The sequence below is a fragment of the Agelaius phoeniceus genome, chromosome 13 (genome assembly GCF_051311805.1).
Source record: "Agelaius phoeniceus isolate bAgePho1 chromosome 13, bAgePho1.hap1, whole genome shotgun sequence".
NCBI classification, from domain to species: domain Eukaryota; kingdom Metazoa; phylum Chordata; class Aves; order Passeriformes; family Icteridae; genus Agelaius; species Agelaius phoeniceus.
In genome coordinates, this window is record NC_135277.1 from 5,321,814 (window position 1) to 5,465,992 (window position 144,179).

The following is a 144,179-nucleotide window of genomic DNA, read 5'->3' on the forward strand; positions in this document are numbered from 1 at the left end:
GAATGTAAGGCCATTAAAAAAAAAACCCTTCTTATATGGGCCTTTCAGACCTGACCACAAGTGAATTTCTTTCTCATTTTTGGAAAATCCTGAGCCAGCTAGTCTCTGATACAGGACCCTGAAAATTGGGGCCTTTAGTATGATCTCTAATATGTCATAAGAACATAAAAAATAATTACAAATTGCTCTAATTTAATTCTTATTTGTGGCTGCAGCATTCCCAACCTCTCTGCCTTAACAAGGAGGTTGTGAGGCTTGCAAGGACTTCAAAGGAAAATTCTGCATGTCAGAAAGTTATGAAACAAAGGCGAAGTGGAAATATAAAGTCAAAATGAAACCCTCCATCTTTCTGTCAAACTGAAACAATAAATAATAATGGCATCTTGCATTTATATAGTGGTTTTCATCCAGAAAGCCTGAAAAGCTCTTTGGAAACTTTACAAACTACTGTGGAGGAATAGGAATGATTTCATACACTGACCTATTGAAGTCTCCCACTTCTGTAAACAGTTACAGTCTACAGCCACATTACATCTCAGTCTGGGACAGGTAGAGACTGATCTTGAGAGATATTGGATGGATCTGTAGTTAGTCAGAGTAAATCTTCAAAGTCCTGTGGGAATTTACACTGCTGACAGTTATTGTTTCTCATGATCAGGCACTTGGTAAAGAAATAAAATTACAGGTAGATGAAATAGCTGCTGATCCTAGTCTGTGAAATATGGCAATAGCAGCCAGAGCTTTACAATTAAAATCCCTGGTAATTCATCAATTGTGGGATGGTAAACATACTCATTTTAAGGAGTCCAATCCTCTGTCCAGCCATTCCTCATTGTTATCATACAGCTGACATCCTTTCTTTCTTATTTTAATCTCTGTGTGTATATAGAAAAGGTGTTTTAAGAGCTAGTTGAAAGCAAAACAAACCTCTCAGATTTACGTCTCTGCCACGTTCAATTGTCAGGCAAAGCATGGAAGAAAATAAACCCAAAGAATGAGTAATTAGTAGGCTCAGGAAACTTGATTAAGCTTTCCATTTCTATCATATGTTTCACTTAAAAAAATCACACCAGAAACTCGAGAAGTCTGCTGGATATTAAGAGATGGCATAGATTTCCAGATCCTCAATGGAGGAAAATTCTTGCTGATTTTCATGGTCTTTTTGTTCCAAGAAGGATCACATAATTTTGGCTCTTGAATAATATTTCTATAACTAGCAGTCGGCTCAGGAATTCCCTGTATGTGAATGTATTTCTCTATCAGCTGGTGGAGTATGGAACACAACTCTGAAAGCATCCAGCCAGCACCTCCTAATGGTGGCAGCAAAAGGAAGAGGAATGAAGCAGGAAAAACAGTTCCAGGAACAACAGAGTAAGAAATTGCCTTCAGATTTGTGTGTCTTCATTTCACTGGCCTGTGGCAGGTAATTTTGAGGGGCTCACATGTTATGGGTGTGATTCCTGCCTAAGCTTGACCCCATGTCTTCATTAGATTTCAAAGAATATACTGGAATTTGACATGGAGGACTGTTCTGCTTTCCCAGTCTCTGTCATCCCCCCAGTCAGCAGCCACAGGAGTGTTTGGAAAGTTCCCCTGCTCCATTTCCATCCCCGTCCTTGTTGGTCTATCTGCCCTGAGACCAAAATCTGTGGTGTCCAAACAAATTGATGCTTCATCACACTGCCAAGGTGAGCAATGGGACCACAGCTCATGGTCTGCAGCCTTTTTTACCCCATGCTCCCCTGGCTGATGAGTTTGGGCAGATGGGGAAAGGGAGAAGGAACACGAACCACCCTAAGTAGTGACCAGAGCAATGATTAAACATAATAAAGCCCTAAGGATCAACCTCTCCTATCAACACCTGGCAGAAGAGCACATAAACACTGTGCAGCTCAAGAAGAAAATGTTGAACCAAAGGCAGCTCCCCAGACTTCAGCTGAGAAATAGTTCTCTCCTCTCTGGAGAATTTAGCACCAAATGAAGGCAAGACAGGGACAGTGTGTCTGCATTTATTTAAACTATTCTCTGTACCAAGTGTTCTATAGGAATAGGAAATTGTGGAAAAAAGTCTGGAGGCTTCTCAATATCAGTGGTGTTTTTAGACTATTAGGAATGTATTTTTATGCCCTCTAAGTTTTTTCTCAAGTCAGAGTATTCTCTTGAGAGGCTGGAAATTTCAGATCAGAGCTGTAAACTCAGTCTCTGGATCAGTAATTCCCATTTATATCATGAAACACTCAAGAAGAAGCCTGATAGCTACATTTTGTTACAAACATGAGCTATTTAGGCATCCTGATTGACAACCTAAATTTTGCACATTAAATGATGGGATCTCTGGCTTCACAAAAGTATTCTTCCAGGCAGTAGAAACAGTGTTGAGTATTGTGGAAAAAAAAAACCAAAAACAAAAAAACAACCTTTATGTTAAATCAGTCATTTCAAGGTTACATGCCATTAATTTGAATCTCATTGGTGGTTATTGGTCTTCCAGGTGGTTACTGGGGAAGCTTGGGTAATTCATTGCACAAAAGCTGGTTTGCTGGTGGAATATAGGTTGATATGTTCAAAGGCACTCAGGGTTGCCACAGGACAAACTTTTGTTAAAAGTAAGTGAACGTCAGATGCTTACTTCTTCACGCTTCTGAAAACCTCCTGCTGTTTTTGCTTCTTAAACATGAGAAGAAGGTTGTCCAGAGCAGCTATTACGGGCTACTTATATCAAATCCTTCATATTGCTGGTGACTGGGAGCCCCCAAGAGTTCTTGTCCCACATTTTGCCTGGCAATTAAATAGGCCGAGATATAATTTGCACCCCATATTCTCAGTGTTGAAGGCAGTAGGTTTCTTCATTTTTAGCCTAACTCTTCTGTCACCTTCACCAGTTTCACATTATTTATGTTAACTCCATGGCCTAGGGGTGGGAGGGAGAGGGGAATTATTCCTAATTTACTGAAAGTGAGAGAAGAATCAGTCACTTCTTTCTTTAAATTTCTGTGGAGGATTGTTAATCAAAGTTAAAACAAATCTGTGTTCCAACGCAGAGGTGGGCGAGGAAATGTGTGCCTAACACATATGCACTTTGGGGCTCCTGCAGAAGGAAACAGAGTTCTGGAAACTGTTGTGAGAAAAACATTAAAGACACCAGACTCGATGCTATGCCACGGACTGGAAATGAGGCTTCAGACAATATCCAGCTATGTTTGAACCTACTTGAAGTGTTGAGTTTATTCTCCAACCTGCGACGCACGACGTAAATTATCTCCCTTTCTTATTTGCCTCACGTTTAAGAAGAGCCTGGCCTGGAGCAGAACAATGACTTAAAGTAAGAGCCAGGCAGAGAACACATCAGGAATTCGACCTGCAGGCCTATGAAATGCAGTGTCATCATAACCCAAAGGGCGTATCATTAGTCACTGAAGGAAGGAAGTGCAAGCATGCCCGGAGAAATCAATAGAAGGTCCTTGTCTAGTAACATGAAGAGAACAGCACCAATGTTTATGTCTTTGCCCTTCACATACTTTGCTCTTCCTTCCTCTCCAGTCATCTTTTCACTTTATCCAGAATTTCATTTTCCTGATTGCTGAGTACAAACGGACGAACGTAGTAACCAGGATTCAGGCTGCAATCCAGTCTTTTCTCAGAAAAATATTTTAAAAAATGTCCATCAGGCCCAGTGTTTCTGTATGGTGGTTATCTGATTTGGCTCCTGCTAACTAAAAACATATGCAACTGGTTATCTCCATCAACACAGTTTAATTCAGCTCTGGTCCGTATTAGTGTGTTTTTCTGCAACTGATGTCTCTTAGTGCCATGGGTGAACTGTTACTGTTAAAATCATGTTTAAATATGAAGATCAAACAAATGGTCCAAAGGTTTCTAGCATCTAAAGATTCATTAAGCAATACAAAAATACTTTGCCATGTTTTAGTCAAATCTAATAACTCTTCCCCAAAATATCATGCTTTCAATAAATACTTAGCCATCTTTTAATTAAATGTATTAACTCTTCTCTAAAATATTATGCTTCCAATAACTGACGACCCAGAATAATTAGGTATTTTAGAGTTTTTCTAGAATATTAGGTAGTAATTAAAATTGTCAGGGCTCCTTTTCATTCCATAATCCTGCACTTGACCTGTTCTTTTTTATGCCTCAGATTTCCCATCCATAAAATGAGCAAAACAGTAGTAATGTGCATCCCAGAGAAGGTACAAAGCACCACTCATTACTGTCAGGAAAATGCTCTGAAATTATTCAGCTGTATTCATAGCAAAAACCCAACGAATTAACAAAATATGTTCAGGCAATGCACATTTGTCGGCTTCCATGAGAAAACTGTGAAGTGTTATGAATAATGTGGCTCGTTGGTGGCTGTTTGCTCTAACAATCCTGATTTGTACATTACATGAAGGCAGAGGAATCTTTTCATGCTCAGTTTGACCCTTCCTCACACTGCCCCTGATTTCTTTCTTTTCTGGCCCTTGACAGGAGTACAAAATGCACATCAAGGACAAAAATAACTTTTTAGACTAAGATAACATTTGTATTATTAGAAGAGGTTAGGGTGTGCCTGAGAGGGCAGGAGGTAAATCTGCTGAACAGTCTAAAAGCTTTATTTATGGAAATGTCCTTTTTGAAAAGAGGGGAAAAGAGGAATATTACTAATAATGTTAAAAATTCTCCAAGATCTCAAATCAGCCAAGCTGTACATGAGCCTACACATGCATACACACTTTAGAACAAATTTTTTTTTTAGTACACATACCTCTGACCCTGGACTAGTTTCCCAGCTAGAGCAAGGCAGCCTCAGTACATGAAATTTGATGGAATTAACATCAGTTTACCCCAGCTGAGGGCTGTGACAGAGTCTCATTATTCCATAAGGAAGATCAGAAGTACCTTATACAATACTGAACAGAGTTTTCTCCTACAGGAAGAAGCAAAGAATCTTTTCTGACAAGTTTAAGAGCTTCTGACACATCTGTCTCTCTAGTCCTTTACCCAGTGACCCACTTGCCCGTGGAAAACACTGAAACCAACCTTTGCAAGGTCAGCTGAACTCCTCAGTGCTTCCTGAAGGAAACCACAGTCTGAAGGAAACCAAGAATCCTCTCAGCTGTTCTCAAGAAATTAAAAAAAATACCCAAACACAACACCCTGAACCTTCTTGTATGATTTAGGAACCAACATATCTGTTCCCCCCCACCAGATTTTAATCAGTTGAGCACTTAACCTCAATCTGCTAACCAGCTTTGTGAGAATTCTCACAGTTTGTGTGACTTGGCCCCTTGGAGGAGAGAATGCAGGCTGCTCAGTCCTATTCCCTGATGATTTCTGAGAATATGACTGCTGCAGTGTCAAAGCACAAATTGTATGAAAATGCAGAATTGGCTGCTGCTCCCTGTTTGGAGGATAAGAGTGCACTTTGCAGGGACAAAGGCCAGACTGAGAGATCAACACAAGAAATCAAAACAAAAACTCCCCCTGAACATCTTTATAAAAGCCAGTGTTAGTCTGCTCCTCAGAGTCTGCTCCCACCTCCAGGAGTGGATCTGGCACCCAAAGGCGCAAAAGACCTGAAATTCTGAATATTGGGATAGTCCCTCACTTGCATTTTTCCTCTCAAAGGAGACTGAGTTCAGGATCAGGAAAGCTGAACTCCTTCCATGTCTAAGGGGATTCTATTGCTGACAGCTGAAAAAGCCAAATTAATAAATAAACAGGACATCATTTGAGAAAGGTTTTTTTCATCACATTTTATAGCCACATAAAAATATTATAATAAAATATAACTTTTCTCTCACAACAGAGAGCTTGGGCTGTCTCCTTTAAATATACACTTCAAACACATTGGAAGCTTTGCACAGTTGATATATAATTTTATTTGAATAATAATATTATTTTTTATCACAGATATGCCACCATGGTTTATATTTAACATAGTGATGTCACCCTAACACTGAGATCAGTTTGCAGAACATCCTACTGAGCAGTAGAGGTGAACTTGCTACATAATAAATAGAAAAATTCAAACCCTTTAAACAGTATTATAGGAATGAAAACCAGAGATACCGTTTGACACCTGCAGGACAGCACAATGTACTTTTATGAAAAAGAAAAAACCTTATGTACCTTGCTTGGGAGCAGAATTTCTTTATTCTAGTGAATGCTAAATTTCTGGTGGATATATGGACTATGTATATGTGTCCTTTCTGCAGCCAGCCAACCCTTTAATGACAACAATGACATAAATCTTCTCATATTTGAAAAAGATCCTCATGGTGATTGGAAATATGGAGCAAAATATTCAACTAGAATAACACATATTGCCCACATACAAGGTATCTCACACTTTTACATGTCAGTTTTATTAATAATTTGAATTTATTATGACATTTTAGGCATACTATAAAAACATTAGCATATGTTGGGTTTGCCCCAAAGTAATTGCAGCTGGAAAGACAAATAATGAATAAATTAACTGTTAAATCTGGTTGACCCCTGGATTTTTCAGTTTTTCAGCAAGTCCAAAAAACACAAATGTTTTATGGAGATGAAAATGTCTTTTAAGGATATCTTTCCAGCATGTCAAAAGAAAACAAAACCATTTCAAATCAAATAATAAGTTTCTGTAGATAGACAGTGAACCAGGTTCCAGTTGTGGCTTTAGCATATTTCAGTGTTTTGAATTAAAAAAAAAAAAATAAAAAGAAACAAAGAAACAGGAACATGCCATCTGTGAAAGATTAATATTGGAATAATCTACTAAATATTTGAGATGGGTTTTTAGGTATGAATGACTGAGCCTAGCTGGGACAAATTCTTCACATGTCTTTTTTTGGTTCTCCTTTCAAGAGTTCCTGCTAAAATTTCTCCAAACCCTGCTGTCAGTGTAAAAAAGGGGGAGATCCCCATAGCCAAGTGATGAGGCTGCTCCGAGACTCACAGTTCAATGTTATTTTTTTGGCTGGGGGCTCTTCCTTTTTTTTTCTAATAAACTATCCCCCAAAGCCTATCTACCTAAAGAGTATTATCTGCTTAATTTCCTGCAGGCTTCGATGCAGAAGCAGGTCAGTTGGTTTAATTATCAGCTATGGAGACGTGAAGGAACTTGAAATTCAATTGAAATATACAAGGGCTTTTTTTCCCCTGGATTCCTTTGCATTAGCAAAAATACCTGTTCAAAGCACAGATTGACTCAGCTGTGACTTAGGGAAAGATAAGATTGTGTGGCAGGAAAGTCATAATGCTATTATTGTCCACTGGACAGAGCATATTTGCACGGTGATTAGTGATGGCTAATACAGTGGAATGCTATACATGGGGAAGCAGGCAGGAATTTACCTCCTGACTATCAATTCTCTTTTTGGGTTTAAAATGTAGTCCTACTCCCTCTATCTATATCATGCTGTCCATTAAGTACCAGACAGACCCAGAAATGCCTTATGAATTTTGGAGTCCTAAATCCATATGACACTATTCAGCCAATGGACTCTCCCTCGCCGTGACAGAAAGGCACGCAACACTTCCTCCAGTGATTGGATCCCTTGCTTGGAGTTTTTTGGCAGAGAAGGGAAAAGCTTTTTCTTTTAGAATAGGCTTTTTCTGTGTCCTAGATAAAGTGTGAGGAAGGCTAAATAAGCAATAGTAGGTTGCCATGCCTTCCAAGTTCACGTCTTTTTTTTTCCCCCTTTTTTTCTTCTGTATAATTCTGGGAGTTAGTACTGGCAAGTCTTTATTCAGAGATAGGCATGTAGAGGGAGCATTCAGAAAGAAGGAAATCCAATTAATTTTGTTAGAAATCCAATAGTCTCCCAGTGAACACAGACTTCCACCACAAATCTGCAAGTTTATAGAGCCGTTAAGGTACTTGGAGCATCCACTCGGCTGAAAGACAGAGGCCGGGTTCAGTGTGGATAGAGTGATATCTGTAATATCCCATAGAAATCCATTGAGAACACTTAGGAAAGCACAATATCCTTTAAATGTAACCTTGATAATGAAAGGAAAGGGCTCCTGTTCCTAAATAAAAAAACAACAAGCCCCGACAGGTCAGAATTGATACCAGCACTTGCTGCTGCCTGAAACTCCTGCCGTGCACTGAATGCTGCAAAAGTGTCTATTATTTTTAACTGTTGGGTTATTGTCCATCTTTAAGGATGGGGAAATTTTAGGAGTGCAATTAATAATAATAATAAAAGAAAAAAAATGTTAGTGCCATGGCAGACGTCTAGATAAAATACCTAAGGGGCAGGGGTGAGCAGACAAAGGAAGCCAAAAGTAAAAAGCAGGTATGGGAGGCTTGTTTTGGAGAGAGCAGCTCAGAAACCCCTGAACCAAGGGTTCTTTATATATAGCACCACATTGAGTGACAAAATGGTAGCTGTCATAATGTGCCAGTTAACATGTCCAATATGAGCCGATCGTTTAGCGTCCCCCGGGATTAGAAGACAGAAACATGACAAAGAACAAAGAACTCGGATCAATAATGCTTGGGGAAATAAGACAGAGAAGGTTATTTACTCTGCATTGATCCGTTGCTGCAGTCGCGTAAACTTGGCCTGTTTTTCTTTTGTTAACCTTTAAGCTTGAGTATACTCACAAGCAACTAGGGAGCCAACTAACAGGTGTAGATTAAGGATCGAAGGAGGTCATCGTACCTCTGTCACCACTAGGCACCCATGTAACAACATCCCTGAAGAAATTTAAACATCAATAGCTATAATAAGGGCAAATTTATCAAGCTTGGCCTACTTTTGCTGGGAGTCTGGCTGTGTCCAGTCAGTTTGCCCTTGCTAAAGCTCAATTGATTTGGACATTCTTTTACTAGAGTTGATTATCAATTGTGACACAACAAATTTGTTAGCTTCCAAAGCACTGGAGTTGTTGTTGCCATTGGAGCCTCTGAAGTGAAAACACCTGGCCATGCTCAAGTTTTACTCTTGCTGAGGAGAAATAAAAAACTGAGGAGGAAAAAAAAAAAGAAAAGAATAGACAAGGGGAAGAAGAGAAAAGCAGAGAAGCCCTTTGGTGATCTCTCTGTAGATGCTGGTTGCATTGGAGATACCTGCACTGTGCAGCTGGAACATCTGGATTGTCTTCTTTGGAAAATTAGGAGCATGAGGAAATATCAACTTGAAGGAAACTGTTTGCAGCAGGAAAAGTCCAGACAGCTGTTAGCTATTCATTTTTTATGTTTTATGATTTGTCACCTAAGTCATATGGAATCATTCCTGCTCCCTCTGTGGATGACAGACTCTTGAAACTGAGCAGTAATGAATCCCGTATGATGGGCAGCAGTATTCTTTAAGCATGACTATTCAAAAGAAATAATCATTCTTGCCGAACTCCATGGAACTTGTTAAATGTGAAAATCCATTCACTGATGCTCAGGAGCTGTAGTTAATTAGGCTAAGTGGATATTTTGTGTAGAAACATGATGGGATGGAATTTGCTTGTTTTAAATACTGACCTTTTATTTTTCAGTTTAATGGTAAATGTTTCATGTTGTGCCAATAGTGTTAGCAGTACATTAAAAATGTAATTCTGGAAATATTTATCTTATTTAGTTTACTTCAAAACCAAAAGGATGATTATAACACTATAAAATTGTAACAGATTTTCTATTTTTCTGGATCAAAGTATATGCTGCTTGCCATGCTATATAACATTTTGATTTGTGTATCATAGAATAAAACAAACAAATTATATAAAAGGGAAAGACCTCATAATTAAAAATTGAAACCCACTTAAAAATATTAAAAGAAAACTGTAGTATTATATGGTAGCTTTTCTAGGACAGACATTTTACCCAGAATTTTGGGATTGAAGCAGTGGTCTACCTGTAGCATTTACTTTAGTATTCTGCCTTTTTATCAACATTTTAAAGTACCTCTGCAGCATGAGCACCCATATATTTCCAGTGCAAGGGCACAAAATTAGTTCACCATGAACACAGACATCTGAAAATGAGTTGCATTTGTTGTTTTGCTGATCAGCACCCATTCCTGCCTGACAGTTCAGGTGAATAAACTTATGGACTTGGTTCCACTCCTCGTTTACTGTCCTGTAGCACTTTTTGTCACTGATTACATTCAGGCATTGACTGGCAAAGCTACGGCTTAGCACAGATTTTTACAATAGATTCTAGAAAGTAACCCCCTGCTTTACACTTTCCATCACAGCTTGATTTCCTACAGCAGTCAGAGATGCACTTGCTTGGGATAACCTTTCTCCCATTAATGTGGCAATCAGAGAACTCTGAATTTAATTTAAGGCATGTTGTATGTTTCTTTTTGTTTATCTATAATTATGTGGCACAAAGAATGAACCTACTGACAAAGGAAATCAGATCCTGCTTCCCTCCTAGAGATGGGAATCTGTTGTTTGCATCTCTTGGCATGCAAAGTTTCAGCTTGTGACCCTTGCCCCATCACCCGTAAAAGTGTCACCACACTTTCTAAGAGCATTTAAGGCATTTAAGAGCATGGGAGGGAGAAGGCAGCAGCTTTTAGGACATCAGAAATGACAGTAATGTGCACTGGAACTGTCTGCACAAGCAGTGTGCGCTGAGGCAGTTGTATTAGATCAATCTGTGCCAGAAGAGAAGCCACTGACAGTTTATTTCTGTGTTGGAGAATGAGCTGCAAAGTGCACAGTCTTCCATAGGATAAATGGAGAGCAGCTCAGTTTGGTCCTCACCAAAACTTCCTACCAGGCAGTGGCTATTCAGAGCTCAATGTGAAATGAGTTAGGGCTCTCTCAGCCCTGCCAGGACGATAAAAAACAGCACCCTGGTTAGCAATAATCAGCATCCTTGGCCAAGGGTCTATGGATTGAGTGAGCATGGAGAATGAATTACCCTCTCTCCACAAGATGTGGTCCCTCCAGGTCAGGGCTCAGGTGAGAGGAAAAAAGTGTTATGGAGCTGCTTTGATTTACAGCTGAGCAACTGGTCTTAATGGCCTGGTGGGGCTTTGAAGGTGCTTATCTGCACTGGGAGCCCGGGGAGCAGACCTGCCTTGCAGAGACCATCCCATGGAAACACCATGGAAAAGGGGGCCTGGAGCCCAGTCTTCACCCTGTCCCTTGTGCCATGGGCCCTGTGGGGAGGATGGGATCTGACACAGGGCTTTATCCCCCTCCCAGGCATGCTGCAGCCATGCACAGTCATCCCTCTGCAGCTCTGATGCTTCCAAACCCTCCTGTGATACTGAAGAGCATGGTGCAAGATGGGGTTGGAGGAGATCCTGAGGCAAAGTGGGGCTGAATCATTGCCCAGGACTAAACAGGGCAAAATTTGGGCTAATTTAAGGAAACTTCCTTGGCTCTTTGTACTTTGGGAGACTGCTTCAAAATAATATGGGCTCAATGAGCTGAGCTGGAAAGGATGTGGGATCAGGTCTTCTTCTAACCAACAAGGAAAAGCTCATTATGAGAACGGCAAGAATTGACAGTGGAAGAGGGAAGGGAAGGGAAGGGAAGGGAAAGGAAGGGAAGGGAAGGGAAGGGAAGGGAAGGGAAGGGAAGGGAAGGGAAGGGAAGGGAAGGGAAGGGAAGGGAAGGGAAGGGAAGGGAAGGGAAGGGAAGGGAAGGGAAGGGAAGGGAAGGGAAGGGAAGGGAAGGGAAGGGAAGGGAAGGGAAGGGAAGGGAAGGGAAGGGAAGGGAAGGGAAGGGAAGGGAAGGGAAGGGAAGGGAAGGGAGTAGCACACAAATGATGCTGAAAGGCATTTGCAAAAAAGCTCCAATCCACCTTTGGAAAGCCCTAAAACCCAAGTGTGAGCGTGAGCAAATTAAACCTTTCAAACTCGGCCGCAGAGCCAAAAACGCGAGGCAGATGACGGTGCACTAAGACACCACGTTTCCTGGTTGCATGCTTATGCTAGCATGCTTTCCTCACCCAGAGGCCTTGTCCAGCCTGACCTGTTCCCTTGTAGTGGCCAGTTGGCTGCTTGGCTCCTCTCCCAGCAGCCAGCGCTCTCCAGGCATGACATCGATCATTGCTGCCGTGAGGAAGATGGCACTTACCTGATGGGGTAGGCGGAAGCTCCCTCTCTTACCATATGCTGGGAATTGTCAGTGGCTGCTTGAAGCCAAGGCTGGCTTTTTCTCCTGCCAGGAAACAGGCCTTTTCCAGAGCCTGCCAAAAAGGAGGGGAAAAAAAAAAAAAGAAAAAAAAAAGAAAAAAAAATTTTTTTTCTTTGCATATTACGTTTCACACTGAGCGGTTTTATAGCAGGCTGGGAATTAGGGATCACAGTTTCCTTTGGTGCTGGGGACAGGCAGCAGACAGTGAAATAAGAGGCACTACAATGGGTAAGGGAAAAAAAAAATAAGGAAATACAAAAGAAAGTGTTTATATTGATTCTCTCCAGAAATACAAGATCTGCCACAGCCAAGCAGACTACTGAGTCATTATGGCCAGCATCCTGACTCCAGGGGTGCTTCAGAGGAAGAGGAGGGGAGGAGGCATGCTGCCAGCTGTTCCACGTCCTTTGGAGAGAATCACTTTCCGGATCCCAGCCCAACCATGTCCTGGCACACAGCATTTGACTGCTCCATAACCTTTCTCAGCTCCACAGACCCCATCCCACTTCCCTTCTCACTTTTCAGGTTGGAAAAAGTGCCCATGTGTGTTTGCACCATGGTCCCAGCCAAACCAAGTGTAGGACCATCCTTTTTGGCCCTGAACTCTGCATTAGAGCCATCATGGACCACACAGACGTCAATCTTTATTTATAGAGGAGACCCAAAAATTGTATTCACCCAGGGAAAGTTTGGAATGTGCTCCCATTTAGGTGACTGGGATAATCATGGCTGTGGAATCTCCCACCACAGTGTGGATTTCCTTTCCAGCAGAAACCACTAATTCTGTGATAGCCCCCTGAATAATCTATCCCTCCAATGCTGAGACAATCCCCAGGTTTTCAGGAAAAAGAGATTTCTCCATTCAGTCCAGAAGCTTTGACATATCCTGCTGGCAGTGGGCAAACCTGAATCCAAGAAAGGAAGACCAACATCTCTGAAAAGAATTGAGAGATTGAAAAATAAAGGGACTGGGGAAAAGAAGGGAAGTAATCTCTTCTTGCATCTGTGGCACAAACATTGATGTTGTATCAGAAGAAATTGGTTCTTGAAACAGATTTCCTCCTCATCTTTTTAAATATCCCTCCTTTCCTTCTTCTTAACCTTTTCTTTGTTGTTGTTGTTGTTGTTTTTGTACAGAAAAAGGAGAAAACAATTTGCCACCCAGACAGGGAAGAGATGTCCTTTGAATCACAAATCAGAAAAAAAGCTTTGCTTTTGGTCAGGGGGTGGAATTGAAGTGGAAGAAAACCAGGCCAAGGGATTACTTCTCATTTCTTCTAAGGAATGAATCCTTAAAAAAAAAAAAAAAAAAAAAAGAAAAAGAAAAAAAAAAAGGAAGGGTTTATTTTGTATTACTCAGCAGTTCTTTTTTCTTATCATTCTTCTATGGAAAGTTGTTGGTTTTTTTCCCTAATAACGTGTTTATCACGCAGTCCTGCACATTCACCCATCCACACACACACAGAGCTCTTTATACAGGGAAAATCAGGCTGGCGCTGCAAAAGTGCAGAGAAGATCTTTCGCTAAAATGATCTCAAGGTCAGTTTTGGGGGTCTTTAGGTTTCTATATTCAATCCAACCACGTTTCATGTCTCTGCTTTGCTTGCTTAACTTACAAGAAACTTGGGCACAATTTTGCTTGTGTTGGCAGTTTTTAGGTGTGGATTCATGCAGGCTATTTACAAGATGCCAAGGGATGTCAAATCCTGAACATGTGTTTTTGTCCTACAGTCATTCTCTGACAGCAGAAATAGTCTGCAGCTTATCAGATCCATTTGCTGATATTTAACATCTTTTTTTCCCGACAAAGGTTTGGGGTGAGATGAATTTTAATGTTTCTCTGCACTGAAGCTGACAAAAAAAAAAAATCTTTATGCATTTAAGTTAGAAAGTGGAGCTTGAAACTGTGAGAGAAAAAAAAAAGCCAACTCCCTTATTTACAACATTTTTACTTTTCATACATAGATACAACTCTGCTCATTTTTTTAAAACACTCAAGGTTTTTGGTAAACATTTTACTCAATCAAGAGGTAGAGCCACATGGTCATGGATTGAAACATGCATTTTAATGTATATCCCTGATATAATTGACAAAACACTAAAAAGTCTGATAATATTTTTTTGGGAATGATATTTATTTAAATTTGAGCAAGATATGAAATCACATTTTTCTCAAATTTTAACATTATTTTTTTATAATAATCACACAAAAACCCAACATATTTTTTTTAATGTAAAGATTTTTGTAAAATTATCAGATAGAAATAACACCCTCTGAGCCTATAATTCCCAGACAATTTGAGCAAATAGTGAACTCCCAAAATGAAGGGTTTTATAAAAATATATAGGTTCTCAGATACTATAAGTGATACTTTGAAAGAGGATGGAGACTTAGGTAAGCATTGCTATAGACATAGAAAGAGAGGTAGCAATTTTGAAGAATACTTGCATATTATGAGAGCACAGACAAGTGAGTTAAATTTCGCAGGCAAAAATTTCTAACAAAAAGGGGGATTTCTAACAAAAAGGAATCTTAATAAATATCTGAGCTATGTCTGCTATGCAGGGCACCGTTTAAATTCACAATGCCATATACATATATTTTCATATTGCAGTAGATTTGTCATCCCTGGTTTCTGCAGACATCATTCTATTCAGAGCTATTTTTCTTTGCTAAGCATCTTCCTCAAGTTCTCTGTTTCAGCACAGCCTATATGTTAAAACATGCCCAGTGCTGTAACCTTGTGCCTAGAGGTACTGCTCTGAAGGAAAAAATGCCTAATTTTTTTTTCCTGGCAGCAAACAGAGACAGGTAACCTGGAAGTTTGAATGCTCAGTGTCTTCTCCAAAATTATCTAGACTGCTTTTGTTTGCAGAAGTCAGATTGTGCAAGCTGTTGGTGTGTGGCTTGTCCCGGTAAGTTAAGAAGAACAATCTAGTTGAGAGGTTTCCAATTATTCTTACTTCTGATCAGGTTAGATATACAATTAGATTGGATCCCTGACAGGTTCTTGGCTCCTCCAGTTTCAGACCAAGCCTTTATTAGTCCAAGAGCATGCAGATGGAAGTGATTTATTTTCTGTTAGCTGTTACACGAATTTGATTGTCAGCAAAATCTTTCTCAGCTTTCAGCGAGGTTTGGAGTCAGGCTTTGTATCTGAGGTGGGGTGTCCACCTCAGCCAGATGAGTTTGGTTTGCCAGAGTCAGCTCAGCTGATCAAAACTCACAGAGCTTAGCATCAAACAGTCCATGCAAAGCTCAGAGACTCCACATGTCACGGGAAAGGGACGCATGGGCAGAGGTGACTCCTGGGATCCTTCCTGCCTGTGGTCTCCTCTTCTGCCACCATGCTGCCAGCTCTGCTCTGTATATCCCCATTCCACTGGGCCTTGTCCTTTACTTTGCTGGCAAATAAGGGAAATGACCCCTGTTCTGGCTGCCCATATGCTGCTAACATCACTGGTTTTGTTTCAGCAAACGGCACGAGGATGGCACAGACAGATGCCAAAAGAGAGGGCCCCCATCAGCCCACCAGCCCTGCTGTGAAGCACCAAAGTGCCGGGGTGAGTGGCAGCCGGCATCTCCTTAGTTATTGGAGAGAGCAGCTGTGTCATGTTCGCTTAGTTTACATCATAATCCAAATCAACCATGAAGGATGAAGATGCATAGAAGGGAAAAAAAAGAAAAAAAAAATCCCGAATCACAACAATGGAGCAAAGGGATGTGTTCAAACAAACTCCGGTGCAAACTGAATTTGGGTTTGCTCCTAAGCAAACAGAGTGATTGCAAGGAAAGGGATGGCTCAGCTGCCAAATACTTACAAAGTGGCTGCATAACCTGGGAGACTGTGAAGAGCTTTGTCCTCTACACGCAGATGTTTGTACTCTTATTCCTTCCCCTCTGCTTCCCCGTCCTTGTCCTCCTCCTGTGGCCCCGACAATTCATTAGTTCTCACCTCAGACTGCAAGCAGGTCCAGAGAGAACAGGCAAGTTCGTTACAGTTTGGCACACAGAGTGTGTTAATTGTGATACAGCTAAAGGCTGTTATTGCAGATTTGAAAAAAAGGACTGCGACACCTGTCTCCAAAGCTGTGGTGGCTTCAGCTCAGGCTTTGGTCCCAAGAACTTTGCCTTGTCATGAAGAAGCCCTTTTTTGACAAAGTATGGTAAAATGTGAAACTGGTTTATTTCTTGTATGTAGGGAGTTAATTTTTTTTTTTTTTAATCCAAGTGAATCTGTCATCCAATGGAGAGCAAAAAAAAAATAAATCAAACCCATACCAAAAAAAGGGCAATAAAAGCATGCCTGGGCTAGGAGAATCCTTTTACCTGAGATCAGAAAGGCTGAGGTGCTCTTACACCTTTCCTCTGTGCTTGTATATGTAGATTAGATGCAAATCTTTAGGTAGTACAGGGTATGGTTTACATTTCTGTTTCATATAAATTATATTTTGAGGATTGGAACTTTTTTTGTATGACATCAAATAGGTTTCAGAGCAAACTTCTGGTAAGAGTAGTTGGAAAATTTTATCTAAATGAGCTTTAAAATGGGCCTTAAAGACATTAATAATGAAATACCTGAAGCAACCTTGAAAAATGGTGAGGACACTGTGAGTAGGCTGCAGCACCAAGTCCTATTTTTTCTCCTAGAAAGAGAGGGAAAATTCTTTGGGAACTGCTAGAAAGAAGTCCAGTTGTTTAAAACTGCAGCATTTCACAGCTGATCTGAACTTCTGGAAACTCCAGGAGTGGAGGGGAAAGAGGGGTTGAGGATCTGCTGGGGTTTTCCTGGTAGGAACCTGAGCTTTAAGGTGTGTTTTAGAAGAGCTCCATATATTCATGATACATAATGAAGGCTGCGGAAGAAAAAGCAGCAGCAGAAAGAGGCAGCTTGGAGAAGGTGATGTCCCTCTGGCTTCAGGAGGTGTTAAGCAAATCTGAAGCAGTCCTTCCTCACTTTGAGAAGAATAATTAAGTGAATGCTCAAGTCAGGTGGGCATCCCCTCCAGCTGCCACTGCTGACAACCAAATGGAGCTCAGGCAGCAGCTAAAGGCCTGTGTTGGCTGCTCCCTCTGACCAATGTGCCAGAGACTGTGCCAGGAGCCTCCAGAGAAATGCATGAGGTTAGTCTGCTTGATTTTTAACACTTTTTGGGGGGATGGCACCTAGAGAACATCTATTCTGTGTAGTATGGCATGGAGTAGGGAGGTTCTTAGTGGCTATCAGCCTGAAGCCTGCATCCTCTCTGTGTGCACCATGGATAAGTGCCCATGGTCTGTCCTACATTTAGCTCCTTAGAGTCTGGGTGAGTTGGATGAGTCCTCATCTGCTCAGGAGGGTTTATTTCTTACCAAGGTTCCTTTTGAGGCTTGCCTGATAGAAACATCTAGCTCCTCTGAGTGCCTAGAGGAGGAAGCATGAGGTGTGTCAGCTCCCTGGGGCTGGAGCAGCAGGAAACAGCAGTGTGTAGGCACAAGTTCAGCTTGTTTCAAGTCCTTATTAAAAAAAAAAAAAAAAACAAAAAAACCATGGTTTTCTGTTCCAAGTGATTCCTGCTGGAGGAGATGGGGGATTTTTCTGGTTTTTTGGTGGGAGCCCTAGTCTCACAGCAGGTACATTCGGTCAGTGGGCTCCTGGCAGGCAATGTGCAATTGGAAGTTGCCTGCCATTTCATCTTTTGTAAAGTTTTCAGATATGGAGACAGAGAATGTTTAAGGCAGATATCTCTCACTTTCCAAGCACAATGCATACTTTCCTTTCTTTCTTCAAGTGCTGTTCCTTTTGGAAATCTCTGTGGAGAACAATGCAATAATCAGCTCTTAACATCTAATTATGCCCTTCCCTTTACAAAAGAAGCTCATATTCTTAAATAACACTTCCTGGCAGCAGAGCTCTGTGGCTCACTTTGAAAGAGAGGGGAAAACAATGCAACCCAACCCAAATATCTTCAGATCATTAATGCACAGGGAATTGGGTGCACAATCCTTTCTTAGCCTCATCAGTAGATGAAAATAATACTTACCCTTGAGCGCCTGGTGATGTTCTTGTACCAAATGCCGACAATAATCTAATCAGTTAACAATTCTTATTCTGATGATCATTTTCCTGTGAATTGTTTCAGGGGTAGGAAAAAAAAAAAAAAAAGAGAAAATATAAATAAATGAGGCTTTCTTGCTGGAAAGATGATGACTTACCAAGAGCCTACTCTTTACTGCCTGGTTCCTTGTAACAATTCAGATTCTTCTCCCTGCTGGGTGAAATGTCAACCTGCAGAGCAGTAAGCTAAAAAAGGCCGTTTACACTGAAATCTTGCCCCTGTTTTGCCCAGAGGCGTTTCATAGCATAAGTAAAACACTTGAGGTCTGCAACTACTGGCCTACACGGCAACTTTTCTTTGTCTGTGTGTCAGGAATAGGGTTGGGTTTTGTTTTTTAATACAGAGAATGTTTGGGGATGGGGGGCGGGGGGCGTTGTTTATTGTTTTTTTTCTTCTTCTTGTGGAGTAAATTTCAGCCCCGAAATGTATGATATGTGCTGCATTTGGTGCACTCTCCCTGAGGCAAACCAGGGGATCTGTAAGTGGTACTATTTTTCCTATCAGCCCTGGAGAGTAGTGTGGCAGCCCTGCGTGTTATTAATGGATAAAATCTGAGCAGCAGCCAACCCCAAGGTGAACCCTATGCATTTAAAACATTTCATCAGACAGCTAAGTATTTTTTTTTCCTTCACTACAGCGGATATCTCTACTGCCACCACTCAATAGATCCCGATAGAAGAGAGCAATAGCTGGACTCACTAATGTGAAAATTGATAGTATGAGCTCTCCAATGAAATATAAACAGCTCTGTGTTTCTTAAGTGTCAATATCACGGGGCTGGGCTGAGGAGGTGGTGTGGTGGATTAACCCTAGAATTATCCAGGAGGGGGGAGAAGCTGGTAAATAGGAAATATTTGTCCAATCAGCCAGGGCTCATTTCTGAAGTGGATAAGATGGGCTGCTGTTGACTCCCAGCTGCTGACAGCTGGAAACCCAGGTCCACCTCACTGCCCCTGCCAGCTGGAGTGTTTCCGGAGGCAGGAGGAAGGTCACTCTGGACCCGTTTGCCCTTTCCTTTCCCCCCTCCCATTCTGTCTTTAAAAAATGGATAAAAGAGGGCACGAGGAACAGTGTGGGAATCAGGGCTGCAACCTTGCAGACGCCTTTGCAGATGCACAGACAGACATGCTGCACTGGGAGCAGCTCCTGGCAAGCTGCAATGCTGCTGTCAAAACAGAGCTCATTAGAAGAGCAGCTTATTCTGGAGGGAAAACCTGCAGCATGCAGAACAAATATCCTTGCTTGAGGAGAGCTGAGACCTTGCACTCTCATTCCCTCTTCCAGAAGCACTTAACACAACCAGAAGGGCCCCTGCTAGGGAAGGCAGGTGCCTTTGCATTTGGTGGTTCCCAGGGGTCAGATTGCCTCAACTCTCTCACTGTTGCTGTTTTCATGTATGGATAGTGCAGAAATGTTGCTTAGCACCTTCTGCTCTGGCTAAGAATCTAAAACCAGCCAAGACCACTCCTTTACTGCCATCAGAGTCACCTCCTGGTCTCCATACTGAGCTGGACAGTGCTAGGTGTGGGTTACAAATAGCCCAGAGCAATGTTGTTCTTTTGACAAAGAAATGGTTTCCATGGAAACTTTTAAATATACCCAAGATTATGTAAGTTTGTATCCAATATACCTCCAGAACGTTTATATTGCTAGGTTGCAGAAACACATTTTTAAAAAAGAAATTACTTAAAGTTCTTTGGCATTTGTTCTTTTTGAGAAAAACAAGCAATTCTACATACTGCTTCTCAGTATTTAAATGAGAAAATTATTGAGCTAAATGTGGACAAATGGGTACACAATAAACCCATCTTTGACTTGCAAGGGTTGTGGGAGGAGTAAAAATAATAAAAAATACAAAAGGCAACCTATAAATCATTACAAAGTCACTAAAAAACTCTTTGCAACAATATATTATATAAAGTGCTTTTCATGCCTCTGTGGTGGGAGACTTGGACTTCTTATCTTGAGTTTCTCTTCTTCAGCTTTTTTACTGAGTTTTCAATCTGCTTTTTAAGGCTTAAGGACTCTTCTGTTATGAGTCAACCCTGGAACCAAAGCACACAGTGGAGGAACATACCTAAGCTGAGTGTCCTTAATCCTGAGTGAGCAGACTGAAGATTCAGTGAACGAGCCAAAAAAGACTTAAGAGGACTGAGAAGCCCCTTGGGAGAAGGGACAAGGAAGATGTTAGTGGGAAGGAATCACTCAGCTGCATGGGAAGAAATGGGATGAGGGTTCTCCCTTGTAGCACTCTAAAATCAGCAGGTTTTTGTAAGTTAAGCACCCACAGATATTGATTTATGGTTTTGTCTATGCAAAGGATGTGTCCACAAAGTCCCAAGACAGTAGGAAACTTCCCACTAGGGAAAACTGGGAAAAATTTCTCTGTACAAACCCTTTCCTTCCCTGCACAAGAAAATCTGTGTGAGCTTTGAATTTAATTCTCAATGTGGTAACTCATAGCTTGGCTTCTGTTGGAACCCAAGATCCAACTCAATTGGAAAGGAAGAGCAGATAACAGTATCCCTGCTGGACTTTTTCCTGCTATTTGATATAGAATTTGAAATGTCAAATGAAAATAAAAATTTAAAAAATCACCTGCAATTTGAAAATTTTAGGCTGGACTTGAGAAAATTGAGTTATATCTTTAAGATAAATGCAACATTCAGATTTATATAAAATATATACTGAATTATATAAAAATCAAAAGCATATCCTTCCACCTCAAAGCATAAGATTGGTTTAAATATAATGAGGTTGCATAATTAAAAAAAAAAGTAGTTAAATTCTTAGCATAGGAGGATTACTGGTGGGCTCCTCATTTAATGTTTAGATTTCAAATTTCCATTTTCCTGTGTACAGACCAGAGACCTTTAAGGCAGTCTGAATTTCATAGAATATCATGATGTCAGAAGGAGATGAAAATACAGGACACGCAAGAATAATGAAAAAATGGGACTGAGAAACTTTAAATTTGTGTCTGTAGGTCTGGTTAAGGGAACTCTGAGAAGTCCAAGGATCGACCGTCTGCTTTGGGTCTGCATGGCCTTGTTATATGGGGGAACTTCAGACTCTGAGAGGTGCCCTCCTGTTGGAAGGAGATGGAAATCTCATTAGTTAGAGGAAATGTTAAATGGCACACATGAAAACATTTCAAGCCTGGTTTTTATATTTTATCAACAGGGGGTTTTTTTGGTAGAAAAAAACATAATCCCATTGTCTGACCAGCTTTAGCGTGAGCTTCGTTTTCTGTTTATTATTCATGAACACTTCCAAGAATTATACTGATGTGTTTATTATCAGTGAATCAAAGCTTGATTGATAAAATAAACTAATGTGGTCAAGAGTTGAGCAATTTGAAAAGTTTCTCTGAGTGGCTGAATCAAAGCTGAAGAGAAAGATAACCTATGCCAGCTTTCACCTCTTGGCTGGATGGAAAAAGACAATTAGAAGTCTAATTCCTCTCTACTCATAGATATTGAGAAAATCATCCTGGGCATCCAAAAGGAGCAAAGCCAACATTAGTCTAGGAGGAGTGGTGAACACTGTTGAAGTCAGAGCTCTGGTGTCCTGATGACATGGATTTTTACCTCACTTTACTTTGCTTTCCTTTCTTCTCTTAGAGCATTTTCATGGGCTGGAGTCTCGGGTAGTTATGTGGATACCCACCTCTGAAACTGGCATTAGCTAGATAGAAAAAAAATCCAAAACGATTGTAAGAGATAGTTTCACATGAAGGAAGGAAAAAGCTGAAGGAAAGTAAGGCAGAAAAGCCAAGAGAAAATGGTGAAGGGTGAAGGGATTATGTACAGATCTGACTGAACTTCATGACTGTCATTTCCACCTGTACAGTGGCTGGATCATGGAGCAAGGGTAGAAATATGAACAGTGAATCATTAATAAAAAATGAAATAGTATTTGCTGCATTTTTAGCTGTGTGTGTTCTGCCTGGGTCCTTGTGACCATGCACTGTCACACATGTGTGTTTCTGTCAGGTAATTTCAGGGAAAGGTCGATGCCTTCTAGAGTTGTAAATGCTCAAAAAACCAATTCCTCTTCATTTTCCCATTGATCTTTGCCTACAAGTGCACAAATGTCTCCCTCTTGGCACAGGCTCACAGCCCCAGGAAGGAAAGGAGAAGCTGGAAAAGTATCTTAACTACTGACTTAAAAAGGCTTTGGAAATCATCACAGGTCCACAAAAGGATCAGCCAAAAGCCAGTGCTTTTCCTTTGGGCAGTAGTGGCAATGCAAACCTAGCAGGAATGGGTGCCCCAATGCCCAGAAATTCACTAGTGTGTGATCTGTTAAATGTTCCAAGAAAAGACAACGTCTTGCCTGGCTTCACCAAGTCCCTATATAGGGTCCATAGATCTTAAATATGTTTTAATTTGGTCCCATATTTGTCTCTCTGGAAACTCCACTTATGATGGGCAGTGGATGTTAACTGCTCTCTATAAAGAAAGGCAAACTTAATCTGGCTTTCAGAAGCACTTGGATAGAAGGAGGTCTAGTTTTACCCTCCCTGAGTCAGTATCATCATCATCTGAGGACTGAGAGGAGGGGTGATGGGCACACTGTGGAAACTTTTCCAAACATCTCCCTTCCAACAAGTCTGTAAAAACGCTGAGCTGAAAGACTTGAAGCAGCTCACTTGAGACTCATTTTCAGTGTGGTTAAAGTTCTGAAACCCAGACTGCAGAATCTCAGGAAGCAGCTGGGTTCCTAATTAAAACAAATCGTTAATAGATTTAGCAGGCCAAATTTATGCTTTTCAATTAAAACCACTGTGGGGCTTGGTGTGTGCTTGGGCGTGCTGGAGATGGGTGTGAGTTAGAGGAGTTAGGGGTGTGATGTGTGAGGGGTTGGGTCAAACCTCTTGTCCACAACACGTGTTAATGAATTCAGAACATCCTCTAACCAGAGTACAACAACTCCAGAGCAAGAGAGTCACCACAAACGTGGTGTCAAGGACACTTTATGCATTTGTTTCCTGACCACAGGCTGTTCGTCCTTCTGCACGAAGACAGTCAGGCATTTTCCTCACAAATTTTTTTTTTTTCTTATTTGAGAGCTACAAATGTTTTTGTCAGCATGGTGAGTTGGAGCTATTGTTTGGCTGGTGGTCACCCAGCATGAATTAGTCCTTCAATTAGCCCTGCTTTTTTCTGTGTATTGTTGATTTTCACACTTCAGACCAGAGCATCCATTTGCTTCCCTAGAATGGCTCTTTTGTAGGCGTTTCAGTAAAACTGGGGTAAAAGCAATTTTGTTGTTGTTGTTATTTAAATTATTTTTATAGTATGACAATAATTCTCATTACACCAAATTTGATGAAATTATTTTTATTTCCATCTTTTTTCTACTGAGACAAAGATTGCATCTGTATGTTTTTGTTGCAAGAAAGAAAGAAAAAAGCCATGTGTTGCCTCAAAGCATTAAGCTGCCGAAAAGTTCTTTTGTTGCTACCAAAATGAGGCTAGCAGCTCATATATCTGCTTTTGAACAAGAATAAGCTAAAAACTGCTCTCATTTTGTAAAAGCTAATTTCTCTTTTCAAGTTAAATGGAGGACTACATCTATAATAGATAGATGATTCCTGCTCCCCCCTCAAAAAAAAAAAAATCAAATGTTTTCAAAATGCTGATGAAAAAATAAACTTTTTCCTGCAGTGAAATGTGAGGCAATTTTAAAATTAAAAAAAATAAAAGGAAAAAAGGGCAGGAGACCACATATCTCCCAGAGCCTGTCCTCAGCTGATCACGGGACTCTCACTGTGCCTGACCCCTGCATGGAGTTCAAATGAAAATAGAAGCTCCAGTCCCACCTCCAGTCCTCTGACTGTATAGATATTTATTCATTTGTGCTATAAATGGGGAACTCGGGGTTATGGGTTCACTGTAGCAGATTCCAATGCAAAATTGGGCCCCTCTCTATATACAAACATTTGTAACAGCAAAAGACTCTGTGGGCGCTATGGCTAAATGCAGGCTGGCTGCTCCATCTGCCTGAAGATTTGCTGCGACGCTCATATTTAGTGCACTGCCTTGCAAAGTGCTTTCAGAGACATCTCGGTGGCAAGCAGACAAAATTCTCTTGTATTGTATTATAATGTGCAGAGCTGACCTGATTTATCCTCGCTCCCAAGAGCAGCATGGGGAACGTGCAGTGTTTTTTGTCAATTTTGGAAATGCAGCAGTCCCGGAGATGTATTTGGGGTTGTTGTGCTGGCAGCCAGAGGGAAGGTGGAAAGGGGAAAAAGCTGGGTAGATTCCATGGTGCTGCATTAAAACCCTGGAAAGCTCATTTAGTCAGAGATTAAACTCTGGAGCTAAATCTGAAAGTGAGAAAGGAGAGGAAAAGCTATTGAAAACTGAGATTCTACTGCTGACTATGGAGGCCACATGACCCTGACACATAACTTTTACTGAGTTGACTATATCTCACTTCCTTTAAGTGCCTGTCCCTCCTGCTCACTCTCAAGGACTTGGCCAATCTCCTTTTGTAAATAGAACAATGCTTTATATTTCTCGATTACTCTGGAGTGACTATATCAATAATGCAGGAAAGGCATCTGTCCAGCACAATGAGATTATTTTTCTGATTTTGGTTGACAGTTATGGTAATAGTTTGGCAAACAATCCACTCCACCATCAATGACCGCAGATTACAGCTGTTTTTAAAAATCTCAGCCGCTCCTGGAAACTTAGAAGATTGATTACTTGGACAGAAAGAGACAGAAAGATGTGTCAAAAGCTTTTATGGCTGAAACTTTTAACTCTGTCTTGCTCCCATTTTTCCTCCCCCTCCTGATTCTGAAAGTCAATGTGCAGCCTTATGAGCGCAGTGAGTAAACAAGAGACCCTGCTGCAAAGGGAATTGAGAAGCTGCTCAGCACCAAAGCCTGTGGAAAGCAGGATGGAAGGTATGAAGTTGGTTTTGTGTCCCTCCAGAGCTGTGGAGGACAGCCAGGGCTGCTTGCCTTGTCCTCTACGTGTCCTGTGGATTGTGCTGCATCCCCTGTGCACGTTGTCCCTGTGTTTGTGAGGCAGGATCTGGGTCAGGATGGTTCCTGCTCATGGGAATCTCATGGAGGGTGATGTAAGCACTAAGATTTGTGCTTTACACCTAAATTTGTTCCCCTTTGTGATTTTCTTGTCCTCCCATTGAGCAGCTAGAGGATTTGACTGGGAGGCACCTGCAGGTTTATAGGAAAATCCCTAAAGAAAAAGTGGTTTCCTCTCGTTTTACATATTATTTATCTCACACAAATCAAAAATTGGACCTTAAAATCAAATACACACCTTGCAGAGCTGAACACTACATTAAAAGACTCAGAACTACCAATAGGCAGAGTGGAAAATACACTGTTTTGAATGTATGTGCCCTTTATGCAAGGAACAGAAATAACACCATGAGATCTGTGTGTCTAGCTAGCACTGGGATTTCAGATAGCAAATGTTCACAATGAACTGCTCAGGGACAAATTTGCAGAACAAGAATTATCCTCAGAAATTATTCAGCAGATATTTTCAATTTGAGTAACAACAGAAGAGAGAAAATCAGAGGCTGCTTGTGGACAGGGCCATGAACAGATAAAAAAAAAAAAAAAGGAGGTCAATTCATCAAATAAATTATTCCCTATGAATTATTCACGCAGGTCTAACTTAACTGTTATTCCTACTTTCCCAGCCTCACTACAGGGGTTGACAATAATACAGCTTTGTCAGTTTCTGGACTTTGATATTAGCAGGAATAAAATCTCAGAGTGCAGTTAGGTCTGCCAGAGTCAGTCAGGAGGTGAATTTGGTCCTACAAGTTGACTTTTCTCATTGGCCATGACTTTGGTATGTTATCAGCCATCATGAACGCAGAAGATGCAGTCAAGAAGGTTAGTCAGGAAAAGCTGACAATTACAGAAATCTCCTGATATTTTTTTTCCTTCTTAGTTAAAGAGCAATACCACTCCCAAGCAGTAGTGAATATGGATTAAGAATCTGGCTGCTCAAATTCTCAAAACTAATGTGGGTTCATCTGTCTTATGAACTCTTCACCCAAGGCCCAATTAGCATTATATTAACCTCTAAAAATATGGGATTGCCGTGATCTTACAACACTCCAAAATGGTCTATTAGCTACCCCATTTCCTGACTCTGTCAGATGAGAATGCCTGCAGTAGGTCACTTGAAGGCATTACTGAATTAATTCAGAGAGCTGCTGTGGGTACCCAGGATGTCAGCCATGCACAGGGGGCTTGGAGGACTTCTGTTACACACCCTCACAATTCTACACTGAGAGTGCATGCAAACATGATCTGAGAACTTGAGCACCCAGACACTCAAAAAGAAACTAAACCTTGACCTCTTGCTGAAATTGATAAAAATTAGGTGCTTAAATCCCATGGAAAAATAGGGTTACAGTCTCATATGTGGCCAAGGATTAAGTCCTAGGCAAATGAGATTATTATTCTGGATGGTGTGAGCACCATATTGCAGCATCATAAATTCTGAGCATAATGCAGTTTATGCACAATGTAGAAGTTATCTCCACTTTTAGAGTTCCAGATCACACAGAGGATTTTTCAGGTGGGCTTGGGGAAAAATTCCTTTTTTGTTGTTTGTTCATTTCCTACTGAAAGTTAATCACAACATTGCTTGAAAAAGCCCTCTGGTTAACCAAGCATATTTTTCAGAATCTGACTTGAACTAGCTTTTGAAAATGCTGGCTCTCAAGCCAGCAAGGTGTTTTGAAGGTATTAGCTGAGGTGCCTGTTATATAATTTCATGGCACCATGTAAAACCTGCTGCTATTTGTGGAGTCGTGGCATTGCATCCACTGAATCCTTGCTAAATCAATCCAAAGTGCCATTTCCCATCTCCCTTCCCAATCATGGCTCATTAAGCATCATGCAGAATGTAATCTATTAGCAGCGATCTCCTTGGCTGGTGAAAAAATCAGTTGTGAGTCGCTAACTTTTATAAAACAGAAAAAAAAAAAAAATAAAAACAACATTATAAGGGCTGCCACTATTAAAGAGATTGAATGCAGGAGGTGTGTATTTATGCCATTGAGCCAACTTAAATGTTCATAAAGACGATGAAACTTCAGTATCCTGAGTCGTTGATTTCGAGCTTCAGGTCAGAGACAGATGACTTCATGCTGAGATTTATTACTGAGAGGCAAAGCTTTGGAGTTTGTGTCAAGGTGGGCTCATCCATCACTGGAAGAATTCTGCCATAATATTCTGCTGTCAGATCCCATCTACCCTTGATCAATCTATCAGTCGGCCTGCTTAGGAAATTGTACATAAACCCAATATAATCTGATTAGACATCCAAAAACAGCGTCGCTGGTTAATCATGCAGGTAAACTGTAGTGTGCTAAATGTGACTCCTTTCCCAGGGCGTGCATGCTGTGATGGGGGAATGTCCCCAGCCTGGCTAATGAATTTCTCATTCCTCTGTGCCTGGGGAATCGATGTTAGAGCTGTGTCCCTGTTAAAAATTCAAATGCTCTGGAAATCATCCCCCGTGTGTGTGTGTGAGGCACTGGAGTTTGTACTTGAAAAGCCTGGCTGATAATTTTAAGATGTTTTGAGGAGAAAATATTGATGTTTATCAGCAGGTACAGGTGATGCATTGTTTCCAGTGAATATGTAATGTTATCAACATCTACTGGTATCTGGTTGTGTGTGTGAACTTTGTGATATAAATACTCAGACTCTGATCCAGGAAGGTGGAATAGCTGATTTAACAGGGTCCTTCTGCTTTCTGTGAGTGCTTAAAATCCATACAAGCAGGGACAATCCTGTCCATTCAACTGATCAATAAATCATTCCATGAGAACTCATGAGTTGCTGCAACACTGAGATGAGGATACAGGTGGCTGTTGTCCACCAAAACTGTAGGAAACATTTCCCTCTGATCTTAGTCATGTCACCTCCCACTTCACTTCCAAGAAAAGCCTCAGGTCATGCAGTCCAGACCAGATCCTTGGCCCCATGATGCCAATTTCAGTATTGGGTCCTTTCAGGGCATAGCTTAGATTTGGGACTGCTGGGTTGCAATCCTGAGTTCCCACAGTTTAGCAAGAGATTCTGAGCTTCAGTATGGCCAATACATTAAAAGAGGTGAATTTTCAAAAAATGAGGGAGACCAGTGAGCTGTGCTGGCAATGTAATTCCATTACTTTCAAAGAACTTGAGTCTGTTACAGCCAGTCATGTGGAACAGAGTTGTGCCTTAAAGAAAATGTTGGATTTTTTAAAATGGTTGTTACTTACTAATTAATATTATTATCATTACTACTATTATTTTTGATAATAATAGTAAAAATTATAATTATCTATTTATTTATTATTAGTCCAATGTGAGAACACTAAAGAACTAGAATAGTAGAGTTAGGTAGCAAACACATCTCCAAAGTGAAAGAATTTTAGTTTTCCTGGGGTGCAAAATAAATCTGCTCATAGTGGAAAAAGTGACTGCAAGTGATTCCCAGATAAATTGATATGAAATGGTATTAGGAAGCACTTCATCTTCTGGTGTTTTACCCATATGGGGTATCCCCCGTGGCAAGAACAATCCTGAAAATTTCCATTAATTAAGGTTCCCAATCCAAAGTACCATCCAAAGAGATGGAAGACTGAGGGTAAGGTGAGACTTGAAGAGCTACTGAAAGGAACTAGAAGCTCACCCCAAGATCTTTTTTTCCAGTGTCTCTGACTCGCCTGTTTGGATAGGGAGAACTATGCAGAGATTGTCCAGACATGCAGAGGCTGTTGGCCACATCCTTCAGCTTTATCTGAGTTTCTCTCCAAAAGGAGGCATAGACTCAGGACATGAGCAGTGCCATGATGAGAGAGGACATTTCTCATCCCTGCCTTCTATTCATTTCCCAGCCTGAATTCAAGATATTTGGAAGAGCTCATCAAAAAGATTCCAGGGGAATTATTCAGGTATGAGTTAAGAGAAAGCCTGTGCAGGTACAGATGATGAAGGAAGAAAAGGTGGAGCTCAACAGAATGTAAAAATTTCCATCCTACTACACACAGGATGTTGCACAAACCAAGCAAGAAAAGAGCTTGAACAGCACCAATATTTATAATATCCTGAAGCCTGTAAAACACTGAGCTGTTTGAAAATCCAGCAGGAAGGTGCACTGAAGCTTAGCATCGATGTTTCAAAATAGAGGAGGAAAGGCGCAGAGAGCCAGGGACATTTTCCCTGGAGCCCAGCTCGGAAATGCCAGGCTTTAATGACTTTGAAAAACACATTTCAGCACTACTGTGGCACGAAGTACAGTGGAGATGCAGTCAGGAGCCTGAGCAGGTCCTTCTCCTAAACACCCGAGGGGAATTTTCTAACTGCTCCAACCCACTCAAGTGCCTCCCAAGGGCAAAGTGTTAACAGTGTGGTGCCCTTGTTGGGGTCGGGTGATCCTGTGTATTACACCACCAAAATTGTACCAAAGCAGCTACGGGGGGATTAACCACAGGTATTTGACAGCTGCTGTTAGGCTGAACTTTGTGTTGGAAATGAACACCAAGTCAAGCAGTATTGTTACATGACACCACTACCTCAGATCTGGGTTACTGACCTGACAGGCCCTCCTTTGTTAGGGATTAAATTATTTGGATTTTTTTTTAAATGGCTCCATTAAGGTAGGGTGTTGTGGTTGCTGTTTCAACTACCTTGCTAATTTATTCCCTCCAGGGCATTATTTTGAAAACTCCTCTGTATGTCTTTAGCCAAAATAAGTACAGACCATGGTAAGCATTGCCTGGGCATGTGATCAATTGATTTTTTAATTTTTTTTTTTTTTACTGTAGCAGATGTTTATCTGTCTCTGAAATGCTTAAAATAGCACAAGACCAGGCAGTCTTATGATCAAATGAATGTTATAAAAGGGCTTGAACTTCAAGGACACTTGCAGTGGCTGGGCAAACCATTCGTTAAAGGAATTTTGATTTCTTCTAGTAGTGTCCCTGTAATTAGGTACACTGATTTACTGTCAAACCAGCACCCCACCCTTGCTAGCATCAGGAAAATACATGAAAGTTACATTCCATAGAAAATCTAGGTAGCTCCATGACATGCCTTGCTTGAAAGAATTCATATATATCTTTCCTCTCCCCACCACTCACTTCTGGCTATTTGTTTCAAGGTTTCTCAAGAGACCAGTTGCCTGGAAAATATGATAGATGAACAAATAAGCTGGGGGTTGAATTTTTTTATTTGGGGAATTTTATTTTTTTTTTTTCTTTTTTTATTTTCTAAGACTTTCTACCTTCTGCAGATGCTTTTCAAATATGGAAAAGCATTCATTTTCCTCAGCATTTAACCCTCAGAGTTTAATTCCCAGTGAGGGAATGGTAAAAGCCAATGGACAGTGTGGTACATACATGGTTTGGATTGGTATCATCTTGCTGTGCTGAACTTTCCTTGTGACATTATTATGGTGCAATGCAAATAACTCTGAATAGCCCCATGGTGACTCTGACCAGGCTTGGGCACAACACCCACAATCCATGATCTATGCTTGAGGAGACTCAGTTCTAGATTTTTCAGAAAGTGTTTCCAACACTAAGTTTTACTGTTTTCTTAAAAGTAATTCTTAAAAACCTCCAAAATTGTATATTTCCTCATAAATTTGCCAGGGGAATATGGAAGAAAGGGGCTTCTGCTGTTCCTTTCCCACAGAAAATGAAAAATATGTGTGAAAATTATATGTGGGGAAATCATGACTGGTATTATCAAGCTAAATATCCTACAAAGATCAGTAGAAGCTACATTTTCATTGGTCCTGAAGCCTGACTTTAGGGCGCAACAGTACAGAATTAACTATGGATAACTAACTTCAGGTCAAATTTAGTAGCGGAAAGTGAAAGGGCCCTTTTGCTTTCTAATTAAAATCAGTCACTGGATCCAGCCCCAGCTATTAAATTTAATCCAAGAGTCTTGCCCAAGATCACAAAGGCAGCAGGAGTATATCACAGCAAGAATTGGCTCCCATCACTTGGCCCCAGCCACTTCCCCTTCCTCCACCCCAGTCTTCCCTTTTGTACTTGGATTACTCCTGCCTGTGCAAGTGAATATCTGGCATGGGTGCTTGTGCATATCTGGACATCACCAAGCCAGTTGGGTTTTGCATTAAAAGAAAAGCAAACAAAGAGAACAGTTAACCTTCCCCCGCCCGCACACCCCCAATGCATGTTCTTTACTGACCATGGCATGCTGAATTCATTTGTTTTTATTAACCAAACTCTGCATCAGTGGGACAGCTAAAGGGGAGGAGGCAGTTATCAATAGATAATCATGCTGCTGTGGATTAGAGCCACTTAGCTATCTATTGTACCTTTGCTCTCCCAAGGGTCTGATTATAACCCTTGGCTACGCTTTAGATGATGTTAAAAACATACTAAAGCAACTGATATCCCTTCCAACCCCAAAACACATGCTAAAAAGGGAGATTAATCTCCTTTGGCAGCAGATCACCTACCTGGTGGTGAGCCACTTTCATTAGAAGAGGAAGGGCAGGGCTGTGTTATATTTACTTGCTGCTAACCTTACAAGTACGGGAGACGTGACTTCACTGGCTCCCTGCTGGCCCTTGCAGCCTTGCTCCTGGATAATTTTGCCTATTTATTGAAAAATGCTTAGAGGCAGGAGAGAGAGAAGCACATCAGGCAAATATTATACGGGATAGCTAAAAACCAAAACGTCCTGGCCCTCTACCAGATTCCACTACAGTCATAAAAATCCATCTTGTGGACATGTTCACGTGAGTGTGGTGAAAGGCCTTTGTCAGTGCAATAGATGCAGAAGAGAGATGCAGAAGAATCTGATGTTTTCCCCACACACAGGGTAGTCAGGAACTCCTTGATCTCATCTCTGTTTCAACTCCTTCTGCGGCCTTTAGAAGGTCACTCCACTATTTTTTCTCCATCTGGAAAATGGGAATAAAAATAAATCACATGCTTATCTAACTATCTCCTGGGGTTGGTGTGAAGTTGTTCATAAAACACTTTAAACATTGAGCACGCTCTGTAGGGCTTGCCTTTATTATGAACTTTGTAAGTGTGTCCCAGATGAACCACTGCTGATGGGAGGATATTACTCCCACAAATTTTTCTGCCTGTAGAATCTGGCAATGCAAGGGGACAAGAAGGCAAATGTTGGAAATACGTGGGGAAAAACAGTAATCATGGATAAATTCAGAATAATTCCAAATTATTTAGTTAGGAGTTTTGCCCGATTCACTCCAGTCAGCTTCCTTTCATGCTCTCAAAACATATCAGGAACCCCACAATCTTACCTATCTTCTTCACCTGCACATTCCCATTCCCAGAGGCTCTACTGGTACATTTCCATGGCCATCCTAGAGCCCTGTGACTTCCTACAAGAGAAAATGCACAAGATACTCCATGTCCTCCAGCAATGGCTGCCTTCTGCACCAGACAGCTGCTCCTCCAGGCGTTTCTAGGGCTCGAAGTGGCAGCATAACCACAAGTGCCATGTTCTAAATACAGCTGTTCCAGATGTGCCGTTGTGCTCTTCTTCCACCCCTTGACATTTACTGCCTCAACACATTTGACACTGACACATAAAGTGTCACCTTGTGTTGACGATGTGAAGTCTACAGTCACTGAGGCCAAGTAGTTTTCATGTTTGTTTATCCTATGAGAAGTGCTTAACCATAAAAATTTGACCATTGGCTTCCTTTATCCATTTTCTTCTCTGTATTTCACATCTTCAGATACTGAAATCTAACATTTTTTCCCTTTTAATTCAAAAATAGGACTTGGGTCCAAGGATATTACTCCCTGAAGGAAATAATCAATAACAGGCTTTAGTTTTTTTCATTTATCCTCTTTTCTTTTTCACCCATCCACCCCCCTTTTCTCTTTCACTGGAGAGAACCAAACCTTTTAATACCCAGAATCCTTCTGACCCATCACTAATTGTTCCTATTTTTTAGGAGAGCTTGGCAGGTCTGGTGACATTATAGAAAAAGTCCTCCCTAAAGAGCACTGCCAATTTCAGCTTTAATTCCATCAGTAAACAACTTTGACTGTGTTGGGAAAATTCCATTAATCATTCATGTTCTGTGAAGAATGATACACAAAGGAGCTGTCAAAATCAAGCAGCTACTCTCCATTTGTTTGGTAATTAAGAAACTCCAGGCCATTCTGATGGAGCAGGGACACAAATTCCAAGCCCAGCTAGAACCACTTCAAATGAAACGATACAGAATCACCTGCACTTAAACACTAGAGGCCAGTCTTCAAAGCCCTCTTTCCACTTCTGTTCTCTCAGTGGGTGTATTTAAGGTCACCTGCACATCTAAGTGCCCTAGTAGATTTTTTTGATGCCTAAATGATGTCAGCTGCCCTTACAATTATTTGTGGGAATACGCAATAATGCACCAGGGCCTGAGCAGAGAATATCAGAAAAACATGGAATGAAAGTAGGAAAATAATGTAGGTGGGTAAAACTTCAGGTTGTGGGATTTGTTCCTGATATTTTACTTTAGTCAGTGCAGTTTTCCTAGGACCCGTCCCTTCCCTCTCTCCTGTCAGTTTGTCCACTGCCTTTCCTACCACATCACATCTGATCCTTGGAAGCCTTAACAATTTCAGTGCATTTCTTCTGGAGTAATTCACCATGGAAAATGGGGTAGAATCATAGGATATCCTGAGTTGGAAGGATCATCAAAGTCCAACTCCTGGCCCCATGAATCACACCACGTGCCTGAGAGCATTGTCCAAGCACTCCAAGAACTCTGGCAAGTCCTTTCTGGTAGGAGAATCTACCTCTCAGTCATTAAATGTAGTTGGCTTTTGAAAAATAGTTAAAGATTACTTCTTACACAATGATTCCAAACTTTGGTGTGAAGCCCTTTGTTCACATTTCAACTGAGGTAGGAGATAACACATTAAAGATATTTCAGGGTTATGTCAGACTGGTCTGGATAAGTTTTCAAAACTAATCACCACTTTCTTTGAACTGGCAGGGTTTGGAAAACAAGGCAGATTTTGCCTGGATACTCCTTAAGAGAGCTGCAATGCTCCTTGGTGACTTGCTGGTGAAGGTCCAACCTATGTTCACATTGGAACCTGTGCTTAGTTTATTTTAGTTTATATTGGTTCTTTAAAAAAAAAAAAAATTGTGTTTAGCTTGGTCTTTTCCAATCTTAATGATTCCATGATTCTGTGATGAAGAATAGCAGGATGGAAAGTTAATTACATAGGGCTACAGAGTATAATTCCACATACAGATTTGCTCCCACAGTGCTTTTGAGTAGGCTAAAATGGTAAACACAGATTGCTGAATTAGGCAAGGATGTTCAGAAAGAAATGGGCTGAATGATGATCAATTGATTGATTTAATCACCGCCCTTCTCTTCTTACTAAAGCAGAACTGGAGGTTTACAAATAGAAACTTTGTTAAACTTTCACACTATATGAAATTGCTTCTGGGGATTTTTTATTTAAGCCAAGAAATATTTTATTTTCCATACAATAATTATATATGATATTTTATTAATCAGTTGAAATATATTTTTTATTATAGAAATAGCCTATCTAGTACAGATATAAAATCACTCTGTGCTACCTACTGTCCAACTACTATCTAGATGCCTCCCTAGAAACTCCAAATCAGGCAATTAAATGCTGTGAAGCCCATTCACTTTTAACTGATGGTACAAGCTCAACTGAGGCCCTTCAGAAGAATCTGTGCCTCCAGGGTGAGTAGTACTTCATGCTGCAGCCTTGGCTGCCTGGAGCTGAGGGCGATGTATTATTTATGAGATTATTATTAGATCAGCAATGATGATCAGTAATTCACTGGTGGTGCTTGATTCCGGGCAGATGTTCTGGAATCAAACTTGTTTGGAGAGATCTGCACAGTGGCCTGGTTTTTGGGCTGAGGTCAGGTTGCCTTGCAGACGTTCCAGGCAGCCTCACTGGGCTGATCCTGGGGTTGTGATGGGAATCACCTCGGAACAGCCCCAACACAAAATCACCCTCCTCTCCCATTCTGAAGATGCTCCTTCTAAATCTCACCTGGACAGTTCCCAGACAAGAGGAAAACCTCCTCTCAGGTGGCATTGGACACTAGCAAAAGAATGTAATCCTTTTTTTTAAGAAAAGTTAATAATCCCACTTGTTACTTTGGAACACAATGCCAGAAACACTTTTTGACATTTAAATGTAACCTTTCCTTAAAACCACAATGTGCTCTCTCCCTTACATGATCCTGGCTCTAGCATTCTTAACCCATTCATCCTGGACCAATGCAGCTGAAGATAATCCAATGATGCAAAAAAAAACATTTGAAGAGGTGTTGATTTTTTTTTCTCCAAAATCTGGGTCTTGCCTCTGTTCTCTGAGGTCCCTGTAAACATTTCCTTGGCTCTGTCAGTCAGGACTGTAAAACTCCTGACAATATGGAACAATGCATGGTCACTCAGGCTCATCAACTAACTGGGCATTTCTTCTTCCTAGTCCTAATATTGATTTCCTAGAAAATAATTCTGAAACCATAGGTTGCATTTTTGGGGTGGGAAAAGATATCTAGCTGTTTAGTTCTTAATCTAAATTAAGAAAATCAATCAATCAGCATGTGCTTCCATTAATGGGCCATATTTATTTAGGATTAATTAGGGTGGTGTTTCCAATTATCCATCACTATGAACAAGCTAAAATGCATGTTTTCCTACCTGCTGCCAGGGAACAGTTACCATGTGCCAGCTGAGCTGCAGTGATTTGCTGCAAGTGCATTCCTATGCCTGGGGCAAATGCAAAATTACACACATCACTTTGCCCTCTCTCATGGCAGGCTGAGCCTTGCCCTGTAAACTGGCCTTTCCTTTGAGATAAAAGCATGCCCAGGAATGGTTGCTGCAGCTTAGCTGGCTCATGCTGACTTGTTGAACTGTTGTGATTTGATCATCTCTTCCATTTTTTTTTAATGAAAGCAGAATTTTTTTTTTTTCAAGCTCCCTTTTTTCAAGCTCCTCATTCTCTGAAGCTGTTCCTTAGGATAAAAACCCCATCCATCATCAAACTAGTGACACAGCTACAAGAGTGGGCAAAACTGCTCTTCTGCATATTCTTGTAGCTTATGGAAGGCATTTAATAAATTCCTTGATATCAGACAGTTTTAATCTACATGGCTGGTAATTGAGATCGCTACTTGGCATACATTCATCCTGCATCTCATCTCTCCCTCCTATGTATATCACATCATATCTTAATTAGAAAAGTGAGTAGGTCTGCCTTGGAATACACTAGGAACATGCCTCTTGAGGAAAAAAAAAGCAAAGTCTTGTTTCATATTCCATTTCTTTTGACTACAGAAGGATTAGAAGTTATAGCATGTACCACATAGCCATGAATTTTTCTACCTGATGACAGTGAGTGTCCTTTCAGGAAAGAATGATCAGCATTTTAGTACCTAACTGGCAACTTGTTGAAAAGACTGAGGAGCTGAGGTTTTGCTGTACACCAGCAAGTCTGGAACTGCATTTGGAGGATGAGTCAGTCAAGCTGTCCAACATGGGGAATCAGATGAAATCAGGCGTGGGTTCACAGCCTGAGTCCTAAACCCTGGGAAATTACAGGCCCAGAAGGGGATCTCAGCATAGCAACATGGCAGAGATAACATATTCCACAACAAAAATAAAAATTCTTCCAGCTAACAGGTTTCCTCAAGACAAATCTCAACTCTTCTGACCATGGCCCTAGAGAAGAAGACTTGATTTAAAAATGTGTTACACATCCACAGATTTAGAACCTGCTTTCCAGAAACCATATTAAGCAGCCTTTTATTTACTAATCCTAAAGACAAAATGGGCTGATCAGACTCTGTATACCCAAATATAGGGACAGTCTGGGACCTTGGCAGCCAAAATTTCAAGGGGAATAAAACTGAAGGAAATTATTGGGCAGACTGAGGAAGGACTGGGGGACCTTGTCCTCACAGCTGTAGCTTTGAGCAGCCATCCTCAAGGAGGGTAATCTGGGAGGAGATCACTGTCTAGCTCTGGCATCTGGGGGTGGCCTCCCCTCTCCTGGATCATGGTAGCAGAAGCTGGATGCTCTCAGCACAGCCAAGGGATTCCCAGGGATTGCCTGGTTGTCTCTGCAGAGGGCAAACACAAGGATTTCTGCAGCACCTCAGGTCTATTTGGATGGCTCACAATGCTGGAAATAGCCTGGTGCTGGCTTTGCCCACAGCAGTGGATTTCACCTAATGAAGGCAAACCCAGTTCCTTAAATTGTATAGTTCTGGTAGGGCAGCATAATCTCAGTCAGAGCACTCCTCCTCTGGTCTCCCTTCCACCACTCCTGTCTTTCCTTAGGCACACAGGAAAGCCTGTGATTTTTTTTTTTTTAAATTTTTTTTAAATGCCCTGTTTTCAGTAGGGCACCTTAAAGGTCAAGTAAGACATTTGATATATTTTAACACAGGCAGCTTTGGAGATGAACAGATTTGACATATTTAAATAAAACATCCTAATAGTATGTTCTGGCCTTGAAGGCCTCAGGCAGCATACATTGTATTTGTTAGACACTATGGCTTAATTACTCTCATAAATGAATTATACCCATTTCAATTTAAAACCATAAGTGTTGCATTTGAACTAGGGTCAAATTAAACTTTCTGTCAATTATGCAGATTACTTAAGCAATTATGTAAATTGTTAATAAATTCTTAAATGGAGGGAAATTTTTTTTCCTGCAAAAATATATATTTTATGCATTACCAAGCTTAAATATTTTCAGTGGATGAAAGTATGGGAGAAAAAAAAAAGAAGGAGTGTGGCTTTAAATAGCTCTCTTGGGATTTGCTGCACTATCTCCATCTCAGACACTGGTGATTTGGGGTCACCTGCTCTCCAGCTGGATCAGAAGGGGGCCACTGAGTTAATGCCAGGTGATGGTTTTCCTTCTTTCATGGCATGAAAAGTGCCACTAGGCTTAAGGCAGGATGCTGTGGTGATGACAGCCAGCACTGTCACAAGCTGTTACCCCTTCTTAGAGGTCAGTGTAAGCTCCCCCTCCATCCCATGCTTTGTAAGGCGTTTCCATAGATAAGAAGCTTTTGGAAGCAGAGATTGTGTTTTGCTTCCATTTCCTTTATTGTTTAGGGTCTGTCTCCTTCAGTGAGGAAGAAGCAAGAGATCTGCTATTGATTTCAGTATATACTGGTAAAAGTCAAGACCAATGAAAATATAATCAAAGCGTTTCTTTCTCTGGATTGTATTTCCTTCTGCTCTCCAACCCCTGAAAGCAAAATCCTAATCTTGCTTCCATGAGTAAGAGAGTGGGATTACACAGTGACGAGCATGGAACATTCCCTCAGAATTCAGGCCACTGCTTGCTGGATGTGTTTTGATGTAATTACGCTGAATTTATTTCAGTGCAAGTGTGTTTGGAATTTCCAGGGTTCCATTTTAGTCCTGTCATTAGGAGGCTCAACTCTCCCAAGACCTGCTAGTCCCCTCACATCCACCACTTTAATGCTAGTGTAACTCGATTGACTTAATTAAAATTACGCCCTGCAATGAGAAGAGAATCAGGTCCATTAACTTTGGTGGGAACTTTCATTAGGACTCAGTTCAGTCTCCAGGGGCTTCTAAATGAATTAAAGCTACATCCATTTTGTGCCCCCACAGAATCCCAGAAAGGTGCAAGTTCCATTTCTGTGTCACCTCCACCCATTTGCACTGACTTGCATGTTGCTGTTATTGAATCCTGCTGATTTGTGTTCCTCCCAGGCCAATTTTTGCTTGTCAAAAAACCACAGAGGTTTCCAAGTCTCTACAAAGACATGTCCATGATTTATCTCAGCCTGGCACTCGACTCACAGCTTAGTTCTGTTTCTGCTGTGATGCAAGTTGTTCCAGTGGCGGGCGGGGTGAGAACTGGAAATCTCACCAGGAAAAACAGGAAAGCAGACTAGTGGTTGGGTCTAGGAGTTCAGGAGCTTTTGCATCTCAGCTTTGGCAAGGGCGGTGTTCAAACCCAGAACTTGGGCGTTCCCAACTTGGCCCGTGACTAATTGAAATCCTAATAAAGAAAAGGCCTCTGCCCTCAGTCCTCCGGGCCACTTACCTTGTGCAAATTAACATTTTAACATCAGTTATAAAATGTGCTACATCTCTGGGAGGTGGGTGGAGGGGGACATGAGGGAGGGGGAAGCATCTAATGCAATGAAATATGCATATCAAAGCCTAAAAAGAAATAGGGAAATTCAATGCATGCTAAATTATGGATCTACAGAGGGTCATCTCTTAAAATCTACATGGCGGTATCTTTAAACTCCAGAGTATTAACCAAAGGCATGGGGGCAAACATACCTGGCAACCCTTTACTTTTTATTCTTTGTGACACAGAGAAAATACTTTATAAAATACTAGATGAAAGGGCCCTTTCAAAGCTACTTTGCTTTTATGGTGCCTTTCTCTCGAGCTGTTCTGCATACTTAAGTCAGAGGCACCTTGAGTGGATTACATTTTTATTTTTTTTTAAAGTGCATTATAGCTTTTTCGCAGCAGCCGACATAACAGCCACCCGACCTGAGTTCCCAATGCCTTGTTGTCATCATGATAAGCATTTACTGTGATAGGAAGGCAAAGAGAATCAACCTTTTTAAACACACACAAAACCCTCGCTGCTTTGTTGAAGCAAGCGGCAGCCCCGGCTCACAGGGATACACAGGGGCTGTAGACAGAAAGCTATTTAGAGCATTGAAAACAGGCTTATTACCCTGCTATTTTTTTGTGCACAGGATTTTTTTTTTTACCCTCCCTCTCTCTCTCTCTTCTCTCTCTCCCTCTCTCTCCCTTTTTTTTTTTTTTTCCCTGTGACATTAGAGAGTCCGAAGTGACATACATTTTTTATAGCTTCATAAAGTCGTCTCCTGACCGGGTCACCCTTCTCATAACTAGGGAGCAGAACGCTTGAAAAAAGCCATTCATCAACGTGAAAGGAGCCGCTGTCTACTGGCTCCAATATGCACACAGTCTGGCAAGATTCAGCTCAGTGCAAATGCTAAGTTACTCCTTTGCTAATGCCAAATGACCCGCTCACTTCTATTAGCACACAGAAGGGGACAAGAAGGGCATGGCTGCTGTCCGTGTCTGCATAAATGCCTCTCAAGACGCAGACCGGGATCAACACTTCTTGCTAAATGTACTGAACACGTAAAAAAAAAAAAAAAAAAAATTAGTTTGGTATTTATACTAATTAAATATTCAATTAAACAAAGATAAAATTATGGGAAGAGAATTTGTTCTTGCCTAATGGGCTATGTCCCATTTATTACTTTTCCACACATATACCATTAAAATCTCTGCAAAGGGATGCAGGATTGTTACTCCTGGTTTACGTCTTCCCCTTGCTCCCCCACAGCTCTTTGTTCTGATCTGAGCCTGGAGGACTGGGGAGGTAAAACCAGGCAGAGGGACAAGCAGGCTTCCCTTTTTCCTGTGGGGAAGCTCTCCAGTGAAAGGGGTGTTCTGCAAGACACAGACATTTGCAGAGGGTTTGCATACGGGAATACACCAACACATGGGAAAATGGGAATGATTATCCTGGATAAGGCCTCTCTTTGCTATTAATGATGACCAAGACCAGATGCCTTCAAGGAACACCCTGGAGACCCTCTAGTGGGCAACTCTGGGATGACCTGCCAGGAGAAGAAGTTTCTTCCTGACCCTCAATAATTAGAGTTTAGATTTCTGCCAGGGAGCCCGAGGGTTTATCCCAACCCCTTGGAAAAAGTGTGCTGAAGATGTTCAAAATGAACAGTAGTTTTTGTCATTATCAAAATAAATGTCAAATGGCTTTTTCAATCTTGCTTTGGACTCCAGAGAGGCTTTGTGGTAATGAATCTCATAGGTTAATAAGTCACTGGGTAAAAAAGCAACACCAAGGAAACTGTTTACTTTCTCAAATTTAAATGCACTCCATTGTTCTTGGGTTATAGGAAGAGTGATAAATCATTCCTTGATTTAACTTCTCTTAGCTGTTCATTATTTTGCCAAACTCTTTCAATCGTCTTCTCTCTGACTCACCATCTCCCAGTGCTAAAGGATCCTCCTAGTTTTCATGTATGATTTTAAGAAAGAATTTCACTACTGCTTTTTATTTTTCTGGCATTTCTGTGAATTTCTGTTTTGTATAACTTTGCAGACAAAGCGGTGATAAACTGCTTATTCATACAGTATATTGGTACCACTACCTTACAGGTTTATTCCAAATGTTTTATTATTTACACAGCAGCTATACATTTAACCATGGCTTTATTCACCTTTCCCTAATACCCAAAACTTCTGCATCTTTTCCTTTTTTTCTCCCTTGAAAGATTATAAATACAAGGGAACTCTGGAAACTACAGGTCTATGTAATCAGAGCTATGTGCTTATCTGGGATTTCCTTTTTTACCGAACATGAAGGTTTACAACAGCTGCAGGTTTGGGGTTTGTTTTGGGGTTTGTTTGGTTTTTTTTGCTTTTGAAAGCAGAATGCTTTTGCAGGATGAATGTAATAAGGCCCTTTACCTACAAAAACCTGAGTTTGCCATAACGTGATTTGTACAAATAATATGCTGAGTATTTTTCTCATTATTAGACAGAACTAATTGTCTTCATTTTTCTCCTGGACAAAGCACTAACTTTAAAAATAATATTAATCAGAAAGTAGTTTTCTCAGAAGCAAACTGGGAGTGTTTCGGCAGCAAGTAGGTCCAGACGAAAATTAAAGTGCATTGTTAGTGCTTCCTGAATAATTTTCTTTCCAGAACCCACCTCAGCAGATCTCAGATATTAAGTGGAGGAGGCAGGCTCATCAGAAGAGACTCTAAAGCTTTTGTTTTGAGGCAATCAACATGGTGTTTCTTATGGGCCTTTCAGGAGCTGTCAGTCAGAAGCAGCTTCCCAAACTGCATGGAGGCACATAACTGCAGTAAGACTCTGCTATGAAATTCAGAGATCCAACCAGAGGAGGGGGGGAAAAATCAAGCTTTCATGATTCCAAGCTTTAGGTCAATACTCCCAATGGAAAATTTGGAAGGCCCTTTTAACCCTTCTTCGGTTGTTGTTGCTGTTCAGGAATCTTCTACAATGAATAGCACTTCTTTCTTCAAAAAGTCATTTTCCAGTTAGATACATGAAGGTCAAAGAAAGGCAAAAAATGTGAGGGAAGTTCATGTGTGGAGTCAGTGGCTTAAACACAAACTGCTGACCCTGTTCCTTGATGCAGACATGCTGCTGCCCTGCTTGGCACTGCCTGTGCAGGAAAAAGAGTAACACGCATGAAAATATCAAGGCAGCCAGGCTGTAATTGCTAATTACAGAATAAGATGGTGAGGCTGCACTACCGATTGAGTTTTTGGAAGAGAAACTTAAGTAAACACAGTGCATTCTGTAAGCATCATACCTTCATTATGCCAAGTTAGACAAAAAAGGGACAGAGGATTTTCTGCTATAGAAGGAGTTTGTCAAATGCTCCCCTTGACAACTGAGTATCTTCCCTCCAAAAGGGTGTCTCTAGAAGGGTTTGCTTCTTTTCTGTGCCATTTGCCATGAAGAAAGAACCTCACAAATAGAAAACAACAACAACAACAACAAGTTTTGATTGCTTTTGAAACAGAGATTCTCTTTAAAGTCCCAAATGGTTTCCAACTGTTTCAGATTCAAAGCAATTCCAAGTATATGTGGAATTTAAAGCACAGAATTGGGCCATAGGAATGGATGAAGTTTGAGCACCCCTCATGGCTCTTCTGCCATCATCCCAGTGAATGTGGTGTGACACTGAAACTCTGAAGATGGGAACCACCAGGCTTTAGCAAAGGTCAAATGTCTGCTTGGATCAGCTAGGTTAAAATTCACCTGCAGGCTGCCTGTCCTGTTCCGAGGCTTCTTCATCCTATCGTGCTTCCAGATGTCTCCCTGTTGTTTTCTGGGCATATTAAAAATCACACCAGAAACCAGCAGAGAGCAGAGGCTCGCAGTCCTTCAATCTAATCCTAAAATACAAACCATAAAGAAGAGTTATCTGCGAAGCAGAAGAGAATTTGGGGTTTCTTGTTCACTGCCAATGAACTCTTCGGAAGTTTCAAAAATTGTCTTCAAAAGCAATGAAAATGTAACTTCTTTTGCTAGTTCTCATGTTTTCTTTGCTAGATTATTTTTTGAGTATATGTTTTCTCGTAAGATTTGCTAAACAGCCTCGTCACAGTCAGATTCATATTCACAATTTCCTTTGGTATCACTGTGACTTACATATGAATTTGTGGGCAGAACTGGATGGCTGAGTAATTTATAGAGAAGGTCAATACTAGATTTGTGTGAATAATTGATTTTTCAGCTTGTTTGTGATTTTTTTTTTTTTTGTAAATAGACTGTTTAAAGTCCAGCTGAAAAAGAGCCTTTGTTAATGTCCTGAATGCCTCAGTGAGTTGAAGAAAAAAACAATCCACAGTGAAATATTTTATTCTTGGGAAGTCTTAATTTTAATTAACTTAAAGCGTACTGAGAACAGAGCGATTCAAGTTGAAAAAGAAAATTAACAAAACGTTGCAGTTTTTCTTAGACTTCTTCAAAAGAAACAATTTGGTCAGTCTGACTTTTTCTTTTCTTTGCTCTTAAACCAAAAAGGCATTTTGAAAGAAGCTTTTACAACCAAAATATTTGTCTAGCTGTAACTATTGCTGAAAATGACTGCCAAGTGTGAGGAAATTGAGTATTATCTTTTCTGTAATTTCTGTTGTTCTTCCAGTCTTTGGTTTTGCATATCAGATCTTGAGCTCTCAATTTAAATGTCAAAATACATTGAAATTAAGAGTGACCTGAAAGAAAATACATATTGGGTGGTGAGCAACCTTGGGTGCCCTAAGGGGGGGCTATATTTGTTTTAATGCAATTCTAGTATTTCAAGTTTAGTTGAAACTCTGAAAACAAGCAAACAAAACCCCTTGCAAGTAGAAAAAGAAGTAGCATTATTTGGAAATAGCCCTTTTTTCTCCCAATCTGAGGTCTATTCTCTTTTCAGAAAAATATTCCCATTGACTTCATGTTTCTGTCCCTGAGGTCCCACCTCAGATGTGATGTTGTCCCCTCCAGTCTCTGTATAATTTTCCAGCCATGCTCTCCCAGCAGCTCTCCCAATCACAAGTGCTGCAACCTTCAATTCCTTGTAACAGCTTTACCCCAATATCTCATTTCCATTTTTCTGCATCCTGCTATACTTCTCTCCCTTTCCCCAACATGCTGTCCTATCTTTTGCCTCCCAATCACATCTTGCTGTTGGATCACTTCATGCTGCATCCCATTTGCATACTGAATACCAGCAGAGACAAGGTACCAATGTCGTGGGACGTGACCCGCAACATTTAGATTGAGACGCACATTTTTGGATCACTCACCCTAATCCCAATTGAGATGAAACACATCTGAGCCACAACTTTGGCAGATGGCTCACAAATCAGGTGTTTTCAAAATCCCCCCCCAAAAGTGGGAAGTATTTGTGTATGCTTTGTAAATTCCAAAACTCCCCTGGTGACAAAGAGCCCAGTTCTCTCCTTGGGCATTCAGACAGGGCTTAGTTTTCAAGGGATTTCCCAAAAAACATGCCCTCTGTTTTCTGCCATGAAATTTTTTTGAAAGGATTTTACAGGGCCTTTTGGGGGAATGCTTTTTGTGTTTTTCTGGTTTCTTTTCTTTTTCCTATTTAATTTTTGGAGCTCACCTCAACCTCTTGCTCAGTCTCCTGTAGATAATTAGCTTGAATGCCATTTCCATCCGTTGTGCTAATGTGAAATCAGACAATGTCAGGAACTGGTAGAATGGGTTTTGAAATGAGATTGCTTACTTTGTGGGTGTGCAGAGAGGATTTTTTTTTTTTTTTCCCTGGACTTGGGGAGCCACTGGGGAGATTGCTTCAGATATCTTTTCACTTACTTTTATTAACTACATTGTACAGAATTTACATCAAGTCAAGAGTGATACACAAATGGCTGAGAGAAGGGAAAAACAACTCCACTCGCTCCCTTCACTCGAAAAAAACATCCCTGAGAAGGTTACAAAGGGTAGTTACGAATCATTTGGAAACTCTTGTTTTTCAACTATCTTTTAATAGTTGCTTGTCCCCCTGACAGTTGCTGCCTGCCCTCTTCCCAGTGGTGTCTGTATCAGGCAGAGATGTGTTAATCAGCTTTATGAAGTTTGACCGTAGCAAGCCTCCTGCCTATACTCGGTCAATCAGTGGTTGGCCTGATGGTGCAGTTCTCCTCTTCCCTGTTCCACTGGTTGAGTTCATTGTTCCAATATCCTTGGTGGAGTCAGCCAGGAAGGGATTCTGCATGAGGTCAGAGTGCCTCTGTTTCATCCTTCTTGTAAATTCTGAATGAAGCTTAGCAGAATGACGCTTCTTTAAATAATGTCTTGTTATTTCTCTTTTCTGATTTCCCTCCAGATTGCTGGGAACAAGGGGCTTAAGTCTTGCCCAGTGTTGTAAGTCGGGAGGAATGGCCAGAGTTTTGCAGATTTACACAGGCATAAAACAAGTGGAAGTGAAACCAGAGTCTCCAGTTCTTTTATCCTGAGCACAATGCCCTTTCGCCTTTGCTCTGTCTTCCACCGAAAAGAAAGATCCCTACACCCACCACCACATTGCTTTCCTACCACCTCATTACTCTTCTCTGAATGCTTCTTGCTTTACCATTTCAATGGGGAACGGGTCTGAGAAATTTACAACCTCCATCTTGTCTCCAGGGGAGGAGAGGAACCCTGGAAGGTGCTGGGTGAGCTCACCAGCTCTCCAATCCCTCCTATTTCCTGGGGAATGTGCTTAATATCTTCTAGGCTGAACCCTGTCCTTGAGCTGTGATCCTGTGTGGGTCTCTGCCCTTGTGCTTGTTTGAAGTCCTGTACCAGAGCGTGTCAGTGCCTGTCCCCTGCCCGTATCGAGGCTCCAGACATCCAGAGAGTGTAAACCAATCTTCCCAGCGCGTGATGCATGCACAGCAATTTGTTAAATTTCCACATATGACACCTCCTTCCCCCGGCAGCCCTCCCCACATTTCCTCTCAGCGTAGTTGAACTTTAAAAGGCCCAGGAGAAAAAAGAAATAAGACTTTAAATAATTTATTTTGGAGAAACAGTCAGTGAAGAGGAACAAATAATGTTTCACTAAAAGAAGCGGGACCTTTGACACTCCCCTTTTCGCTCGGGTACCTGAAGGCCTAGCCGGATTGCATTAGTGAAATTTTCATTTGATGGCATTTTAATATTCTGCCTTGATGACTTTTTAGCAACATTTACTTTCAGAGGTCTTGAGTGCTCCCTCGGAGGAAATGAAACATGTCAAAGCCCATTACAAAAATCAAAATTTAAATACCTCGGCCACGTTGGGGCTCACACACAATCCCATCAGCGCTTAAACTGCGGCTCACAACTACTCATTCACTTGCTCAGTTGGTAATGAGTACATTTGATGAAGCATTCTGGGGTCACGGAACATACGCTAGTGATCTAAACTTAACCCATTGATTGCTTATACACACAGGGACCAGGGGAGGGGGGATTTTATTGAAATGTAATGTTGGAATAATTTCCGTCGGCGCTGAAATAACTTTTTTCTTTTCCTTTTTTTTTTTATTTTTTCTGATTTTTTTATTTAACAATTGCTTTGATGAACTGGAATGTTAATAAGCATGATGGGAGGGCTTTTTATTTAAGGTGGGGAGGAAGGAGCCAGGCTGGGAATACAGAGCAGTTAGCTCAGTTCTTCAGCCACTCAAAGGCAGGGACAGTGCTGGAGCTTTCTTCCTATGAAACCTACATTTGAACTTCACTGGAAATCTTCCTTGTTTTATCACCTACCTTCTTTTCTTACTGAAATATTGATTGGCATGGTAGAGGAAATGAAGATGTTCATGATATAATAGAGTGGTAGCAAGAAAATGCTATATTCTAAATACCATAGCTAGAATTCAGCATTAAAATTTTCCATAAAGTATCTGCACTATATAAATCAGTCTGTAGATATACTGCATTTGGTTCCAGTGTGAATGTTGCATTTACTCTCAACCCTTTTTCTCCTTGTTTGTCAAGATGTCTAGAACAAATGGCTGAGAATGTACATATTTCCATTCCTTCTCCTCTCCTTCCCCTCAAAAATGGGAAGCCTCTTTCTGCTGTATGCAACCTCATCCATGAGATAACTGATTTCAGTAGCCCAGTGTTTTGTTGTTATCTCTTTAGGAATGATAGGAAAGCTCATTAGGATCCATAATAACCTTTTATGCAGGAAAGTCCATACTTCATAAAATCATTACAGACAACTTTGCATCCATGAAAACCACATTCTCCTGCCAAACACTTGTGTTCCATAGTGGAAGCTCATATTTCAGCACTAAATTGGCTCCTATACTCAGATTTGCCTCTTGGGGAAATCCTAATAAGATGCTCTACTGATAATTTTGAGGTGTTCAGTCTTTGGCACTGGGGTTACAGGAGTAATGAAAAATATCTTAACTGAGTAATTTGTTAAAACAAGTTGCAAATTCCTCCATGTTAAGGACAGCTAAAAATCTGAAATCTGGAGAATTTTCCAAATATGCTGAGCAAAATTCAGGACCCACACTGAAGTTGATAAAGCACAATCACCTTTAGACCTGACTTGACATATGAGTGATAAGATGCCAAACAGCCCTTGAAGATGAAGGAATGATCAAACTTTGGAAAACAGCTTGGATCTCACCTGAATATCAATGACTTTTTGAGCTGATGGGACCCTTTCTCCCTCACACACCATTAGATAGAGATTAGACTGGGTTGGCAATTCCCAAAGGCAAAATACAATAAAAACATTGTACATGGGGAAGGTTGTAACCCTTCCTTTTGTTGATGAAAGAGTAGCATAACTCTAAGGATTCATAACATTAAACAGTTGTAGGTATTGTGAGGAGACCACTATTAAATTGAATCAGGCCCTACCACTGTTTTGTTGCGGGCTTTTATTGCTAGGAGGAACATAGAATGCAGGAAACATCTTGAGTGTAAAAGCTCTTTCTGGGATTATGAAGGACAAGTGGTTCAGTGCAATTTATACATGTTATAAATGTTGTCAAAAGTCCAGTTGTGACCTCTTCCCAATTACTCTGTTTTTCACTAACCAGAGAGGAAGAGGAAAAATGCTGATTGTTATAAACAAATTTTAGGAGTTCTCACTATTCCATCTTGCAGTCTCTTCAGATATGACACAAATCATTTTGGCCAATTTAGCTCTAAATTATTTTGAAATTTTTTTTTTAGTCATCTTCAAGAAATGTGCCTGTGATCAATTTTTTTCAAGAAAGAATAGTTAGCAGGAGCCAGTTTTAACCACATATATTTAGATAATGTCAAATAGCAGTGCAGGCAGTTAGCAAACGGGGAATTCTTCAGTGGATTTGTGTAATGAACATTTTTAACATTCTATGAAGAAAAAAAGGAGGCAAATTCTCAGAACTTGTTACATATTCTTCACTCGTCTCTGTTGGTAACTGGGTAAAATCAATACAGTATGAATGAGGGATCCTGAAATCAGGTAAATGGGACAAATATAAGGAGGCTCCTGAAATTCTTATTCTTGGTGAGCAGCATCAGACTTTTCGCTTTTGCAGAATTTGTCAGTATATCCATTACAGAGCCAGGGAGCAGAAATTGATCTGTGAGAGCTGTCCTCATCACACAGTAAGAATGCAAAGCAGAGGACCTCATGTGCACTCCAGACTTTGACGTCTTCATGTTCAAACCCACAGAAAACAGCAGCCAAGTGATTTGACTGTTGTGTGATAGATAGTCACTCTGAGACAACATCACCACTGAAAAGCAGACTGGTTGCATTTGCCCTGGTTCTGCCAATCTGACTCAAGACCTGCCTGTGAATTTGTTGGCCCATTTCTCCCTCGTTCTGGTGCCCGCCCTGCACACCGCGTGCGCAATAAATCCATCGCGCACGATGCTGCACTGCTCTTCTGTAACATGAATTTATGCTAATGGCTGTCTGCATATGCTTATATCACATATCTATATTAAACTTAATAGTCTGTTACATTGCTTCTTAACCTTGTGTCCACACATGATTAACTTTTCTGATTTCTTTCAAAACCGTTATTAACACAGTGTAGCATTTCACTCAACATGTCACCAACTTTCCCTGCCTGATGCGGGAGTTGGGGTAATTATGCAGCCCTATAGCTCTGCCAAATAACACTGTACACAGAGAGTTAGGAGTTTATTCAGAGATTTGGGGAGCTGCATCGATGTGTGCTTGTGTACACTTATTTTTCTTTAAGGATAAGTGGTGGTAAAGGATGATCCTTCAAAAGCCGTTTTTCAGCAAAGTGATTCTTCATTTCATTCAGTTAAATGAGTCCTTTTGGGTCCAGATGTCAAGTTTAGACAAAAGAGCATCAGCTTCCTTACATTTGTAGTGATATTCATGAAAGTCACTTGAAAGTTGGAGTTTAGAGAATCATTCAGATGCCATGGAACTAATTTGGAACTAATTTGAAAATCTTCTTGGAGACCTATAAGGAGACAGGGTTGAACCAGTTTGATGATCACAATCATAAATATTCTTTTTATGTGAATATCACGTTAATAAAAATTAATTTAGGTATAGCATAAAATATTCTATTTGCTTTTAGACATATATTTTCATTGGGAACTCCAATGAAGGTCCTCAACTTTCTGCTCAAGGGTGCACTGATACATTTTCTTCCCTCAGTCATGGCTCTGATTGCAGCTGTTAAAAGCAAAGAAGTTAGAGCTGGAAGGTTATTCCATATAGCATATGTTCTGAAGTCAAAATTGCAGAGAAAATTCTGCAGTTTCATTTTCATGACACATTTTAAGGTTAAAATGCTACTGTCATTTATAAGCCTCTGAAATCATGAAGTTGTGCTGGAATCCAAAGGCCTTTGGAAAATTCTGCCTGCTGCAATTCACACTGAAAAGATGAATTTGGTATTTCCATCATATTTTATTTGTGGCCTTTGAATTTTAACTAGTTGGAAGATGGGACAGCAAAGAAAAAATCACAACAAATTGTATATCATCTGTACCTTCTTGCAATGTACTTGCTGCATAAAATAATGGGAGTAAAAGGCACAGCCACTATTTTTGCTGGATGAGGGCGATTATTACTGAGCAAGATAAAGCAGTGATTTCCAAATCAGCAGCAGGGACAGCAGTCAGGAGTTCCTAGTCACAGACTCCACATCTCCAGTGGATTTCACTCTCTCTACACCCCAAATTCCCAGGAAAATGAGAGTTTTTTACAGGTTCAAATTACAAAGTGAATGCTTAAACAGTAATTATAATAAGACAATATCTGAAGGTCATGCTGATGTACAGCTGAATATATGTATGAACCAGGTACAAATTAAACACTGGAAAGTCTTTTAGTGTCTCAGCCCAATGACCACATATATTTTTCCTTCATTCTCCATGCTTTCACTGTTTTGAACTTCCTGTGTGCTCATCATGATATCTTGCAAAAAAAAAAAAAACAGTTTTAAGACATTTTCCACAAAACATTGCATTAACAGGACCACAAGGTTTTACAGATTTTCTAATAGCTGCATGCTAATTTCAAAGTGTTTTTAAATTTGCTATTTATCTTGCTTTAAAGCCTTTTGACAACATGATAGAGCAGCCCAAAATAAAATATTATAATAATAATAATAATAATAATAATAATAATAATATAACAACAACAAGTAATGACAGTGGTGATAATTTTGGTGGCCTAAAATTGGACTGAATAAGTCCCTGTGGATGTTCATCCACTGCATCTAAATCCACTGTTTATGAACATAGAGGTTTCTCATAACTCACATAAGCAAGTGGTTGTTCACTGGGCTAATGGGACAAAGCCATTTCAAATACACTGAAAATCTTTTTCATCAGACACTGAACAAGGATGAGCTGTCAATGAGTGTTTCTGCTCCACAGGCAGCTTTATATGAAACTTTCTGAAAGTGTGATTGATCTGTTTTACTTCTCTACAGAGAAGTAGATCCACCTCCAGCTGCAGACTTGGAGCATGATGTTCTCTCTACTGCCACTGCTTCCACTGCTCCAGAGCTCACTTCTAATGTATGGTAGAGGTTAGGAGCAGCGCAGGAACATTACCAAGGAAATTCAGTGTCAAAGCATTTTTTTCCAAATCTGAACGTGACAAAAAGTAGTATCAGTTGACAGGGTGTCCTTACATGTACCATTACTCTGCAATTTTTTGTTGACAACTGTTATCACTGTCTTGAACCCACAGAGAAAGTTAGTGTGTTTGTGTTGTCTATCAGTCTTGATAGATGTGAAGTAAGGAGAAAGGAAAAATGGAAACGAGTGGAAAAGTAATGCAAATAAACTGTTGCACCCATGCCATTTTTTATTTTCTGATTTAGTTCAGTTCATACAACAGCTTTATGAAGCTCATTAATGACAATGTTATTTATTCAGCCCAATTTTGAAATCAGAAAAACAGCTATTTTCAGAAGATTAGAGCCCATGAAGAGAAATAGACTTTTTTATTTCTGAGCAGAGAGTTGGGAGGTAAATTACAAAAGCCCTAGCCTAATACAGTCTGCATCTTCTGTTCAAATAAACCTTACCAATTCCACAGACAGGTAGGAAAGACAGGGGCTCCTGAGGTGCTTTGAAGGAAACAGCACCTGACTTGTAATACACTCTCCTTGCTGGGTGGACTGGCATTTTTACACTTACTAAGAGGACAAATACATAATTTACTAGCTTATGTGCAAATGTACTTCTAGCTTCTGCTGGATCAGTTCTGGCTCACAAACTTCTGCTCCAGTACTTGAACTTACTTTATCCTTTAGTCTTTGGCCAATAATTTTTTATTTTTACTGGATGACAGTTAAAGTGATAGAACTATCTCTCTAGCATTATGTAGGGCTTCACTGGCAGCCACAAAGCTATGAAATAATTGTAATCATTATGCAAAATCACAGTAAATGTTGTTTTTAACTCTAGTCCACTTTAAAAAAAAAGCTTGCCAAGGGTATGGGAGATAACCTAGATTGAATTACTCAGATGATAGGTCCTGGCTATCCCAAAGGTTGGGATGTATCTGATCCAGATCAGTATCATGTTTAAATGCAAAACAAGTGGCAGCCAAGTCTCTATGAGTTCTCAAAAATATTGAGCTTTCTCTGGTGTAATACATGTAGCCATTATGAAACAGACTTGGCACTAAGGGGGCAAAAACAGAGTGAAATACCAGAGTGCTCTTGGGATTGATTGTACACAGAAGTGAACAAGGGAAAAGGAAAGGACTTTTGTTAGTGGGGAAAAAAAAAAGTCTTGGCAACTCAGGGATGTGTTGTAACAAGAACTTGAATAAAATAAATAGGGAGCATTTTCAGGCTGTGGGGGCTGAATGAACACAATCAATCTTCCCTGGGCTGGAACTGCATCAGTCTCACCCACAGCTCCCTCTACTGAATTAAAATCCCATGGTAACTTTAGTTACACAGTGACACTCTGGCATGGGACATTCACTGAGGACTCCATCATGTGTATAATCACATATGGGATTTCTGAGTGGAAGGTTTTGGGAATGTGCAACCTCCCCCTGGTACAAACCCCACAGACCAAGGGCTGGCTTGACGTGGGCATGTTCAAGAAATTCAGCAGCCTCTCTGTTCACACTGGATCTACATGCAGGTCTTGGCATGAGAATAAATTGGTCATCAAACTAATACTGTGCCATGATTTTCCATGTCTCATGCTGACCTGCCTTACTCTTACCTACCACTTCTTTATCAGTCCTTTAAGTTCTCCTTGCTTTTAGATTCACACCTAAATTGTTCAGGATGGCTTTCCTACTTTAAAGGAACCATGAAGGAAACTTTGTTTTAGTGCCACTAATCCTGTATTCACTTGTGTTGTTACTACACAATTATTTGAAGACTCTTGAATTTGGGCTAGGGGAAATGCTTTTCTCCAAATTTCAGAACTCAGTATGTAACTTCTGAGCAGAGAACCTTCAGTCAGGGCTTCCAGGTGCAGGTTCATCCAAGTGCTAAAGTTTTGATATTGTGGTTTAGGGAGTTATTGTGCCCTACTTTGTGCATTTGACAAGTGTCATGTGGCTCTTTGGAGTTTTAATTATTATTATTGTGGAAACACCTAATATGAGCCAAGTTCATGCAGACTCTTGAATAAAAGATTTCATTAAAAACCTTTATGTGGCTATTTATTATGCTGTTGATCCCTGGAAATAGAAGATGTCATGTGCAGGAGCCAGACCTTCAGCTCTGTAGAGTTTCTGCTAATTAAATTGCTAAGTGTGTCTGTTATTAGGAAAACCATGAGAAATGCAGCAAGGGGAGGGAGAGAAGTGCCCATCTTGTCCTTTATCTGCAGAGCAGCATTTGGAGCGCTCCGACCTCTAGGTCTCAGAGAAGCTGGTTTCTATCCCATCTTAGCCAAGGGGAGAAAAAGGTGATGGGCAAAGAGTCAGGGCTGGGGGAAGTGTGTGGCCAGGAGTTCATCTGGAGACTTTCAGGCAAAACTTGCCCTCCTTAGACACACACTTCACCCTCTCCTCCCCCGGCAGCCCCGCGCATCTGACATTTCTGTCAAAAGATACCCTGAGCCGCCCCTCCTCCCTCCTCCTCCTTTCTCATCCCTCTGCCCTTTTTTTTTTTTTTCCTCTTCTTTCCCCTTATATGTGAATAGTGAGAAAATGACTGGAAACAATGTGCCAGTTTGGAGCACTTTACACTGAGGCCCTTTTCTCCTCTCCCCTGACTCGCGAATGACTGAGAGTTGTTTTATTGTACAAAGATTCTCAGAGAAAAGAACTTTTATTTTACCCAATAACACAAGAATGGGCAACGGGCAAACAGTTAGTGCCTTGTTCCCAGCTGCCACTCAGACTGCAGCGGGGGAATCACTAATGGGGTCTCTGTGCTGCCTCTCTCCTCTCCTCCGTCTCTCTCTGTCTAGTTTGGCTCACGCCTCCGTTGGCTGCCTGTGAGCCAGGCTAAAATGTTCCTGAGATAAGCTGCTCTGATGGGTTTAATAACTCCACCTTTGGTTTCTCAGGGGCAAAAAAAGATTCTGATTTTTTATCATCAAGACTTGGCAGGCAAGCATAGAGCGGGGCAAGGCCATGGATGGAGTGACACAACTTGTGATTTGTCCCTTTGCACCTTGGAAAAGTGGAACATAAGAGAAGAGCTGCAGCACAGGGTGCCTGTGTTAGAGAAAAAAAAAAAGTTACAAAATCATTTCACTAATACTTCAGCTGTTGATTCATAGTTGATATCTAAATGTCAGCCTTTTACAGCTTAATCATGGCTTTATTAACCCCTCTTTTTCTTAGCTGAAAGGCAGGCTGACTAGAAGGAAAGAATAATAAAGATTGGAGGATGGGGAAGCTGAAATGTGAAGAGTGAATTAGACTTGTTTAGAAAAGAAAAGACTAGACAAGAAAAGACAAGCTGGGAAAGAAGGGTGTGAAAAAAAAACCCCAGAAAACATCATGCCATTGGCTGTCCAAGTGTTTCATATTCTCGGCAGCAAAGTACGAAGCATAGTTGTTGGAGACATTGAGAATTTGGGAAAAAAAAAAGCCTCTACTTAATTTCATCCATAATTCTCAAAGCTCATCTGTCATTTAAAATCCTTCCAACTTGTTATACACCAAGTCTTTGACTATGGATAGGATTTTTAGAGTCTGATGAAGTTAGGTATTTAAACTCAATGTGACATGAATCGTCACATTTCCTTTGAAAATCCCACAGTTCGGGGTCTGTTTTGATTTGTTTGATTTAGCAGGATGTCATTAGATTTGAAATAACAACTCAGGGGCCAAAAATTTTTCACAATGGACTAATGTTTTCCTGAGAATTTCTAGTCATATAGAAAAGAAGCAAAAATACCTATATCTAAAGATGTGAGGCACCTTTTTTTTACAATACTTTACTTTTACTTGCTCATAAACACTTCTTAATAATTTCTGAGTAAACTTCAGGATTTAATATTAATTTTTATCATTTCTACTTTTCAGCAAGAAAAGTTTTCAGTCATTCTGAGAGATTGAAAGGGTTTGTATTGCTTGCCCAAGTTAAACACATGGGAATTGAGAAAATTTTGTGGACATATCTTCTATTATGAAATTTTGTCCTTTTCTCAGCTTATTTCTTTGTTGGGAAGAAAATCTTAATGTTTTTCTCCTGTAGTTCCTAACATGAGCTTCTGCTCCAGATTCTTCTGAGGATCCCTTGGCTTCACTAACAGCCAGGTAGAGAGGGGAGGGAGGATAAAATAATAGAAATTGTGCCAAGAATAATAAATTAATGCTAATGATTATATCTAATCTATAACTAATAAATAAATATAATACCCTTTATATATTAAGTAAAAACATGACATGCATTTGCTGAAGAGAATTTAAAAATTAGTGTTAGATCTGTTTGAATCAGTTTTCTAAATCCTGGAAAAGCTGAGGTATTCTTGCTAAGAAAGTCCAGGTGCATTGAAATCAAACTTGCACTAGGCCAGTTGAGACCCTTTCTGTATGGATGCAGGATTGTTTAAATATCTTAATCCATTTTTGAAATACAAAGTAGGTCTTCTCCAGTTTCACTAAAGCCTCGTGTGCTCTGTGCTTCAAAGGTTTATATCCATGAGTGTTTTAGATGCCAAGTGTGGAATGTTCCATTTGTCTTTCATCCTATTTAATCTCTTTCTCCCTCTTACTAGGGATAGGAAACACTTATTTGGGAAATTAGATACAGGTAGATATCTTCGAGTTCAAAGGTATCTTTCCTAAGCGAAATGAAGATTTTAGTCAATATCTGCCTGTATCTGGGTGTATTGATTCTGCCCTGTTTTTGTTGGCATTGCAGAGAAGGGAAGTACATTTCATATTATCAGTGTCAGAATTTGAGCACTGCAGATGCCTGCTTTCAGTGGTAATGCTCCATAGACTGTATTCAGTGACAATATACTGAGATTTCAGGAGGCTCTTAGAGAAGGGCTGGACAAACTTCAGTTTCAGCATCTATACCAGTTCCAAAATTCCTGGCTTGGTGAAGCAGAATGTAAATATGGTTGTACCTTGGTCACAACACAGTGGTCAATGCCTGACTGAAGGCACAGACAGTTCAGACATGGACAATTTACCTTCTGCACATCTCTCATTTCAGGCATGCAGATTTGTGGGACCAAATTAATTTGGTATAGTCCATATGGGAAAATGAAGGGCAGGACAACAACTTTGTGTGTAGAGAGCCTATGAAAATGTCAAATTCCAATTAAATCCTGATGCTTGGCCCATAAATTTCTCCAGGTAAGTGCTGTACATTGGCTTAGTCTCCCTCCCTTTCCTGCTCACATTGGTGCCAGTCTCCACAGTGAGTGTGATCTTAGTTAACTGTTGCTCAGGTTGTAACTCAGAGAAGCAATTCAGGCGGCGAGAGCAACATTTCAATTATACGAATAATCAAATTCAAAATGTTATTTGAATAATTTGAGTTCTTAAATTAAGCAAGCACTTTTTTTGCAAGTGGTCTATAAATTACATTTTCCGCTACATTGGCAGTAAACGGGTAATTAATATCTCAACTTTTCCTTCTTAATGTTGATTTAAGAAAAATAAAATAAGCTTAGCACATAAATGAGCTTTGCTTTCACAACTCAAACATTACTGTCCCTGCTCAGCTGGCTGTGTAGCTCTGCTGGCTTTCTCTTTCCCATAACTGGATTGACACAAACCCTTCTTTTTAATGTAAATAAAGGAATTTTAGAACGAAAGAAAGTACAAATAAATTGTACTATTTTTTTCTGTTGATTTCAGAGAAACCATCTCTTCATCTTCAAAATGAAATAATTTAGTTACTTCATGTCCTGTACCAACCAGGCACTCTGCTTCATTTACCCAACATCAAGTGAATTGAAATTCAACTACTTCCTGAGAGAAAAAAATGTACCTAAGTTAAACTATTACAACAATAAAAATTTAAAGTGTCATAAATGGAAAGAATATTTTAAAAATATGACATCCAACTTCTCAAAAAGGCATTATGAAAATGCTCTTAATTTTTATTTTGCTGAAAAAACAAAGAGTCATTCAAATGTATAACATGGGATGAAATGTTAATATTTCTCCACCAGGGAGAAGATATTAAGTGGACCACTGGGTAACATAAAGAAGGGGTCACCAGTGACTACATCCAAAGTTTAATCAGTTTACCCCTACTATAAATATTATGCTGATAGGGATGTTTATAAGAAATACACTTGCTCAAAGTATGAAGGTTAAACACATGCTGTTCCCTTTGTAGGGTTAAATGTACTAAAGTTTCAGCTAAGTGACAATAAGATATATAAAAGACAGCCAGGGAGACAAAGGGAAGAAAAAAAGACTGTGTTTCCAAAGCTGCATCTAGAAATAGTAGAAAAAATGCAGGGAAATAAAACAATTTGTTTCAAAAGGATTTATATATTTCATTTTTATTTAACTGATTACTTTTTTTTTCTTTTTGTAAAATATATATAAAGCACCTATCCTAAATAGCTTTGAAAACATGTACTTTCTATAAACTGTGAGGAATGCATAGGAGGCTAATGATAATCATTCTTTATTTGATCACTTCCTTTGTTCATCCATCCATCTTTTAATGAACTGGCTTTGTTTACAAAATGTTAAAAATTCCTCAAAATTGACTGAATTCACTTTTTTTTTTCCCTCTCAGACTCTATTTCCTCAGTCTCTGCCTGGAGCTACAAGCTGAGCCAGCAAGGTGGTGTGAAACTATTGAAATATCAGAGAGGAACAGTGAAATTTAGATCCTGATTGTTTTAATATGGCACTTGGGAGATGAGGAAGGGCAAAAAGTGGGGGGAGTCTACATAACTGAAAAGAAACTTCAAAATACAGGAGAAGCCCTGGTACTCAGCATTGCACAGCCTTTATATCACAGTTGTTTAAAATCTTTTCTATGAAAACAATTTTATATGGTCAGAGCTTATCTAGATGAGTTCAATTCTCACGTTTGCTCCATGAGTGTCAACCCAGAAAAAAACTGTTGGCTGCTTAGAACAGAACCTGAATTCAGTATTTGTTTGCCCCACTACATCTCACAGGGTATTGGAGGTCAGAACCTGCAGACACCTTGGCCACACTCCTGTTCTAAAACCCTGCACAACCCCCTGCAAATCTCACAAGGGAGCCAGGGTGCTTCCAGCTGAGATAGCATTTCCAATCCCGGGTTTTATAGAATGTTCCAGAGTATTTAGGTGATTTTCTATGTGTTTCATCAGCCTAAGGAGGTATTAGACAGGAATATTTTTTTGCTGTTTGAGAAGATAAATAGATGACCAGAAATAATTACTCCATCGTTTCCTACTGGTCAGAATTGGTAGTTGGTTAATTATTCAACAGTCCCTGGTGTTGCTGCCAAACCCGTGCTTTCTTCTCAGAGAGGAGCAGACAAGCTCGTTAGAGCAGCTTTCTTTGGACTGACACTTTTATGTTGATATGGGGTTTATTGAGATGCCAGCACTTTAATTTTAGTTTATTTCTTTATTCTCTTATTTCTATCATTAAAAATGTACAACTTTCCCTGCATATTTGTGGTGTCGAGCTAAACTATATTAATATTACCTTTGTTCTAGTGTGCCATTCTTTTGCAGAAATGATATGCAGGGTTTAATGTCTTAGTGGAATTCTAGAATTAATGTGTGCCTCTTTCCTGGTACCGTATGTTGCTGTTTTCCACTGGTATGGAAATGCAGGTAATCTTATGCCCTCCGTGACATGGGCAAGTGCTTTACAAAAATGCATCTTTGACAGTTATCTTTCACACTTTAACATGACCAAAGAGTGAGGCTCTTAACCAGTAGGCCTTGTACTACTTTGGGATTGGACAAAAGGCAGGAGTCTTGTGATAGTAGTATCCATTTATGAGTTTGTATTATCATTTCATAAGGCAAAACAGAAGGTGATATAAGCCCACTGCCATTCCTTAGTTTTTGACGGAACATATTCATCAAAAAAGCATGCAGTCCCCTGAGCTTGCAGCCATATGCTACAGGAAAATGTCACCAGTTAAAGATGTATTCATTTGCTGTTTTGAAAACTCTGTTTGATATTCATGCATTCCAAGTGTTTTGACCTAGATTTCTGTAGAGGCATTAGATCCAGTACTGAACAGGAAGCTAGACAGCTGTTGCTTGTGTAGTCAAAGGAAGAATTTAAAGTAAGGGGGGGGAAAAAAAAAAGAATAAAAAAATGAAAACATTTATTAATGCATGCCAACATTTTGCGCAGCCAATATGTTTAATACTAGATTAACTAATATAAGCATATGGAGATGCATTTGTTGCAAAGCTTTAAAGAAAAGAACAAAGAAAAAAGTTGGATGTATCTAAAGTTCACAGAGAATAGAATTTGCACTTTATCCTATAAATGAAAGCCTGGTGAAATGGCAACATACTTTAATTATAAGCTACTTGCTAATGTCACAACATTTAAGTTTGGGGGCTATATTGTAGTACAAACCTCTCAGTGAATGTCTTACTTAATCCAGAAACCTACAGGTAATGATAATCCTTCCTGAGTTTAGTTGCAGTCTATTTTGCATTGAAGTTATATAAGCAGTTTGCTTGTTGTAATTGTAGGTTCCTTTCCTGTAAATCCAGGTGCAAAACAGTTATAATGTAAATGTAGACATCTAATAATTAAATGCTGGCATTCATTCTACAGCTATGTCAAAGTTTCTGCATTTTGTAATTACTGGGTTTATACTGATGTAGTTCATCTGATGCCTATAGGACCTTTGGCCATTGGGTAACATCTGTAAATAGCATGGGAAACAAATGTTCTCTTAGCTTGAGAGGACCTTATGGGGGAATTCATCTAATCCAGCTTTAACCAGCCAAAATTCAGATGTCAAAGCTACTTGTCCAGGTTGTCTCTTCATAGCTCTTCATACACCTACTGCAGATGTCTTTCTTGGGCTGGGCTGGAAAGGAGCCTGTTTCTTTCCTCTGACTGTCAAGGGGATTTGGCTGATTTGTCCAGATCAGGTGCCAAACCTTAAGACAGCTACAAACAAGACATTCTCCTTTAACAGTAATAAACAAGTCCAAGCCTTTTTTAAGTACTAGGGGAAGAACTTTTTAACTATTACATTCAATGTGTTACCAATTTCAACATTTTCTGGCAATGGATTTTATACTGAGCCAGTTCAAAAATAGAGGAAAAAAGTGCAAATATTTCTCCTACCTGAAAACAGTCTTCATTTTCCCAGTGAAAAATACAAAGATGGATTTTTCCCCCAATTTCTCTTTTCCTAAGTGTTTATCAAACAGTTTATGCAAACGCATTTCAGCTTATGGTTTATTTATAAACAGTTCAATTTCATTCTTCACAAAGGTGTGGAATTTGTTATTTATTTATTTACTCACTTATTTATGACTGGGTGAATGAAACTTTTTAAACGTGGGAAAAATGAATGAAGAATAGCGAAGAAATGATGCTGCAGTTCAGAATGAATAAATCACCAGGTCTGGATGTCATGAAACTCAATTCTTCAGTGTCTTCATGAATAGTCAGGGTACTCAAGGAGGCCTGTTGACAACTAAAAACCTGGATATTTCATGAGGTGGTTGAGCTAGTCACACACAAATAAATGTATGTATTTGGTCTAAAATGATTTCCCATATACATGTCCAGCCTCTGGGTTTGGATGTGCTGTAGGTGCTGCAGCCTTCCCCCATTAGAAGTGATGCTCAGGAAGTGGTGACCTTCTTGCACTCTCAGAAGCCAGTTAAGGGGAAAAGGCTTTTTAGGATCACCAGTCATCAAATATGATCCCACAGGTGTGGCAGAAACATCATGCTACAATCCCAGAAAATGGAGTAACACTTAATGAAGATAGTTAAGGAAGGCTGTGGGAAGGTCATGGCTGTGAGGGGGTGGGTTGAGCAGTGATGAGAAACATAAGCCTTTGGTGGTTGGAATTGCAGGATTTTGCAACCTCAGTAAAAAGAAAAAGAAAAGTCATAAACACTTCCTTTCCTGTTGATTTATGAAAAAGTATCTTCCTGGCTGCTAGAGAAATTTCTCCTGTGAAGTAAGCAATGAAACACTGGACTTTTTTGTCAACTGTGTAACATCTGTGTAACATCTCTGTATACAGCCCTTATTTCCACAGAAGTATCTTGAAAATTTGTTCCACATAATCCTGTTCAGTGGTGATTACTGCTGACAGTGGAGTTTGATATGTTTGATACTTCCCTTTCCCAAATCAATCAACGAAGTTAGAGGTTTTTCTAAGCCTAGTTGACCCACTGGACTGGGTAGTGTGTACAAAAGAAATGTTTGCTTAGTCTGACATATGGGCAGCTTTGACACCCACCCAACTGTCCGTGAATTCAGTTCTGTCTGGATCATCTAGGCACAGGACCAGGATAAAGCTTGAGCACATTTGTCTGGTAATAAGATGTTTCAATCCTTCCACCCTTGCTTTCCCAGTCAGAAGACACTTTGCATCTTAAACTGACATATTTTCAAATTTTATAGTCTACTTTTGCAAGATCCTTCCATATGGTTAAAGTTAAAATTCACAGAGGCTATAGATAGCTGGGCCAGTCTTTGTATTTATCCAAAAATGTGCCTGGTTAGGGAACACTACCTCTGTACAACAAAACAGGAACGAGTAATGGGTTAGTTCTTTGCTAATAGCATACCTGACACAAAATATCTTGTTATCCAGCCTGAACCACTTAGGAATTAGCAGTTGCATACTGTGCTATAGGCAGTTTGAACAGATGGATTTAGAACTGGAGACTCAAATATATCCCTTTTTGGAATTTGTCTGCCTAATTTACTCATGTTACTGTTACAGAGATACCAAGATAGCTGCTGCTATTGCTCTGCACTGTATTTACTCGGCTGCATTGCCACACAGAAATGTGATTCATAGACTCACAGGAATTGCAGATGGAAGAGCCATATTAGATCATTCAGCCCATCTCCCTGCTGATGCAGAATTGCTCGCTAGGGCTACAGTACATTTTCTAGTGTTTTGTCTGGTCTAGATGTGAAAGTCCCCTGACGTGGGACTTCCACTGCTTCCCTTGGGAAACTTCTCCACAGTTCATCTTTCAAAATTGGCACTGTCAGAGACAGACTAGAGAACTAGAGGGACCATTGACCTGTAGTCATTTGGGAATTCCTCCCTTCCTAATCACTAGATGATCCTGCATGAAGAGGCTGCACCACCAAAATCTCATGGTGTTTGTGGACACGTCACAGTTTTACAATAAGGGACATTTGTCTTCTCATTTGCAAGATGCACTTTGCTCCTCCAAACCTGCCAACTTCTGTTCCCTTTTCATCCCAATCCCTCTGGTGCATCTGCCAGGCCTTAACAAGCAATGGCTTGATGCTAAAAATCCATCTGAACAACCTCTGTTCCTGTCTGGATCCCTGCACTTCTCATATAAAGTTCAAGTTTTTAATTCTCACAGATTCCTGGCCAGTTTTCAGTGCAGGGCTTTTCCCTCCTCATCCCAATGATATTGTCTTTCTGGTTGCTTCTTTACTGCTACAGTAGCCTTTGATTTATTCCATAAAACAAAGTAATTTTCAGCTTTCATCTTGTTCAGAAAAAGTCTGGCCAGGGAGGTGGGAACTGTTGTCAATCAACACCAGTAAAAAATTAAAATTTCTCAGAATGTCTGAAAACCAAGAAATTAGTAAGGGGGTGGGGAGAGGGGGGAAGACTTGTTGATTGAATGAAACATTGCACTTAAAATTGTGAGTACACTGTAAAAATGTAAATAAGCAAAGGAAATATTTATTTAGAAACGGAATTGTGACTTTCTCTTGACAGAATACTTTATTTATCTGACTTCTTTATGTAAGAAGAAAAATAAAAAAGAAGTACAGGGAGGCAGTTCAGTTATCTGTGTATATACTGGCTTTTCATTCAGAATCTCTTCTAAAGGAGGTGATATAACCATCTCCCAGTCTTCATGATTATCTGCTTTTATTATGACTTACCAAAACAAGGCAGGCCAATATTAAAAGATTTCACTGAAATCAGTGGGCTCTCTGCTGAAAAAGTTCTGATTTCTCTACAGTTCAGGAACAATTAGGAAATGGAGACTGAAGGATAAAAACTTTAAAAATGAAGAACAATCAAAATTTACCCAATATAAAAGATACATATATTTTTTGGTCAATTATACTTTTTTCCCATGTTCTGAGCCAGAACTGGATACACCAAATACCAAGCAAAAGGGGCAGTTATGTCAGTAATTCTAACCCATCTGGAAGCAATAACTAGAGTCAATCACAGAGTAAATCCTTATCTGATGAGATTTCCAGCCCAATTCTTTTAGACACCAGAGGTTCAGATAGTTCAGATAAGGTTTGGCAGCTGAATTGGTATTTGTCCCAAGCAAACCTCCAGAGGTTCACCAGTCACTGGCAATAAATGAAAGTCTTTATCAGGTGATGGTTGTTTTGTGGTCAGCATGAGATAAATTGGTGGTGCCAGCCCAGGTCCTAGGAGACAAATGTCTCTGTCCAAATGCCATCACCAGCCTACTCAAAATCCCAGCAAAGGCACTGGCACCTGGAGCTTTTAACCAGCCCTCCTCCAAAGGGGGGTGGCTTTTGCTTTTGCCCTGAGGTGGAGTGGGAACCCAACTGCTTTCAAGGGCAGCAGCTCCAGCACGTTCATTGTCTGGAGCAAAAGGCTCTTTGAAGGAGACATCAGTGGAGAAAACAAGCTGCTTGGGATGCAACACACACCGTGAGATCCACATCCATTCCATCTCCTCCCCATTAGCTTGTTTGCCTGCTATGCCAGGTGTTCTCATTAGCCATATGTATAAATATTTGTCTAACTTTTTTTTAATCATTCTGGTACTGTATGTATGGGGAGAAGTGAAGTCAATCTGTTTGTGAAAATCAGTGTTTGAAGATTTCCTCTTGGCTGCTGGTAGCTGGGGCCTCTTTAATAACCCCTGTTGCACTTGGCTGTTATCTCAGAGCCCCTTTTCCAACTACTAGAAACCAAATTAGAAAAAAAAGAAAGGATATGGATGAGATATTGACCTTCCACATGTTGTACATTTTACCAATAAGTATTAATGACAAAGGCACTAAGGAGTGTAATCTCCCATCAATGAATCAATACAAATCCCATTAACACTCGATGAGGGGATAAGATAGACTTCAGAGTTTCACACTTACTCTTTGTATAGGACTCCCTCTAAAGGCTCTGGAAGTCCTTTTTGCCACAGGACCATCAGTATATGGTGGGTTTAGTAAAATGAACAGTTTACAAGAGGCCAAGAAACTCAGCTGAACACACCTTACAAATTACAAATCTGCTTCATACAAAAATTTATTGCTTATTTGAATGTGTGTCAATTTTTTAACAATCTGGAAACTAAGACGCCTATGACATCAGCTGTTCGAGTTGCCAGCAAGAGCAAAAAAAAAAAAGAAAAAAACAACAAAAAACCTAGAGACAATTGAACAGTTTCAAACTTCTTAGAAATACAAGTTATCAGTTTTTAATCAGCTGTCTCCCAACTTTCTCACTTCTGCTTTAACTTGTCCCTCCAGTTTCACAAGTGATATCAACATTATATATAAAGATCCACCCTTGACCTCTTCCCTTGTAGATCTACAATCATCTGCAATAGTGATTTAACTCACAATCCCTGCACTGTGCAATATCTGCTTCTGCTAAAGCCAAAAACTGGAGCTAAACTTCATGGGAACTTGCAAGAGACTTGAGTACACAGATTTAGCTCACTGAAGATAGCCAAGGATAAATTAGTTAAAGAAAGCACTGATGTTACTCAGGGTAATTGGTTTGAGTTAACCATTAGACCTACTGGGCAACTTTAAAGTTTTTTAAATGCTTTTGACTCCAACACTGTGGTGGGAATAAGAGGAAAATTGCTTACATGTATCTAAATCCTCTGGGCAAAATTTTCATACCAAACAGTCTTAATTTAGGCTGATAAATCAGACAAAAAAGAAAAATCAGATTCTGAGCTGTATGTTTTGATTTGGAAGGATCTTTTGGTTTTTCTTTCCTGAAGTGCTTGGTGGGGAAATGTTCAAAGCCTCTGAGAGTAATTTGTACTGAATATTAATTTGAGGGAGGGGGCTTTGAAAGCTTTTCCATAAATCAACAGCAAATTTAGGTACCACAGTGTCAGTGAATTGAATAAAGTAGTTTTCCTTAGTCTTCTACTTCCTTTTCTTCCTCCACTCTCTTGTATTTATGTCTCTCTGAAAATCTGCAAAAAACCTGCCTGCAATTCCATTCCTTACTCTCTGTTTTTGCAATTAGATGTGCAGTCTGTGTTACCAGTATCCTGGGAAGACGACCAGGCTGCCTGCCTCCTTCCTGGTTGCTCTGAATTGCTCCAGCCAGCAAAGAAAACATTGTGGGACTTTGTTCAGAACAGTAAGAAACTAAATATTTATCTTCCCTCTTATAATTCATGCAGCATGGGATTAATATGGAAAGTACCAAGATTGAAAGGTCAAGTGAGCTTCCAAACAGTGTTTCACAATGATATATCATTGCACTTTACCATGTCCTGCTTTCTAGAAAATGAAACACCACTACCAGTGATGCACCGAAAAGAATGATCTGAACTGTGCCATGGTCCAGTTTTCAGTTATGTATTTGTAAGTTTTATTTAAATTTGCTGTAGGAATCGTTGTCTCTGCTGAAAATTTTAAATTTCTGTTGGTATCAAGAGAGTCTACACTTGTGTCATTTTTTGCGGGCACCTGCTGATGTTTCAATTATTCAGTGGACTGGCTATGGTATGGAGATATTATGGTTGTAGGATTTTCTGGTGTTGGACCAAGTCAGCACAGCCCAAATTCCTACCACCCATCTGGAGCAGGCCAAGGAGTAAAATTGTTGAGAATTCTTTAGGCTTAAGTTGGTTGAATCAGATATTATCACTCCTTAATATGTCCTTCAAGTTATTCACTTAACTATGCTCTTCTTCTCAGGCTGGAAAAGACCCTGTTCACAGCATTGCACCATGGGTCAGAACAGCACTCTAGTTTCTACTCAAAAGATATTTTAAGTTTTTTTTCTTTTGCTTAAGTTGTATAACCCAGGTTCCTAGTGGAGGTAGTAGGTTCTCCACTTCTTGAAGACTTCAAATCAGGGGTGGATGCCTTTCTGAAAGATACCATTTAGCACAAAATGATTTATTAGCTCCACTACAGTGGGAAATGAGTGAAATACTAAGACTGGAATTATAAAGCTGCTTAGCATAGGTGACCTGATGACCCTCCCTGGTTTTAAAAATCTAACACCTTAGCCAAAGATCTCAGAAGTGAATACAGCTTTTTTATAGGCATGATGTAAACAAGTTTATGTGGATGTTTTGTGAACCAGGACTCACTGAGGTTTTGCTAGGTCAGATTTGAAGCACTTTAGAGCATAGGGCCACTTCTTCATGAGTACAGAAGTCATAAAAGAATAATTAAAAAGAATAATAATATCATGGCTGAGAGCTAAATAAAGCAGTGGCTCAAATCCCTCAAATGTCACATTCTTTGGAAGAAGAGAAGTGGAAAATTATAGGTGCATGGCCAGAAAAAAGGGAGGGGACATGAAGCAGAACCATCAGCCATCAAAATCGTCTGGTTTGCAGATAAGAGGGGAATGAAAGACTTCCTGCACACAGGGAGCAGAGGCCCTGGGGGCCAGAGCCAGCTGGGAAATGCCTAATGCTGTTTATAGAAACCCTGGCAAACAAACAGCTCCTGCCTGGCCCAAAAGTCATAAAAAGCAAAGGGACAGTGCCGGTCCCGACCCCTCTATGCCTGCCTGGCCTGACAGATTTAACAAGTCCAGCAGTCACATCAAAAACACCCAGAGCCTTTAGATGAATGAGCTGTTTGTTTTTCTTCCTGATAGCTTGATAAGAGGTCACAGGATGTGTTCAATTTATTTTCCTTTTTTTTCTCTCTCTTTTTTCTTTTTTTTTTTTTTTTAATATATAATGAAACAATAGGTTAAGAGAGAAGCCCCAGCCCAGTCCCAATAGGTCTCTCCGTCCCCCCGTGCTGCTCCATTTCCTGCCTTTTTTGAAGCAGACATCCCGCTTTTGTTTTCCTCCGGCCCGGCCAGCGCGTGTCGGCCTGGCGGCCACCAAACAAACGAGTTTTGGCCAGTGTCACCCCCTCGCCCCCGCCTGCCCACCCGCCGCCGCTCGCTCATGGCCGGCGGCTTCCTGAGGCCCAGCGGGTGCTGCCGACGCTCCGCCGGCCTCGCAGGAAGAGATGGCGCGGCCTTGCAGCCGCCCGGGCGGAAGGGACGGGAAATCCCTGCAGCCGCCCGATTGCAGGCCCGGCCATGCGGCGCACGGCGAGGGAGCCTTCCTGTTGGCCCGGCCGCGCTTCTCCCCCTGCCGAGGCAAGGCCGTGGCACGCCGGCTCCCACACGCACGCCGGGGGAAGTGCTGGGAGCTGGAGATAAGCGCTGCTCCTGCTGCTGCTGCTGCACCAGCTGGTCGGCCGCGGTGAAAGTGGAAAATAAGGCCAAGGCGCCTGGGAGCCTCGCCGTGATCTTCCAGGACCTCTCCTACCTGGAAGAGTATGTTCAGAGGAGAACCCCACCAGTCAGAAATCCAGGGAGACCAAAAGAACCTGGAAACAGAGCAAGGACACCATAACCACTACCCCATCCTGCTCTGTGCTTATTCCACTCACAAATGCCCTCAAATCCTGCAGCACGGAAAACCTTTCCAGGAACAAAGCAGAGGAACCATTTGAAGAGCTGAGAGCCTCCAGCAGCAGCAGAGTTGAAGAGCAGCAGATGAATTTCCATGCTCCTAAGGACACCCTGTCCTGAAAGGGGACACTGGGTGTCTCCAGCCATGGTTTGAGGGAAGGGCAGCACCAAGCAGCTCGCTGGACAGGAGCAAGGGAATGTGCTGGAACCGCCAGCCTCCCAGGAGAGGTGTGGGTGAAGGATGTTCAAGGTTGGAGTCAGGTGTCGAAGCTTTCACATCCCTTCCCAATCTGCCAGCCGGTCTAAAAACTGGGATGTAAATGGGTTGTTTCAGACAGATATGAATTCTGTGGTTTTCAGGGAGTTTGGTCCCTCCCTCTGGGCAATATGAAACCAGGCCTCCTCGAAGGAAATGTGTCCCTAATCACAATAAACAGGGCTGGAATTCAAAAAGCAACCACTGCACTGATTTCTTTTAAAGTTCATACACACACTATCTGTGCCCAGAAGGAGTTGAACAGAAGTAGAAAAAACAAATTTTCCCTTGTGGCTGGAGCTGCCCAGAAAGAAGGATGATGGCAGGTGTTGGCAGACCCCAGACACTGTGTGAGGGTTGGGGAGATGGCATCTTCAGGGATGAGCTGCTCCTGTCTGGAACTTGTTCCATGTCAGCCCAACTTCTGGTTTTGGTCTAAAACTGTAAAATTGAAAAAAAAATAAGATCTGTTAAACTGCTCATTAAGGTTTTCACTTTTCTGCCTTCCATCTGATGACCTCTTTATAATTCCCTACATATGAGTGACGCTTTCCTTTGCACAGAGGACACAAAGCTCATCCACCAGGCAGTGCATGAGTTAAAAATATATTCATATAGACAAATTTGAACACTAAAATAAAATTGTCTTCCTGAGGTCATTGTCTCTGTAGACCAAATTGAGGGAGGAAGTGCAGGAATGTGATGCTGATTAAGATACCACATGCTGGGCAGGTATCAGTTTAAACACTTTAGACTGTTACCTGCTCAGCAGGGGAGACCTGAATCCACATTTGATGATTAGACCATATTTATGTCTCAGCTCAGCGAGTTTCTATACATTGGCCTGATGAGCAGAGTGTATAAAACTCACACTGGTGTCTCCATATTCATCAGAGGGGTGAAAAAAATAAAAGTTTCACAGGTATGTAAGATTTCTAAATACGTGGGTGTCCAGGGCCCATTTGCCCCAGACTATTATGGGGAAATGAGATTCCACTCAGTCTGCCCCCTTTCACATTTGGGATGAATCATGCAGCAAACTGAGTCATCTCAAATTAATACTCATTCACAGTTGCACAGGCAACAAAACCAATAATGTGTTGCCTGAAGAAGGGAGGTTCTAGCACATGGAAACTCTGCAGATATAGATACATACACAAATATACGCACATCTATCTATAACCTCTACACGCACACCTATATGGGACCTATGTATAGATGTTTTGCAACTTTGCATGACAAGCAGTAGCTGTGTTGCTTCATATGGTATTTGAAGGTCTCCAATTCTGATTAGCATTCTTGATGGGTTCTTTCAGCATGGTTTACTCAGGAATCCAGGCTTATGCAATCACAGTCTGTGTATGTGTGTACGCGTCTGTCACCATTAGACATCAGATAATTTACACAGGAGAGAGGCATTATGAATGTCCCTAGACCAGGAAAAGCTTCCTGGAGAAATAGCTGCTGTCAGTGTTTTCACCTTAAAGAAACAGAGTGAACCCAGCTATGAGACATGTCTCCACTAAAAATCTTCATTAGGCTTTATTAAATCCTGTACTCATAGAACTGTTTGCTCCATATCTAAAGGATTACTATGAATAAGGAGTCACCAAAGAAGCAAAATGCTACTCATATTTCTTATTAATCTGCTACATTTTTCACTGCAAGAGATTCACTTTTAAAGGTTCTACTTTTCAGTTTACAAAATTCTCCTCTTGGCTATACACAAGTAAGTTTGCCGCTCTGGGCAGAGTTCCGCTTTCAGGATATTGCACTCCCACATGACCAAGACCATCTCACGTCACACAAGGACTAATATTTCTCTTTGGGAGTTAAAGTTGCCCTCCAAATGCTCATGAGTGATTTGTGAGCATTTAGCCCACATGCTCTGTAAAATACAATTCCAGAGAAAGGTCTGATTAGAAGAATTTCTGCTGATGGACCTGAGTGCTCCTTCAGCAACAGCCCATGAAGATTAAGCCCCATAAGGCCTAATTATGAATTTAGGATTTAATATTGTATTTAATATAGGACAGTGGTTTAATTTCTTTTCCTGGTGTTTAATGTTTTGAGGATTATTATATATATATATATATGTGGCCTTGGCACTGGGGTTCACACAAAAAGCAAAGAATTGGGCTGTGCTGTTGCTTACACAGAAAATCCAACTCAAACAGCTGTGATTGCACCTGGAGAAGTCCTGGCTCCTGCCAAAATCCATCTCTGACTTGGAGAGTTACTCTAGTATCCCGTTAGGCATTTGTGCCCATGTACCCACTGCCACAGCTCATTGTTACAGTTGGATCACAGACAATTTACTGGAGTTCTTTTGGGACAAATAATCCAGGGATATGGAGAAACCAGAAAGAGGAAGGGAATTACAGTTTGAATTGCTGATATTTCTAAAGGAAAAACAGCAGTTGCCATGACAATGAAAATGTGAAATATTCAAAGAGGTCAAAATTAAAATACATGATTTACTCTTCACAAAGAAAGTGCTACACACACACATAGCTTGTGGATTCTAGTTTTTCAGATTCAATTTTTAATTTTTTTTCTTTTACATTCAGGACACAATCTCTTGGAGAATCCCTGACTGTTAATACACCTTCAAACTGACCTCTGCTGTGAAGCCCATTTCTGAAATAGGGTCCTTGTGCTTGTTAGTAATTTCTAGAAAATTATAAAAATGTGTCAAACATCTCTAGTCCATCTTTACATCTGTGACTTAATGGGAGTGAACAGGCCTGAAGAGATGGAGAATCCCCAGCTGGGAAAAGATGAGAGCATTTGCTTCTGGAATATTAATATGTTGGCAAACAGAGATGTTTTGGGAAGGACAGACCAACAGTCAGTGCTTTGTGTTTCTTTCTTTTCAGATTCTCTGGAGAGGGAGGGCTGTTTTGTTTTTTATTTTTGTTTTAGTTTTAGCCTCCCTGTAGCATATTCCACTATAGCCACCTTGGCACCTCCTTTCTCTTTGTTTTATGCTTTTGTAAGGAAGACTGGATTGCACCAGAAGATTGACTCTGTATCTCTATAACAAAACTGTTCACAGGCTCCATCCACAAAATTTCAAATTTGACCAAAAAATCCAATACTTTTTGGAATGCTCAAGATACAAAACCAGATTTTATTTTCCCCCTTGTGGTAGCGTACTAAAATGAAAGAAGAGATTGTCATGAAAAAACAAAACAAAATAAAACAAAAACCAACAAAATACCCAGAAACTCCTCCTTCCAGGCTGGGACTGATCTCTGTTTACCTTGGGGGTTGCAGACTGGCAGGAGAACCTGCCATCTGAGCATGGCACGTGCCAAGTTCTCCTTGCAGCCGAGTCCTTGTGCTGTAATTTACTTTCCATGGAACAGGGACGTATCCAGAAGGATCAGTGAGGTGTAAACCTTAAAGTGTACAAGGCCTCTTTTGTTCTGAACTAATAATGTTGTTACTCATGTGTGTCTTAGGTTGGAGATGGCCACGGAAGAGCAGCCAAGTCTCTGCTACCTTCACCCTTGGTCACTGTTCCAGCCGTAGTGGACAGCAACGTTTTTGTCCTCAGGGCCATCAAGAACAGGGCGCTTCAGGAATTCACAAAATCAATAAAGAGTAAAACCATGTGTGAGTGGGAAAAGGGAGGAGAAAGGTCAGCAGAGGGACCAGCCTACCTAATGTCTGGGGCTTGTTCAGTGTGGGGTGGGTGGACTGGGGCAAGGTTTTCTCAGAAGCTCTCCATTTACTGAAATAGGTTGAAGAGGTTGAGCCACTTAAAATCAGGTTAGTTTTAGTTCTTTTGCTGTGCTTGCTCAGGAAATGTCACCGGTGACCCTTACCTGCACTGTATTTTGAAGAGGATGGATTCTGCTCTCTGTGGTGCTGCTGGAAATCCCAACTGCATTAATTGTGCCAGACTCCTCTTGCCTAGATCCTTACCAAATTGTGCATGCATCTCATTCACTGTCACCGGTATAAAACCCAGTTGAATTAATAAGTAATGACTTTGTATGTTCAGCTTTTCAGTTTTGTTTTGTTTTTTTTCAGTCATGTAGAAGGCTGATTACTTTTATTAAGCAACTAACAATTTGCCACCTGAAACCTTTGAACCATTCCTTTAAATTCCTGAATTTGGGGCAAAATATTATGTGCACAACAGACTCAGCTCTTCTTATCTCTATAGCCTGAAGTATTCCAAGTGTTACCTGCTGTACAGTGCATATCTCATTGCAGTACATAGGCTCTGAAGTATGCCAAGTAATAAGCTATAAAGAGAGAAGCAGGACTCAAGCAACACAAGGATGCAAAGCAATATTTTCTCTTGACACTCAAGGTCATGGCATAAAGAAACGTGGAACAAGGGAGCGTCAATTTTCATTGGAGAACAGGGTACAGTGCTGCTGTACCAAGCTAACAGAAATAAATTAATGTGATGGAAAACTTAGAGTATCCTCTTAAAATGTGTTTATAAGTGTGTGAGTGTGCATGCAGGGGGATGATGCTGCATTGCTCTCTATATTTTCATGGCTAGCAGAAACAGGCTGCTCAGACTTAAAAAGAAACACTTTTTAAAGATAATCTGTTCTGTATATGCTATAAATACCAACACACAGTTTTGCAAGGAGCTCTGGGTTAAAGAGCTGAAAGGAAAAAGTATGGTTTGCTGCCCAGTGAATTACTCATCAATACAGTCGTAACTTGTTTGCAATTCCTAACCAAAACATTTACCCAATGTAAATAATAATTTTCTAGAATTGATTATACTTATACCTGGGCCTCTGTAAAGCTGGAAAAACTATTCTTGCATTCTTGCATTCTCTTGACTCCATGGCAGGAGCTATCTGTTTATAGGGAAATAGAAGGAACCTGGTTTGTCTGGTTATAAAGTGTAAATAAGGAGTAAATGCAGAAGAATAGTTGGGTTTCTGATTGTTCTGTGCCCAATTCATCCTGTGAAGGCAATGGAAAATCTTCTGCTGGCTTAGGCAGGGTTTATATCAGTCCCTTAGACATTATCAATCCATCCAGAAGGATTCATAGCATTCACCCTATGGCTCCAACTTACTTTAATTCTTTACCTAACATTTCTGAAAAGCAGATTGTAAGGGAGCATTTCTTTATAGTTAGGAAAAGAACACGGTGCTTAATTTTAATGGAAAACTCTTTTTTAAACACAGACGGATCCTGCTGTGTTTGACAAATATGTTCCAGAAAGAAGCTCAATCTAGATGTTATGTGTAACTTTATCTTATTCCCTTTTGAGCACTACTGTTCTTGCAAAGTGATCTCTCAACTGCCCAAAGTCATTACACTTTTTCCCTTTCACATTGTACCTCTGTAAATGTCAGGCATAACTACATTTTTATTTGCAGAGATACCACTGCTATGAATGAGTAAAAATTTCCTGCTCCCCCGCCTCCTTCTCTTTACCCTGTGCGCTTTCTGCTAATATGATTTGTTGAACAAATTGTTCCATTAATCTGGGGCTGTTTGACAGAGTGAGAAAATAAGTGCCAAAGTGAGAAGATTCACAAGAATCGGAAATCTCAGTCCCTCTTTCTCAAGGTAAATAGTTATTATATCAGGGTGTCAGACTGGTGAAATGGATGTACTTTCATTCTCAGTTTGTAAATGTCACTTTTCCTCAGCCCATCAGGGTGACAAATGAGGTGTGGGTTACAGTAAGAGTTCATTCCTTGACAAAGTTCTTGCTGGTTTATTTCAACGGGAAGGTAACCTCCCCTTTCTGCCCCCCACCCAAAAAGCAGGGGGAGGGGGACACATCTTCAGTCAGGAGAGAAACAAAAAACAAGGCAACTTGGGCTTGAATAACGCCCAAATTGCTCCCATTTGCTGCTAAAATCTGGTGGAGGTTTCTTCAAAAAACAAGTCATGATACACTTTGTTTGCTTTCCTACTCTTTCCTTGCTTGTTGTTTTTAGCAAAGACCCATATGACATACTTTTACTGGTGCTTATGTCAATATTTATTGAACAAGTGGTCAAGAGAGGCCACTTTCTAAGCCCTTTGCTATCTGGTTGTTAATTACCACACTGCAATGTGTTAATGAAGAAGAACACCCACCTCTTTTGACAGGTAATTGATAAGAGATCAGGAGGCCCAATGACTGACAAGGAACATGAAATGGCTTCTTTGATTGCCCCAAAGATCACAACTAGCAAGGAGCTCACATGGCTCCTGGGGAAGCACAGTCACAGGGAGAAGAGAAAAGGATGATCTAAACAATTTGAGCACTAGGTCTTTTTGATTTTTGAGTCTCTGATTACCCTCAAGAAAATAAGATTTGCAGGAGGTCATGAAATGTCTTCCAAGGGTGAACTATTATCTTCAGGACATGTGGGGTTTTTTTTCTCATGATTAAGTAACCATGAAAGAAAGCAGCTCCTGCCAGAATTTGCCATAGCGGTAATTCAGAAAGATATTTGTTTGATGGATTCACCTCTTTTCTTTCAGCTTGTAGCAGCTCTTAGGTTTTAGAATTATCTGGTCACTCAATTTGGGTTCTCATATTGAGAATTGTTTATAGGTTTACTGTTCTTGGTGCTCAAGAACAAAATGTTTTGAAAAAAAAAAAGAGTGATTTTGCAAGAAATTCTGGAGAAAAAGCTGGAAGAAAGTAAACGTGGATGGATTTATTTTTTTTTAGTTTCAAAATGAAATAAACTTTTCTTCAAAAATTAGGAAAACAAGCAAGCTGAATGGAAAATCAGAAACAATCAGCAGACCCTATGTGTATTTTCTCAGAAGCTTATCAAAAGCAATATGTTTCCATGTAACATTTTGCTTTTAGTGAATCAGCATTTTCTGATGAAAATACATTTTATTGCAAAATGTCTGCTCCATTGGCACATAATCCTGCACATGTCATAAGAAATGAAAAGGGTTGAGGGTGAATGGGAACAGGGACCTCCAGATCTGGATCTACTGCTTGAACTGAAAGGCTCCTAAATGAACAGCTATTATAGACTCCTGTGCGTGTTCGAACCCTCAGAGGGAGATATTAATTAAATGCATGTAACATGTTTCTTTTCCTGACTGATAAAATGTCAGGCTTTGAATTAGCTCGACGATGACAATGCTTATGATTCAGAAATGGAAATTTGCTTTTCATTATTAAGAAAACCACTGTACTCCAACACTCACTTGAAAGAATCTATTTCTACCAACACGTCTGCTGTTAAATTCCCATGCTAGAATATTTGTTAGAAATTAACATTAAAATTGAGACTACACATAATCAAAAAAAAATCTAATTTTTTCTCTACATGTACATTTCCCATATATTTATCTGTATAAAACCCAAGTAGCAGATAATAGTGAATTTTGTATGACATCATATGCATTTCAAACAGATCACAGTTTCATCACCGTACAAGTATCTTTTCCTAACAAATCAGGGACTAAAAGGCCGTACTGAAAATAGAAATTTGAAAAAGTAATAGTACCGTGAATAAGAAAAACAAATCACTTCATACTGTGACTTTATTTTTTCTTTAAAATATTCTTCTCTTTTTCTCATCAAGCTTGCTCCTGCACATAAATTGTTCTTTGAAGACCTATTTTCTCTAGTACTGGCTAAAATAAGCAGAACAGTTACAGTCAACAATATTCTGCCCACTTTGCCAGAGCCTTCATAATTTATGTCTAACCTGGATAGGAAAAGCCCTTATAAATTTCAACAAATGTCTCATTAATTAACACCCCATCTCCCTAAGCCACAGAGCAGCTGGTGAAAGGAATTGTGTAGGTTGATTCTGTAGATATAAACTAGGTCAACAAGAGGGATCCATACTCACTATTGCAAGCTGATATTTCTCTGGAGGGTATTAATAGTTTCTCGGATCTTTCAGCTTAGGCTCATAACTATACAAAGTCAACAGTATAAAGCTGCTCAGCCTATGTACTTAAATTAAAGAAAAATAAAATAAAAAAACCCACAATGCATTACAAGGTTTCTTTGCAATCTGATGCAATGGGTAAAATCCTGAAATCCTTCTTTAGGCCTATAGCCAAGACAGTGGGAGGCTTTCTATTGATTTAAATGAACTTTGTATTTCAAATTTTTTCTGGTTAGTACTTGATCATGCAAACTCTTTACTGATTGCACTATATATTCATGGAGAGTCTGAAGTCCTTAGTAAGGCAGCTCTTTCTTCTTGCCTGCATGATAAATTATCTAGAGAGCATTGTTCTCTGCTCATTTCTAAATACTCCTTTAGCCTATTCAGCATGCTAATTTTAGGGCAATTTATTTTTTCTATAACTGTGCATAACTATAATAAAATTAAACTAAAAATATAAGGCTGGACAGCAAGGAATTAATATTACAGGTCTATCTAATGCAAGGACTGAATACAAGGCGGAAAAACGAGAGGAAGAAAATGCCTGGGAAGCATTTCCCTTGCTATAGATGTCTTGCATATGAAAACCTTGTCTGAAGTCATCTGAGGAGGCAGACAGGCAATTTTCACCTATTCTTAGTGTTAGTGTATACTATATCATGATGGGATGCAGGGAAAGGAGAGGAGAATGCAGTGGCTAGCAGGGAAAGATTAGCATACAAAATTTAAGCAGGATCTGATAGCAGGAGGAGGGAGTCAATGGGCAGGCAGAGCAGAGGAAGACTTTTCCACACTGGCAGACTCATTTCAAAAAGGTGCAGAACCAGGAGTGCAAGACCAAAATAAATGATAGCAAGAGGGTGAGCATTTATCAGAAAAGAGGGAGAGCAAGTAGGGGATACAGTAGGATGTGAAAACAGCAAAGCAGTCAGGAGTGAAGCCATAAAGCTCCTTGGAGGAGATAATCCTGCCTCTAGTGAAGTCAATGGGAGTTTTGCCATTGACTTCAACAGGGTCAGGATTTCACCCAGGGAGTGTTAATATGATGTGGAAAGAGATAGGAAGACTGGGGAGATACTCAAGAGAGACAGCAACATGGTCATAGCATATAACATTAGCATATTAATGGCTATGGCTGTTTTATTTTACAGCTCTGTATGAAGCTTAGAGACTATAGGAACTTTAAGAATACTAATATGTCCCTCATTATTAACTAATGCAATGTCAGGAATCCTCCAAATACAGATCCCCTGCCCACCCCTATCTCCCCCTGCAATATCTCATGAGGGAGCTGGAGTCAGACTAATTTTGGTATTAAAAAAAAAATTCAGAACAAATATCATTGTGTCCAGTAAGCCGAATGTATTGATTGAATCCAAGCTGACCACAAAATTTAATTGCAGGTCCTGAATTATTTGAGGTTAGGAAAAGTTACATTATAGTTTCTGAGTTAAGCTAAATAGATCAAGACTTTTTATCTTGTAAAAGAACAACCTAGAAGAGGGATAAGGAGGTCAGAGATAGGTCTTTAACATACTGACTGGCCTGGAAATGGCAAATAGATAATGAATGTTCACTGTCTCTAGTAATGCAAGATTTAAAAGTCATCAAAGGAAACTAGCACAGGGTATATTCAAAATGTACAAGACTTCTGTCTGCGTAGCACAAAGGCAACTTGCAAATTCCTTGCAAAAAGATTTAGGGGTGGTTGTATAGCTTCAAAAACAATCTATGGAGAAATTCATGGAAGAAAAACACACTGAGAGTTATTCAATGCATAGAGAGCTTTTGTTTAAGGAGTTTCTGGGCCATGGGGATTTTTTTTCTGAAAAGCACAGAAGTTTAGAAAAATATGCTTGCATTGTTCCCAGGCTATCTACTTATATCCAAATCCAGAGAGCACACACATTTATACAACTCTTAGGTCCAACATGGTGCAGGAATTCTCTATTCTAAGGCAAGAGAGGCAGATTTATTTACATAAAGTCCACATTTCTGTTTTTTCCATTTTTTTATTTAAATATTCTGGGAGTACCAGGTAAGGGATAAAACTGTCTGCAGATAAAGGTTGGGTTTGTCAGAATAACTCCACTGGGCAGCTCTGGAAGGTTTAGCTCTGCCACTGCTCACTAAAAGGAGACAAGGATGCCAAGAAATCAGCAGCTTTGTTGGCTGGGATTTTGCCTTCTACTGGAAATTCACTTAGGAGCTAATCCAAAGCCAACTAAGTCAATGAAAAACTCCCATTAATTTTAATGGGTTTGGGATCAGGCCCTTAAATCATATGTAGGCAGCTAAATCTGCCAGTCCTTTAAAGCTGCATAAATTTACCTGCTATTCCCCAAAGCACAAATGCATCCCTCCAACACCTGTCTGACAGAACTATTGCATATAATAAGAAAACCTTCCAGAATCACAAGTAAGCTGTGAACACCAGCCTGCCACCAATCTCTTCTGATGCTGAGGTAGTTAGTACCTGGGACTGCTAAAAAACCATAATCAGGGATGGGACTGAGATATGAAATACAAGTATTCCATCTGCTTAAGCTGAGCAGCTCACAAAACATTAGCCAACTGCTAAGTTGCTGCTTTTCTACAAACTGAGTCATCCTCATCACACATTACACTGGGTTTTAAATGATTGACAGGAAAAAAAGCTAAGAGAAGCAGCTATTTCTTTACATTTAGCTGGTTTGTCAGGGCATTTGAAAACTTCTGGATTAAGGTGAAAATGCTTAAGGATTAAGTGGGGAGTGAAGGGAAAGGGAATGAAAACATTTTAGTGCTGTGAATTTAGAAGTCAAGCAGACATGCTCAGGAGAGCTAGCAAGACCTTTACCAATATGCTGTATCTAATCAACAATATCATTTAGAGTTTTCCTCTTTATGGAGGAGAAAAAAAGTAATGCTTGAAGGTTTCTCTAGCCAGCGCTCTATCTCATCAGGGCCTTAATACACTCAGCGTGTGTTTTGCAAAATGAGATTTTGCAAAAATCAGGGTCACCCCTTGCACCCAGGCAAGAGGTATTAAAAGATATTCATCTTTACAAAGAGTGTCCTGAAATGATGGAAATAAATATAAGTCTCAAGAACTTTTGAGAGAGTTACCAGAGGCTCGATCACACCAGACAGTTGTGAATCATAACCAGAGATGTCTGGGAATGTATTATTGAAATGAAAGTGCTGATATTGATAATATTTGCATTTAAAAGACTACTGTGAATTGTTTTAATGCTCCTCATCACATGAATAACAGACAAAAAGGAGGTGCCTTTCTGTACTCTTAATTTCTTTGCACTGTGGTAGTCAAAAGGTGGCTTGAGGGGGTCAGGAAATAATGATTTGATTCCTTGGCCTATTGCATGTCTCTGGTAATGCTTTGAGTACTTGGTTTTCTGTGCTTATTTTCCTATATAATATTTTTGGGCAGAAAATTTAAAAAAGAGAGAAGAAAAATCACATATGATCAATTTTACAGAGAATACTGGATAGTTCTATCACATAGCAGGAGATTAAAACATCTTCCACTAGCCATGGAAGCTTGGTTTGGAGGACTATAGGAAAAATTAGGGAAGTTTTTCAAATGCTTGAAGTAAGTTTAAAGACCCCAGAGAGGAAAAAGGCAAGTAGGAAGAACAAGAAGATTTAACATTATCACTTGTAGGAAGCTGTTTCTTTTGTAGAGACCCCCAGAGCTGAGGGAAAAAAAAAAAAAAAAAGGAAATAGTGAATCATTAATTCTCAGCTCAGTTGTTTTCTTTCATGTTTACTATTCACAGTAAGTATTTTATGCCCATTCTGGGACTGGAAACGTTTATATACACAGTAGCAGCAGCATCAGCATCATAATAACTGAATAATTTATATTTTTTAAAAAAACCTTGCACATTTTATAAAACAGTGTACAGGTATTGTTGCGCTTGCTCATGTAAAGCTCCACAGCAAATCTCTGCCTAGAAAATGTCCCAATGTTTTAGGGGAAAAAATGATACTTAGCTAAAGACAATTACCACCTATAAATAAAAAGTCTGAGGTAATTTCAGCTTATTGGTAAAGATTGATGCATGCAGCACACAAAAGTAGCAGTTATGATTCAGGCCTCTCTCCATCACAACTCTGATTATTTCTGAATTTTCTTCCTGTGACAGTACCTGAAGCTACCAGGCAGCTCAGATTTTGGGTGGTGTGGCTGCCAGGTTCCAAGCAGCAGTGCTGATTTCCCTACTGCTCCTCACAGCCTTGCATGGCCCAGTTGGTTCAAGGGTCTGACTGGAAATTCTTCTGCTCTCATGGCAGAGATGTAGAAATATGCTTCAAGGAAGAAGAACTATCCTGAGGATGTCCCAGAGATGGCATGTTCGCTCTGAAACTTGCTTCCCTTCAAGCCCAAGACAACAAAAATTCCTTGGTTGTCTCCGACCAGCATGAGCTTATGGGCACACCATTGCAACAGGCATCCTCCACTGAGCACCAGTTCAGGGGCAGCTTTTTCAGAAAAGAGGATACAGAAATTAGACTGATCCTTCTACCCCCTCCAAAAGCCCAGCCTGATATGTGCATGCCAACGTGTTTGTTGGATTTAATTTTTTGAGGTACCTGCTTAAAATAAGGAGGGCAAAAAAAGCCCATACTAGGGGCTTGAAACATTACATAAACTGGATTTACTGATCATCCAGTCTGCACCCTTCCAAGCCCTGTAAAATACATGTAGGTTAACATTATTAAATCCCACTTAAAAATAGGTTGGTTTTGTTAAGTGTGGCATGATTTTTACTGGGTGTTCTGCTCGCCTGGATTCTGGACCTCAGGGAGCACGTGTAGGTACACGTGTCACTGGCTGATGTAGCCACCTGGCTGCAACCCTCCATCAAGTTCTTAGCCATTCCCACTTATTAGGAGACACGGTTTTTTCTTATTTTAATCTGCACATTGCACATGCATTTAATTTTACATAAAAATGCATGCATAATTAGGCATAGCAGCGATGAAACATTCCCATTTGGAAATGTCCTGCCCAAACCCACACAATTCAGTGTCACATTTGGTACCAAGGTTTTTTAGTACATGACAGCCCATTATCCATTAGTTTTGAATCTCTTCTGTTAAATGCCTTGTTTCGGTTAGAAACTGCACAGTAGGAAATTAAAACATGTTGATAGATTGGAAAGTTATTAAGCTTCCTTGCAGTGTTAAACAAGAATTTACAAGAATTCGCTCTCCAGATTTATCAGGGATATATTTACAGTACTTGAGTAAGTGTGAATATTACTCACTGGAGATATTTAGTCACATACTGTATCTCTCTGAAGGGAGACCATATTGCATTAAATGTCTCCACCATGTTCTGTAATTTGAAAGATAAATCCTTGAGTGCTGATTAGTCATATATTGATACAGAACATCTATTATTTTGGGTCTATAAGAAGATTTTCATCTCTGTAATATTAATTTCTTGGCTATCATCATGCTTTTTCTTAGCAACCATCTTTCATTATCATAACTCAGGCCACTCGATATTGTTAAATTTCCTCATGTACAGTGCCAGAAATGGCATTGCAGGTGGGGGAGGTAAATCTTACTTAAATTAAATGGTTTGGTGTGGGCTTAAAACAAGAGCAGATATTGCTAAGGTTTTGTGTGAAGTTTTTCCAGTGACACATTTTGTGGCATTAAGGAAAAAGCTCAGACTCACAGGGACTCCATTTCTACATCCGAAAACTGGGTTGTAATGTAATTTCCCACTGATATGGGGAGATGTTGTTTTTATTCCCAAATTATTATGTAATATATTAGTTAAAATGGGGTCCAATTGCTAAGAACAAAAATAGCATTTAGCACCTCGACTCCCACTGAATTCAAGTATCTGACTCTGCTTGGGTATCTGGTAAGGAAAAAAAAATAGGTGCTCTGTCTTGCATGTGTATTTCTGTCTAGTTATGAAATACAGGCAGCAATGGTGACCAGAATAAAAACTTCAATTTACCAAAAGAAAAGATAAAATAATTTTGATGGTTTTGTAGGTAGTGAGAAATATCAACTATCTCTGATACACATGAGCTTTACTCAATACTCAAAGCCAAAATAGCTCTCGTAGTCCCATAGCTCAAAGTTGAAGTTAGGAGCAATTTTTAAGCATTGATTTTTGACTAACCATCAGTGTAGCACTAGATTTTTCTGTCTTTAAATCACAGCTGGGAATGGTATTCTCAAAATACTATGGTTGAGTAAGAATCGAACGAAGTTCCATGGAAAGTTACTTTTCACAATGCAATATTGTTCCTATACATTAGAGAAATATCAGTTCTCCTCGTCTGTCTTCAGCCCACTTGTCAGGAGAAAAAATTGTCATGTTTTCAGGTTTTCTCTTTTTTTTTTTCCTCCTTTCCATTAAAAAGCAAACGAACAAAATCCCCAGAAAAATAACTGCCCACTAACAAAATCCACCCAGGGCCCCTAGTTTACTCCTCTCCAATGTAAATGTTTTGCAAGTGTTTCAGCAAGAGGAAGATTTACTTTTTTTTTTCCTGGACAACAAACACAGCCAAGGTATTTGGTGCCCTGATACTGCCCTGCTAACACCTCTCAGCTGTGGGACAGAGGGACTCGGACCCAGGATCTCATCCCTGTGCCTTCCCAACCCTCCTCTCTCCCAGGCAGCAATGATCACCACAGCATAGGCAGCTCCACATCTTTTGTGATCAGAGAAGCTGCTCTAACACCAGCAATTAATTTCTCCTATTGGGACATCAGGGGCTTCAAACAGTTCACAAGCACGGCAAAATAGATGGCAAGACTCCAATTTTCTTCCATGAACTTTCTAGGTCAGAAATCAGGTTTTAAGGGCACAGGAGATCATACTGTCTGGCTTGCTCTATAATCCTGGAAAAGAGACCTGTCCTAGGCTGACCAGCTTGTGAATCGAGGCCACTGTTTTTTCTTTAGTTGGCCCTGCAGAAAAAATAGATTTTTCTTTGAGCTCAATGCTCAGAATTCCTATGGAAATAAAAAGGTGAAAAAAGGGAATGGAAATAAAAAGGAAACGGAAATGGAGGGGGAAGGGAAAGGGAAAGGAAAAAAAGAGGTGAAGGGGAAGAGAAAGTGGAAGGAAAGGGGGGAATGAAATAATTTCTACTGTGTTAAACGCAGCTGGATATGAGCCTGCCATAATTTCACACACAAATCTTAACCTTTCCTCCCTCAGCTCGACCAGACTCCTGTAGTTCACAAAATGTTATCACAAGCGAGTTGAGCTGGCTGCACACTCACGGCCCTAGGAGCATTCAGACCAGTATGAGACAAACCAGCTGTGCCAAATCCTGAGCTGAAGCACTGCCATGAGGTTCATCTGGTTTAGATCAAAGGGCTATAGGGCGACTCTCATCAGAAAGTGCTGGGAATAGGAGACCTTAAACCTTTTGATTCCCGCAGTCCCTCAACCTCCAGATAAATTAAAATATTTAATCAAAATCTAATGGCAGTGATCTTGTTTGTAGAAATGCTTTATTATCCCGTGCATTTTAACCACAATCTGTCTGGTTCCTAATGCGACCTAAAGAACTAGTCGGCATTTATTACAAATGCAAGGCAGAAAGCTTCTGGCTCAGCAATTAATCACTGACATGGAGGAATTTCTTCTCTCCAGGTGGGGAACCCATCCAAAAACTAAGAAAAATAATCGGGCTAATTAATTCTTATCTGCAAAGAGCAATTAGATAAATGACCTAAAAACAGGCCTGTCACCCCTAGTGAGGTGCTCGGCTTCTAAATAGAATAATGTCTCTTTGCCAGGCCATCTCTGCAGTGAAATGGAGATCACAGGGAGGAAGGGGAAAAGACAGCATGTGGGGAGGGAATGGACTGATAGGGGAGTAGGTTAATTAGAGCTGAGACCAGCCATTGATATAAAAAAAAATTAAACCAAAGCTCTGCACTCGGGTAGATTTGCTATGATCCCATCACCTTCACAGCTCTGCCTTTGTGCAGCCAGAGGTACCAAGGAGAATGAAGCCATGTCTCCAAGCTACCTTTGAAGAGGAAAACCACTCACCAGGCTTGTCCACCACTGCATTGCATTTCACCTTGGTGAGTGGCATCCCTGACATGGCATCCTTATTAACTCTGAACTGTGTGTCTGCAGCATGGAACGATGGCGCCAAAGTGAGATGCAGAGTACTCTGCTTCAATTAGTTTGCTCCAGCAGACTTCTTCTGGTTTAGTTAGGAAATATGCAATGCAGAAACCTTCAGAATGAGACAAATTAATCTAAGCAGCAAAAGTGAGACGGCAGTAAGTGCATTTGTACAGCAGACCTTTGTTCATCTGTGCATCCCCAACAAAATCTTGCTGTCCTTTCAGACGTCTCATAACCAGGCAAAAAAACAGGAAGATAATCAAAAGAGGAGAGAAAGGGCTTTGGGACATATTAGGATAATATTAAGAATTTGTTTTTGCTTTCCTGTTCACAATTAAGTTCCTTGCTCAGTGGCACAAGGTATCTTTTCCCTGATCCTGCTGTTCTGCTTACTTATGTCATGACACCATGCCATGTCCGATGGCAGGAGACAAAGGGACACATTGAAGAAATTGATTCAGGCTTATTGAAGTATTTACAGAAATAAGCCTAAATGACCAGACATAAAATACTGCAGCAGTCAGATTAAAACAATCCACTCCAGTTATAGTTAATCAGGGCTTTAGCCTCCAAGGAACTGATTTGAGACTAACAAAGTGTTTTCCAGCTCCCAAACCCCATGCCAATCACGTTACTCCTGCCTTGGAGCTGTTAACAATACCAAATACAAAAGTAAATGCAAGTCTGCAGATAGTTTTACTGTTTCCAATATCCAAAGCTTCTTACAGTAAAAAAGAAAGACTAAAAAAATTATCATCCCCAGGGCTACAGATGCTGGTAAGAGACCTTTGTCTCTGTCTGAAACCTTGTGTGACCAAGGTTCTTATAATTTATACAAAGCAGATGCCTGCTTAAATGCTTTACTCAAAGCTGTCATGGCCCCTACATCCAAGCAGTTAACAATAAATTACAAGGACTAATGGATTAGATTAAGATGCATGAAAACATTGTATATATTCTGAAGAATGATACTTCACCTACCAAAAAAAAAACAAACACCACAAAAAAACCTCACTGCTGTGAATGTTTGGAAAGGAAAAGAGATATATATTCCAGTTAAGTACTTTGCTGCTTGCATTGGCTGAAATGCGGCGGCACAACAAAAGCAACCATCTGTGTTTAAACACAAAGGAAGAGACAAGCAAGTCTGTGTCAGTTTAAATTTATATTTTCCCCCGATGATGCTAATGTGAGGTTTAAGGCAGAGCAGAGCCCACAGGATGCCTAAGGATGTTTCTGGAAGATGAATGCATGTGTGGAAGATGGACAGCTCAGGTCCAGGTGTGAGCTTCTGCAGGACTGGGGATGTTCTGGGGAGAAGGTTTGCTGCAGGAGGAGGATTCCTTCCTGAGCTTATGTCCACTCGTAAACTTTGCCACAATTCAGAAAATAAAGATGAATAAGTTTCAGTTTGTACTTTTTGCGGCATATTAAAATGGACAAGGCTCCAGGCACAGGCTGTTGAGGCGGGCTAATTGGAAGATTACTCCAATATCCTCTCTTCATGTTTTTGCAAAGATGCAGGAAAGTTCTCAAGAACTGTAAATTCAGACATGGCTGCAGTTCAGAGTGGATACTTGCTAATACTGCTGCATAATAGAAGAACTGGGAGTATCTGAAAATAACACAGGAATAATTGGAAAAGTAGCTTGGAAATTTGCAGGCCAATTGGTGTTTACAAGAAAAGCCAGTGGCACATTATCCAAACATCAGAATAGAAGGATGGAATGATGCAAATCAACACAGATTCACTAATAATTTAATTAAATTTAGTAAAGAAAAAAACCAAGTGTGAAAACATCCGAACTGCAGTTTTCCTGCCAAAGTTCTTCCCTTTTATTTCTGAGCCTGCTTTGGCTCTATCAAGAAGAGCCAAACCAAGGCTCATTCTTATCTAGAGTATGTTGACTGCACCGTATTGGTAATATTCATTCACACAATAAAACTGGAGCTACCTAAAATTGAGAAATTTGGGTGCAGCTGGCACATCAATGTCCCCAACCCACTGCAAATGTCTGCAAGGGCTGTTTTCTCTATATGTACCCTGTACAAGGATTGAGAGTCAGGAGAAATACCTTTTTTTTTTTTTTTTTTTTTATCTTTCAGCCAACTCACTTATGTTTAATTTATACAGAAATAGGTACAGCCTCCTTCAGCACCAGAGCATTAGGGTGTTTTTAATGAATAACTTGCAAGAAACAGTCACCTGCTAACAGGTCAGCCTCCCTTTTGTGTTTCATTCTAGTTTCATTAGTAAAGAAAAAAAGGCCTTTGATTGGATTAATGGAAATAGAACCACAGGGTTTAAATTATAAAGTATCCAGTGGTTATTTCTAGTAGCTCCTACTTTCAACTGGGATCATGATTTTTATCATCTCAGGCTCAAAGCTTTTGTGTTTGACTGCCTTGGACTGCAACATGGAAAGGTTTTGCTTTAGCAGAAATCACATTTCATCTTTCTCTCTTCAGTGATGCAGCTAAACAGCCCCTGGCTTTAAGGCTATCACCCCTACTTGATCCCTGAGCTGCTGGGGTTGCTCTCGACAGAAACTTCTGAGCAGACTCCCTTTGGTTGTTTGCTTTTTTCTCCCCTCTACTCTCCTCCTCCTCATATCCCTGCACCACCACCTTCCAGCGAGGGGCTATTTTTATTTATGTATTTATTTCTTTCCATTGAAACTGCAATGTCTGGAGGTGGCTACAGGCAGGACACGGAGCCATATGCTCTGCCTAACTTATATAAACAGCGTCCTGGGTGACAGCCTTTCCTGGCCCATCTGCAGCTGCCAGGGAATCCATTATTTTTCTGGTCCCTGGGGAGAAAAAGTTCTTGAGCATCATTACTCCTAGGCAAATGTAACTGACTCTACCATGCACCCTAATTTGCTTGCCATAATTATAGGTCGCTCACCCCCCTTTGCTATTTATAAACCTTTTTTATTTATTTTTTGTACTTATCAATAATGAATGGAGGCTAGTGAATCATGGGGCTGTAAATTTGAATATTATGAAAATGCTAATAACAAGGTATCATAGGCAGCAGCACCCAGGTCTTATCAGCTGGTCAGATGCTCTATTAAGCAGCCAGTGAGGAGTTCAAGCAAATTGGTTATGTTAATGTCCTGTAGTACTTGGGGAAGACGAGGAGTTAGCAATTAATTTTTTTTTTCCTTCTTCTTCCCAGGCTGCAAGCCGACAAGGCAAATTTATATTCCTCCTATTCTATGGGACCCCAGCTCGCAAGGGGGGCAAGGTGAAAATGCAGGAGCCTACCAAGAGCTTTCTGAGATCTAATTGAATGGTGCAACTGTAAAAGCTGCTGGGAGGGCAAAGGGCTGAGCAAGGAATAAATAAAGAAATATATAAATAAGCAAGCAAGCCCCAAAACAATGGGAATGAGGCATTCTTCCCCATTCATTCAGCTGACAGTGCTTTTGCAACTTAAACCTGTTTTATTAATTATGTTTGACATTTCCTTAATTAGTTTCATTTACATCCCATCAGCCCCTACCAGACGATTGCCCCATACATCATTTCACCAGAGGACTGAGATGCCTACAGAATTACAAAAACACCCCCCTCACTGCAAACCCCAGTAACTCATCACTGTATATTTCACGGATTTTGAGAATTAATCTTCTCACCTCCTATTTCTCTTTAAAAAAAATATGTGGACATTTCATCTTTTTTTTTTAATTAATATGAATTTTTCAAAGGATTGTGATGCAGGACTAAATTTCTAGTTTCCTTCCATACATACAATTTGCTTTGTTTCACAGTTCTTATGTATCCTGACATTGACAAAATATGGACTCTAGTGAAGGATCCAATTCCATGGACTCTGCCTTGGCTCCAGAGCCTCGCTAATAACCCCCGTGCTTTTCCCAGTTAGCTCTAGAAACTCACAATATTTTAATTTATGGAGAGATTCTTGCTGCCCCCACAGTTGATATGCAGTTTTCCATATATTGATTAATTTCCACAGAAGCCACGACAGACTTTTTACAACTTTAGTAAGAATGAAAGGATTTTTTTTTGTTGTTGTTTCATGCCATTGCTCAGAGCTCTGGCGTGTTTGTCCTACCTCTCTCTCCATCCCCTCCAGGGGCTGGTGCGTGTGCTGTCACTCTGCACACTGAGCAGCCAGACACAGGACTGGCATTAGAGGCAGGCATTTTAGAAGCACACCCTATTTTAAAATCAGCTCAGTGCATTGTGCAGAGAGCAGAGCGAGTCACAGCTCAGCACGAGGAGCACGGAGTGCTTTCAGTCTGGAAGCTGCACAGCCAAAAATCACACGGTGCTGCCTGAGGAAATCCAATCTCCTGCAGGAGCAGAGCCCTGCATGCCCGACCTGGGAGCCACCTGGCAGGAGGCAGGACCTGCTGCCCACTCGGGCTGTCAGGTGTCTGGTGCAGAACGTGGCTCTGCTGTCCAGCACTGGGCACACAGAGACTGCCTGATCCTGACTGGGGTAAAGTGACAACCTGTTTTTGCTAATCCCAGAACGTGCTACCAGGAGCTGTCATTTCAGAGTCATCACACTCTCTGTTGATATCACTGAAGTTAATCATGCAGAAGGAAAAAGCTTGTATTAAAGCAGATAATTATTCCCCAATTCCTTAATAATGCATGCAAAGGAAAGTGATTCTTATTGTCTTGGCAAACTGTGGTATTTCAGCACATTTTTTGTTTAATATTGTTACCCAGGTATCTTTCCTCCTTTACACCACCTAGATCAGGGTTGTTACACTGTACAGTGTCTGAGAGGTTTCTTTACTGTGAACTGCTATATACCTTATACTCAGCCCATACTTACGTTGTAACATTGGCACAGTGGGAGCTAATTGACATAAGTAACCAGGTTATCTTGATTGATTTGAGAAGTTCATCCAATTAAAAAGGCAGCTGAGGAGATGTTGTCCCTATCCAACCACTTACCCTTGCAAGGGCTGTCCAGATCTGTGTGTAACAGCAGCACAGGGATCTGCCAGCTCAAGCCCTCCCAATACAAATACCAGATGGACTTACAAGCCCCAATAAAAGAAATATTAATGCAACATATGGAAATATATTCACTAAAAGAAACAGACTCAAAGAAATATTGATGTGCTTGCTTTCTCAGTGGGACTCATTTGCTAGGGCAGAGCTTGCTGCAGTCTCTTAACCACATTTCTCAGCCCTTTTGGCTCTGGGGCCAGGTCACATGAAGCCAGGCAGATATTTCTGAGCTTTCAACAGGATCCAGATGTCACAGATGCTCCTGGTGCTCTGTCCTCTCCAACCTTCACATAGATGGCCCTAGCCTGGGTTATAACCAACTGTCTCCTCAAATTAAGCCTGCCCAAAACTTTAAGCCTTCACTGTAATAAAATTCTCTCAGCCCTCAACCCTCGGAGGGGAGGCAGAGGGGAGAAGATGGGGGAATAACGTTCTCATTTCACCTCAGAGGTTATTACATCTGTGCTTTGGGAAGCAACAGACATCAGGGCTAGAGTTCCACAGTTGGACTAGACATAGAGAAAAAATCTCGCAATTTGTTCTGAAACCAGAGAGATTTCATCCTGTTTTGGAAGCCTTCCAGGTAAAAGCCATGTCTGGGACCCTCTCCAGATTTTCTGCAAAGCACTGGCTGTTTCATTTCCAGATCATTTCAACCCTCAAGATCAAAGGGAGCCTGATTTTAAAAGCAGGAATTAAGTACTGGTGAAGGAGAAGGCAGTTTTAACTTTGCTGTAACCATACACACAATTCACAGAGGAGTTTCATCAAAAAGTTTGGGGGGGTTGCTGGTTTTGTTTTGTTGTTTGTTTCTTGCTTCATTCCTTTCCTTGTTCTCTCTTATCTGTGATCCAAGCATTTCCCCAAGACACTGCAAGAACATGGGTGTGAGAGGAATACGGAGCAGATTGTAGGGAAAAGGCTGATAAGTCCCATTCAAAATTTGCTGGTGTTTTTCTTTCCCAAGAATTCAGCTCAGAAGCTGTTCAGAGGAAATTTGGAGAGATGAAGATGGGGGATGAAATACCTATCCCTGTGGGACCACAAACAGCCCTGGGTGTTCTTTGGGCTCTGGCTTCATAAAGTGGTTCTTTTTGAGTGAGGTTGGCTCCTTTTTAATAATGTCCTCTTCTGTCATTGATGCTATTTCATGGCAGGTTAACCTCAAAGGGTTTAGATCATTTCCCAGCTTTCCTGTTTGGATTCCACTACAAACACATGAACACAAACCCCAGACCCTCCAGTTCAATTAGGAATAGTTAAAAACCTCCACTAAAGTAGTTTGGTAGATTTATCAGATGCTGCTGGGGCTTCAGATTTATCTCAAATAGCATCAAATGACCAAAAAAGAAAAAAAAGTCAAAATATTTTTCTGTCACATGCTGTCATACATTGTCAGGGAACCTTGTGCTGTAGCTGCAGTGAAGTTGAATCTGATTAAAAGATCAGCAAACAAGGCAGGTTGAGGGGAATTTGATCTCATCATTGCTATGCCTGGAAATACCTGTCATCTTCTAGGCTGTCCTGCACTGTGACGCTCTTTCTTATCCAGTTTGCCAATGGACATTCATGGTGACATTCTCTGCAAGAAAAAAGGGGAAAAGAAAAAAGAATAAGAGGGATTTGAACCATACCAATTTTATTTTCAAGTTCTGTATTTTTATTCCTCTGAGATCAAGTCTAAACATAAATACCAATTACCAGAGCTACAGACAAATGAATAATTTGTTGTAAAACAATCCTGATTTATTCAAATGAGAGTAGAGGTGAAATTAGAGCTACGCAGGATATTATGTTAAAAAGCACACGCATACAAAAAGAAAACAAAATGTCTAATTTTAACATAGTGTTGTTATCTGTGATTAATGATTTCCGTGGGTGTATAACTCTTATGCAAAAATGCCATGTAATCATGTACATATTTGATTAAATAGCTTAATTTGTGTTCATTTTAAAAAAAATAAAATAAAGCCAAATAAGCTAGATAATGAGTGGGCGTGTTGTAGGAAAAGCAGATGGGATTTGAGGCACTAGCTGTGTTCAAAGGAAGCCACCAATTTCACTTCAAGAATATTTGCGTATGAAAGCTGATATTTTCTAGAAACATTCATGAGTAGAACACAGAGGGAAATTTTGCCAAATTCTGCTGTTTTTAATGAAGGCATGCGGGGGGAAAAAAAAGTTCAGCTGAGCCCAGTTAAATTCCCACTCCACAGGAAGAGCATCTTTATTTATTTATTTTTCTCTATTTACTGGGAATGTTTTCTTTCTCTGAGTCAATTATACCTAAGCATCCTTTTGTTTACTTCTGAGCCTCTGACAACAACCTCCCCTTTCTTTGCCTTCACCTGTGGAATTAAATACTTACTTTTCATCACACAATAAAAAAAGACACCTCCCCAGACTGGAAATAATGGGATCCTTTGGTGGTAAAGCTGTGTAAATCACAGTGTCAAATGAATGGACAAAGCATTAATGGGGCTAATAAACACGTCCCTCTGTATTGAGCAAGGGGACTTTTTATGAAAATGATCAAATAAAGTAATAAAAAAGAAGGGGCTTCCCCTCTGGGTTTATGAGCTCTCTTGTTACACATCATGTATGACACACTGACTGGCAGAATATATGATGGACTGTCATACATTGCAGAATGACTTCAATTAGGATGATAAGATGACAAGTTCCCATAGTTCATATCTGGGTTGGCTGTGGGTTTTTTTTCCAGCAGGGCTCTTACTTTGACCTCTTTCTTTCTAATGTTTGATATGAAATTTAAAGGGCCAGCTGAGGTCGTAGGAGACAAAATATGACTTATGTCAGGGGAGGGAGAGGAAGGCCACTTGTTTCTTTATTTTCTCTTATATCCATGGGTAGGATCCTGTAATTCAGCCTCTGACTCACTATTGAAAATAATTAATGCCAACAGTTCAGCCCACACTCACAACTCCAGAATTATAAACCAACACATACAGCCTGCCACTCAAAACTGACTGCAAAAATCACTGCAAACTCCCCAAAAGCTACCAACAAATCTGAAGGCACATCAGACAAGGTGACACACGATCCAGCACCCATGAGTGTCATTTATTTGCTTTATACTGACCAGTTCTGGATGTGGAATCACACGGAAATACCTGTATTTCTTCAGGGTAGAGACTGACTTTGGGCCCATAAAGACACACTGGAAGAAAGAGAAGGCTGAGATAATTTGGATTTCTGAGATTTTCCAGCTAAAACCTTGGTTTGAATCTCTCTATTTGGCTGATACAGGTTGGAAACTTGAAGAAGGGGTTGTGCCCAAGATGTATGGTGAGGTAGTGCTTTCAGCACTTTGAACCTTAGAGGAGGAAAAAAAAAGGTATTAATTAGGAAGTATTTAAAATTTAGAGATGGTTCTGAGGGTCTGAAAAATTTCACATGTTAAAAAATAAGTCCCCAAAACAGCCAGTGAACAAGCCCTTCTTTTGGGGTTATTTTAGTGTTCTTTAAAGGACTATGTTCCAATGGTCATCAAGAGCAAATATTGCTCTTGTAAGACCTACATATAATACTAGTGGGTCAGGCTCAATCTCAGACTGCTTCTTCTGTGGCAGCTATAAAACAGACAGAATGAAGATGGAAAGCTATTCATCCTCAGCAGAGCTAAGCAGGCTCCCTGATATTGCTGATCCTGAGGACCATCATCTGCCTGACCCCAGGGATGCTCCCTGGCTGGACAGCATCTCCTCACCCACTCAGGCTCTGACCCTGGCGTTTTACATGCTTGCATGGTTTGAAGCAGCCCACCAACCTGGAAAAGGAAAATGCTTTCCAATGGAAGATCACATATTTTCCAGGTGGCCTGTTCTGCAGATTCAGCGTTATTGCAAAGGATTTGCCTTTAAGTCAAAAAATTGCTTGTGTACGAGTCTCAAAAGCAAATCAGTAAGTGGAAGGAGTGGGATAATGGAGGCACTTATCTCTGCACAAAGGCACAAGTTTGATTTGCATAGATCCTGGCAGGAGTGACTCTGACTTTGAAGAATGGCACATGTCATGGTACGGCCACGGCAAGGATTGTAACTCAAACACGCTGGAAAAGAAAAGCCTCACTGGGTAGAAACTGAATAGCAAAACTCACTTCACTTCTCCTTAGCTCTGAAAAGCCACAAATATCAGGAGGTTCCAGCAAGAATTTCCTGGGCATCTCCTCCTTGGGGTAAATCGAGGTCTAAATCTAGACTAATGTGCCCAGAAGCTCCTGTTGAGGAAAAAAGAGAAAGAGAAAAGAAAAGAATAAATGGGGAAAATTCAGCTGAGTTTAATCTGAAGAGTGTATCCATCACCAAAAATGATACAAATCAGCTATTACTGGATCATGCAAAGGCAACTCCACTACCTGTGATCCTTCCTTCGCTTTCTAAACCTCTTTTCAGCCCAGCCTAATGAATTGTCAGAACTGTCAGACAGCTCCGAGGAATGACAAATGTCTATGATTTGCTGCTGCTACTTTGCTGAAAACACCTGATGTATATAGTCCTGAAATCCTCTGTTTTGTATTAAAGGCAAGTGTAAGCTGAAGGAATTGGTGTACATGTGGAGTTATTTTCTTTCCTTTTACATAAATGTAGCTTAATAAAAAGAATATGATAAAAGAAAGTTCAGGTTGAACATTAAAGTACTCCTAAATCAGGAAATGTCAAAAAATAAGGCATGAAATACAGCCTCAACCATGGCCTATTTTGAACATTTTACAATCCCATATTTAATTATATTATTTAATATTTTATATAATAGCTCTCTATGACCTGATATAAAACTTGCAATGATATATCTCGATACTTGCATGATGTTTTCTTAATCAGAATTATAGATAATGCAACACAAAGCATTCTAACTCCACAAAGAAATTGTTTGACACACAATAAGATCAGTCAAATAATTAATCTGACAAATATCAGAGTTTGAGTTAAACAGGCTCCAAACATTTATTAACTTGCAGCCAGATTCTGTGAACATTTGTCATTGACTTAAATGGGTCTAAGATTTCACTTCTTGACGAGTGACAGGCCCTGATGGGTATTTAGTCATTTCTGCTATACCAGATTGGCACTGTACTTAATACATTTGCTAATTCTGTCATAGAACTTACTCTCTATAACATTCCCCTGCATCTTCCCTAAAGAAACTCTTGTGAATCTGTCCCTTCAATAACACATACAGAAAAAACATAGTTTTGAAAAACAGACAGTACAAGTCTTGCCTAATTAGTCACTTGTCCAGCACTGTAATGCATCTAGAAAAAATTCCAATTGACTGGGAGAATAATTTTTGCTGCTTCAGTGCTTGTTGGATGATATTTTCATGACAATCACTTTGTTTGTATGACTTTACAGGAAAAAGAGAGAGACACAACCGTGGCACTATCCTTGAAGGTAGCAGACACAGAGGCTGATCTGAGTAAGGTTGGGAGTGTCACAAATTGTGTTTCTCAGCTTGAAGATTGGAGACAAAACACTGAGGTTGTAGAAAGCTGAGCCAACTGTGCAGGAACCAAGTGGAGCTGATCCTTCTTCCTCTCACTGTCACAACAGGTTTACTGTCACAGGCTAAGCTGCCTGGAAATAGAGTCCAGACTCAAAACTCTGCTAAAAGTAGGAACCTGGATCAGAACCATGAGGATGTTTGGTCATATTTCTTGTAGACCACTTCACTTCCACACTGGAAAGAAAAAAATAATGCTGTTTGTAGATCAAAAGGCAACGCCAACCACCTCCCTGCAAGTGTGCACAGTGATCTCCATGAGTTGTAGAGCCAAGTGTGGTGCTTCAAAGATGGAAAATAAGGTTGAGCTGGGTCTTGATGTTTTATCAACTTCATTAATGCTTCAGGCTCTCTGCAAGCCAAGAGCATCCTCAAGTCTTATTTCCCAATGAATCAGACCTATTCCAAAAAGAAAGTACTTGCCCAGCCCTTGCAATTCTAATTAAAGGGAGGGTTGGGAGAAAAAACCAAAAAAAAAAAGCCTACAAAATTTAAATTGATTAATTGACTCACATGAAAGGCTGTAAAATGGAAGGCCCCTGTGCTGTGTGTCTTATAATAAAGCTCCCCTGGCACACACTTGCACAGCTGCTACCTTGGTGTGGATGTCTGCAGATGAAACAACATTGCCATCTCTCTGGATATCATCCCAATGAACACATTCCTCCTCAAACCACTCATGTGAGGCACTCTTGTGAGCCAGACAGGGAACTGAGGCACAGAGAATGCAGATAAAGACCTCCAAGGCATCGAGCTTGCTGGCACCTACTGAAGTCCAGAGCAATCAAGCCTCTAAACGGGGGTCAAACACTGGAGGATTTCATCTAGGACACTTTGCCCTCTGTGGTCAGTTCCAATTAATCAGGGCATGGAAAACAGGTCCCCACATATTAAGTGGCTGTCTAAATACTGGCATCCTGCCTCCTCTCCCTGATGAGCACATGTGGGTCTGGGCCAAGCCTGCCTGAGTGAGGGTATTGGGTTGTCATCCCCTGCGCTGTCACGTCAAAGCACGGTGATGGGACTGTGTGAGGATCTCCCAGGGCATCAGGGCTGCTGGATAGCAAAGGGGAGCTGCTGCTTTCTCAGCAATCAGAGCTGAGCTCCCAAAAGCAGCCTCAGCAAAGGGCAGGAGGAAGCTCTGAAGCGCTGCTGGTCCCACAGATGCACTGCAAATGAAGATGTGTATACCCAAGCAGGAGGAATAATGAGAAATGTATGCCAAGGAGATTACTGGGTTTCTCTGTTAGATTAACTCTAGTTTGACAGTGGTTGGGTTTGGGAAATCCTCTATGATTTAAGAATAAGAATTCTTCTCTAAGTGGCCTAAAACTCACTGCTATATCATCACTTGCTGTTGTCAAATAAATAATCATGCGAAATCAGCTGCAGAGAAAAGTCTGCTGTGGAAGAGAGTTCATGCATGACATATGATATATCTTTTCACAGGGACAGATACATCTTTCTTACAGCCAGCATGCAGCTTCCTTCACTGCACCTTCCCTCCCATCCAAATCACCTCAAATAAATGTGAGTTCTGCTGTGTTCACAGTAATTCCTTCATTTTTAAACACATAATGGAAATGTATAACTAGTCCTCATAAAAATTTATATCTCAATTCGTCCCTTTAATTTATAACAGGCCCTCCAGGCAGTTATTATTCAAACATTAATAAAATGCCTATGGATCACCAAAAGCATCAATTTTCAGATCCACCTCTCCTCCTATTTGTACATATATAAAGCCAGATTAGAGTTAATGCCACTTCTGTGTCTAACAACAATTACGCCTTTAATAAGATAGGAACAAATGATATATTATCTTAATCATGTTAGGAATTTGAGTTCTTTCCATGAAACAAAGTTGAATTTTTTATGCCCTTTGTGACAATTATTACTTAACAGCCTATGTGTTTGGATATTGCAGTTTATGCAAATGTTCATGTTCTATAAATTTTAGATTTATCTCCATTTATCATTCCACATGTTCTCATATACAGACATTATGGTTTAGCATCTGACTCTGCACACAGTCTAAAATATGATTAGGATACCTTTCACTTATTTATAACATGGAAAAAAGGATGGGGGGGGGGGGGAAGGAATAGCTGTTGTAGAGGCAAGATCCTCCACTTCCATAAAACCAGGCACTGTGCAGAGCTGCAAAAGCCATCTTGGAATTTGGTCTTTCATTTACTAACAGCTGAATTTCAAAGGATTGAGGTTTATAAGGGAACTCTTCATTCTGTGCTCTAAAATCAGTCACGAGTTCATTGTATATCACACTTTAACAACTCTTACTCAGGAGAGTAATTATGGCTAATATGAGCTCTCCCATAGAGAGACAAGGAGACAACTTGCATGCACAACTGTTTTTGGATTGAAGCCATTTTAGAGGATCATTAGGATCATAAAGATCTGTAGGAAAGAAAACCTTGGTATTTTTCATTTTTCTGCTGGGAGATTTAAAGCTCCTTGAATTTGAAGAGGAGAGCAAGGGAAGTGCATCCTAGGCCATAGTTTCATTCTGCAAAAATCACTACAGTTGAATTGACCTCAAAGAAACAGCAGCAAATTATGTAATCTGAGAAGGTCGACCTTTGCATTGCCATGAAAAAAATAAAGAGAATACAAAAAAAAGACATTCCCCCCAAAAAACTGACCACACTCCAATCTGAGGTCTAAAGCAGGTTGAATTTACTCTTGGACATCATCTGCAGGAGCTCACAGTGATGTTTCAAGTGGGTGCTGAGCTATGGGGGAATTACCAGGAATGGAGCTGTTGGTTGTGGTTTCTTTACACCAACACAGTGAACGGGCAGGAGTTCAGCTGAACCATCTCACCTTCATGATGGAACTTGTGTTGCACCCAGGCTTCAGCTGTCCAGGAAATCTGTCTCCTTCAGCGAGCTGGCAGCATTATCTGGAGGGTTTTATTGCCATGTCTCCCACCCCTGCCAGCAGGAAGTTCCCTTTGTGCACTGAGGTGTCCCTGCAGTTCCCAGGCACTGTAGAAAAAGCTGATGGAGACCCCGGGAGGGACCAAAACTAAAGTGAACCCCATTAAGACAGGAACTGCCTTCCTGTGTGTTTCATTATTAATACTGAGTTCAATTACTCTGATTTCTTCTGTTGATGAATTAGTAGCACCAGAATCAAGTCCCTGGCTGATACCCATTTGTCTTTGCTTATAAGTGCTAATGTGATCCTGTTCCTTTAAAATCAAACTCCTGCTTCAGTCACTTTACATCTTTGCAACACTAACTGTCTTTTCACTAATTGGTTCTGTGTAAATGAAACAAGCTGAAAAACACTGTGGCACCAATAAATATTAATAAGTTATTGTTTGTTTTCTTTACCTTGCTTATGAATTCATACAAAGACAGTGCTAAGACATTAACTCCAGTCTATTAATTGCCACCTGATAATTGCCACCTGATACTTTTCTCCTGGATAATTAGGTACCCATTAGTTCTAATCAAGTAGTTACTTAATTATTGCAGTAATTAGTCTAATGGACTAGCAAATTGAAGCTTTATCACTTTTGGATACTTAATGTTCCTGACAGAGTACTTCACAAGTGTCAGGGTTCCTGATTCAGCAACCTGCCATTGATGAACCCCCTGCTGCCATCTCCACCCACCCACGCCGCTCCCCGGACACACACAGCACAACTTGGGTGTGTGAAGCCAGAGGCAACATAAATTTGAGCCCCTCTTCCTTCTGGTTCCCCTTCCCACCCCTGCCTATGCCTCCCCTCCTGTGCTCTCGCTGCTCAGCTCATTCCACGCCAAAAGAACTTTGTTGGGAAATTAAATAACATCTTGGCATGGAGATCACATGCATTAGGCTGTACAGCAGCGTGAGTCAAAGGAAGGAGCTAATGTTGGCAGGTGTGGGAAGAAAAAAGCAACTGTGAGGGGAGAAATAATAAGGAGTGTTCATGAATACTCATCTACAGCCCTGCTTGGAAAGGGAAAGGAAGAGGAGCAAAGCAGACTGGTGGTAAATGAAGGCATGGCTCCGAGGTCTGGGACTGGTAATAGGTCTCTCCTTCATCTCCAAATTGGAGGTGCAAATCTAACAGAGATTTTTAGTGAATAGACAAATATGGAAAGTCTTTTTTATTCTGCCCATGGCCTCTGTATGCCAGAGTTGGTGGGCAAGAGGCCATTTCTGTGCCCCATAGTTTTATAGTTAATATCACGCTTGATTCTAACTAGGCTCTCCATCCCACAGTTCTACAACATTCCACTGAGAAATGCCACCCTCACCCCTGTACTCTGTGTCCTCACCCAAGCATCATCATGTGCACTGTGCTTGCTTTTGAATGCTGTGTTTGAGATGGATATAACATGCACAGACATTTAGAAGCATTAAATGTGAATTTATCTCTCCCACTGATCATCTGATGCAGATTCTCTCCTGTTTCTTCATGTCAGATTTGTATCAGAATTGATCATCAAACCCTTTGGCAAGTGTCATCTGCCCCAGACGCTGCAACGTGTAACATATAAGCATTCATTGTACTGGGAAGGGGGAAAAAAGATTGATCCTGACCAGAAATAAAGAGGCTAATTCCATTCAATAAAAGCTTGACAACTTGCTAATGATTAAACTACTTCACATATGTGGTAAGATTATGTATTCTGAAATAGATGTATTTATCTGTCTTGATCAGATAGCTCCTGTTTCCATTGCTGCTAACAGGGGAGCACAGTCTCAGACATTGCCCAGAGACACAGGCTCTGGAATATGCCCTGGGTGGAGCCTGCTGGGTTTCCAAACAGCCAGGTACATGGGTTTGCTTTTTATGGATGGCAAGGTACAGGCTGGTGGCACTGAGGAGAAATTAGTGGTGTTCACCTGGGTTTTGACCTACTATGGAACTGGAACAAGGGCAAGTTGTGGGTCAGATGTCTCTTATGTGTCAAAAGCTGTGTAATTTATAATTTAGGTTACCACACAGAGGCCAGATTCCCCTAGTCTACCATTTAATCCACACTCATAGACCAAATTAAACCCTACAACCTAGAATCCTCACAAAATATGGAACTTATTTTACTTATTGACCTATCCTCAGTATGTTCATGTTATCAGAGCTGACAAGCCGACAGTTTTCAGGGAAAACAAGTAATTTAGTAACTTCATCTCTCCTAACTCTTCTCACTGCATGAAAAGCAGTGTCCTTTTACAGTTGCTTTGCATTCTTACCCAAAATATGATAGACAATGACAGAGAGGTCACTGGCTCCTGAGTTTTCTGCCACAGCTCCACATGCATCCATCACAACCAGCTGGGGATGTCATTTCCTCTGAAGTTACTCCTGAGGTAACAGTCAATAAAACCTCATGCTGCTACTGGAAAATCCTGCCACAAAACTGCTTAAACACCTGTGTGGGGCCACTGAGCAATAACAATCCCATGCACTGAAAGCAAAATTAAGCAAAGCATATTTGGCCCATTAAGAAAACATATTGCTTGAAATTACAGTGCCCCAGGATGCCTAGATCTTGCTTGTGGTGCTGGCTTCAGAGGAGAGGGCTCCCAGCTCTGTTCAGCAGGGGACATTTACTGACCTGATTTCAGTGGCTGAGAACACTGTCTCTGTCAAAGAAATTGGCAGAGAAGTTTTTGATGGTGAGAAGCAGCAACATCCTTGTCCGTCAAGAGCCCTAAGTTGTAACTGATGCTAAGAAATAAGCAAAGCCACCTGAGGGAGGCAGAAAACCTTGGAAAATCAGTGATGCTGGATCCATCTGGGCTCCTGAGTACTGCAGGCCCCCAAGACCATACACATGCAACTGAGAGCAGGGAAACAGTGACAGCCTCATCTGATTTCCCAGTTACTTGGACTTCTCTGTCCCACTGGAAACAACCTTGGTGCAGAGCAGTTTTTCCATGGGTGCTCCCCGGTGCATGAGCTGGCACCTGGGGGACAAAGGGACAGCAGGCTGGGGGAACCATCACAAGGGTCTCACCCAAACTGTGCCAGCTCTGAGGATGAACAGAGACTGTCTGTCTCCAGCACTATTGATCCTGCAGAAGCTGTAAATTCATTTTAAGGATGCTGAGAGACAGCGAGCAAACCGTACGTGACAGATGTTGCTCACGTTGCTTAATGTACTACTCCAAGGTGTTCAGATGCTCTCGTGATGAGGGTGCAAATAAAATCAAGGCAGAGTAGAGTGAAACAGGCTAAGAAGATTTTTAGTTTTGGAAAGTTAAAAAAAGGGGAGGGTGGTTTAGCTTGAGGAGGAGTAAATTTAATAATATTTTTCCCTCTGGATCTGACATCATAGATTTTCCCTCTGGATCTGACTTTGAAGGAGACTTTTAGAATTCTTTAGAAATTACACTGCAACCAGCAAATTGGAAGACAAACCAAGCATACCTTTTGTGTTGAAAATACCAGGAAAAACAGTCCAACAGCTTTTGAGAGAGATGCAGAACTCATCAAGGCCAAATTGTTCAGAAATCTTACAAAAGAGGGAAAAAACCCAAAATAATAAAGCAAGATCTTTCGTACCCTTTCCCCACTTCTCTTTGTGTTGTTTCCAGCACTTCAGTTCACAGTTTCAGTTGCAATCAATTTCAGCTTGTAACAATTCAGCAGTTTAAGATCTCCATAACAGTTTAGACCACCGCTGTTCAATGGGCTGCACTGCTTTTGGAAAAGCCTGAGTTGTGCTGAGGAGGAGAGTAAATGCAAAAGGAAGGAAGAATCAGGGAGGCAAGCTGCTTCCAATTTGTCTATCCAGAATCTAAGATCTTTTTATGGAGTGTGGGTTATTATTGGAAAGATCTTAGTCTTCACCTTTTTGAGAAGCTGAGTGCTTCCTTTATGAGTTTTGTCATTTTCTTGCTTGGAACACATGGAACAAATGCCAGCCCACAGGATACAGGGGATAAGGCAAGATCAAAGACAACCATTCAGCTTTCTGCCACTGAATGAAGCGGGGCTGCTTCCCTGGTTGGGAAAGTCAGCAGCAAATACCTACGGGGTGACCACTAAGTGTTTCCTCATGAGAACCTCTGGTGAGCACCAAACGCAAAACAACTTTCACAAAGGTGATGGGGATTTTGCTTTAGAGAGGCCCCTTGAAATGTCAGTGAGGGGTAAATAAGCCATGAACAGTCTGGGCCTTGCTCCCTTCTCCTGATGGCCATGAGCAGCCACATCCTGAGGAGAGTTTGGCACCAAACAATTCAATGGCAAAACAGCACTCAAGAAGCAGTGGCTGCAAGCAGCATCTGAGGAAAGCAGAGTGATTAATTACTTTGGAAGGACACCCCAAGCCATAATTTCATCCAAGCCATAATTTCAGCCCTCTAGCCATAACCAGGCAGAGAGCAGGGAGCAGCAGCCTGAGCAGCAAGGATTCAAAAAGCACAGCCACCCTAATCTGAACCAGCCCCCCAGAAACAGTCTGGGGGTGTTGGATGGCCACTCTCCCCTTTAGAGCAGCAATTTTCCTGCTTTCCTTCTCACCCTGCTCTCCTCATTTACATCATCCTAGTGTAGAATTGAGATGGTCTGAGGGTACCAGTAAAGACAGAAGGACTGATCACTCTGAAATTCGGCTGTATGGGCAGTTGGACCCCTGGATTTGGGGTTCTTTGCTTTCTGTTGTGTTTTGGAGGTTTTTTTTACAGGTTGTTCTCAGCTGCCTGTCAGACGGGGCCATGATGAAACCCAACATCTTGCAGAGACATAAAATGGAAAACAGGCAACTCATCAGAAAAGTAGCAGCTGTTTTACACCATCACTAAACAAAATGATCATACACTAAAAACTAGATTTAGCAGTTTAAAAGAGCTACTAACGCAAAATTAGCTGGAGACAACAGCGTGGTTTTGTAACTGACAGTGCTTCACTCCAACGCCCTAATTCATGCAAAAACAACTCAGGAAACATTAAACGGCTGATGCTGTTGGAAAGGGGAAGAGCATCCACTCTCAATGGCTGCTTAGGAAGAACATGCAGATTTATTACATCATCTTTTTTCCTTTTACAAATTTTAAATAAGAATTGTGTCAAAACTGCCACCTCTTAAATAACAACGATGCTATAGTCCTCCTGACAGAGGGAGATACCAGCTTTTATTGGCAAGTCATTTGTATTTATGGCAGGCTGAAAGCCAGTAAAAAGGTTGTGCAGAACTTTAACTGTGAATGAGATGGAATAAGAAGGCCTTGAGCACTTTGGATCATCAAATACTTCAATAACTGGATATGGCTGTTCATACAACCATAAATTCATACACATAGAGAGGATATAAAGACACAATTGCCATATGAATGGAGTTTCTGTTGCCTTCTGGAAGCTCATATGTGTGTGTGATCTGTTCTAGATACAGGTGCCACGCAATCTTTCCTTTGGCCCAGCTGTGTTTCCCATTGAGGATGAAAATTTCCCTGTATTGTAGAAATATCCTGCCCATAACCAACATATCTTATGAGAATTAGAAATCTGCCTGACAAGAGATTCAGCTGATCACTCTTCTACCAAAGGATATGTGGCTTGGCTGGAGGTCTGTCATCTTGTAACAGTGAAGGGGTGAGTCCTGATTGCTTGGGACTAGATTTAATTTGTCCTTACAATTACTAAGATAAGAACTTGGTTTATTTTTCCCATGAAGTAGCTGCCCTGCTCTGGCTGAGGTGCTTCCATATCTCCCATATTGTCAAGTCCCTTCATCTGTGTGATCTGACCCTGCCTGTCTTAGGGGATTCTCCCATCAAGTCCCATCAAAATCCTGCCTGAGGGAAGAATTCAGGGCTGGATAAAGAGTGAAAAAAGGAATAAACTTTTAGCTGAGGTCTGGCTGTTTGTTCTGTGCAGACAAGTTGTGGCCCTGAAGAAGCCTTTTGTTTCCTAAAAAATTGTGAGGGTGGGAGCATAAAAAGTGCCCTGTACTTCAAGGGTATTTTTATTTAGATGCTACTCTTCAAAAGACTATATATAGCAGTAAGAGTCTAGCTGCAATCTAAAGTTTGAAAAGTTGCAGACTCTTGCAGACAGTCTGATGGATCTAAATTTTTCAGCTAAACAGCATCTATGCTCTTGACCTGAGACCTAGATTTCACATTTCAGGAATTAAATGAGCATCATTTTCTAAAAGACATTAGACCAAGGCTGGGCTATCCAAAGGATGGCTTCACGATTTAGATGAAGATGTTGTCATGTCAAGGAGACTTAAAACCTGACATATCCTTTTTCTGTTGAAAAGCCAGACCTAGTTTGTTATACCACATTGTAGCTTCTTATATGCAGGAGACAAAGGAAAAGTGGAGGCTGCTCTGGGTTTAGCATCTCTGAGAGGATTCTCTGCAGTAACAGGGCACAAGGCACTGATGATCTGCCCTTGCCTTATATTACCCTGCTCAAAATTTATCCTCAGACTGTGCCAAAACCCTGCCAAAATATAAAGGAAATATTTGTGACCTCTGCCAAACTTGAATCTTCTGTGTCTGAGATACCTCAGGCGCTTTGATTGGACTGAAAGAGTTGAGCCTGAAGAAAGGGGAGTGGGAAATGAAAGGAAAGCTATTCCTTACCTGCTGCTGCAGCATTCAGCTGTGTGTCTGAGTACTCATCCTCCATCCATGCAGAAATCCTGTTTTTCTCAGGAAGGTGTTTGTTGAACACGGAAACTGCTTGGGGAAAAAAAAAAATAGAAGATTAAAATAGAAAGTAAACTTTGATGCAGGAAAATAAAGGAGATCTTTCTCCCTTGAAAAGGCTGTATTCAAGCTCAAGGAATTGGAGCCCACAGTTTCACAGGTACATCCCAAAGTAGGATCTTCTGGAACCTGGGCAGCCCCTAAAGCCACCCAGAAATGCAAAATATGCCCCTGCTGCAGCCCTAGACAGAACCTCCTGGCAAGCAAGGCACAGAGCCAGAGGAGAGATTGACTGATCTTGTTTCAGATCAGATGGATGGCTCTAAGTGACCTGTAAAGACACTCCCTGAGCCCTGAGCCACAGCATTAAGAGCCAAGACACCACTAGCACGCCTGAAGTAGTTATTAGTGACTGAAGTAGCACTTGTCAACTGCAACTTCAGTTTCAAGTAATAGTTTAACAGCATCAACTAGGAGAAAGGTTATATCTCAGTGTGTCTGGTGTGCTGCTGACACTTAAAGGAAATAATTGGTAGACTTAGAGCAGGGGCAGATGCCAGTGGTAGAACAGGGGAGGAGGTTGGGTACTCGAAACAGAGCTTCAACAGCATTATGTGATACAAGAGCCAGGAATCCATCCTAAGCCCTGGCATAAAAAGTGTGAGGAAGTCGTAACCCAGCCTGTGGAAAGAGCTGTTTTCCCACATGAGCTGGGTTGCTGTGATTTCTAAAGACCCATCTACAGTTGCAGTTTGCAGCCCTGTCCTAGCAAGAGGGAAAAAAAAAAAAATGTTGCCCCTTGAAGATGTTGGCCAGCCTTTTGGAAAGCACATGTAATGCAATCTCCAGCTGAATTTTGGCTTCAGGACAGCCCAAGAGAGATGGGGGTGTGTGTGTGTGTGTGGGGGTGTGTGGGTGTGGGTGTGTGTGTGTATGTGTGCTCATGTGTACTATGGAGAAGGCAGGAAATGGAATGAAGTGGAATGAAGTGCACTTCTGGAATGAAGTGCAGAGTCTCATTTTACCTGTGCTCGGGCTGTGTGATGCTAAAATAGAGAAATTAGCGCGCAAATCCAGCAATCCCCTGGCTGTCATCACCTCCCAATTAGCTGCCTTTGGGTTTGGTGGGCGCTGAAGGATTGTGTCAGCAGGTGAGGTGGGATGTCTGGAGGGTGCCACGGGCAGGAGGGTGCTCTGTGTGTGCATGTTTTTGCCTTGTGCTGGTGGCTGGAATGATGCTGGCCTGCCAAAATAAAAACACTGCTGTCACTCACTGGCCAGAAGAATGGATTCTGATCCTGGTGACCCTACATTTCTGCAAACATTAGTGCAACAACCACAGAATTGTAGAATATCCCTGGTGGGAAGGGACCCCCGTGGAAGTGCAGCTCCTATTTGATGCACCAGTTATCAAGGTCAAAGCATGGGTGTCTCAAATACATAGTTTGGAACTTTCTGGTTCTTGTCCCTTTCTGCTCCCCTACTGCCATTTAATAACTATTTTCTAATTTATGTTATTGATTACCAGCATTGCATGAGGCATCTCACAGTCCTCAGCACTGAGGTTTGGGAGCCTGCTGAACTTGGTGATGTTGAAATAAAAAATCTTGCTCTTGTCCCAGGAAATGCTCAGACAAAACCAAGGGAAGAGGAGCTGGCAGAAGAAGAGGAGAAATATCAGTAGAACGTGCACCAGCCTAAAATGCAGCTGCATCCAGGGAAGAGAAGACTTCTCTCTGTCATGAGGAGACAGTGTGTCTGTCCTAGTGAGCCAGCCTGGGAGGGTGGACACGATTCTGGCTCCTTGGCTGCCTTTCTCCTGACTGGCATCACCAGTGTCTCATCAGACCAAGCTAAAGAATGAGGCAGAAGAGTGTCTTCAAAGTAAGGATTTACTTGCATTTGTTGAAACAGAAGGACTCTCATGGAGAAATATTTTCAGTACATTGGTCAGACTGATAAGCTGGAGAAATTACATTTCCAGAGTAATTTGGAAAAACATACATGTGGTTCAATTTGTCCAGAAAAATAAAGAATGTTTCCACAGATAAAATCCAAGTAATTCTAAACCTCTGTAAGAGTTTGGTGTGGAGCACCAGTAAATTCAGCATCTTTTCTGTTTGTTATAACTGAAACTTAGAAAGACATAGACACATTCTGTAGGTAATAAATTAGAGGGAGGTGTCCCAGTTGAAAAGTTCCTTACATTTGGAGCCTTAGTGACAAATATGAGTTCCAGGTCGTGCTAGGGAAAAAAAAAAAAAAAAAAAAAAAGAGAGAGAGAGAGAGGCAAAGGGGCTGGATTTTGTGGGGAGGAAACTGGAAATTCATGGTCAGCTTAAGATGAGAGTTCACCATGAGTGAGTGAAAGTTAAGGGCACTGCATGAAGTTTCAGTTTTGGACAAAAAGAAACAAGTCCAGAGTAGACTTGTGAGTCATTGTCAGAGCATGGATGCTTGAGTTTGCATATGCAGATAAGGTTGCCAAGAGAAAGGTGGGGGAGCAGCATGGAAGAGAGTAAGAATTTTTATTTGTAAAGCCAACATAAAATTGTAGGGTGGGGAGATGATGAAGAGCCTGGAGTCAATCAGAGCAGCATAAATAGAAGCCTGAGACCTGGGTGCTCAGAAGAACAGAATTTATTCTAAAAGCAAGGAAAAATGGGAGAAGAATTTAAGCTGCTGTTAACAACAACAAAGTATTTAACTGTGACAAGAATACCAGTGGTACTCTGAGCTATACACATCTGTTTCTGTTGGGTTGGATTATCTTAAGAGAGAACATGCCAAAAAAGCTTAAAAGAGCCCTGCCACCTTTGGCACCTACCCCAAATCAGGCCTGCACATCCACCCCGTGTCTCACTGAGACTGAGAGCTTCTGTCCTTGAAATGTTAAACTCATTATCTGGTAGGTGTGGACAGTCTTGTGTATCACAGAGCCAGGAAGAAATCTGACATCAGCATGTCACAGGGAGGGGGGAAAAAACCCAACTCCTGAGAAATGTTGAGAGTGTGTGTATTTTTGGCAGAGGATACCAGCCAGACATGTCAGCTGATAGCATCCATAGAGCTGGAAGACTGAAAATGAACTGCAGTACAACAAACACAGATTTCACGACGGAAAGCAGCACACTGACATTTATATTAGCTCCGTTTGACATGACCTGATGAGCTGGGCTTGGCTGGAGCACAGCCTGCTGCAGCAGCCACCTTCCACCCACTGCTGGTCCAGCCCCTCTGCCCTGTGCCTTCCTCAGCCTCCTGGAAAAAAAGGGACATCATTCCCATGCTGTGTTCTTTGCTGTGAGAAGTTCAGCTCCTGAGCTCATGGGTGGAGGCAGGACTTCAACCTTGTTCTGATTGAGGGGACCTTGTGGCAAACCATGGCCACCAGTGCAACTCAGGGGGGCTTGACAAGCCCCATCTAGAGAAGAAACGTGGTGGGGTCAGCAGAGGTTCCCCTCCTCCAGGCCATTCTGCACTGACCAGAGTGACTCCTTTGACCTTGGTGGAGTTACCTTGATTTACCTGAAGGAAGCCCAGCCCGATAAATTCCATCTGGTTTATGGCTTTGTGTAGGAGAGAAAGGGAAGTTCGGACCTGCAGTCCCCAGGGCTACTTTGGGGGCTGACTGTCAAGGTGTGTTTTTTATTGTGTGTACTGCTTGTCTGATGATAGGAACTAAATTGAGAAGAGGCTCATTTCTCACAGGCCACTGAGCAACCAGAATGTGCTAACTGTCATACGTAGGAAGCACTCAGGTGTCGGGATTGTCAAGAGAGAAAGTGCAGTGCTTTTTATTAACTGCAAGAGCAATCAGCTCTGTCTGGGTCTGCTCAGTCTTGTGGAAACACATAGTTCACACTGGGCAATGCTCAGAGGCTTAACACAGGTATCAACACTGTGCCTGCGGTAATAACTTCACATCAGAGCTGTTGCATTACAGGCTGGTGCATAGTCACAACTGTACTTGTGGTGCTTGGTAGTCTGATCCCTCAAAGGCATTTGCTAAGCCTGAATAGGCTGAAAATTGCACGACTCGATCGCATATTTAAAATGGATTTTGTCTTGCCCTCTCAGGTCCTGCGTGGTGTATGCAAAGGCTGTGTGCACCCCTCTGCCTGGCGTGGTGCCCTGCTCAGAGCCTCCTGTGCTGCTTCATCCTCAGGTCTGAGCAAATGCAGCAGCTTGCAGGGCTTTGAGACAGAGCAATACAAAGAAACACCCCCTAAAAAGAAAGAGGGTGATGAATATTCAAGGTCAGATCTGAAGGGGCTTTGAGCAACCTGGTCTAGTGTGAGATGTCCCTGTGCTCATGGACTAGATGAGCTTAAGCAATCCTTCCAACCCAAACCCGTTCCATGGTTCTGTGAAGATGATGTCAAGACACTTGAAGCCTTTTTTTCCTCAAATTAAGTTCAGGTCCAATGAGTCCTTCCCTGGAGGATATGAAAATACTCTCAGATTTCAATACCCTCAGGAATTCAATCTGATCTTGATTTGAATTTGGCTAACTAGAATTGAACTAAAATTGGGTTAGATTCAAACACAATTTTAAAAAAAAAATCAAATTACACATTAGAAAAGTGTTTCTAGCAGCAGCATCAGTGCCACTAATGGTGGCAAAAGGGTCAGGTGTGGTCCAGGTTTCATTTGCATCCTGACACTGTGTCACTGATGGACTCCATGAGAGGAGCTCAGGGACTTTCTTTTCTCAGCTGGGACATCTCCAAACATGACCCAAAGCCACGATCACAAGCACATCCCCACAGCATGCATAGGAAAGAGATCAAATATCCCTCAAATCCCTAAATTGCCTCCACACTCCTAGAGCTTATCAGAAACAGTATAAAAGGTTCAATCTCTGTCAAAGAGTCCCTACATCTATAAGACCTGCTACATCTCAGGAAGCTCCAGAAGTGGGGAAAATCTCTAACCTGTTGCCTCAGCTGGGAGTTGTCTGCCTAAAGTGATGGGTCTATTACATTTCCCTAGCACAAAATCAGCTCACAATTAAATATATATGTGTGGGCAAAGTTCCAATCTGTTTACTTCCCCGCTCTACCCAGGGAGAGCCCTGAGAACAGCATTAAAACAAGAGGCCAGCTGGGCCAACAGAAATGTTCACGGCTGGCTGCAGTGCAGCACTTAGTTGCAAACACAGAAAATAGCCCACTACATCAGAGAGAGGAAAATGAAATACAGGAGGCACGCTGCAGTGCCTGAGCATCTCCCTTTTCACACACTCAGGGGTGTTGGTGTCCCTCCCTGGTGCCTCCAGGATGAAATGCTGCCTGGTGGTGCTTGGGGAGATGCCCAGCCCCAGAGCCATGCACACAGCCCCTGGGTTATGGGTGGGCTGCACGGTTTGAGGACAAGCAAAGTGACACATGCTGTCACCAGAGCAGGGTGGGTCAGCTGTACAGCAGCCTGTGCCCTTAGCAGGTGCTTCAATGTCAAAGGTATTAAAGCTGGTTATTTTCAGAGCTGTGCCAAGTGCTGTGCAGGCTTGTTCCTCCCCTACCCCCATTCTAATTAAATTTATAGGCAGCAACTACGAGCTGGGCTAAGAGTGGAGCTGTCAAGTTAAGAGAGAGGCACCAGCACTGCAAAACCCTCCAGCTGGAAAGACAGAGTTTCTGATGGTCGCTGTATTTTCTGGAAATTATCTCTCCAGTCTCATCTCTCATGTATTTCCCCATATATCTCATCTCTCCCTCTGTCTCTCACACACCCAGGTGCAGGCACACACGCAGAGGCACGTGCCCACTCTCTGAGTTATGTCCTATTTCCTCAATTTGGTGGATTACCCCTGTCTTTACAGGAATATATACAATATAGCTGAGGGCTCTATCCTTCTGCCAGCTACATCAGCGTAAGGCAGGCTGTTCCAGCAGTGAAAATGCCTCATTTAACCCTAGATACAGGCAATTCTGATTTTCAGTGGAGCAGGTTTGCAGCTCTCAACTGATGCTCCTGTGACTGCATGGTGCAAAGTTGTCTGAGTTTGCACCTCATCCACCACCACAGGACTTGTTAGAGAAGTGCTATGGGCATGTCCTGGATAAACTGGGGCAATCTTGGTCACTGTTCCTTCCAAGATTAATTTCTCCAGCAAGGCAAAAAACTGAGATCTTCACGAGGTTCACAGTGAACATTTCCTGCAGCTTTCAGCTTTACATAAGACCATCCCTGCAGCCCTCAGCATCTCAGAAGAACTCTGATTTTGCTTGAGTGGTGCCTCCAGAAACAACAGCACCTTAAAGGAATGAGGCAGCCCCAGGACCTACAGATGCTCTTTTTCCCCTCTTGAATTGTTCTGCAGGGGTTCCCCTGACCTAGACTGGGAGAGGTGATAAGATTGCAGCCAGCAGCAAAATGGCAGCACGCCAAACAAATATATTTTCTGCAGCCCTTCTGAGGGTCATGTTACTTCAAACTGCAGTGTGTTCTTACCTGCACACACGTGGAGTGCATTGGCTGCTCCCTGTGTGGCACAGAAAATGCTCATCCAGTTCATTTCCCCCTGGCCACATTGGAGGAGGACAACAGTTCCAATAAAGCTATCTCATCCAGAGGTTGCACACAAAATCACCAGGGAAGGCAAGCTTGGTGGAGGGTTTCAGTGTGCTGTTGTACACGTTGCAGCTGGCTTTGAAGCAACTCAAATAAACTGGAGGATGATGTGATTCTGATTTCTACACCTCCTGGATGAGAGGTTGCATTGCAAAGCCCAATCCCCAGAGTTTTTCAGAAGAAAAGCTCCCTCAACCATTCTACTACCACTGCAATTCCTAAGATAGTTTTCCAAAACTGAAAAAAAGTCAGACAAAGATGAGGTGAAGGATATATAAGGGATTGAAGGATTTAAAAAAAATTTCTTTTTGGTAGAGCAGGGAATCTGCAAGAGGTGCTGAGTGCCCACAAAAAACGGGAGGGAAGATGGAGCTCTTTCAAAGTCAGGCATTAGGTTTTCCTTATTACTATTTGCTGGTTTTGACAAAAAGAACAAACTGAACAAAAAGAACAAACTGAAACAAACTATCCAAAACTTCATGGCTGATGGTAGAAAATCTTTCTCTAGGTGCTGGTGGTGGGCGACCCAGAAAATCAGGTACCTGTGATGCCTTGGTACCATCTGTAAGTAAAATCTAAAGAGTAGGGATTGGGTGCAATTTAGGTCTCCCCACAAATGGCTTCAGTTTTCAGATGTTTTGAGATGTAACCTGGAAAACTTGTCATCCCTTCACTGCCCAAAGAGAGGATAATTAACACTGTAAAACTCAGCAGGTGACTGTACCCCTTTCTGATGTCAGGGGCCCATTTTAAGGTCAATGATTGAAATGCTCTTCTGGTGTCAGCTGAGCCTTTGTATCTTCTCCTAGGATTTCACTCACCAAGGACTCTTAACACCATGCACATTCGTTAATTTAAGAGAAGATATAATTGCCCATCCAAGCTCACCATGTTCCATTTCTTCCTAACCTTGCTCACCTAAGTAGGTGGCAATGAGTGCATTTGCTAACTGGTGATTACCAAATTATTTCATTGATAAACCTTCATCAGCATAACTTTTAGGGGAAAAAAGTAAAGTTAATAATGAGTTGATCTTTTACTTCAACACAAGGTAATTTTAAATTAACTTGGCCAATTTATTAGGGTTGGAAAGGAGAAAGAGAGAGAGCTTGTATTCCTTTGAACTAGTACTGCAACAGAGGCAAACAAATAGGAAAATTTCCAAATGTACTCATATTTTAAAATCCACATTAATTATAAATCCACTTATTCTTTGTAAAGGCAGGGTCTGCAGCCTGGCTGGGGGAGGGAATAGGGGGTCATGTATAAATTGTGTCCCAAGGACCCCACTGAAATTTCCATAGCATTCGCCATATGACACTGATGTGTGAAAATTGACATGAAGATTTGAAAATTGGGACCGAGGGAGACGAAGCATAAAATAACTTCAATTTTGCGCTCTCTCTGTCTCTCAGAGGAATAGTGCAGTGGACTGACCAACACAACACAAACAACTGAAGGGGAGAGAAAAAAATATTCAGGGAGAAGGATAGTAGTTATTAAAGAGAAAACACACTCCTCACTCACTGAGAGAAAGGATGATCAATGGATTTAGTCACAGAGAAATTCAAGCAGAAAATTGCTGCTGTTTTTTATCTGAGAGGCAGAAAGTTTAACCAAACCAGAATCCTCTCAACTCACACCCAAGGAAACAGTGAAGAAAACCACTGTGTTTTAGAACAGCGGGAGAATTCTGTTTGTGTGTGTATGTGTGTAAATTTTTGTTTGTGATTTTACAAGTGTTGTAATGCCAAATAAACTGTAAGGTAGAATCCTCACCTCCAGAAAAGAGCTACATTTTATTCTACCTCCATTCTTTCATTCTTTTTATGACTCTGAATGTGGTTTTCCAGAACTAAGTTTTGGTATTTTGGAGCCTCCTGCTAACACTTGTGTACACCAAACCCAGCTTTAGGACTGGTTCCTTATGCCTCCCAATAAATAGATCACTTTACAAAGGCAGAAGGTACCAAAACATCACTGGCCTATGGAAATAACACCAAAGTTATTTCTCCTGAATATCTCCAGTATATCTCCTGAATTACATATCTGAATATTTCTCCAGTATATCTCCTGAATTACAACTGCCGTGCAGGAAATAGATATCTGTAATTTTTTTAGCACTGACTGGGTATTCAATAGCTCACATCTTTGGGTTATTGGTCAAAATGTTAACAGGTGAGAAACTCACTTTGGACTCTTAGCAGAACCATCCAGATCTGCTGTGTTGCACTGCAGACAAATACCTGCCCTACCTGCAAGACCATGGGGGTTGTGCAAAACTAGATTTGTCATAAACTTGGTCTGAAAAGTCCACATCTGATCTGCCCTACTTTATAGAGACACTCAGCACTCACCATTATCACGAGCTTTGGAGAAGAGCCCAGTTGCTGCTGCTGCTATTTCCCTCTTGGGTCACAAGTTGTTTGCTGGTCCCTGTTATCCCAAAGACACCTGCAAGGCAATGGAAGTGCAAGTCTGTACATTTCTGCATTGTGTGGGGATAGAGACAGAGATGAGACAGGCATGAAGACCATGGCTTTAGCTTTTAAACTACACATTCTCTTGCTGCTGCAAGTCCTGAGGTCATTCTCAGGCTGACAGGATGCACTGTGAACACTCAGTGGCCTCCCCCCAGCCTATTTTTCTCGGGATTACTTACTTTATTTTATTTAGCTTTGCGGCACACAAGGTTCCTCGTGCTTGCCGATACGATGATCTACAAGAGCGGCGTTCACATGCTATGGATCTCATTTATTACGAAGTGAAGTATATAATAATGAAAAATAGCTGCAGCTATTCCTCCTCTCTCCAGGGTATCTCAGCACCCTTATGGATGACCGCACACACAGTCAGCTCCATAGAAACAAATGGAGGGGAAATGGCAGCACACAGCTCCGAGCTGGAGGACTGAGTGCCTTTGGTCTGGAGCATGCTTGATCCATAGCTCCTGTTGAAGGCACATTACGGAGGCTACTGGAAAAAATATATTTTTTTTGCAACAGCATGCCTAGATGTGGAGGAGATTGGCCTTGTAGGAGCTGGGGAGCAGGCGGAGAGGAGAATTCTCTATTACAGCAGCTCGTAGGAAGCATTTGTCAATAAACACCTTGAGGATTTTCTATAGAGTCCAAAGCAAAATGCCCCACGATTCGCAGTCAAACACAAGAGCTGCCCATCATTGACTCTGAATGCTCTGCTGAGCATGAAAACAACAGCATGGAGACAATATGAAAAGGCCTTGCAGGTAATTTCACAGGGTAACAAGAAATGCCAGGCCTATTGTAATTACTGGCACTGGCGACAACGGAGTTAGTTTCATTTAAATGCTGGGACCTTCAGGGCAGCTTCTGTGCTTCACACACTGCCTGGATTTTATAAATTTTGTGCTTTGACTCATCTGATGTAGTTACATAAAATTAGGTGATTTGAGCTGCACTCAAAATGTGCTTTTGAACTTCTTCCCACAACTAGGAAAACTAGGGTATTACATTTAAATAAAAAAAAAGAAGTTGGAAATTTACTAGGTGATCACCTGATTCCAGCATCTAAGCCTTTAAGGAAAATAATGAGAAAACGACAAGAATTCACAATACTAGAACAATAACAAGGATGATGATATTAATAACGGTTTATTATCATGTAAATAGAAAATAGAATGCAAGGACACAGTATCTAATGATTTCATTACTTTCTTTTACAGCCTGTTGCAATACAGTGGCCATAAGGCAGTATTGACTTGAGCTATAGTTTTGTTATGTGTCTGTCTTTTATTGAAACATTTACATCTCTTTGTACGGTGCCTGAATATGGCAAGGTTGATGCCATCTCCCTTTTAATGAACTCATATTATTAAGTTACTTCCAATTTACAGAACTGTGTGATCAGAATATGGCTCAATACTTCTATTAGCACTTTTAAATCACTCAGGAAATAATTCTAATTATTTCTTCACTCAAATAATAAAACTAATACTTATAATATCTATGCTTCCTGGGTTTTATTTCAAATACACTTTAAAGGGCCTGAATTTCTCACCTTTAGAACTCTCTTAGTTTGTATGATCTCTTTGGTAAAGACCCACTCATCCCAATACAAAGGTGATTTAAAAAAGATTTTCTTTACTTATTTGTGTATAATCACAGTACAGATTACATCAAATGCTTTACAATGTATAAAACACTCCTGACTGGTTTCATGCACTTGGGAGATAGTCATCTCCCTGTGAAGTTTGAGATGAAATATTCAAATAAGAAGAAAATAAAAAGGATAACACCCACCTTAAAAAGGTCTTCAGAAGCCTGCTGGGCAGAGTTTGAGGAGGAAAGATACGAATGATATGCTGCCATTTTTGAGAAGGGATGGAAGAATCACCTCGATTACTACCATGGAGAAATGTTTTCAAGGTTACTTTTAACTCCAGAGCAATAGTAGCAGACACTTTGCAAGCTGTCCTGAAGATTTTAACTAGAAAAGTGATATTCACAGAAGCAAAAAAGACAGTTATAGGCCATTGGGTGCAGTGTAATTGGCACTCAGCCCCAGCCACAGAGGTTGGAAGCTCTCTCTGAGTTTGACACAGGGCATATATTGAAGTTGGAGGCAGTTTAGTGAAAGCTCATTTTCTTGGACTATATAGTTCTGTCAAAATGCAAGCGCTTCACAAACAGCTTCAGAAATAAAGACGGAAGAATAAAGTTCCCACAATTCTGAAATGTCCACTTTTAACAGTTTCCAAATAGAGTTTGAGGTTTGTGTTTAGTTTTTATATATGTGCATTTTAAATAGTTTAATATCTATATATGTGAAACCCCCACAGTTTTAGATATACAAATATATACTTTGATATATCTGGTTTTTAAATATATATATATATGTATATAGAATTATATATATATATATATGCAAATATATACAGGTAAATATATATATAAATATATATAAATATCGTTTCCTTTATTGGAATTTTTGGAATTAGAATTTTTCTTTATTGGAATATTTCCCTTATTATAAAATTATTTTAAAAGCTGAAAAGCAAAATAAAACACTGCTTGTAAAAGGGATAATCTAAAACTTCAAATATCTCAAAAGGGAAAGGAGATTAACCTCAGATTATTTCTGTAAATGCTGATCTGCATTGCATTAATCAGACTTTTCCATTTGAAAGCAGAAAGTGAAGAAACTATCTGGCTAATCTTAAGGTAGATGTCATGGGTAAAATCAACTAAGAGTAGAGAAGAAACAGCCTTTCTTGGTTTGTAGGCATCACATTTTTTTTGCAGACAGACAAGGCTTCTTAAGGACATTCTTGATATCTTAATACCTCAATCTTGTTCAGTGTCATTTCTGAATGAGACCATTGTTGAGGAAACAGTGAGTTGCATAGCTCCATCAACCTTCTTTAATTTGCTTGGAGATTATGGGAAAACCTCTATAAATCAGTTTTATGACCTCATGAAAAACTTACAGTTGTATGGCATCACTTGCATGAATTATGAGATAGCCACAAAAAGGACCAAAGATGTCAAGGACACCAAAGTGAAGCTTTATGTACCCTGGGACATGGCAGCACATGTCACAAATCTGCACTTGGTAGAAATACCAAAGGCAGACATGGAAACTTAAACTCTCTGTGCCTCCTAAGCATGAAACAGGACTTGAAAATGCTCGGAAGGAATTGTTAAAATAATCTTCATGAGAGTCATTAGTCTGAAGATGTAACAATTTAATTCTTCATTAGCATTAAAAAAAAAAAAAAGAACCAGAATGTGCACAGAAAAAATATACTTAATGAGAAAAGAATGCAGGTCAAATACTCTTTTTCTTATTCAAATGCAAAGTTTACATAATGTCTTTTGTTAGAGACTTTATGCAGTGTGAATCTGCTGCAGCTGTAGCCACATATTCAGTATGTTCACAAAATAGAAAATAGACCTCCAGTTGCTCTTTCCTGGAGTTCCTTCTGCTTTAACATTACATCTCAACGTTTTTTCTCATATTTGTCAAAACCTAATCCAATCATCACTGAACTTTATGTTGCTTCGTGGTACTGTAAACCTAAAGAAAAGCCCGAATTTGCAAATTGAGTTGAAAACCTCGGAGAGCACCTGGGGGTCAGGCTCTTTGTAATGTTAACAGCAGAGATAGCCACACATAACCCTGGCTATCAGTTAGGTGCTTCCATCAACACTGAAACATTTCATAACTTCAAACTCATTTTGACACTGCTTCTTTTTGGAAGAAAACTAGAAGAAAGATCTTGACTGTGCTAAAGAACCCATGCCAACTTTTTGAGGGGGACACAACAATATTTGGCTTTACATTTTAATTTTCTATCATATAATAGAGAATTATTAAAAAAAAAATTAACCCAAGTAAAATATTCTGGTTTTGTCAAAATATTTTTTTCTTTTATTGACACTAAATAAATCTTATGATGTTTCCTGGCATGAGTACTGAATGTTTCCATTGTCACTCTATCCAGAAGGAGCCAGGCTCCCAAATCTCATCCTCCCTGTGATAAATGAAATGTTTATCCTTCACCAAGTACTGATCAGCCTAAACACAACCCCACTGAGATTTGCCAGGGTAGAGGAGGCAGAAGGTCCTGGGCTCATCCAGAGTGAGCCCTGGCCAGGCTGATGTGCTCTCAGCCTTTCCCTGTGTCCCTGCATCCTTGTGCTCAGGGAGGGCACACAAATGCAGCTCTGTAGCACCTATGGAGGGAGGATATTGCTGGTGCTGTGTTGGCTGTGCTGCACCAGTGCCCTGCAGCCACTGCAGGTGGGTCTGACACTATCTGCTCTTCCCCTGTTCAAAAAAAAAATAATTCCCACCTTCTCCCCTTTCTGTCCTCATTTCAGAATTCCCCAGGACTTCTCTTATACCTTAGAGCCAAGCAGACTTTCAGTCCAGGAGTGCAGCAGACACTGAATACAAGATATCTGTGCCTAGTGTTGTAAACTAAATGGTCCCATTTTCTATTTTAACAGGGCTCAGTGTCTCTCTTTGGAACAGAGAGCTGAGATGGAGAGATAGACTTTGCCTTCCTCCCCTCCCCTGGCCTTCTCAGCTTGATGTTCCTACTAATTCTCTCACTCAGGCCCTGCTGTTTGAGTTTCTTCTCTCTTTTTTTTCCCCTCTGCCATTATTTCGGGTGGTTACTCATCCCATTTGACTCCCCCCAGGGTGTCACCAGGCTGCTGCCAAAAGCTCTTCTGTTTCCTCTCCTGTTGTGTTCACTCTTTCTCTTTTTTCAACTTTTAATCTCAGCCCTCGGTGAGGTGTGCTGAACAGTCGTGATGAAGCATTCAGGATGTTAGAAACTAAACTGCTGGAAGAGGTCAGCAGGAGCAGAAACCAATAAAGCGCCAGGAGGAAGTTGGATATGTACGAACAAAGCAATTGGTAATGATGTGAAATGGTTGGGTCAAACAAGGGCTGCGCACAAATGAAAAGATTCACCTCCAAACACCTGAAAAGTTTACCTAACCTGCTTCTCCTTGACAGGAGCTGGTCTGTTGCTGTGAACCATTGCTAACAGCTTTATACCCTGCTTTATTTGCACATCTCAACACCCACATGAGCCATCAGCAGCAGGGTGGATTCTTTCTTCAAAAGAAACTCCTTAAATCCTATAAGCCTTCTGTTTCCTTTTCTTTTCCATTCATTGCTGCTTATTACATGAAAGGTGTGATTTCAGACTAAGTTTCCAATACCCTCTCTTAGCACCAGAAAAGCCATTGAATTCAAAGGGGTGGCCTCTGATATATGGGATTGTTCCGTGTAAAGGTGGCCTTGTTGAGCTCCTACTTAGTCAGAGAGCAATCAGATACTACAGCTCCCACTAGAGAGGGCAAAATTCCCAATTTGCCAGGCAGGGGAGGTTTGCTTACAAGTGAAGGATGCTTTTTTTAGATGGATTTCACATCTGAATTCCCCAGATTGACCCAGGAAAAGGTGAGGGGCAAGCAAACAAACAAACAAACAGAGAGAGAGAAAGGAAAAAGGAAAGTTCAGTTCAGATTAACCCATTTTCATGAAAAAAACAAAGGTTTTTTTTAATAGATAGTGAAGAACAATAGCAATAGCAGACATTTTGGACACAGCATTTTCAGACTCTCTCCTCTACTTTCCTCCCTTCTGAGGGGCCAGCACTGCAAGAGGGGATGTATTTTTCCTCCTTTTACACTTGTAAGTCAAGGCCCTTTTCTGGCTTTGCTCTTGGTACAGCTCAGGGAAAATATTTTAATGAAATTTCCTCAGAAAGTAAAGAAGTCCCTGTTGGTCCCTGCTGCCTCTGTGTCGTTGCTGACCTCCTCTGAGAAAACATTCTGGCATTTCCACAATGGCTGAGGTACACTGACCTGAAAGGAACAAAATTCCGAGAGCCTGGCTCAGATGGCAAATTGGACAGGACTTTTCCCTTCTCTGGGAAGGCAGCCAGCCTTGCAGCTGCAGCCTGGGCCACTTCAGAGCAGACCTGGAGGGCACTTTCCTAGACCTCAATGAGAGCAGCCTTTATTAAAAGGAGAATTATAATATTAATAGGAAAATTATTTTGCTGCTAATGACAAAGAACTCAGTTTCTTCATACTTGGACACAGTTATATTCCCAACTATGCCAATCTCAATATTATCTCAGATGGATACTTGTTCCCAGGAGGCCCTTAGGGGAGTGACCTTATGTCCCTCTACCTTTGATAAACCACTGCCTGCATGCATATAAATCAATTAACACCACCAGCTTATGCTAATTTTGAATTTAGATGGCATGCTGGAAATAAACAGGGGTGTTTATGCCTGTCTAGAAAGAGATCACAATAACAATCTTCCTTCTTCCCCAATGTACACTCACAAATACACCCACACCCAGTGCACACACACGTCAGGATCCAGCAAAACCCCAACTTCAAGGAGCCTTCATTTAGCTGCTTTTGCTCTTTCTGTTTTGTAGGGCAATTTGGACAAACAGAGCAGCCAAAATAACACCATACAACATATAAATATCCCTTGTCAGCCATTTGCTTTCTGGTTTGCTGCTGTGTCATTCCCATTCCTGCTTTTGTTGTTATTCTGGTAGTACTTTCTTTAATTTAGGGTACTCTGAGGGATGTGATGTTACCAGGCTGGGGAGAAAAAAGACATTTAAAAGTGGAAAAAAATTACTCTATTAATGAATAAAGGTTTCTTTTATCATAGCCTGACCACCCACAAGAAATAGCACATCACATCTTCCCCCCACCCCGCCACAGAGCTTGACTTACTGGTTTTAATGGTCAAGAGCCATGCCTGAAGTGTTGGGTCCAGACAACAGCAGCTGGGAGCACATCCAGGAGGGAGACGGAGCCTCAAGACACAGAGGATGATGATCAAAGGAGCCCCAACAGCCTTTGTGATCCGACCAAATGATGATTTCCCTCTTCACCTCTCCCCTGGCAGTCAGGTGAAGGGTTCACAGATGGTGGCCAAGCCACAGCAAGCAGACACCCAAGGAGCTTTAAGGCCCTCCAAGCTCATCAGCAAAAGCTCCTTGTGCTTCCTTCTGGAGGACTTTTCCCTGCCCAGGCTCTGTCTGTGTCTGGACCATGAGTGGAGTGTGAGGGTGCTATTTGTAGAGCAAAACACATCAGTATATGACATGTTTTAGTGCAAGACACGCAGAGCTGTGTGCTGAGAATCTATTCTCTGCCATTGACTTATCTCCATGATAAACATATTCATGAACTAGGGGTAATTTTTATCTCTGATTAAAGCTGTAAGCAGGCACAACTCTTTCTCAGTTGACAGCTCTGGGCAAGGAATGGATATGGCAGAATTGTCTAAAATACAAGTCAAGTTAATTTCCTTGGATCCTGCAATTCCCATCAACATGGGCATTTTCTGATGATCTGATTTACTTACCAGCAGTGCCCAGCCTTCTATGCCAAGGCAAAGAAAAACAGAGGACATATGCTGAAAAATTTGTAACATGGTCCCCTAATCAAGTGCTGGCTCCATCCTGTATCCTGTTATAAATTGTAATCTACATTGTGTCTACTGTACACATCTCATTATTCTTTCCTCCACTCTGCCTGATTGCATTTAAATACTTTTTTTTAAGTCATTATTGGATCTCCTATTATTTATATGTTGCTTGGTTTGGTGATTCTCTCCTTTTCTTTTTAGCAGAGAGACCCAAGGTTACTTTTATTCTTCATTTCCGAGGAGCCAATTAATTTCCAGCATCCCCCAATGCCATCCCAATAAATAGAGGCTGCTGTAGCCATATTTCCTTCCACAGGGAGACCAGGATGTTGAGCCAGTTCTGAATCCAGCCTTAGCTCTACTCTGTGGTTGAGATATTCAGAGGATGGTCTCAGCTGAAACCCTCTCTGCTCACCTGATTTCTGGGTGTGCTGCTTTCCTCATTGCTTTTCTATTACACTCAGAGTATCTGTGTTTCACTTTCACTCCCAGCCCAAAGAGACCCCATTTCTGAGCAGTATTATAATGACAATATCCACAGCTGGAGAGGGAAAGCTGAGGGGGGGTTCTAATTTTCAGTGGGTTTTTAGTTATTTTTAATATTTTTGCCATAGACTGTTATTTTTTCCCTTTGTGTATACTCCTTACTTCCTCCTTATAAATCCACAAAATACCCTTAAAATTACTCATCTTTCATTTAAAACTGCTGGGGGCTAGACTGGCCCCTGTGTGGTCTGGAGTGAGGAATTAAAACACCACAGCAGCTTTCATGGAAACAGGTGTCCTAAAAAGAGAGACAGGCACACCCTGGGCACAGCCCCTCCATAAATAACAGAACTCCGACCCTCTTAAATATCCTCAGCAAGCCTCCCTAAGAGTTTTAGGGAGACATCATATTCCTTTAAAACTGAGCAGTCAAGCAGCTTCCTTGCTGCTTGGGGGCAGAGGAGCAGCGCCAGTGTCAGGCACACACTGACAAGTGCTGCTTTAGGGTGGCAAAGCGATGGAGAAGCAGCATTTATGGTGCTCTCTGCCCTCATGCCTCTCTGTGCCCTGTGCCTTGCCCTGTTTTTTTTGCTGAACTGCCACCTTTGAGTGTGGGGGAAGGTGGGGCTGTGCAGGTGGTGGCTGTCCCCAGGCCAGGCAGAGGGATGTGACTGGAAGCCGGCCGAGCCCCGGCGCGGCTTTACGCCATCCCAGCTGGTGGCACTGCATCATCCCTGCAGGGCCAAGCAGGAGCCTTGACGCTGGCAAGGGGGGAGGGCAGGGATCAAACACGAGTCAAGGTCAGCAACACGAGCAGAGATGCAAGGGAAAATGCATCACAAGGTCAGCAACGCGAGCAGAGATGCAAGGGGGAAATGCATCACGGGCAGCGGGGAGCCGGCTCCGTGCAGCTGGGAGAGGATGCTGTGAATGTGGGACTAGCCAGCTACAGACACGAAACTGGGCTTTTCTCTCCTTGAGAAACAGGGAGGAAACAAGGCATCCTTCAGGCTGAGCCTGGGGGCAGCTCAGAGAGGATGCTGTGAATGTGGGACTACCCAGCCACAGACACAAAACTGGCCTTTTCTCTACTTCAGAAACAGGGAGCAAACAAGGCATCCTTCAGGCAGCAAAGTGCTGTTCAGATCAGACTTCTAGAGGGGAGAGTGCTAAACTGGAAGGCAAAGAGGTCTGACATGGGCAAAAAACATACAATGAAGGATAAAGTGCAAAATCTTGCTGGCCAATGGCAAGAAAACCCTCTGTTAGTGAATCTAATAGGCGTGTGACACACACATGGTGGCAGTAGTTGAGCCTTCCCATCTGGCATCTACTACTGATTAATCAAGTGCCTCTAAACCGAGGAAACCTCCAAAAATATCCATCGACAAGAGCTGAGAGTGTGAGAGAAAGTAAGACAACTCCAACTGTGTCGGCAGAGGCTGTGCTTGATGCTAACAGGTGGTGACGAACACTGCGTGATTTAGAGCTCAGAGGGGAATAGGAATCTGAAAGATCAAGTATCATTCCAAAACACTGACAGACTTTGGGATCTGAACCTTCAGGCTTGAGGTCTTCCAGGACAGAGCAGAACATGAAAATAGGGAGAGGAAATGGAGAAATCGGCTGCAGTTCAGCATTTCCTGCCTTCAAGAACTCTTCATTATAAATAGTTTAAAAAGAAATCTGTAGCTCACCTGATATGCTGACATTCTTGAGAATGGAGAACAATACAATTCTTTTGTTCAGATCTTAGAGCAGTCTTCAGACCCCATTCCCTGCTATCAGTAGTACCTTGCATCCTTTACACATTTAGTTGCAGTGACACCCGTACCCATACCCTATACAAATGTTGATTGGCAGGATGAAGACTGGCAAAAGTAGGATCTCCAAGTGATTTATGAATGCAATTCAGTGGCTCTTGTTTAAAAACAGCCTGGTTTGCTGAATTGCTGTATGCATCATTCCTGCAAAGATACACGCAGGTCTCAGGTGCTCTGCACGCAGCAAGAAATCTGCAAGGCACCAAGGAAGTGAAGGAGGAGAGGTGGAGTAAATGAAATAGAAACTCTTGAGAAGAAAAATTCATTTCCCTGAAGTTGCAAGACTGAAGTTTAGCAATGGAAGGAATTCACTGGCCTGGCAAGCCTGGATGCTGCCACAGGAAAGCACTTTGGGACTGCCTTAGCACTGTCTCCAATATCCTTAGCAGTTATACACCCTATTCTTCTCCTCAAGCGCAGAACTATCTTGAAAGCAGTTTGTCCCTCTTATATCCAGTATTAAGCAGTAATATTAACCAGCCAAAGCTTTGCCGTTGAGCCCAAATAAAATGTGATCAGAATTTGGGTTGATGAAGATCTGGTGAGGGAACTGCACAGAGCAGAGAAGGATTTGTTTTCTTTTTCCATTGTGTCAGAATGAACCCTACGAAAAGAGGACGGTGCAGCTTTAATAATAAAAAAAAAAAAAATGAAAGGAGGAAAGGAAGAAAAAAAGAAAGAAAGGTGCCTCAGTTGTCTCGGCAGCTGATCAACAAAGGAGCAGTCGTGAGCTGTAACCTCTTGGAGCTGCAGTCTGGAACATGACACATGTCAGGCTATGATAAATGGTGCGGAGTGTGTGCAATTTCAAGCGCAATGCCCTTGAGATGCTCAGGACCCCGATCGCAAATGTTATTGTTAAATTAAACCTTAAAGGAAGGATTGGGAAGGGGAGGGGTGGGTTTGTGTGTGTGTGTGTATGTGTGTGTGTATGTGTGTGTTTATTTATATATATATATATATATATGGATGTGTGAAATGCACAGAAGAGAAGGGGAAAATGGCAAGGTGAAGAGAGAAAAACTTTATATTTCTTTTAATTGAATTGTGCATCTTCTAGGTCTAGTTGAGCTATGGGAGAACTTCAGGCAGGGTTTTTCTATCCTACAGGCATTTTATTACTTTTGCTCCATCACAATTTGATAGCTAGAGATCAGCTAAAGTAGGCAGGTGCAAGATTGGAAACCAGGTAAATAAATAAATAAACACATGCCACAGATGTGCAGTTTCTCTAGCTCAAGTGTTCTGCGTCCAGGTACCTTTGAATCCAAATGAGTGAAGTTTCAGAGAGTACTGAGGGCTGATTTTTGGGAGCTGCTGTTCTCTGAGGGCTTGTTTGTTAGTTGGGTTGTTGTTTGATGGTGTGTGCTTGTTCTTTCTGAGACAAATACTCACCCTTAAAAGCTGCTCTGAGAAAGAGGTGACGTTTACATCCACATCCCACTGTGAGGAGAGCAGGGACAGAATTTTGCAAGTCCTGCAGGCAGATTTCATCCCCAGCCTGCAAGAATGGCCCCGACGTGCAGCTCGTTGCTTCTGTGGTGTCAGTGTCCTTTTTCCTGTGGTTTTGGAATGGGAGTGGGGACAGGGGCAGTGAATAGTATTTTAGACAAGCAATTGCAGTCAAGTGAGTGGTCAAGGGGTGTGGAACAATGAGTAAGAAACAGAGCAACCTCTCCCACATGCTGAATAACCTTTTGCCAGGAGAGGTGGCAGGGAGAGCTCCACAAGCCTTACCCCATGAATCTTGCATCGTGTGGGTGCTGTGGAGAGCAGGGGCTGGATCTCCTGGGCTCCCATCTCTGCAACTTCCAGGTGCTGCCTTGCTCCCTCTAAAAAGGTGAGAACCAACATGCTCCTACCTTGAGGTTGTCTCTGGTCACTCTGGACCTGGAACTTGAATCTGTTCCTCTCTCCTCTTCCTTCTGCTGCCTATTTTATGTGTTCCATCTTTTCCATGTGCAGAGGAGCCTCCAGTTCAAAACTCACACAGATTCCTCAGAAGTCCCCTCTTTACTTTCTCCCTTCCCAGCCTCCCTCCCCCACCACATCCATGCTAAGTGCAATTAGTGTAGGCAGTGCAGGAAACACAGTGGAGAAGGGAGCTGTGTAAACGAGGGGGAGGACACGGAGTGGGTGAGGTACGGGGTGGGGGAGCTGGAAAGTGTTCAAGGGGAAATGCTTGCATGGCTCGCATAATTGAAGGGAAGAAAGAAGCAATGAGAAGCATAAACCCTCCACTGGAAAAGGAGATGGGAAAAAGCCTTTAATTCATGATGGAAAGTAAATTCAAACAAACAGTAAAAGGTAACAAAGGACTAGCAGTGACTCATTTAGCAAGATATATTGTTTGTTCTAATTTTTACCAGGTACAAGACAAACCCAATGGTTGGGAAAATGACCAGCATAAGAGACCTCCATGACCTATTTAAAACACTTGAGAGAAGGAAAAAAGGTAGCAGAGATCTGGCTGCACCAGCAGTAATCCATCTACTTATTGCTCCTGGTTGCCTCCATAGTGACTCATTGTCCATTAAAACCTTCGGAGTGTCATGACAGCATTAAAACCAAGGCTCAGATTTGGGAAATATAGCATATTCAAAGAACATATTAGATACCAAAGTACTAAGATTATTATTTTTAGTTGCATCTTATGAACGTCCTACATCTTGTTTTGTACTTTTTGGCTACTGTTGCCTAGCGTCCTGGAAAACTCAAGTCCTTTTTCAGTCCTTTGGAACATTTTCCCCATGTTTCTTGTTATTAAAGAAAATAAACACTAGACAAAAGCGGACTTTATTGTATCTATAAATAATTTAATGCAGATGGATTCATGGAAAATACCAGCAGGCAGATTTTCAGAGAGAAAGAATGAAAGGGAATGGTCTAAGGTTAGATGGTGAGGAAACAGAAAGAGTGAAGCAGCAAGAAATTACGAGATGTGATGACTGGACACAATCAAGAAGGTAACTAATAAAGGGTAGCTGAACATAAAGATGCCTTGGAAAGACAACTCAATCTCTTTAAAAAGAGATTATCCTTTAGGAATGAGCTTCTTGCTACCAAGGAAAAGAAGGCATTTGCTCTGTGTCTTGGGAAGGTACCACAGACTTATATTTAATCATCTCTCATACTGACGTGTTCCCTCTCCTAACTTTTCCTTTTGGGGACAGGTGATGACAATGTTGAGATGATTATTTAATGATGTATCCCTCCTTTATGACCTATCACAGGATTCTGTGGACTTAGAAGCCAGTGTGGATGGATGCCTGAAAACTTGTTGATATTCAATGTTCTGTCTCATCCTAGAAGAATGCCTGTTGCATTAGTTATATGAAATGAACACTGAAAAAAAGCTTGGCCTGTAGGTAGGAGGAGCTGGTAAAGAAATGAGTGGTGGGAAGGAATAAGGACATTTTTAGGAGGAATGGAGCAGCTTTGCTTGACTGCAAACAGCCATTCCTAAGCCCACCAATTTTTGCTGATGTTGCACCAGAAAAGCCTTCTTTGAGGTATTGCTTCTGCCAGGCAAAGTGGAATAAAAGCCAGTTAAGAACTCAGCTGGAGTCATTGAAGCAAACATAAAGCAAAAACCTGTGTTGTATGGGATCCCTCCCTGCACCGTGTAAGACATACGAGGCCTCTTTGTCCAGTCACTGCTTGGACAGGGATTGTATTTTTGTGATGTGTCTTGGCTTTTGTATCTGTGCATAACCAAAAGGCAATGGGTACTGAAGTGGAAGGCAGAGGAGCTGTGAACCAGGTCTGTGACATGAGCTGAACGTGTCTCTGCTCCCTAGGAGTGCTTTTGGGAAAGGTGCTGCAGCGCTGAGCTATCTCCTGCAAACACAGGACATCAGGGGAGGCAGACAGGAAGGTTTCCAGGGAAGAGAACCACCCACCCACAGGCGGGAAGAAAGGTTTACTTCAGACATTAGAGAAACAGGAGTAGAAGCCCAGGGAGAAATCTTCTTCTTGCCATTCTGCTGCTTTGCCACATGCTGGGGGAGCAGCACATTGTTCTCCAGCTGAACAATGCCCAGTTCCCACCACGTGCAAAGGGAAAAGAATGTGAGCTTTGCTTTGCTTTATTATCAACTTGTGCAGTGCAGAGATAACTGCACAGGCTGCTCGGTCCCCGAAAAGCGAAGATGAATTTTGATCAAAATTGGATTACAGGGCATTTCATTTCTACTTAAGAATGGTTCTGAATTGGTTTCCCATTTACTCAATATCCACAAAAATAACAAAATAAAAACTGTCAAGATGGAATAATGCTGCTGAAAAGAAAAAATAAAGCTCAAAAATTTGGGAAAAAATAATTGGACTGAAACAGCTCCAAGTCAGATTAGCATTAAATCTTCTTAAGAATGATGAAGGCTCTTGCAACCAAAGGCAAGATAGTTCATTAGGCTGAATCTGCATATTTAATTCTCAGCGTGCCAATTTAATGTAATATTTTTTTGGTTATCAGGGACCGTTCTTTCTTGATATATAATAATGACATTGCATTTGGTTTAAAAGTAGAAGTCCACAATCAAGGCAATCACAGACTATTAAGTGCTCAGTCAAATCCCAATCAAATTGTGTTCAAATGGGTTAAAGGGAGACAGTCAGAGCTGCCAATCCCAAAATACAGCCCAGCCCTTCAGCCCATCCTGTGGCCAAAGGAATAGTACTCTCTTGACTTCAGCAGACTCTGTGATGGAAAATATTTCTGTCCAAAACAAAATTGGCCTGTAATCTGGGTAAGCTATTCAGAGCAAACAGTGGCAAATTTAGCCTTTTCTCCCGTTCACAAATCATCCATGTACGGACTTTGTTGTTTTAATGCCTTTGCATGTATTTGTCTGACAAATACTAAATATAGAAATGGCTCAGCAGCCTGGTGACATTGATTATATCTTGTATTATCTGTGGTAGATTGTGGTATATGACTGGTCCTTTAGGTTACACTGCAATTTAGCCATAGAGCAAATATGTTAAAATACCAGTGTAAAATGTACTAAATCAGATCCTCATGAATTTTAAAGCCTGGAGTCTGAAGCTCTTCCTCAATCTGTTTACCAAATCAGCGCGGCTGCTCTCAAATTAAAGTGCAGCGCCCCATAAGCAAGATCAGGCTTATGAGCCATCATAAACCCACTATGCACTTGTAAATGGCAGCTGATTCAGCTGTAACCTGAAAGCAGCTTTTGGGACCAGAGCATTAAACATTTCCAAAAGTTTCTTACCATTGTCAACCTTCTAGACCCTTTAGAAATCATCCAGCATGCCGAGCTGTGGGTTCTGAGTTGAGTGAAGTGCCTGTCCTCAGTAGGCACCTTCTGAAATGCAACAGCAATGTCCCCTTTGTTTTAAAATGTTTGTTTTGTAACAACACATGTTTGTAAATGTGTGTGTGTTTGTGAAGGGATGGATTGAAAATAAGATCATAATACTGAAAATAAGAAAGTCTGCATTTTTGCCAAACAATGTAGAAATGTTGTGTGTGAGGAGGCAAGATATGGAGGCAAATTTCATTTAAAGGGTTGAAGGCTCTGTGATGGCACAGAAACCAATGTCAGTGTCTGCTGCTCTGAGCCTATTTTGTCAGAAATTGCTGCTTAAGGACCTCAGGTGTCATCTCTCCATGGAGGACATAATGTACATCTTATGATTTAGTCTTTTTTTTCAGTGCCAGAAGGGCAGAGTCAGGGCTGTAAACATCTCCAAAACCAGACTGGAGAGGACTGAAGCCTACCCACAGGCACAAGCTGCCCAGAGAAGCTGTGGATGCCACATTCCTGCCCGTGTTCAAGGCCAGGTTGGACGGGGCTCTGAGCAATCTGGTCTCGTGGAAGGTGTCCCTGCCAGCTCCAGGGGGGTTGGGCTGGGTGATTTTTGGAGGTCGCTTTGAACTCAGATCTCTGTCTGTGAGATGACTGAAGGATATCCATAAATTCCTTATGCCCTGAGTGGACATTCAGCCAAGAGAATACTTGTTCTATAGTTACACAAAACCTATTTATTACCTGTGAGAGATCTGATCCTCAAGTATGTGCCAGGGAAAGGAAAGTATTCCCTGGGTCATGTTGTCTCCTCTTGTCTCGGATGTTTTGCAGCGTTTCTCTCCGAGAAGAAAACTTTTCTTGCTGATGTGCCAGTCTCTTGAAAAAAGAAAAAGAAAAAAAACCAAAAAAGACAAAAATTCCCCTTCTGCCGACATTCCCTTCCGAGTCTGGGAACCTCTATTGTCTTTTCTCTGGTAATAAATGATAATAATTAAAGGCAAATACACAATAATTAGTCACACTAGGTTTATCCATCTGGCATACCTGTATCTCATCACTGTGTCTTTGAAACAGATGACAAGCACCATATTGCACAACATCCTGCTAATGGGTCTGAGCAGGGAAAAAGAAGGTAAAAGGGTTACCAAAAAAAAAAAAAGAAAAAAGTAAAGAAAGTAAAAGAAAAAAAAAATAAAAGGTTAGCAACAGGGACTGGCTGACATTATAAACATTATCGAACATTTTAAAAAATAGTGGTGGCTGACTCTCAAGTTATAAACCACTTAGTGGCAGGTGGACTTTTGGCTGGGGATTAGAAAAACATGGAAATATGCAGCCCTTGGCTTAAACTACCTCCTCCTTAAAACACCTGTACCTGACATACCTACTGTTGAAACAAGGATCGCTTCCTGGAAGATTTTAGCTGGGCATGCAGATGGATGAGGAAAACAAGCCATGCTAAAAGCTAACTGAAAATTTGGTTTTGTTCTGAGGATAAGACATCACAGACCCAGTAATCAGCTGCTTTGGTCCCTCTTCTCTGGCTTGATTGATGCACACCAGGAGTCTCTCCATCGCTATTGGGGCTGCCTGAGAGAAGGCAGAGAAAAATTAATACAGCAAAGAATTTTCAACAAATATTTACTTCTTTAAGAAAAAAATGATCATACAAGTCTGGCATTTGATTTCTGGGAACTTGTGAGAAGCAGAGATTTACTTGTATAAATAATCACAGGGAGCCAATTTCAGTCACATGCATTCAGATTTCGATTAAACCTCCACAAGTGCCTCAACTCCCTTTCAAAGAAAAAGCAGACCCTGGCATGCTCTGAGAGCTGATTGTCTGGTTGTAATGATTTTTGGGTTGCAGTGCAGTCATGCCCAAGACACCCTCAGTGGAGCTGGGCCCAGCTATGTTACCTAGCTGCATAAAAACAAAGAAAACAAACAAAGGCAGAGCTTGACCAAAAGCCTCCACAACCTTGGTGTGAGATGAGCATCAAGCACAAAAGTGATTTTGTGCTTCCCCAGGTCTAACCTTCCTGAGCCTTGCAGAGCTGATAGCTACCAGATAGCACTCTCTAAAGCAATAATATTATTTTTTAAAGTGTAATAGATTAAAATAGATTTATAATAGATTCTGAGGTGAAAAAAAAGTTGCAATTTACACCCACTACCCATCCAAGCTTCAAAGCAAAATCTTCCTTCACAAACATCAAGCTGCCCTGTCATTCACATTCTGTGAAGATTTGTATCTGGCTGGGATTTAGGGAACATCTCAGTTCTGCCTTTGCAATGAAGGTGCCTCTTCTGTAGGTGTTATTGAGCTGAAACCCATCACAAGTCATGGGTGGTTGATGTGATGCCAGCAGCTGTACCATTTTCTGTTGAACATCCCAACCTCAGGAAGAGAATAACCATGACCCTGACCAAACTTCTCTGCACTCAGAAAATGCAGCCAGGTATTTGTAAAAATGGTAATGGAAAATTGGTTCATTTTCATGTAGTCCTTGTGCATTAGGATCCCTGATCATACAGGAAGATAAAGAAAATAATGGAAAGGGTGAAGGGAGGTTCTGCAGGTGATGTTCCCCCTAACACCTCCCTCTAACTCTATCCCTGACCATACTGACACAGGGAATGCATCATTAACTGAGTTGAGAGAACTGATTTTTTTTTGTATACCTGGAGCTTATCTTGCACAACCTTGCCTCCCAGAAGCATTTCAGCCAAGCTAAACCCACTGGCATGCATCACACACAATAAGCTGTGATGTTCTTGCAATGTCTGGAAATGCAAAAAAATAAATTGTACTGGTCTGCAAATGAATTGTCTCCCTCAGTCTGGGAAGAACCATGAGGCTCTGGGATGGGAAACTTATATAAAACCAGAGCAAAACCCTGGAGTTTGTCATTAATTCTTCCTAAGTAAATTAACTGGGGACAAGCTTTTCAAAATACTTCCTGTACATATTTTCTATACAAAGAGACCTTTCTTGTTTGTTTCTCGCTTCCTCTGGACAGTCCCTAGTGATGATTTTCACAGCTCTCATGGAAGCAGCTCATTGTTCTGCAGAGACTTAATTAAAGTGTACTTCCATGTGAAATTAGGCTATTGTATTTATTTAATCTTTATGGTAATTGCTGTAGAAGGGCTGTGACTGTCTGCATCCTACTCTCACACCCATGTCCCTCCCCACCCCACGGCCACCACTCCCTGAAGGAAATGGCAAGTTGTTCTGCCCTGGTTGAACTCCTCATCTGCTCAAGTGATGCATTTGAACTTTAACCCACAGACAGCAATATTTGCTCACCATGCCAGCGTCCTTCACAGGCTTAAGGTGTGCTGGAAATGCTCTGCAGGGAGAAATGTGTTGGTGGTTTTCTTCTCCCAGGTATCACCTGATTCTGCATTGACTTCTTACCACTGTGCTGACTTCTTAGCAGAGCTCATGCGGTGTTTCACACTTTCTGTGCCAGTCCACAGGTCTTTCCTAGGCTGAATTTCATCTTGAAACTATGCACTCCATTGTCATGAGAAAGCTTTTTCTTAAAATTAAAAATTAAATGTCTATGAGTCCAGCTTAATCACCTGAAATGTTAAAAAAACAATGTCAATGAACATACAACTGCCAGGTATTATTTACGTCCAAATACTATCCAAGCAAAGTGTAAAATAAAGCTCTGGCACTTTTTGCTCTTGTTGGGGGTAGAAGGAATTGTTTCAATTTGTTTTCAGAACATTTCTACAGTGAGATGGGTCTGTTTTCCAAAGCAATGTTGGTAAATTGAAAACAACATCAGGTTTCCTTGACTCCACTGTGCCTGGAAACAGATGAGTAGAGTTGCAGAGAGGAATAAAAATCAAATAAATGTAATTAAAGCCTCCAAATAGTGTGACGCCAACGCGATTGACAATTTTTATTTTGTCCTCAAAGAGTGAGCTCCCAAAAGTGTTTGTCCTGAGATGCACCAGCAGACAGGTGTTCTGGCCCCCTCTCAGGCCATCCCTAAAATTCAAATCTGACTCAAGAGAGTCACATCACAGGAAGAGGAAAAATTGAGGTCTCTGGCTCATCACTGTAAAGATGAAATTGTATTTTCTGTCATAGTCTAACATCCTGTTTAAATTACTATTGCTGCAATCCTCTCGCATACAGAGAGAGGACTCGTATTTAACATAATTTTTCAGATTGGTTGAATAAAACACAAGAATCCAGCTTTTCATAAATCAGTTGTCTCAAGGACAGATTATAATCCAAAGCATTTCCAGAAATTCTCTCATCTGTCTTCTGCCAGGTGTGTATTTTATGCAATTGATAACCTCCACTTTGTTTCCATATGAACTGACTATTCTCTTTCATTCTGTCCCACAGGGCTCCGTGCTGGCCCTGGTGCTTCTGAAGCTCTGAATTGGCTTCCTCTTCTAAATCAGCATGAGGAGTGAATTATTATTGCAACATCACATCACTATCACTCAGATTCACTTTGATTTATCTGCAGGCTGATCCCAATAGCCCAGCTCTGCTTTCTTGCTGGGTTGGTGCAGCTATTGTTTCAAATCTGGTGGTGGAGATGCCGTATCTGTGCTCTTTCTTTGCAGTTTGCCTTTCTGGGTGGTGGGCTGTGTAACTCCATCCTGACATAAGGGACACGTCCACCACTTTGGAAGAAGATATGAGAAACCACTCACTAGGCAAAAATGGAATAATTCATCTCCACTGCACTGCAAAAGCTTTAACCTAATCCTTTGGGCACAGAGAATTGCTTCAACTCGAGGTTTTATAGCCATTCAAACTTTTAGTGTTAACCCTGACTATTCCTCTTCTCCATGTAACTATCTGATGGCTGTATACATCCCCACTGAAGTCTGACTCTGGGGAAATCTTCCCACAAAATTAACTTTTCTGACACTCTAATACCCGAGCTAGTATTTCTTATTCTGTTTCATTTTTTGTTGCAATGACAACAACAAGGTAAAAAAAGGATGATTCATAACTTCTGAAGAGGCATAATATTCAAATATCTGGAGGCTCCAGATAGGGTTTGAGGATGGCCCTTCATAGGTGCTGTGTTTGCATGTCAAATGAGGCATACTGCAGTCTGAGAGGCCTTCCCATCTTAGCAAAACACCAGATTTATTAGGTACCTAAAACAACCAAAGGTGTTCAAAAATGAGTAATCTGCTCTTTTGCTTGTTTTTCCCTGGAGCAGGCTCAGTTTTTAGGTAAATGGAATCTGGGGGATTGTTTGTGGGACTTCAATTTGCCTTGGTTTTGCTCTGTATCTCTGACCTCAGCTATCTGCAATCTGTTCCTACACATTCCCCCTTGAGCAGGTCTAGAAAATGGGGGCAGGAGCTCAGCAACTCAAATGAGCTTCCACCTGCAGCCCCTCCCCGAGCACATCTCCTTAGACCTCCACCCTATTTGGAATTCCTTCTTTTCCACAGTGCCTTCTCTCCTCAGAGAATTGCTCTTTTATTGAGCTTATTTGTGGACTCCAAAGGTGCTGTGGGGAAAGGCAGAGATGACAGCTCCCTTTGATGCAAACCAGGCAATACCACTGCACTTGCTGGCGTGTTGTACCTACAGGAGTGTAGGGAATGCATCTGAGGGGATGTTTGATCTTCCATGACTATCTCTTGCAATCCCCCTTTTTATATGGTTTATATACACTCCACGTGTGTCCAGGCACTGCAGCACCAAGGACTGATCTCAAACAGAGCATGGCTGTGTTTAAACTGGCCAGTGTTATCCTCCAACCCCTGAAAAATCCTCGGGGCCCCACCTTACAGGGCCTAAAGGAAAGAAACAAGGAAAACAAAACAAAAAGCCCAGTGACTATGAACGGGCAGAAACTTCAGCTCCATTATCACTCCCCTTCATCTGCTCAAAAACCCTCGCTGCAGGGGTTGTCATGGTGATGCAGGTTTGACCTCTCACTTTTTACTCTTCCAGGAGCTAAAAAGGTAAAAATGAGCCATTCGGTCTCGAATGAAAATCAACCTTCCTCAGTCAAAGGACTCCAAATTGCTTTTTCCCTTTATCAAACCCGAATGTTTCCATAGGCGACACAGAAATATATAAATAACCAGCACCAGCATCAAGGAGCACCCGTGGGATGTGGCAGTGGCCATGGTGGATGGGGCTCAGCAGGAATGGTCCATCCCTAAGTTTCCTAGAAGTCACAAGGTGCCACATCCCACATTTCACCTCATTCTGTCTCTACAGCCAGCTCCTTACTCAGCCTCTTCAGCGTGGGGTTCATGCTTGTGGCAGCTCTAGGGCAGAAAAATCAAATTATTGATTGAACTGTGCAGCAGCCTCATAAGGCATTATTAGCAGCCTGCTATGAGCAGGACCAGAAAGGGTAAAACCATTTATTTTTATTAATATTCTCGAGAGTTGGGCTTTAGCAAACCCGCCATTTCCCTGGGTTGGCAGCAAAGTCATTGCACCATCTCCTCGTTCCTGGATGAAGCTGGCAATGCACATGGAGGTCCTTCTGTTTGTGTGAGGGGTGGCCTAATGTATTGGGATAGAGCCCTTGTCTGAACCACGAGCAGAAGTAATCTCCTTCTGTCAATTACTATTGAATCTAAGTCCTCTGCTTTGATAACCAAATCCTTCCCTACTTGCTCATTCCTCCCATCCAGTCTCTCCTCCCACCACTTTCACACAGTGCCAGGGTAGCTTGACATGTGAAACCAGCATGACTTCAAATCAAATATTCGGGTTAACTACAAGCTGGCCTTGAATGAAACATTTGAAGAACCTCTGATGCTAATTCCCTGATGTTTAACACAGTTCCATCAAATCTCTTCCTGCACGAGACTCTCTCTACCAACTCTACCTTAAACAAGAGCTACTGAATTTATTTGACAGAATAAAAACAACTTAAGGTATATATATAAATACACACACACACATATATATATTTTGCATGTGTGTCTGTATTTATATATGTCATATATATATATAAAGTGCCAGCCTTAAAATCCTACTAAACTGCAGCTGAAGTCTGGAGTCATCTAAAGTTCAAATATTTCCCATGATTTTGGTATGGAAGGTTCTGAGAACAAGTGGTTTTGGATGGTGTACCAATGTGGGAGGTCCTCAGAGCACCAGGCAAAAGGAGTTCAGTTGCTCTCCAAATACCATTGTCCTCAAACCAGGGACCATCTCTCTGAAGATCCTTCACTCCCACACCCTTGCTTCCACTTTTCCCTCCTTACAGATGAATCTTTAGCAAAATGCCTTCAACAGACAGGGTCTGACAGTCCTTCCTCCCACTCCATGTGCACTCACCAACCCCCAGACACACTCCAGTGCCCTCGAAGGTTTTGTGCCTGAGCCCCTGAGGTGTTTCAGCAGAATGAAGGCACTTCTGCCTCCCATACACTCCAGAAGCAGAGCTGTGCTGAACAACAAGTGCCTCCAGGCCCAAGACTGTGTCTCAGACCCTGCCATGGGACCTTCTCAGACCTTCCCTTTTGCTCCTTTGCAAATCAGCCACACTCATTGAGGCACTAGGGCCTGCTCCTTGCCCACCATCCCAATGAGTAACTTCAAGTGTTGTGAGAATGCTGAAGAGTATGGACAGCACCTGCCATGACCCGCCTTTCTCCTTTGCCAGCCTCCCTGGTGTGTGTAACACCTCCCCTCTCCTCATCCACACAGCAGCCTTTTCAAATTGGTTGAATAAAACACAAGAATCCATCTTTACATAAAGTCCTTGTCACAGAGCTGCACCTTTTGCTCATTTCTGGAAACATCCACAGACTTTCTCTTCAAATCCATCATCTCCTCCAGCTCCAGCAGAGATCATCTCTACCAGAGTCACCACGACCTCCTGATTCATTCAGAGGAGGCATGTCATGAAGGGACACAGTAGATTGGTTCAGATGATGCTCTGAATTATGAAAACAGACAGTATTGGTGACAACATTTTAGGAGTATCTTGTGGAAGGGCATTCCACAGGTTAATTATATCTGTGAAACTTTTCCTTTACAACCGTACAGCCCAGTGAGTCTGATTTGCCCCTATAAAAGGTGTCTGTCATATTCCACACAAACCATTTCTCTAGCACAAACAGGCATTCTCTAAGAATAAGCTTTACTGGGAAAAAAATAAATATTTTCTCAGACATACCCTTTTGTCCTAATTTTGGTTATACCAAAAGCAAATGCACCTCTACTTAGACTTACTTTGGGGTGAGAGGGTTGAAATGGTGCCCTGATCCCATTGGTTTTGTATTGTATAGCACTCTCCAGAGGGTTATAAGTGAGAGGATGTTCTAAAGGTGTTAATTTCTGTATATTTATGCTCAGAAGTTCAGCCCTGAAATGCAAATTAAAAAGAACTTACCACCACTTTTTCTCTCACTCTGTTTTTCCACAGCCTGAAAGATATAAGTCATTAGATAAATGACTGCCAGTGGAATGCTATAGCTGCAATGTAAACTATGAAGACAAAATCCATAACAACAACAAAAAAAAATAACGCCTCCCTCAGAGAAAAGTTCTGCTTTTCACATTTAAATGTACCAGTTATCAGTTATTCCTGTTCACAGGGCATTAAAATACATGCTGTTTCCTAAGCACTGATGCAGCTCTAACTAGACTCAAGCTTGGAGTTAAATAGAACATTTTTTACCAAGCAGTATAATGTAAAACTGTTGTCTAAACATCTCTCCTCCGTACTAGGTCTCTCTACAGTTTTCTCCAGAGAATCCTGCTTTTCCTTTATAGCAGCATCATTTATGCCTTTGTTTATTAGTGGAATGAACTTGTCAGTAATTCTCTTCCCACCAGCCAACCTTTGTCCCAGCTCCGTACGTGCTCATCTCTCCAGCTTGGATCAGACACAATGCAGAGAGCTCCTGCCAAAGTGGTTTCAACATCAGCTGCTCAGCCTGCTGCAGGGCAGGGAGGTCACCCCTGGATCCCCGGTGGCCTCCAGAGCCCAGGGGCCGCCGTGGGACCAGGGAACACTGACCAGGGTCATGCCCAGTGGCCACGAGTGGCACTGTGGGGTGGGAGGGATCATGCAGGGTGCCCTGAACACTCAGCCACAGACCCAACACAGGCATGGAGAGGGAAGAGGTGTCTCACGGAATTCCCAGGACAGGCAGATTCCATGTGGAATTCCATACTGGGCTGAAAGGTGCTGCCATGGTGCTGGAAGCAACTTTAATGCCCCAAACCCCTGAGCTATGAGGGTGATTCTCAAATTCCAGGACTCATCTTCTGATTTCACCACTCTAATTCACCAGTTTAACCCAGACACTGCCTGGACACATCCTGCAGATGCTCCGTCCTTCAAAAAGACAAAGTTTATCTCCCCCCAATATTTTGCTTTAAACTCATGACTTCTGCTTTCAAGGCTGCAAGGACACTTGAGTCTGACTTTGAGTCCTGCCAGATATTTTCTTCTCTGATTTTTAGGTCTGGGGAAATTAGTGACAAATAAACTCTTGCCTGAAGTTGGAGCAGATGAGCAGCAGAGCCCCTGTGGATGGCTCCTCATTGATGCAGGGATCCGCTGCAGGTTGAGAAGTTGCTACGTGTCAGCTGATCCACAGCAACTGTCTGTCCATGGCAAATGTGAGATAATTTAAGGCAGTTAAATCCTTTTCCTTTGCCAGTCCACATGATGAGTTCGTGCGGGGTGGTTGGTACACAGTAAATTCACACCGTAATTTACTGTGCACTAATTTCCCAAAGCTTTTAATTTCACAGTGTCTCAGTTTCCTCATCTGTAAAAGAGAGATAATAAATACTTTCCTTTCTGGCAGGAGTGCTTGAGATCCTTCAGCAGTAAACATAAAAGGAAACATTTTAAAATAGTTACTTACTGAAACTTCATTTTTGGTGTAAACAGTTATTTGTGTCTGATCTTATACTACAACAGCATGAGACTACATGTAGGAGCAAATAAAATTTGAAAAGTAAATAACTTCTGTTAAAAATAACTAGGATACTGACCACAATATTATTTATATGCAATTGGAATTGCAAATATTTTATTAAAGCTTTCTGTATCAATCCATCTGTGATTCCTTATAAAGAAAAACTAAAATGATGTATTTGCCATAAAGATGCACTAGACTGTTTTCTTTAAAAAGAAGCAACATGTGTCAGGAAGGCCTAAACCTTGTATTTCTCAGGAGGCCCTAAACTTCTTTTTGAGGGAGTGATGCATGATCAGACCCAGAAAACAGTGTGGTTTTATTTCAGATTTTTCTAGACTGTAATAGCCCAAGGGTATGTGCTATAAACTGGAGGAGTTGAAGGAGACCTGTTTTTAAGAGGAACGTGGTTAGGTTTCTGTTTCTGATTGGAATGTTTGTTTTAAACTTTTCTTTTAGGGGAACATTTCAGAGCTAGTTGCAGTTTCAATGATGACTAAATTCACATCGCAATCCCAGTCCCTGGGAGTTGTCCTATTCTTTCTGGAGTGGCTGAGACTTCAAGAAAGGGAAATTTGCCTTTAAAATTTATTCTTCGTGCTGAAATTATGAGTATAGTATTAAAACCTAGAGACTGTTGAGGTCACAAAGCAAAATGAAAATCAGGAACTTTTTTTCATTAGCATCCATATACTGAAAATTCAGATTAACATATAAAAAGGAAACACTTGAAACTTGTGTATATGGATATAAGATTCTTTGTTTCCCCCCCCTCGGCTGCTGAAGGAAACTTTTAGATCCGCTCCTGCTCTAGTAACAAAGCAGTTTAAATTGAAAACGCTTTCCATTTCTTCCTTTTCTAATTCTTCAGGTATTTCTGAGTGGTATTTCACACAGGCAAAGAACAGCTAATTCCAATCAGCGGTTGCCGCCTTGAGAGAGTTACAACGAGGTGCAATCAGCTCTGCTCTGTTCCGTGGTACTCAACTGCCATCCACTGGAGGACAGAGGCAGAGGCAGGAGCTCTTCTCAGCTATTTAAGTCACAGCAAAAATAAAAAAGTATGAACTTGGGTCTTACTTTGCTTATTTATCTGTTCTCTTGCGTCTCCCTAACATGAAGCACAATTGAAGTTAATAAGTCAAAGAAAATACAGATGACAAGAAAATCCTTTCTCTTTCTTGACCAAGCAAATGCAGTAGTGACTGTCCTTAAGCACTGTCTTTAAATTTAATAATTCTTAATAGCCATATGAAGAGAAAGAAAAGGAAAGGAGTGAAGGAAAACTACAGTTTTAAGATAAGAACACTGTTAGATCCAGTCTAGGGCAAGTAAGGATTCTTAGAGTACAGTCTTCTACACTACAAAGCACACAGGAATCTCCTTTAGTATGCTTATGTAAATGTTAAATTCTCAAAATATCACTGATTAAACAAAAAACACTTACAATAAAAGTCTCTACTTTTTAACTGCAACAAGAGTAACAGAGAAAACAGGCTGGCTGCAGCCAAGGGATCTTGTCCATCTGCCCAACATTTTGATGCCTCAGCTGACTTGAATTAGGAGAGAATAACTTGGAAGATTTTTGAGTGCATCCAGCCCCAAGTTAAGAGAGTCCTCTGAAGCAGTGACTTATATTGCTTAAGATCACGCAGGGAGCTCCTGGTTGTGCTCTTGATGGCTTTATTAGAAACACAGTGGTGGATCTGTGCGATATAAAAACCATCCAGGGAGAACTTCAACACCTGACAACCCCCCCGCTTTGCAAGGCTCAGAAATATTTGGGTGCAAGGGGGGATAAAAAAAAAAGCTGCAAGTGATTCACCATTCCTGGTAGCTCCCATCACCGTGCCCTTTCCCCCCAGAGATGCACCTCCCATGTAACACATGTTGGAGTGAACTTTAGCTCCTTGGAAAACAGGACAATACAGTTCTCCATGCATGCATTTCCCTCAGATTCCTGTGGCTCCACACTGAAGGATGCTGTGTTGGATAAGGTTGAGATCCTTGGTACCTTGAGATGCTCCTTGGTACCCTGAGATGGAGCTTTTCCTTTCTGGCGAGGCCCTTGACAGCTGAGATGGGTGGCTCTTGTTTGATTGTCGCTCTCCATCGCGCTCAGGGAAAGCAGGGCTGGAAAGAAGGGTAGAAATATCCTTCACTGCCTTCCCTTCTGCAGGAGCCTGACTGGTGCTTGACTCGTGTTCTGCACACGCCGCAGTCCTTGCGTAGACAAAATCCTACCAACTCAGAGGTTTAGTTTGCCTGGCTAAAGGCTGCAGGATTTGACCTCTGGAAGCTCATGCTAAGTCCTCGCAGCTCTGATTTTGAGTTTAAGCTTTGGCCTGGAATAACAATGACTGTGAGGGAAGCAATAGGTTATGAGCTGGGTTAAATGATACCTGCTTCTTGACAGAAAGTCTAACTGTATTCAAGCAACTTCTGTCCTCATTTTCCTTTAAATAAATATATAAAGACGTTCAAACTTCCTATCTGAGCTGCAATAATGAAAATCATGTGCACATTAATTTGTACAGGGGTCACCGAGTCTCCCCAGCTCAACGGTTTTCAAACAGAGTGCGTAGTAAGCCCATAAAACATTTATTTTTCATAATTTATGAAGCATTACATATTGTGAGTCCACAATGCCAGCTGACGTAATACGTGATAAATTTGAAATAACAAAACATTTCTCATGTATTTTCCTCCTGATGTGACAATGTGGGACATAAATTTAAAAGAAAGTTCCCTTAGAAGACAAAAGCAAGGCAAAAGAAAAGACTGCTCTTAAATCAATAAATACTTATATTACACCAATTTACTGAGCCATTCCCCCACTCCAAGGCTGTGGCTCCCAGTTTTTTGAAGCCTCTTAATACCCCTGCTTCAAAGCTGGAATGAAAAGCTGCTGGGGTGGGTCACTGGTGCCCCCCACGAGTCGCGGGGGTGGCGGCGATGCCGCAGCTGCCAGTGCTGCCCTGTCCCTCCACGGCCACCAGCAATGGCTCCCAGCACAGCTGCTCCCTGTCCTGAGCCTGGAAAAACCTACCCAGGAACGATGACAGGCAGCAGGGCACAAAATCAATACCGTGCAAAGGTAATTTTCCTCCGTAACAATTATCATCCCTGTATTCCCAGGAAGAGTAGCAGTGAGAGGCTTTGCACTCTTGAAGATAACTTTCTAGTGCTAATTTAGTAGGCATGCAAATATGTAATTGCAGGATTATGATACAGAGCACAGAGCACTGCAGAAAACACTTAGAACTCACCTATGTGGCTCTGAAAGCCAGCTGATAAATTCTCATATTACAGGAAACACCTTACGGGTTGAAGGTTGAGACTCTCAGCATCTGTAAAATTGCCAAGTGGCTCCTACCAAGCACTGAGTACCTGGTGCTGAGCACTATTTGGTTTCATTTTGTCTTGTTTTGTTTAATTCAGTGCACCAAAGAAATATCTGCTTCAGGAAAATGCTGCAATCCAAGGAAGTGAAAAAATGTGAAAGTTATTTGAATGCATGACGCAGAACAGGAGTGAAGGACAGAGCAGGGTAAAGAGGTTCAGGGACTTTGTCTGGTGTCAGTACCCTGTTTCATAAATAAACACAAAAATATTTAAAGATTGTGAAAAGGAGGCTTTGCAATAAAATAATAATCTTTCCTTTTAAAGTTCAGCTTTTATATTTGTAGAGATCAATTAAACTTTACACCAGAAGCCCAAATGAGAGGGAAACAAAATTAAAATCCATATGAAAAATACCCAACAGAATTATGTGAAGTTCAGTGTGTTGGAAGTCAGTTTTCCCAGGAAAAGACACAGCACATCCACCACAGCCAGGAGTGCAGGGACATCTACTGGCAGAGCAGCCAGACCTGGCCTTGATGAGTACAAAAACCTCATTTCACACAAAAAACCCCATCAGTTTTAGTGACAGCAGAAGGTTTTGGCTGATCTACTAAGTGGAATGTGTGCAGAAAAGGGAGGAAAAGCTACTGGCTTGTCCCAGGGGTGAAATTAAGCTTTTGCACAACCCATCTCAGGGTGGGGCGTCCTTAGCTCAGCAACTCTGGCTACAAAACCATGCCCATGGTGGGGATGCTGGGCACACAGGCAATCTCACCCTTTCCAGCACTATTCCTGCACCCCTCTCCTGCCAATTTGGCCCTGTGCACAGGGGAAGCAAGGCTCAGGTCTCACCACAGAGTTCTCCTGCATTAGCCTTGGGGACAGCAGTGAGGTTTGGCTGCTGTTTCCTCCCTCTACCCCAGGCAGAACATTCCCAGAAGTAAAAGGCTCCTTGCCTCCTCTCTGCCCTTTAACATAACCACAGGAGACAAGACATATTTAATCCCTTCTGGAAGGATATGTACACCAGACTGATGAGATAGAGCAGGAACCAGCCTGACCCCAACATTTGAAACACTGACTACCCTTCTTGAGAGAGGGTGAGGATCACAAGCCAAGCAGCCTTACCGTAAAAAGATAAGAAGTGTTTGTTTTTCTCATCTCCAGATCTAGACAAATTTCTCAACTCCTTGTAGAAGTCCTGATTCTATAACTCATAAATGGAAATATCTCCCTGCCCCCCACCCATGGCTTCTTCTCCACATACTGTTTTCTGCCCTCAGGGTATCTGTTCTATACTTCCAAAAAAAGTCCATCTGGTTATTTTACTGTAACACACTTACCAGAACTGTAAGATCATAGAAAAAGCATTTGAGAAGGACCTCTGGAGGTTTCTAGGCCAGCCTCCTTCTTCTTGGAGCTTCATTAACATCAACACCAGACCAGACCGGGGATGCTTTTTGTGTAGGTGATCCCTGAAAGTCAGCAAGGAGAGAAATCCCACCACTGCCATCAATGACATGCCCTAAGGTGGTACTGCACTCCAGGTAATGAAGTTTAATTCTAGTTTTAGACATAAGACATTAGTCTTGAAGTTTAGCACTCATCCTTAGTAGCTGAAACTTATTCAGCAATATTGAAATTCCAGCTTGTACCTGGATTTCAAAACCACCCATTGGGTTATTTACATTTCAATTTTGGTTCAAACTATCCTTGCTTCCAGCATGGGCCCTCAGAAAGGCCACAACTGGATGAAATTCAGATTTCTAATGCACCTCCACCGAGCAGTGTAGGAATAAAAAGGTTGAGAGGAGTTCAGATCAGGCAGGAGAGCTGGGAAGCAAGTGACCTTAGTGATGTACACTGACAATGACATAGAGACCTAAGATGGGACTCTTATAAATACCACAGACATGTGCTACCTTTAAGTCCCATTTCATCCACCCTAAATATACTCACTTTTACTTTGATTACACAGGCTTTCAGCATTTTTAGGCTTATCCCAAAAGCAGCTGCCAAAATCCAGCTAAGTGTTTCTTCAGAAGTAAAGCACCTACAAGACCTTTCACTTAACTGACATCATGATATCAGAAAATGATACATACAATCGCATTTCTTACAGTTATATACTTCATTTAAAACATTTCACCTGCTTTTATTTTATTCTTTCCTTTTTTCCCAGTCGTTACACAACATCTGAAAGATAAGAGAGGGAAATCATTTTGTTACTTTAAATACTTATCTCAAGCTCTCATTTTGAGTACATTGAATACATGCACTGTGCTAAAAAATGCACAAGGGAAAAAATTCCAAGGATACAGCTAAGAGATTGTGAGAAGAAAAAAAAGCCAGAAAACAACAACAGCAGATCATAG

At 41.2% G+C, this 144,179-nt stretch overlaps 2 long non-coding RNA genes across 8 annotated transcripts in view; both read right to left on the reverse strand.

Moving 5' to 3' along the window:
* Window positions 1-68,056: 68,056 nt before the first annotated feature.
* On the reverse strand, window positions 68,057-121,366 carry LOC143695160 (uncharacterized). Of its 7 annotated transcripts, none has more exons than XR_013184126.1 (8): window positions 120,266-121,366; window positions 115,280-115,466; window positions 113,357-113,453; window positions 104,358-104,453; window positions 93,394-93,513; window positions 92,408-92,454; window positions 90,778-90,855; window positions 68,057-68,720 (listed from the first exon to the last, which is right to left on the reverse strand). It is a non-coding gene; the product is annotated as an uncharacterized LOC143695160 (long non-coding RNA). The 7 variants fall into 7 exon arrangements; XR_013184129.1 differs by lacking the exon at window positions 68,057-68,720 and adding an exon at window positions 69,650-90,689 and having other exon boundaries at window positions 92,408-92,610; XR_013184130.1 differs by lacking the exon at window positions 68,057-68,720 and having other exon boundaries at window positions 69,650-90,855; window positions 92,408-92,610; window positions 115,280-115,341.
* A 21,331-nt stretch (window positions 121,367-142,697) lies between these two features.
* The window catches only part of LOC143695186 (uncharacterized), a 7,567-nt gene continuing 6,085 nt past the window's right edge, over window positions 142,698-144,179 (reverse strand). Inside the window, exons 2-3 of the long non-coding RNA XR_013184203.1 lie at window positions 143,954-144,000; window positions 142,698-143,279 (exon numbers count right to left, since the gene is read on the reverse strand). This is a non-coding gene — a long non-coding RNA (uncharacterized LOC143695186). The remainder of the gene's footprint in view (window positions 143,280-143,953; window positions 144,001-144,179) is intronic.